This window comes from Durio zibethinus, chromosome 1 (genome assembly GCF_047325235.1).
Source record: "Durio zibethinus cultivar Kanyao isolate XHJ-2024 chromosome 1, ASM4732523v1, whole genome shotgun sequence".
NCBI classification, from domain to species: Eukaryota; Viridiplantae; Streptophyta; class Magnoliopsida; order Malvales; family Malvaceae; genus Durio; species Durio zibethinus.
Genome location: NC_143162.1, coordinates 5,055,111 through 5,196,607, shown reverse-complemented (window position 1 = coordinate 5,196,607; position 141,497 = coordinate 5,055,111). Strand labels below are relative to the sequence as shown.

Sequence of the window (141,497 nt, the reverse complement as noted above, 5' to 3'; positions counted from 1 at the left end):
CCAATTTCCATTGAAAAAGGTAATTTGTGAATTAGACCAGGAATTCTTTGTATTGGCTCTGTGTTCAAGAGGTGATGGCTTTAACTTGGTCTTTGCTGGAGCTGATATGATAGTTCACAATTTATTAATTTATTCATTTTGAAAAGTTTGTGTGCTACTAATAGAAGAAATAGCAGATTATTCAAATAGCAGATTATTCCTTTTACCTCCTGTTCTTCACATGATATCATCATTGGTTAGAGAGAAAAAAAAAAAAAAAAACAAAGAGGATATTACTTCTACTTTCCCAGATTTCAATTCCTTTTTCACTGTCAATCCTATGAATCATTAAACCAAGCCAATCCTTCCATTTTTCTTTGTTACTAACATGTAATTATCATTAGGCTATAGGAAGAAAAAAAAAGGAAAGAAACTAGTCCTAGCTATAGTTTCCTTTCATTTCCTTGTCAAAAAATGGAATACCAATAAACCAACAAAATCTTGTTATAGAAATCGCTTTTGGGAGAAAATGTTCTCATTTAAGTATTAGACCAGAGATCATTATTTTTTTTACAAAGAATGTTGTATATGAAGATAGAAAAATTGCTGAATTTAAATTTCTATACGTTGAATATTAACTATTAACAATGATTAATTAACCAAACCAATTAGTTTGAAGTTATAAAACTATGAGAAACATGTAGAAAATTAATCAACATGCTCCCATACCTCAAGATTCTAATGTGATTTGTCAATTCAGACAATCTAATCACCAGGTCCTTCTGCTTAGAGGACATCAGACAAGGGCAATAGCACTAATTTTAGAATTATTTTTCTTGGACCACCTTCCAGTTACAACTTGTTTATATTTTTTTCTTTTGTCCCTCAATCCCACCATTTTTCGTTTAATGTTCCTTTACATGCAACACAAATCCATCGGCTCTGATTCAATGGGATGGCTGACCATACGTCAAAGTATATACTTATCACGCAAGAATGCAAGTTATTTCCTGTGACAAAACCACAACTCTTCTGCAGGCAAGTAAATTAGCCTTCAATTCTGAGTAAAACCACAAGTGGAATTAATTAAACTCCTCTTTTAACTAAGATCCTGAACCAAGTATATTAGGCCTCGTTTTTTTTTTTTTTTTTTGGGTACATGAAACTTCCATGGATTAAACTTTAATCATTAAAATAAAAAATTCAATACCTTGACAAAACTTTCCAATCTACTATTGCATATATGGGATCACCCTCTCATGTAGCCTCTAAGAATTCATAAAGAGGGCATATCGACAGGCAGGCCTACTCAGAAAGATTTACTATTTGACAGAAATATATAAGTTGACTAATAAATGAATTCTTGACCAGCCAGCAATATTGGTTACACCATTAAATATACAGGTTGTTTTTTGTTACCCTTTCTTCAGATTTATCCATTTAATTATTCAAAATATGTTCACTATAGTTTTGGAAAGGGACTAGTATTTTGATGTTGAAGCACTATTGCAGCAGCATAATGGTTTCACACAAAAAGCTTTAAATCCGAAACATGAATTATATCCAACATATGATACACTGAATATTATCACATGTGAGGAAAACACAATTAGCTGAAATGACAATAAAAACATTAGCTTTGGGATGCTTCCAGGGGAAGAGCAAGCCCCCATATAAATTATAGACAAACCATGCTTTTCACTTGTCTTCAAACAATCTTATCAAGTGATTTTCTTTTTCCTCTTTCAAACACACACTTTATCTTAATTCCCCACTTTGAAAGTTAATTATTCAAAGATTCTAACTAAACCATGAAAATTGACATTAGTTTTCATCCGTTTTTGGCACGTTTTATATCGTAACTTGGAAATGGTCATGACTTGTCAAAATGCAGTTGCTGTCAGAAATTCATCCTCGTATAATTGTGGTTGAAAAGTTATTAATGCAAGTGAAAATCTATTGGCAAATGAATTGATACCCTCACACTGTATATTTTGAGGCATACAATTGTCTGAATTTCAAAGAACAATGAAACCCAATTTTGACTATGGTAATGACAATTTAATAATAGGATGGTATTATCATGCTTTCTACAAAGAAGAAAAAAGCCTGGAAAGACACCACCTAATTCTAGGAGTAGGAGTAGGGACTATAGCTAGGCAATAAAGTTTATTTGATACCAATCACATGAATTTAATTTGTGATGATATTAGTTAGCATTTTTTTAATATTTTTTTCTCATTCTTTTCTTTGGTCTTGCACTAGTTGCATTGCATTTTTGTGATGAAGAATATAGGAATAGTGGAAACGTTAAGTGAATAAATAAAACTTACCCTCAAAAGTGGGTAGAACAATTTGGCAATATTTTATTCTTCTCCATGTTTCCATTCCTTTTGAAAAGCTTCTTGATCATTTCAAAATAATATTATAGATTCATATAATGTACAAATAGCTTAGATTGCATTTGAAATTGCGGTGAAAATGAATTAATTTTCATTTGAATGGAGTGTCATTTTCATAGTCCAGAGCGGTGGAAAGTGAAAAAACATCTGTCCACGTTTGCAAATAAAAAACCAGCTTGTTACTAACTAATACCAGTATGATTCAGGGTCACCACCGGATCAATTTGCTAAGGAGTAAAAGATGTAAATATAATGAGGGATTGTTAGCCCATCTGAAGGAATTGAAAATGGTATTTTATGAGGTGAGAGAGCGATGTGAAACGGGCCAAGAGATGATGTGGGTGGGTCAATGACTGTGTCAGCCGACAGCGAGAATCCTTAGAGGAAAGAAAGAAAGAGAGAAGTGAGGGTTCTGGAGGGAGATAAAAGGGAAGGACACAACCCCTGCAGCTACCCTCTATTCTCAGCCGCTCGTGCGGCCCTCCCACTCTTTCTCTTTTGTGCCTTTAGTCCCACTTTCCCTGCCGTTTTCAGTCAGTCTTGTTCATTGCATTTGCTTTGTACAGTTGCACACCTACCCTCTCTTTCCATGATCCCCCCAATAAAAAATTCCATGTTCATGACCTAATTTCATCAGCTCAACACTATCATATCAACGCTTTCATCACCTTTTTTATTCCCCAAAAAGTTTTCAAATCCACTTATATTTATGAGAAAATAAACAAATTAAATTCATAAATAATGCATATATACTACAAAAATTTTTATCGTGTTTATGTTTTAGTATGTCTTAACTTGAAATAAGAAAAAATCCAAATTAAATTCTGAATTTGAAAGTGAAATATCACTAAGTATCTAGAATTTGTCCATATTTTCTAAAAGCAAGCATTCGAATTCATTGCCCCGTGACTTTTTCACCATTGTCGTAACTAACTGCACCAGAAAGACCAAAGTTGAAAGATGGGATGAGGCACCAAAATGTGGAAAGAAAAATACGACTACGGCAAGGACCCATAAATGAGCACAGGCAACACGTGCAAATCTGACAACGTTGAAATATAGGGGTGTTGGGGTTTGGTTGTTTTTGTCTTTGTCTTTGTCTTTGTGTTTTGTGTTTACCATGGGGTTGGGTTGGTTTACTACTGCTGCTAGGCGGATTCAATTCATTCAATATGTCTGGCAAAACACAGCAAAGCTGGTCACAGATAACAACAGCCAGCAGCAGCTGCATTCAACGATGTAGTTTCTGAGTAGTTGCCTTTCAAGGCTTTCCACGTGAAGATGCACGTGTGGGTAGTAACACCAACTAATTAAAGAAAAGAAAAAAGGGATCGATCTGAGGAAGAATATACATTGGGTGGTGGTGATGGAATAAAAAGAGAGATCCCCCAACCTTTTTCTTCGTCCCTTTTCTTTTATCTGATCTTTTTAGGTTATCTTCTCCAACATTTGTCAGTTGTCCCATAATTTAGATTCTTATGGGAATTGGGCTATCCATGAGAGAAGGGTTTCCTGTCACTCTCTTTTGAACCATGCTTTTGCCTCCAAATTCTGATGCATCCTCCATGGAATATGTGTGTTAATGACAATACGGTTGTTATAACGTCTAGACGCGGGAATCTATTGTTAGACATAGATTTAAAGAGTCGTCACCAATTTTTTTTATCTAGATGCGATTGACCATCGAAGGAATCTATCCTTTCGAAGAACACCTAAATTTAAGGGTCCGTAAAAGAATAGGTTCGGGTCTACTAACCAGAACAGAATTCGAGAGTTCGATTACGTGTGAGGAAGGTTATAGCACCCTCACAACGCCCATCGAAAGATGGTACCAGCTTAATTTTGTGTTATCCAATAAGCCTTAAAAATTTACCAAGTAATTAGTTATTAAAAATTATTCTCAATAGACTCTAATACTTTTAGCAAAAAATTGAGAAAATCTCCTCACCTCAAGAGTATACAAGAAAACTACTGTTTCACTTGTAGAGGCTCCATCGTCGGATTATTTAACATTAATGAAAATTCAAGAAAATAAAAAGAAAAAAGAAAACAAAAAAAATATTTGCTTTTGTGCAAGAAAAATTGATACTTTCAACTTTTTTCCAAAATATCTTTTAGAAACTTTAATTTCGAGAAAAATTGATAGTATCAACTTTTTCTTAAAAATATACTTTTGAAAACTTATTTTTAAGAAAAATTGATACTTTCAACTTTTCCCCAAAAATATTTTTTAGAAAGCTTTAATTTTGAGGAAAATTGATACTTTCAATTTTTCTTCAAAATCCACTTTTGACAACTTATTTTTAAGAAAAATTAATACTTTCAACTTTTTCTTAAAAATCTTTTTTTGAAAACTTATTTTTAAATACTTTCAACTTTTTCTCAAAAATGTTTTTTGTTTAGAAAGCTTATTTTCAAGGAAAATTGATACTTTCAACTTTTCCTCAAAAAAATTTTTTTTTTGAATTTTATTTAAAGAAAATAAAATATAAAATAAAATAAAATAAAATAAAAATAAAAACTATTAAACAAATATAATCTAATCAATAAATAATAATAATAATAATAATAATAAAATAAATATAAAAAAATAAAATGAAAAAAAAGAAAAGAAAAAAACCTGAAAATGGCTCGGCTAACGGCTCGGCTCAACTCAACTTGAGGAAGAAAAACAGCTCGGTTCGACTCGGCTCGGGAAACGGTTCGCACTCGGATTGAACGCGGGTCGAAAGTGGGTCGACGTTCGGGTTGGGTAGGATCTTGGCAAAACACGTGGATCCTCAAGGTTACTTAACGCAGAAACGACGTCGTTTTGAGAAGGGTATATAAGGCTGATTCTTCTGTTTTTTTAGCAGAATCCTCTTCCCCTCTCTCTTTCTTTCTTTCTCTTCTTTCCCTTCTCTCTAAAAACCCGAAGAACCCTAGTTGAATGTCCGTCGAATTCTAAAAATTTTTATCGAAATCTAGATTTTTTATCGGAAGTTCGTCGAAAAATTGATTGGTTTATGGAAATGGTTGCAGAAAACTGAGAAGTTGGCTGAAAAATTCAAACTTGGCCGAAATAGTAGCCGAAAAATTCAATCTTCGCTGAAAAATTTAATCGAAATCTGAAAATTTTCTAAAATTTCCAGAAAAAATTCATAAAAAATTCTTCAAAAATTTGTCACTGATTCTTAGAGCTATTATAACGCCTCTAAACTTTTTTTCAGCTTTTAAATCTTTTATGTGTCTGCCTTTTTCTCTATCAGCCAGTATCTTTTTTTTTTTTTCTGTCCTTCTTACTTTGATCCGTGAATCTATTTACAGGGATTGATCAGAAGAGTTTCTGATCAATCCCAACTCCTCTTTGGATTGGGATTCAATCATTGAATCTAATATGGACTCTGATTGAATCCCAATCCACGGCGGGATTCCTCCAAACCAATCCAATTTCCAGCCGAAAAAATAAAAAAAAATAAAATAAAAAATAAAAAATATTAATAGATAATTAAAAAAAATCAGATAAATTAAAATATTAACAAATAAAAATAATAATAGATAAATTATAATATATAAATAGATAAATAATAATAAATATATAACTAGATAAATAAAAAATATATATTAACATAAAAAAACTAAATATATATTAATAAATAGTAATAATAAATAAATAAATAATAAATACATAAGATATAAAAGAAAAAAATAAAAATAAAAATAAAAATAAAAATAAAAATAATAAAATAATAAAATATAAAATATAAAATAATAAAAAAAATAAAAGTGGACTTACCAATTTGGATCAAGCCCAATTGATCCGGGCCTGGACCAAATTGAGTGTCTACAACTGTCCCTCACTGTACATTTTTTGTAAAACAGAAATTACGCAAAGACATAGACACCCATTGAAGACTCAACTTGACCCTTTTTTCTTTCATTTTTTGTGTTTAAGATTTGATTAAGGCTCCTCTAAGCAAAGACTCAATGACTTTGAAAAATAAACGGCTCCTCTAATCAGAGGCTCAACGACTTTGAAAAATAAATGGCTCCTCTAATTAGAGGCTTAACGACTTTTGAAAAATAAATGGCTCCTCTAATCAGAGGCTCACAACATTGAAAAATAAATTGCTCCTCTAATCAGAGGCTCAACGACTTTGAAAAATAAATGGCTCATCTAATCAGAGGCTCACAACTTTGAAAAATAAATTGCTCCTCTAATCAGAGGCTCAACAACTTTGAAAAATAAATGGCTCATTGACAGTCATGTCCAAAGGAGTTGAAAATCGTGATTGAAAGAATTTCAAGAAATTATGCCCAAAAGTCTTATAAATCAACCCTAATACCAAGAGACATCCTACTTCAAGGATTAGGAACTTACCTGACAAGCTTTTTCTCAAATTTGAAAATGTCTTCTTTATGTGAGATTTTAGAATACCCCTACTTCTTGTAGTAGATGCTATGCAATGCATATGAAATTCAATGCATGTTATGCAAATGTTGGCTAATTAACTCCTATTCAATTGTGGTACTCAAGTTTCTCAAGCTCTTTTTCTGGGCATCAAACCCTTTGATTCTTCAAAAACCAAATTACGCTGCTCTTTTAAGATCAAGCTAGTGTAGCTTTCAATCATCTTTTTCACTCACATTCTTTTTGTAAGAAATTTCTTTCCAAATTTAATGTCCTTATCAGGAACTGAACATCTCGATTCTGCCTTTATTACTCTTGACTTATTCAATGTAATGTAAAAATCTTTCATCACATTATTCATTCATCAATCATTATTTCAAACTCAAAAAGTAAGAATGCATTTGCACATTTCTTCCATTGTAGAGTATTAAGAAGAAAAGAATAAGAATGGTTGAGAAACAATCATCAGAATAGGGACACAAATAGTGAAATAAAATATTTTTTTTATTAACAAAATGTTGGCAAACTTTGGCCAAGAAAGAATTACAAGTATAGGTATGGGGGACAAAGCTCAAAAATAAATAATCGAATAATCATGATAACACATTTCAAGGTTTTTTTGAAAATCCAACCATCTAATGTATTTAACAACTTGGAGCTCCTTCGAATTTGCTAGTCTCCATGCTAATTGATTTTTAAATTTGATGTTGTATTCTCCTTATCTAAGCTATCTTTTCAGGTTTTCAACTTAAATAAACCCCCTATGACTTAAACCGCCCTTTTAAGGTTTTCGTCTTGAGTCCTCATTTTTCATTCACTTTTCTTTTTTTTTTCTTTTTTTTTTTATTTTTTTTATTTTAAGCATAGTATTTCTTCACAGCATCAGAATTTATAGGATGGGGCAAATCATTTTCATCCATCTCAGTCAGTATCAGCGCTTCACCCGAAAAAGCTCGTCTCACCACATACGACCTTTTCCAATTCGGAGTCTATTTTTCTCTACTATCATGCTGGATTGAGAAGATTCTCTTCAAGACCAACTCTCTTTCTCAAAAGCAACAGGGTCGAATCTTCTTATCATGAGCTCTCATCATTTTTTTATATAGTTGACCATGGTACAGTGCAGTCAATCTTTTTTCTTTTATGAAATTTAACTATTCATAGCATTCTAGAATCCATTCAGCTTCTTTCAACTCAACTTCTTTTAGAACCCTTAAAGATGAGATATCTACTTTCACTGGTAGTACAGCTTCCATCCCATAAACCAAAAAAAATGGGGTTGCCTCGGTAGAGGTACATACTGATGTTCGATATGCATGCAATGCAAATGGTAACTTCTCATGCCAATTTTTATAAGCTTCAATCATCTTTTTCAAAATTTTTTTTATGTTCTTATTGACTGTCTTAACTGTCCCATTCATTTTCAGACGGTATGGTACTGAGTGATAATGCTTGATTTTGTATTAAGCACATATTTTTTGCATCATCTTACTATTTAAATTCTTGGCATTATCTGAAATAATTCTCTCCAAAAGTCTATATCCATAAATCATCTTTCTTTTTATGAACTTGTAAATCACAGATCGTATTACACTTGCATATGATGCTGCCTCTACCCATTTTATGAAGTAATCTATCATCACAAAAATGAATCTATGCCCATTAGAAGCCTTTGAGGTGAGCAGACTAATGACATCCATGCCCCACATTGAGAATGGTCAAAGTGACATCATAAAATGTAAAGCAGATGACGGAGCATGAATCTTATCAGCATATATTTGGTATTTATGGCATTTACAAGCATAGTTAATACAATCACTCTCTATCGTCAACCGGTAATATCCTACTTTTATGATCTGTCTCGCTATCATATGTTCACTGGTATGTGCCTCACATATTCCATCATGCACTTTTTCAATGATTTTTTTCGCTTCAGCCTTACTTACGTACCTCAATAATACTTGATCTCGACTTTTTTTGTACAGAACATCCCCATCCAAAAAAAAGCTCATAGCCAATATTCGGATGACCCTTTTATCATTTTTTATTATTTGAATTGGGTATTGTTGATCCCTAATATACTATAAGATATTATAATACTAGGGCTTCTCATCTTTTTTTTCTTCTACATTAGAGCAATAAGTTGACATATCTTTAACATCTAGCCTGATAGGTTGAATGTCAGTATTGTCATTAATTCGAATCATTGTAGCCAGAGTAGCTAATGTATTAGCAATCAAATTCTCTTTTCGAGGTAAGTGGTCAAACTGGATATCTTCAAATTATTTCAACAACTTTAAAATATACTTATGATATGGAATGAGTTTCGAATCTCTTGTCTCTTATTCCCTTTTCAACTAATATATAACTAGAGCTAAGTCTCCAAACACTTTTAATACTTTCACTCTCTTAGCTATAGCAGCTTGTAAGCCCACGATGCATGCCTCATATTTAGCGATGTTATTTCTATAATTAAAATTTAACCTTACTGTTATAGGGCAGTATTGTTCTTCTGGAGAGATAGAATTATCCTAATTTCATGTTCCAAGGCATTGGCAGCTCTATCAAAATACATTCTCCAGCATTTTTCTCCATGCTCTCCTTTTTCTAGCTGAAAAATAGTCATTAGGTCTTCATCAGAGAATTTCAACTTCATTGGCTTACACTTTTCAATAGCACGATTTGCAAGAAACTCCGTTATAGCATTCTCTTTAATTGTCTTTTGGCTCACATATAATATCATACTCCGAAAGCATTACTTGCCATATAGTAATTTTTTCAGACAAAGAAGGCTTCTCAAAAATATATTTAATTGGATCTAATTTTGCTATGAGCCATGTGGTATGATAGAGCATATACTGTCTGAGTCTTTTGGCAGTCCACGTTAATGCACAACATATTTTCTCTAATGAAAAATACTTAAATTTGTATTCTGTAAACTTTTTACTCAGATAGTAAATAGCTCTCTCCTTTCGGCTAGACTCGTCTTACTGCCCCAACACACATCCCATTGAATTTTCAAATACTATTAAGTATAGAATTAAAGGTTTTCTTAGAACAGGTGGCACCAACACTAAAGGGTTTGACAAGTATTACTTAATTTTATCAAAAGTCTCTTGACTTTTCTCATTCCATTTTTCAGGATTATTCTTATGAAAAAGCTTAAATATGAGATCACATTTGTAGGTAAACTGAGAGATAAATCAAAAAATGTAATTCAATCTTCCTAGAAAACCTTGAACTTCTTTTAGTGTGCTGGAAGGTGACAAATTTTGAATGACCCGTATCTTATCTGGATCGACTTCAATTCCTTTTTCATTGACCACAAAGCCTAGTAACTTCTCTGACTTTACCCCGAAAGTGCACTTGACTAGGTTTAACTTGAGTTGGAATCTTCTCAATCTCTCAAATAACTTTCTGAGGCTGGTAACATGATCTTCATCCTCACACGATTTTACAATCATATCATCTATATACACTTCGATCTCTTTATGCATCATGTCATGAAAGAGTGTTACCATGGCCCTTTGATATGTTACCTCAGCATTCTTTAACCCAAAAAGTATGACCTTGTAACAAAAGATTCTCCATATAGTTACGAAAGTAGTCTTTTCCATATCATCTGCAGCTATTTTTATCTGATTATATCTTGAGAAACCATCCATAAAAAAAAATTAAATGCTTAGCCGTGTTATCTATCAGTGTGTCAATATGAGACAAAAGAAAGTTATCCTTTGGATTGGCCTTATTCAAATCACGATAGTTTACACACATTTGTACATTTTCATCTTTCTTAAGAACAGTTACTAAATTGGCTACCTACTTTGGATACTTAGCCACTTGTAGAAAACCTGCATCAAATTATTTTTTCACCTCTTCTTTGATCTTTAGTAACATTTCAGGCTTCATCTGTCTCAGTTTTTGTTGAACTGGTTTACATTCTGGCTTTAGAGGTAATTTATGCTCCATTATCTCCGTGCTCAGTCCTGGCATATCCTGATAAGACTAAGCAAATACATCCACGAATTCTCGAAGTAGGTCTGCCAATCGTTGTTTATCTCTTGATGAAAGTGAAGTGATAATTCTGACATCTTTCTTATTCTCTTCATGTCCTAGATTCACTAAGTCAACTATCTCCTGATGAGGCTCAATTGGCTTATTTTCTTGTTCAATCAATCTTATTAGGCCTAGAGGCATAACATATTCTTTAGAATTCTCTTGATTGTCAAGTTCATCAGTGTTAATTGAATTCTCAAAACTAACCTCTTGATTCTTATCATAATTATCTTCATGTTCATTTAAAGACCTGAAATTGAATGAAATGGGATATGTTGGCAAGATGCGTTTGAAAAGATGAAAATAATGAAAACACAAGAAAAAATAAATGAAAATGCATCCTTCTTAATTTTTATTATAAATAATAAAAGATAAATGGCCCAAACAAGAAAGATTACCCCAAAGCATTAGGCAATAGCTATTGGGATGTTACAATTACATTGTATTAGTTTTAAAAGTCACAGGCATCTCGATGGCACTTTAATTATTCAGTTCATAATCTGGCGGACAAAGGCGAACCCACCCCTCTTGATTAATCTCCCATTCATCTTTAATAGCATTAATGGTTAACTAGGTAAAAGCATTTTTCACATTTTTTTCTGTATCTGCGTACATGAATCCTCTAAGTTTGAAAGTCTTATACAGGTGTGGGATAACCATTAGTCTTGCTATCTTTCCTACTGGCATTCTTTTGATCTCCCATTCTATCATCTCATAGCCTAGGCCTAATCTGTCGTTATTGTCTATCACCTCGGGGGTTTGTTTATTCCCTGTAAGTTCTTGCCCAGCCCTAGTCTTAGATACCAGCCCTTGTTAATGACTTGGCTCATCACTATTCTTGAAAAAGATTGATTTTTAAGTCCTTCACCTACAGAATTAACCAATTTAAAAGATCGATAAGAGCATTCTAATGCTTCTTTGGTAGCTTCTACATATGGAGTATTCAATGGTTGGGTCACTAGCATGTCTTTCTTCTTAACTACCACTACTAATTGACCTTCTACATTAAACTTGATCTTTTGTTGCAAGGTAGAAGACACAGCTCCTGCCATGTGAATTCATGACCTTCTCAATAGACAGCTATAGGATGGAGAAATATCCATCGCTTGAAACTTCACATTAAAAATGTATGGTCTAATTTGTAAAGGTATCTCGATATCCCAAAAAACTTCTCTTCTAGTCTCATCAAAAGCTCTCACAATCATCTGACTGTCTTTCATATGAGAGTAATTAATGGGTAATCTTGCCAAAGTTGACATAAGTATGACATTGATAGCAGAGTCATTATCGATAAGGACCTTGGCTATGATATGACTTTTGTACTTAACTGTGATATGCAAAGCCTTGATATTTCTTTTTTCCTCTAAGGGAATCTCATCATCACTAAATGAAATATGATTCGGCACGACTAGATTTTCAGCCAGGTGATTTACATATTCAACATATACATTATGTGTCACGTATGTCTGATTCAACACTTTCAGCAGGGTATTTCGATATGGTTTTGAGTTTAGTAATAGTGATAGTAATGAGATTCGAGCTGGCATTTTATTCAACTATTCAACAACTGAATACTCACTATGTTTTACTAGCTTCAAGAATTCACAAACTTTTTTTTTTATACCAACTTTAGGCGATCTTTTTCAGGTTCTAGTTCAGGATTATTTCATCTTTCTCTTTCCTTGGCTTTTTTTCTTCTAGCTTTCTCTAACATTTTTAGAGTGTAGCACCTCTCACTTCAGGTAATGCCTCTTACACCAGTTATATTGAAGGCGTCAGCTTTAGAGACATCCCTTTCTTACCCCTGAACTAGTGTATCACAGCCATATCTCCAGAGTACAGCTTTATCATCTTTGTATGAAAAATGAGTCAGAACTTTAAAAGTTATCAGCCTGAAAATGAGTTTGTCTATGATAGACTTTGGCTTGTTCTCACAATAAATTGTCACTGGTTTTAGAAACAACTTTGCAGGCTTATCAGTCATAGACACCTCAACACTTCTTAAATCTTTTCTTCTTTCATAGATTTCTATCTGATATGAATCTAAGAGTTTTTGCACCTCTTGATAAAACTGCTCACAGATTTCAATAGAGTGGCTTATTGTCCCACTATGATATTTATAACTAGTGCCGACTACATATACTCTATGATAATTGTGTGGACTCACTAGTTGTATCATGTTAGTTTTTCATAAAATATCAAACAGCTGACTAAGAGGTGTCTTAATCTCTATTACTTTTTTCTTCAAATGATGCTCCTGTTCTTCACTTAGGGCATTCACATTATGATTAGGCAAATGATTACCACTAACATTTGGTGCAGTCACCCCTCTTGTATCAAAGCTAATAATTCAATCCTTGATTAATCATTACATTTTGTATTTCAAGGCAGTGTAATTTTTGGTGGAGTGATCAGTAATCTCATAATAGTAGTCACAATGAGTTGTGGGATCGTACCACTTGAGGTAAAGTGGCTTGAGGGATTTTAACTTACTAGGAGCAATCAAATGACTGTTGTAAAGCTCTTTATATAGTTCTGTATAAGTAATTGAAATTGGGTCAAATACAAGTTTTTCACGGGTAGTTCGTTGCTCCCGTGAACCACACATAGGGTTAGTTGGGTGATTTTGGGGCTTTAGGGTAGGCTGAGTGTTAGGACTGTATATGGTATTTTGAGGCCTAAGAGGGGTTTGATATGTTTGGGGGTAAGGTGACTATATAAATGGTTGGTATGGGTAAGGGGAGGTATTATTTATAGTAGGGTAATATGACAGGTATCCTAGTGGTGAATAGGGTTGATAACCCCCAAATTACTGTCTATCAAAGCTCACAACCTGAGCTTCGATCTCTTTCTTCTTCAGGACTCTTTTGTTGGATGCTTCACCTCCTTTCAACTTACCATTATTGATGGCACTCTCGATAATTTCTCTCAAAATTACCATATCAACAAAATTTTTTATTGCATTCCCTATCATCTTTTCATAATAGAAAGATTTTAAAGTGCTAACAAACAACATTGTAGTCTCTTTTTCAGTCAAAAAAGATTATACCTGAGAAGCTATATCCCTCTATTTCTGGGCGTATTATTTAAAAGACTCATTTACCTTTTTTTCCAGGTTCTGTAAAGACAAACGATTAGGAGCCAAATCGATAATATATCAATATTGACTGATGAAGTCATGAGCCATATCACTCCAAGAGTGAATGCGAATTCTGTCTAACTGAACATACCACCTGGCAGTAGAGTCTGTAAGGCTATCTTGAAAAGCATGCATAAAAATTTTTTCATTATAAGTATGGGCTACCATTTTTCGGTAATACATGGTGATATGATTTTTTGGACATTTGGTACCATCATATTTTTTAAATTTTGGTACTTTGAACTTAAAAGGAATGACCACATCAGGGACTAAGCAAAGCTCAATAGCATCAACTGAACCATAGAAATCAATTCATTCCACAGCTCGTAGCCTTTATTCTAACATACTAATCTTTAGATCTCTCTGAGACTCCATCACTTTTGCTTTTTCTTTTTCCTTCTCTTTCAAATCATCTAGATCAAGAATCGGTTCTACTACCATTTCAGTAAAGATAAGATTTATATAGCTATGGTAATACCCTGGATTAGAGGCTGATGGCATTTCAGGATATGTAGGATATGCAAAGTGTTGTGGTGTAACTTCTTGTGTAGACTAGGTTTGAGGTGGGTTAAAACCTGAAAGATAGAAAAAGTCATTCACTTCCTGTAATGGGAGAACTTATTGGCTTGTATTTTTTTCAACTCTTTTTTTCTTATTCAGCTTATTGAGAGCATCTAGAATCTTGCTCAACTCATTTTCAATCTTTTCATGTGCTTTTTTTATCTTTTTAAATCTCTGAAAATTTTTTTACTTTATTTGTCTGGCTCTGGATCTTGTGTTGTAGCAATGGATAGGGTTCTCGATAGATAGAGCTATCTTTGAACCTTGAGTACCATATCTTAAAATTAGTAAATTTGTATGACTATCTCATGGTTACTTTGTTAAATGTAATGAATGATAATGCCATAAATGAAAAATGCATGTATGCAAAGAACATTTACCTTAAAGATGGTATTCAACTAAAAGATTTCATTTGTTCCAAAAAAAAACTTTTGTTTACATTGAGTTTATCATTCTAGAACTATAACCATAAAATTGCTTGATCTATTCATACTGGGCCTTGGCTTCTTCAATGAAGTTCAACAGACGCTGTCCATGTTCTCCTATTGGGGTCACCACTTATTTCAACGCCTCTGCCTCTTTCACCATCTCTCTTGCCTTGCATACCCCTTTACAAATTTGGGTCGTTAGATGCTCAATGTATTTCTGTCTTCTTAAGTTTTCTCTTTTACCACACCAGACTTGGTATGATAATTCTCTATGCTCTCTAACCAATGCAGCAATGTGATCTTTTTGTTCTTTCAACTTTTGCCTTAGCCTACTCAGATAACTATTTAGCATGTTATTCTCTGTCTATACTTGGGTACTTTTTTTTTTCAATTCAGTATACTCTTACTTCAATCTTGTATTTTTCTCAGTTAGCTCAACAATGGTTATCTCTTTGGCCTTTTCTTTCACATATAACCTTTATACTATTGGTGTAGCTCTGTTAGGTCTTCAACAGCTGTATCACGTTCTCTAGCAATCTTGTGAACTTTAGCTTCATGACTTTAAGCTCTATCTTTCCATTCATTTTTTTTTCTTGAAGCTTCTAGATTTTTTTCTTTAACTTACCCTTTTCAGACTCAAATTTTTTTGTTGTAAGCTCTAATTCTGATAGTGTCTCTTCAAGTTTTTCTTTCGTCGGTGGTTGAGAGCTTTCATAAGTGAATATCATTTTTTATCTTCATTTTGCTCTCCAAACCAAGTACCCTGGAGTGACTTTATCAGTAAACAGTTCAGGACCCACTCTTCGAGGATTTTTCTATGCTTTAATCATCTCATTCATCCTCTAAAATGCTTTAGTCTCATTGTAAGAAAAATCTAACTGATGAAGCCCATAAGTTATAAGAATGAACTGTTCTGCCTCAAACTGCCTTCTCACTAAGAGTGGTGTATAATTTATCGTTCCCCATAAACCTAAAAGTGGGACTACTGTATTATTCCCACATTGATACAACATAGGCTCACGATTCATTCATGGGATCAACTATCTTACATCGATACTAGTTAACTTTTGTATGAAAGTTATCCATTCTTTTTTAGACTTTCGTTCTGATCACCCACTTTCATAAAATTTCTTGATCAAAGCTCGATTACGGATATAAAGCTTCGAGAAAGCACCATTTTCCCATTCAAAATGGTTTTTCATCCATAAGTACAATAACTGTATGCAACCTATAAAGTGTCTCCTATTTCGATGACAGTAACTCAAAGATCTGATAGTCTCTATTAATATTACCGTTGAAGGATTACAACCATTGATCACGCTCTTGAAGAAGTTAACCACCGTTATCTCAGTAGAACCCAAAACTTTTGGAAAGATCACCATTCCGTATATGGCTAAGGTAAATATATCTAACCCCCGTTCTTCATTGACATGTTGTACTAGAAACTCATGAAATAACTTCCAAGGTAGGCAAATCTGTTCTTATTTTTTCTTTGTATGAGAATCCACAACTTCCTTGTCTATCCCCATGAGTTGAGCCAAACCCTTACGAAATCCTGAATTGTGTTGACATATATCTTATCAGGAGCCTTAAGGTGCAAACCCAATAAAATGAATATTCTTCAATGGTGAGAGTCACATCAACTTCATTAAAGATGAAACACTTGTATGCAGGATCCCAGAATTATGCTGCAGCTTTGATTAGTTGATCATCGACAACTAATACTAGAAGGTGTGCTATATGTCCGTGTCTTTGACAGAACTGCTCTTATCTTGACAGATTCATCTTCTTCCAGATATCAACCAAATCCTCTAGATTATTTTATTTGAAGAGGATAAATGTTTCTTGAGATAAGGTAGAATCATATCTGATTGGTAAACAATCTTTCATCTTCAGTTGAATCTTTTTTGACTGGGCCCTTATTTCGTTGGGTGTCTCACAAGGTGCTAATATGAATGAAGAATAAACTAGTCGTTCAGCGGAGTCCATGATAAATTTTTGTTGAAGATCGTCTTTCAAGCAAATATTTTTTATGCAACTGTATGATATGAGCATGAACCAATGCAGAAGAATGAGAGAAAAGGTTAGTATGCCCAGAAAAAAGAAATAAATAAATAACTAAGTAAATTGAAACATCACACAGAATAAGAGGAATGAATCCTATGCTTTTGGTCAATTCTAAAAGGGAAGAGTGATGGCTCTATCTATAGGTTAGGCACTCTTAAAGTTCACTATATGTGGTTTAAGGTCAAAGTCTAAAGGTTTCCAAATTACTCCTTACATCCTTGTCCATCACAGACTAGTAAGGCACCCTAATCCTCACCAATTACAGGCTACAAGCGAAAAAGGTTTAATTTGATCGAAAGTATTTCGCTAGCCACTGCAGAGGTATTAGACCTCACGAAAGTAATAGGTATTTTACTCCCTCATAGAAGGACGGAGCTCGGGTATAGAGCTCATGTTATGCACAAACATATGAATGACATAATTAATAAAGTAAATAAACATGAATGAATAAATAAAATATATACAAAAATGTTCAATTTTATTAGGTTTTTGGATAACACAAATTTATTTGCTGGCCTAACTCTCAGAGTGTCCCCAGTGGAGTCACCAAGCTGTCATAACGTCTAGATCCGGGGATCTATCGCTAGATATGGACTTAAAGAATCGCCACCTATCTTTTTTATCTAGGTGCGATTGACCACATAAGGAATCTATCCTTTTAGGGAACACTTAAGTTTAAGGGTTCTTAAAAGAATAGGTTTGGGTCTACTAACCAGAACAAGGTTCGAAAGTTCGATTACGTGTGAGGAAGGTTATAGCACCATCACAACGCCCATCGAAAGATGGTACTAGCTTAATTTTGTGTTATCCAATAAGCCTTAAAAATTTACCAAGTAATTAGTTATTGAAAATTATTCTCAATTGACTCTAATACTTTTAGTAAAAAATTGAAAAAATTTCCTCACCTCAAGAATATGCAAAAAAAACTACTGTTTCACTTGCAGATGCTCCATCGTCAAATTATTTAATATTAATGAAAATTCAAGAAAATAAAAAAGAAAAAGCAAACAAAAAAAATATTTGCTTTTGTGCAGGAAAAATTGATACTTTCAACTTTTTCTCAAAATATTTTTTAGAAACTTTAATTTAGAGAAAAATTGATACTTTCAACTTTTCCTTAAAAATCCATTTTTGAAAACTTATTTTTAAGGAAAATTGATACTTTCAACTTTTCCTCAAAAATTCATTTTTGCAAACTTATTTTTAAGAAAAATTGATATTTTCAACTTTTCTCAAAAAATATTTTTTAGAAAGCTTTAATTTCGAGGAAATTTAATACTTTCAACTTTTCTTCAAAAATCCTTTTTGAAAACTTATTTTCAAGAAAAATTGATATTTTCAACTTTTCCTTAAAAATGTTTTTTTTTTTAGAAAGCTTATTTTCAAGAAAAATTAATACTTTCAACTTTTCCTCAAAAAATTTTTTTTTTTAAATTTTATTTAAAGAAAATAAAATAATAAAAATAAAAATAAAAAGTATTAAACAAATATAATCTAATCAATAAATAATAATAATAATAATTAATAAATAAATAAATATAAAAAAAGAAAAAAACCTGAAAACGGCTCGGCTCGACTTGAGGAAAAAAAGTAGCTCGGAGACGCAGCTCGGCTCGGCTCGGGAAATAGCTCGCACTCGGGTTGAAAGCGAGTCCAAAACGGGTCGACGCTTGGGTCGGGTCGAATCTTGACAAAACGCGCGGATCTTCTGGGTTACTTAACGCAGAAACGACGTCGTTTTGAGGAGGGTATATAAAACTGATTTCTCTGTTTTTTCAACAAAATCTTCTTTCTCTCTCTCTTTCTTCCTTCCTCTTCTCTCCCTTCTCTCTAAAAACCCGAAGAACTCTAGTTCAATGCCCGTCGAATTCTGAAAATTTTGGTCAAAATTTGGGTTTTTCATTGAAAGTTTATCAAAAAACTGATCGATTTCTGGAAATGGTTGCCGGAAACTGAGAAGTTGATCAAAAAATTCAAACTTGACCGGAATAGTCATCGAAAAATTCAATCTTCGTCAAAAAATTCAATCTTCGTCGAAAAATCCAACTGAAATCTGAAAATTTTCCAAAAATTTCCAAAAAAAATTCGTAAAAAATTCTCCAAAAATTTTTCACTGATTTTTAGAGCTATTCTAACACCTCTAAACCCTTTTTCAGCTTTTAAATCTTCTCTATGTCTGCCTTTTTCTCTATCAGCCAATATCTCTTTTTTCTTTATCCTTTTTGCTTTGATCCGTGAATCTATTTATAGGGATTGATCAGAAGAGTTTATGATCAATCCCAACTCTTTTTTGGATTGAGATTCAATCATTGAATCCAATATGGACTATGATTGAATCCCAATTCACGGTGGGATTCCTCCAAACCAATCCAATCTCTAGTCGAAAAAATCAATAAAAAAATAAAAAATAAAAAATATTAATAGATAATTAAAAAAATCAGATAAATAAAAATATTAACAGATAAAAATAATAATAGATAAGTTATAATATATAAATAGATAAATAATAATAAATATATAACTAGATAAATAAAAAATATATATTAACATAAAAAAATAAATATATATTAATAAATAGTAATAATAAATAAATAAATAATAAATACATAAGATATAAAGGAAAAAAATAAAAATAAAAATAATAAAATAATAAAATATAAAATGTAAAATAATAAAAAAATAAAGTGAACCTACCTATTTGGATCAAATCCAATTAATCCGAACCTGAATCAAATTAAATGTCTACAATGGTAACTAAAAATTTTTCCATACGAATAATTAGAGGTGTCGAAGCTTGACTCTTAAACAATATTATAATGAAAGAAAAAAAAAATCCTCCTTGACATAAAGAGTCTTGTTGTGATAACAACACGGGAAAAACAAAGGAAGTTTTCAGTCAAATCTAGGGTTTGTCTAATAGTTTGGTGTATAACATCGCAATTATATATTAAAATTAACTTAGAAATTAATAATTAAGAGAGCATTTCAAAATAAAATCTTGAATGTATAAAACCAATATGAAGAATGCATCTTAAGATTATTTGAATATGGGATTAATTAAATAAAGCTTGAAAATGCCTTTCACAGTAATACCAAAAAAAAAAAAAACCTTAAAAAAATATATAAGCTATATTTAACTTTGAAATAAAAAAGGGAAGAAACTCAAGAGTCAATATTCCTATCTGCACATTTCTGCATCACCTAAAAACAATACTCACAATTATCTCCATCCCCTTTCCTTTATGCACGTATATATGTTATAAAAAAATTTACAGATGTATCTCTTATAATCCTTTATATAAATAAATAATCAGCTGGTAATGAATTTTTCTTGTAGTTAATTAGAAAATTAAAACTCCGTTTGATAAATATTTTATTTTTTAGTTTTTGCTATTTATCTTTAATTAATTTTCTATTTTTTTTTTTATTTTTGCCTTTCCTTTCTATTTATTTTTTGAAAAAAAAGTAAAAGCATTATCAAACCGAGGCTAAGTAAAGCTTAAAATGGTTTTGGAGGATGGGATATGTAATTACTCTCTCAGTCTCATTTTCTTTATTTATCTTTCCTTTTTGGAATATCTCAAAATTATGTCATTTTTTTAAAATATCTAAAACTTTTATTTTTTAATTTTTTAACATTAAAAATTATGGAACATTAATTTAATAAAAAAATTAATTTCAATATTAAATATATTAAAATCAAAAAAATTTTAACTCCATAAAAATTAATATAACCCAAATATTTTAAGAGGGAAGGAATATATAATTTACCTTGCATAGATTTTATAATTGGTGGAAAAAAGGAGCAATAAGGTGGGGTATAAAGGTATGCCCCTAAACACACCTTATAGGATATGATGTGCTCTCATAGCCATTATTGTTATGACTTGATATATGATACGATTTGATATGTGTTTTTTTTTACTATTATGCTAAATATCTCAAATGCATTTGATGAATATTGCCAACACTTCATGTCTCATTAACACAGCAAAAACGAAAAGGCTACGTTTGGTTTTGGATTCAGAAAGTTTGAGTTGTTTCAATATCAAAGACATATGGAGGATTATGGAATAAAGATATATATTATTAATGTACTATTTGTACTATCTAATATATATAGGTATAGATGTGCATGCTCTTATGGATATATTGAATGCTTAAGTGGTTACAAATTTTGGTTAGAAAGGTTCCAATTTTTTTAATTAGAGAAAGGAGTTGTATTCCTTAGTTATAAAAGGAAAATACCCTATATGGTTGAAAGTACTCAACCATGGATTCCAAAAAAAGAACTATGCTTTAATTGAATTTGAAGATTTTTTTATAGATTAAACTAATTAGAACAAGCAGGAAGAAGAAAAAAAAAAGCAATGTTTAAATTAAAAGGTGTGGCAAATAAATGATTTAGATTAAAAAAAATATTCGAGCAATTTGAAATTTATTTATTTTGGATTCAAGTTGTTTTGAATTCAAATTTTTTTGTGTTTTATCACACTCAGATTTTTTAGATTCAAGTCGTTACGAGTTCGAATTATTAAATTTTAAAATAAATTAATATAATTTTAAATTATTTTTTATTGGAGTTCAGATTGTATGAATTTGAATTATAGATTTTTTTTACACAATAAAAATGGATTGGATGGCATTTTCTTTTTATTATTTGGATAAACTTTTTTTATATCAATATTCAATGATTCCTTTTTGTCCTTTTTTAATTTTAATTTTTATATATGCCACCAATTGAAGAAATTTTAGGGAAAGGGAGAATTCAAACCGTACAAATATATATTAACTTTCGTTAAAATATTAGAAAAATCTTTGAATTATTTTATTTTTATTAAACAAATTTTTATATTTTTATTATACTCAAATAAATTTTTATTTTTTTTATTTGTATCCAAATAATTATTTATTTCAAATAAAAAATGAATTTATGTTAAAGATTTTATTTAAGTACAAATTAAAGGATAAAAATTTATATAGATATAAATTAAATTTTAAAAATTTATATAAATGCAAGTTAAAAATTAAATATTTATTTGAGAATAATAAAAGAATAAAGATAAATAAAATAATAAAATTTAAAAAAAAATTTGTTATTTTGGAAAATTAACCTTAAATAAAATTAATGACCGATATAAACAAAAATTAAGTTGAATGATCATGATGACAAAATAAGAACACTAAGAACAGAATCATAGAAAAATTATCTTCTTGTGCTGATCCATAAACAATGAATAGAACTAATAATCCAATGGAATTTTAAAAACATGAAGTAATTTCCTATGAAAACGTGAAAGAAAATGACTTCGAACAAAAAATTTACTAGGCAGCCAAACAAGCAAAACCATTGTTGGGTCACACCATTGTTGGACTTGACAACGGACACGGAGTTATACAATCAAAGATAGCAAAGACCGAACACCAAAGAAGGAGCCTAAAGTGCAAGGACAATGATATCATATCTATCATCGTTAATCTCCATTTTCTCATGTGGGGCCGTCTCAGTTGGATTGGCTTAGAAGCTATTTCGATTTAATTGTATCTTCATTGTATTATTAATGTGATACAATTAAATTTATTATACTTTCAGTTAAATATAAATGTTAATTTTAATAAAATTAAGTTAATATAAATTTTTTATAAATTTTTTTTAATCATAATTATAATAAATTTTATTATTATTTTCAATATATCATAACTTATCTCATCATTCATTCAAATAAAATCTTAGTCTAATCAATAATCCCCACCCGCACTATCTTTAGCAAAACCAAAATATACTTCCATACCTTCGTTTCCAGGAACATGACTCCTTTCCCTTGCACCCGGGCCTTCCTAACTCTGCTTTGGGCTGATTTTTGCTGAAGATTTAAGTTTTATTTGGACGAACGATGAAATTAAAAATAATAATAAAATTTATTATAGTTATGATTAAAAAAAATTATCGTAATTATAATTAAAAAAATTTAATAAAAAATTTATGTTAACTTAACTTCAATGAAATTGAAATTAAAATTTATTTAAAAGTATCATAAATTTAATTGCATTACATCATAAGTGTGATAGAATCCAAACAGCTATTTAATGGGGCTAATTAGATTATGAGGAATAGGGGCCAAATCTTACATCTAGATTTCCCTACGGCTTGTTAATTATCCTAAACACTATAAGAAATTATGAAAAATACTCGAGAAATACTACGAGTCTTTGTCAACATGGGTTCAAATTTTTGTTAAGTACTTCAAGTAAAATCTTTAATGTACAGATGTGAGGGAGGACACAATTAAAATCATTAGAAACAATACAAATTGAAAAAACACTATAATATTTAATTTTGATGTAAGAAGCAAGGTGTGAACGGAGGGAAGAAGTCCAATTTAAATTGTCAAGAGGTCTAAAATGGGGGGAAGCAATAAAGTCTTGTCAGTGTAAGGTAGCAATAGTATACTTAACCTCACCGACATGTTATAGATACATCAATTCTTCTGGTCAAAGAGAGAGGATAGTTACATTCTCAAATCTCAAGGGTTGGAGTGGCTCCAATCATGTGTTTGCTTCATTGAACCTTGTGACTTGTGAGGTCAAGAACTAATGAAGCTCGCAACTTTATCAATGGCTGTAAGATAGCAAGAGTCAGTGTGTGAGATTTTTATAAGCTCAAAAGGCTTAAAAAGCCTTAATCTTTGACCTCAAAAGGCCCAGTTTAGTGGTCTCCATTCAAGGTGTCGGACAAGCTCAGGGGTAGAAGGCCTGTGAACAGCTTACAAAGAATAACCCAAGTCTGAATTGGATGAGCCCCATCATTTTTCTAGTTTCAAGTTTCAAAAGTTCTAACAAATTCTCTAGGCATATCTATAAGAAACCTCTTGATAAAATGATTGAAGAGAAAACCAACGACAGGTGACCGGTGAAGTTTTATCATATGAAAATAGAAGAGAATAACTTAAAATTTCCTAAGATGCGAAGGTGACATACCACTTTAAAACAAAATGCCATAACCATAAAAATGAACCAAAAAGCTAAATTGTATTTAAATATTGTGAGAACTTTCAATTCCAAAAAAAATAAAGTGTTTTTTGTACTCCAAGGGATAGCCAGAATCCCTTCGGCTCAACAGTTGTGCCAAGGAGTTTTTACATCATACAGTCAATTTAATACTACTGCATATATAAAAGATAAATTGTCACCATAAATTAGGTGAACACAGATGAAGCTAATTTAACTGTAAAGGTCATCTTCATCAGCTCCTCCAGCAGAAACTGCAAAAGGATCAGATGCTGCAGCCCTGGAACCAGTTTCAGCAAACCTAAATTCGCTTCCAAATCCCCTTGACTGCTGCAATGTTTGAGCAAATGCCTGGTATTTGCGGATGTCAGCATCACTCACACTCCTACGAGCAAACTTCATTGATTCCTCAAAATGCGCTGGCTTGATTTCTGCCACTTCATCCTCAACATCTTCCTCCATAGCTTCAGGGTTCTCCCTCCTCCTCCTCTCTCTCTCAATATCCTGAAAACATAAAAGATGTATCATGTTAATATGTACCAATCTCGAACATTGCGAAAAACATAAAATATTCCTTCATAGTCGCAGAGAAAATAAATTAATGCGGAAGAAAATAGGTAATAATCACACCTTTTCAATGTTTTCTCTGATGGCATATTTACATGAACGCTGACAAATTTCTGTAATATCAGCCCCACTAAAGCCTTGAGTATACTTGGCAAGAGCTCTAAGGTCAACCTCTTTTGCAACTGGTGATTTCCTCAAGCAAGCCTTAAAGATCTGATGGCGAGATTCCTCATCAGGGAGGGGAATATAGATCAACTGATCGAGACGACCTGGCCTCAAAAGAGCAGGATCTATAATGTCAGGTCGGTTGGTGGCTCCAATGATGAAAACAGTTTTCTTGGCAGACATTCCATCCATCTCAGTAAGAAGTTGGTTCAAAACCCTATCAGCAGCACCCCCCGCATCACCTACACTGCTTCCTCTCTGCAACATATAACATGAATCAGCATTATGTGAAGTGCAAGCCAAAGAACACCGTGTACACAGGCATAATTTAGTTTCTTGAATAATCCATGTACAGGAAGTCAGAAACCCATATTCCCTCCAGATAAAAGTAAATCCATAAAGAATAAAGAATTCATTAGCCTGGACATACCTGGGTAGCAATTGAATCAAGTTCATCAAAGAACAGGACACAAGGAGCAGACTGGCGAGCCTTGTCAAAAATTTCACGTACATTGGCCTCACTCTCTCCAAACCACATTGTAAGTAATTCTGGACCCTTGACACTAATGAAGTTTGCCTGACATTCATTGGCAATAGCTTTGGCCAGAAGGGTTTTCCCGCATCCTGGAGGGCCATAGAATAGAACTCCCTTTGAGGGTGACATCCCAAACTTCTCAAACTTCTCAGGATGCTCCACTGGATATTGAACAGTCTGCATACCAATGTTACAAATTAATCCCATTTTTTATGAAAATTAAAAATATAAAAATAAGGTAAAAAAATGGAGCCGTAGTCAAAAGTGGTAAGCAATATTACCTCTTGAAGCTCCCTTTTAACATTCTCAAGGCCTCCGATATCTTCCCAACTGACATTGGGCACTTCAACAACCTGACCAAGTGTAAGAAAAAAATGATTAGAAACAGAACTGACACCAAAAAAATCATTATTAGCAAAAAATCTACACATTACTAGCAGTATCTTGGTTATACTCACAGTTTCACGCAGTGCTGATGGATTGCTTGTTCCAAGAGCAGTCTGGAAGTGCTCATTTGTGACTGCCATAGAGTTGAGTATCTCTGCATCTATTGACTCATCTTCCAAATCAATCACATCCATCTTTTCCCTGATGCACTGTAATGCTGCCTCAGTACAGAGAGCTGCAAGATCAGCACCAACATAACCATGCGTGTCCTTGGCAATTCTTTCCAAATCAACCTGCATTAAGTCAAGAAAATAAATTAGATTCAGATAATTTTTGGACAGGAAAAAAAGGTACAAGATTTTTGAGGAAACAAAATAAGCCTTAGTTCTTGACATTACATCTTCCGCTAGCTTCATGTTCTTTGTGTGGATACGAAGCACCTCAAGACGGCCAACTTCATCAGGGACACCAATATCAATCTCTCTGTCAAATCTTCCAAACCTTCTGAGAGCTGGATCAATGCTATTGGGACGATTTGTGGCCCCAATAACAATAACATGAGCACGGGATTTAAGCCCATCCATCAATGTCAACAGCTGAGAGACAATCCTCCTCTCAACTTCACCATGAGTCTTCTCTCGCTTGGGAGCAATTGAATCAATTTCATCAATAAATATAATAGATGGTGCATTATTCTCTGCTTCCTCAAATGCTTTTCTAAGATTGCTTTCACTCTCTCCAGCCAATTTTGACATGATCTCCGGACCATTGATGCAGAAAAAGAAAGCACCAGTTTCATTTGCAACAGCACGGGCAATCAAAGTCTTTCCAGATCCAGGAGGTCCATAAAGCAAAATTCCCTTGGGTGGCTTCACACCAATTGATTTAAAGAGCTGTGGATGCCTCAATGGAAGCTCCACTAATTCCCGAATCTGAGCCATCTGCTTTCTCACTCCACCAACATCATCATAACCTACCTCATCTAATCTATTCTCATCGTCCCTCCTGACAGGCTCTCCCTCGCAGAATATCTCAGTGTCTGGTGCAACCACACAGTACTCGGGAGGGTCAGTCTCGATAACCTTGAATTCTACACTTCTCATTCCACCTCTCACAAGGAAAAGATCACCCTTCCTCACTGGGCGGTATGCTTCCAGAAAGTAAGCTGTAAATGCAAAATTATCATAGTCAGTTTTTGGGGACTGTCAATAATTCAACATTAAATCCAGTCCTCGATTATGTTAATAGGTATTTAGCATCAGTATATGGTAAGTGATACAGGAGTATGGTTATAATGCACATGTGTTCATGCATATAATTGAGACACCTAGGATGCATGCATGAAGGTATCAGTCCACCCCAGATGTATAAATAAAGAGACGAACAAAAAAGAAAATACAGCCAACAAAGTAATTTTAACATCAGAAATGCATATACAAGGAAAGAAAGACAAACCCCCAGAAAGTTTAAGCCTGTATATGCCTTTAGGAAAACATGAAGTCTGCTCCATAAGGCTAAGAATAATGTATTCAATCAATCATTTATAGTCTCATTTATATTAGTCAATCGATCAATCAAACAATGAGCTTATGATTAAGGATAACAAATTATTGTCTTATCTTATGATTGATTAACAAACAAAGAAACTGTTTTACCTCTTTACCTGCCTAGGTAACCAAAACTACCATAAATAAATTATGAAAGACCAGACCATAATAAGTTGGGAATAAAAGATTAAGAATAAACTCACGTTTCAGGTAAGCATCGAAGAGATTTCCTGTAACCCCTTCAATTGTGTCATCCATGGGCAAAATGTGCACCCGTTTACCATACTTAACATCAGGACACTGATGCACAGAGACAACATCACCAAGCCTAACCCTCAAGTTTGACCTGACAACCTTATTCATCCTGATCTTTGGTTCATCACATGTGTCGTCTGCAAGTGCAATGCAGATAGTATCCTTCCTCTTCTTTCCCTGTGAAAGAAAATAAAAATACAAAGGAAAGTATTAGCACGATATAAGCTTAAAGACATCAAAAATTGAAATTCAGAATAAGAGTTGCAATTCTATAACTATTCAGGCGACATGAAAAGCAAGGTTCAATCCCACAATGCCCTCTAAACTAGCATTGCATATTCCTCAGTAAAGAAACAATCTTGGTCGACAGGCTTAGCAAATTAGGCTCGTTAACTAAAAAATTAACAGAAAATAGAGAAACAATAACGACCCAACAACAAAATCAGGTAAACAGCCTACAATAACTTCCATTATACATCCAACCTACAACAAGAGAGACCGAAGTGACGATCAATACAAAACAGCGTAAAAACCCAAGAAACTCATCAAATAAAAACCCCAAATTTCAAACAATCCAATGAAAATTAAACCCTAAAACACACAAGTAGCTAACATAAACAAATACATATTAAGCAAAAACCAGAAAACTAAAAGAACCCAGTAAAAAGGGGATTAAATAAAATCTAAATCTAAAGTAGAAACCTTGATCAGGATAGTGTCCCCACGAAAAAGCTGGAGCTTTTCCATGGTATCAGGATGAAGAGAAACAACAGAGTTATCATCGTTGATTGCCTCATCGACAACAAGTCGATTCGGTGCCTTTTTTCTTTCCAAGATCGCCGTACTAAAATCTCTCTTAGTCCCCTTCCTGAAAACACAAAATAGGAATCAGATTAGAGAAATCTAGGACAAACCCATCGAAGAAAAAGGGGAAAAGAGATCTGGGTACTTACGAGTCAGAGGATTCAGCCTGGTTAGACATGGTTTTAGGTTGATTGAAGAGCCGTAAAGATAAGAGCTTTAGGGGGCTGGTTGAATTGGGTTGTTCAATATGTGGGATCTGAATAAACAGGGGTGAAGGGGTGTTGGGTTATTTATAGGGAGAGTTGAGAGAATAAAGGAAGGGAAGCACCGTTTCTTGGTAGGAAAGAAAAGGTTTTTTCGGTCGGTTTATACCATACGTGGTATATTTAAGTTCCATATATTGACACAATATAAAATACTGCGAAATCTTTCACGTCAATTTATTTGCATGTTATTAATTTTTATAAAATTTTAAAATAATAATTTTAATATATTTAATTTAATTTTTTTAATTTTTATAAAATTAAAATTTTATATTTTAATGTTAAAAATAATTTTAAAATATAAAAATAAAAAATTTAAATATTAAATATTAAAAAAATAATTTTCAAACAGTTGAAAAAAATTAAAAAAAGGAGACGGAAAGAGTTATAAAAAATATGAAAGCATACTACTTAAAATTCTAATCAAAATTATATGAATTCATTAAATAAAAATATATTTCATATTTAATAAATTAATATAAATTATATTTTCATATTTTATACACGAAATCAATACAATATAAAAACATAAATTAACATTTTTAATTCATACATTATTTGTTTGCTTTTCTGACTTAGGGAAAATTACACTTGAGTATGTTGACTAGCAAACAAATTAATGGCCAGTGATTTTCTTCAATATAAATATCATTTGGTGTAATGACTTAAATGCTTTAAATTAAATTTTATATAATTTTTTTTTATGAAAAATATATAAAAAAATTTTGGAAAAACATAAAAAGCTAATTAGATTAATTTTTAAAAAATGAGGAAAGGCTGTTTCGTACCCTTGGGAAGCAACTTTGCTTCACTTCATTGTCTTTCTTATTCTATTGGTTAAATTTTGACAACACCAAAAGCATAAAGTTTATAATCATCTTCATCATCATTATTTTTTTTTTTTTCTTGATGTTATTGCTCCAATTATTGATGTTATATTTGTTGCAATAGCCAAGTAAAAAAAAATATAGTTTATCCTTACAAGCATCTCTTTAAATGATTAAATTATATTATTGGAAATATTCATTCTTTAAGTTTGATATTTTTATTTAATTGATTTATATAATTATTTTTTAAAAATAATATTTAATATATTTAAACTTTAAATTTTAAACCTTTTTTTATAAAATAAAATTCCTGATTATTTAGGTGATAAGATATTTGGGATCCATTAGTTTGGCATTAGTACAAAATTTTTTTCTGATTCCCTACGATGTTCCATGCTCCAATTCCAAGTGTAAAATTACAGTATCCTAATCCCAACAAAAAGTAGGTTGTTGGGACCGTCATTGATAGTCCTTCTATGGGTCACCAATCCTACCATCTAAGATAAGCTATAGAAATAGGGCATATCGCTCATTTCTCATAGCAATTAGGGTTAATAATGGATAAATTTTTATTTGTTTCGAGTTTAACTTAATTTTATAATCATAAAATTCGTATTTGATTTGATTTAAAAAATTTTTTTATTTTTTTTCATACTTGAATTTAATTCGATTCGATATTTGTATAAATCGTCTCTCACTCGAAATTAATAAAATATTATTTTTTAAAATATAAATATATAAATATATATAATTAAAAAAATTAAAAAATAATTTTTTATATAATATTAGATCGGATCGAATTTATTTAAAATCCGAATCTGATTCTTCTTTAACAATACCCGATCCGACATCGAAACTTGATTTAAAAAAAAATAAATTTTATTGGGTTGGGTCGAAACCTGCAATTACGAGCTGAGTTGCCAACCCTAATAGCAACCTACTAAAATAGATATATTAATTATATCTTCAAAATATCAGTAAAATGAATATTTTTTTATTTTTTGAGTTCTTTTAAAAAAATTTTAATATCTAAAATTCTTAATTTTTTATATTTTTAAATTATTTTTTTATAATTTTGTACTTTTGATATTAAAAATCATGAGACTTAATTTTATAAAAATTTAAAATTTAATATTAAATATATTAAAATTAATTTTTTAAAAATTTCATGAAAATTAATTAAACTTAAACAATTTGAGACAAAGAAAATATTAAAGATAATCAAAAGCAATATTTACTTAATTTCACCAACTAACATTTATTTTTTTAAAAAAATTATCGCATTATTTTAATATTAATAATTATACATATTAATAAATAATATTATATTCAAAATTTAATTTAATTAATTCATATAATTATTTTAAAAAAACATTTAATAAAATTCAAATTCAAATTTCAACACCTTTAGCATTTTCTTTTATCTTAAGCCTTAACTTAAAAAAAAAAAAAAGTTTAATCACTTTTTGGTTTGCTTGCTTACACTAAATGGTAGATATTCCTTACTAAAGCATTTGCATTTGAATATTGAAATCTATAGAAAAAGAAAAGAAAAAAAAAAAAAGAAAAGGGAGAAAAGTGATGGGTGCAAATTCCATCCTTTCACCCAAATCAAAGCAAGTAATTAAATTCCACTAGAATTCACCATGATGTTTCTCCAAATTCACTTTTCAGCTGAACCATGTTTAGCCCAATCAACCCAAAACAAACAAGTGGTCTACTTCACATAAAAATGGGCTCAAATTAACCAAACAATGGGTTTTTGGGCCTTGTAGCAGCAATTTGATCCAGCCAACTAAATCTTTAAACCTAATACCCCACTAACAAAATTGGGTCAAGTTGCTCTTTCATTTTGGAAGGAGAGGCCAGCTTGCTGTTTGCAAGCGTTCCAAAAAATATTGCACGGGGTCATTAGAAAAGACAAAATCTGATTGAATTAAAAAAAATATGGATGAATCGATTCAAGGTCGAATTTGATCTAAATTGAAAAAAATCAAAGATTTTAATTAAAAAAATTAAATTTAAAATAATTTAAATAAAAAATATTTTAAATTTAAATTAATTCAAATTAAAAATAATTTAAACTTATTACGACTTGAGTCTGAAATCAATCCAATTCAACATCTACAAAATACAAATTTTTAATTTGAGAAGACTCAAATTATAATTATCTTGATATAAAAAATAGATTATATCTCAAACAGTTTAAATTTAAAATGATCTAAATTTAAAATATTCAATTTCACAATGATTCAAATTCAAAATGAACTTAAACCCAAAGATAAAAAAATCGAACCAAATGTGGCAAATTATCACCTCTAGTGGTTAAAAAACTATTATATCTTGATCATTAAAAATATCATATAATTGAGTGAAATGGAAATACAAGTACAAATCTTAGATTAGGGTTTTATCATTCTTTTCATTTATTAAACTAACATCGAAAAAAAAAATCACACCCTTCATCAAAATTGTCTCATTATCAATTGTTGGTGAAACGAGCCAAACATTGAAGTGTGTATACATTATAAACCACAAACTCAACCAAGAGATTTTCTTCAAACTCCTTTTTATAAGGAAATTGAATTTGCTGGATTTGAATAGCTTATCAATATGCATGTGATTAAAGGTGAGAACCAAATTTGAAAAAATAAAAAATTGATTCAAACTCCTTCAAACATGCATGCGCGTTACTAAGAAAGCTATTTTTTTTTTTATTATCAGAGTAGAGTAAGTCATGCCAATAAATTCCAATAACAATTTTTGTAAAACATTCAAGCGAAGAAACACAATCATACTCATAAACATTCAATGCAAAATAAAGCAAAAAAAGAAAAATCTGCTAGTGAGTTTTTGTTAAGGGTTTGGGGTTTACTTTTTTTTTTTTTTTTTTTTTTACTTATGGGTTTATGCCATAGAGATGAAGGAGGAAATCTTTTATTATTTTTTTGTTTATTTCAACAGTTGCAAATGATGGAGATAATAGCAATGCACAAACATGAAAACATAAAAATCTAACAATTAATCGAACAACATGCAATCTGAAAATTCACGAAATAACAAAAAATAGTCTAACAAAATCCGAAAAGAGAAAAGCATTGTCCAAACATATCAGCTTACTGCATGGCAATTGATTTCACTAAAATCTAAACTACATTATCTTCAAGAATATTAAATTATAATGGCAATTGTATGTTGATAGCTATTACATGCTAACATCAATTGAAACTTCAATAGATCCAATTATTACATGAGTATAATTAGCTTCACTTTGCAACACTTTGCTCACTGACTGCAGCATCTCAGCATTCTACTGAACCATTGTCTAACTATAATGTGATATCATTCTCCTTTTTTTCTTTTCCTTATGGGCTTGAGCTTGATATCTATAACTATCTTTTGTTTTTTTAGAAAAATGTAGAGAACATGCTTTTGAAAAGATACAAAGAATAGAAGAAATAAAAAGTCATGAAAATTTTTTAATAAATAGGTTGATAAAAAAATTTTAGAAAAAAATTTAGAAGATGAAAGTAAATATAATAGAAAAAGGATACCACTTGTTAGTGCTTTTTCTTATACATTGGTAAATACTTTCATTACAAGAGAAAAATATCAAATGAACTTAACTTCTGCCTTATCATTAGCATGGAACATTACTACCTTCATGGCTTTATAAACAAGTGATACTCCAACAGCTCTATTAACAGTATGGTCTTACTAGGGGAGCCACCAGAATTCATTAAGCATGTTAAAAAGTTGAGTTTCCCAGTGCTATTGTTCTGCTAAAAAATTAATTGTTCATTAATAATTGTTCATAACTAAAAAGACTTAAAACTTAAATTTTTTTTTGAATTTTTGCCTTTTCCTTTTACTCATTTTTTTTTTGAAAATTATCAACATCGGAAACTAAAATCAGAAAAATTCATAACGCAAAAAAAAAAAAAAGGAAAGAAAGTGCTATGAAAATACTTATTATTAGTTCAAAAATCCTAGAGTGCATAAATTTAAACATACTTTAGTTCATGAATCACTAAACTAAAACCGATAATGGATAACATCATGATTTTGAAAATATTTTTAAACGATTATAATTGAAAGAAATTTAATATATTTTCTTAATTTTTAATAACTAAAATAGAGCAATTAAGTTTAGGGTTTTAATGAGTTAGGGAAGAATCGGAAACTTACCACTGGAGCCTCTGGTGGCCATATTGGCAATGACGCGAGCCAAGCAGAGACAAAAACATTGAAATACCAACAATTAATCAAACAACATGCCTACAAATAAATACCCATAAAAAAAGTGAAAAAAATCCTAAGAAATCAAACACAAGAAGAAACTTACCTAATCAAAGAAAACAAACAAAATAACAAAAAAACTTAAAACTGTAAAAAAGAGAAAAAAAAAAAGAGAAGAAGAGAAAATCATTAATAAAAAAACCTAGAAAAGAAAAGAAGAAATAGAAACAAAAGCTTAAAAATGACTTACATTGTTAAGCTAAGAAGAAAAAAAAAACCCACCTCGAGAAAGACAAAAAAATGAGATTTTCCTCTACCCCCATTCTTTTTTCTATCTCTCTTTCTTTCACTTTCTTTTTTATTTGGGTTCTTTTTTTCATAAGACAAAAGCTTTCTCTCTTGATTTGGAGAAAATAAAAGCAAAAACTTATGGTAAAGACAAAAATTGCTATCTCATTCAATTCAATACAAATAGGGGACGACTTTTACATATTAATATAGATCTTGATATATGAAATAGATTATATCTCAAACAGCTCAAATCTAAAATGATTTAAATTCAAAATATTCAATTTCATAATGATTCAAACTCGAAATGAACTTGAACCTGAAAATAAACAAACTGAACCAAATGTACCAAATTACCACCTCTAGTGGTGTAAAAAACTATTATGTCTTGATCATTGTTAATTTAGAAATGTCATATAATTGAGTGAAATGGAAATACAAGTACAAATCTTAGATTAAGGTTTTATCATTCTCTTCGTTTAATACACTAACGTAGAAAAAAAAAATCACATCCTTCATCAAAATTGTCTCATTATCAGTTGTTGATGAAACGAGCCAATCAAGGGCTTTCATCAAACTCCTTTTTACAGGGAAAACGAATTTGCTAGATTTGAATAGCTCATAGTTTGCATGTAATAGTGAGTTAGTTTCAAAAGAAATAAAATAATGGTCCAGAAATGAAAAATTTCAAATGGCCCTACCCCTCAATTATTTCAAACCTCGAATGCATGTGCAACAATATCGCAACAACATGTACATTCTTCGTCAATCACATATTCACCAGCTGGTAGAAATATATGTTATACATAGAATTTTCTCTCTCTCTTCTGGATTTCGGATTGATGTAGATGGAATGGAAACTTTTGGAAAAGAATGTCGAGGAAACCGTATAACCTAATGCATTTGGACAAAATAAGAGGAAGATGTTAAAGCAACATTAATCATTTTGAAAAGTGACTTATTATCTGCACAAATCACTAAAAACCTTTTTTTTTTTTTTGGAGGGATTAAGGCCAAATTTGGATTCAATATCAAATATATTAATTTTATTGACTTGTATCATTATACTTTTAATTTCACTGATTTTTTTTAAATAATACAATTAGAAAATTTCATGAAATATTTCACTAATGCAAATCGTAAATTTTTATTGATATCATTATACTTTTATTTAAAAATAAACAAAATTAAAAATATAATGATTAAATTCAGTGAAATTTAAGTGTAGTGATAAAATTCAATATTGTTCCGTATGAAAAGTTAGAAGCAAACTTGATCTTATGCCTTTGAAGAATTTCGATTGCTTGATGTTGGAGTATAAGGCATAAGAGAATGAGAAGTTCTACAACGAGACATAAAAATATTAATTTGTTGTTCCTTCTAGTCATCGAAAGAACGAGAGCAGAAAACAATGAAAACACCTATTGAATATGAGGAAATAGCATGAACTTTCAATTTTAAGTGGTTAGATTGTTTATATTTCACATCAATGAGGGCAAATTAAAACTCATGAAAGTATCAAAATAGAGAAAATATTGTTGAGTTTTAATTCAAGTGGAGGATGGATTGCATGCATGCAATCAAACATGTGATGAATTTATTCTAAGTTTTTTTTTTTTTTGGGTAAAATAAGGTTGGAATATGCAAATATAAAAATGAGTTGTAAGTGTTGAAATTTAATTTAAAATTTAAATTTATTGTGATATTATTTAAAAAAAATAATTATATGAATCAATTAAATTAAAATTTTAAATTTATTTTAGATTTATTTTTAATTACTTTATTCAGTAAGAAGAGTTGAACTCGGCTCCTTCCCAATATTATTTTCTCTTACAATAGAAAGACCAAACAACTCATTAATAACATGAAAAGAAAAATTATCTAATACTTTGTTGGTGAAATTTTAAATTTTATTTTATAATTTAGACATCACGTTAAGAATTTTATCTACAATATATGAAAATAATATTTCATATAAAATAAATAAATAACAAATTCATGGATATTTATTTTAATTATACAACACAGATCATCATTCCACATAATCTAAGCATGATTTGCTGATGAGTTGACCCCATGACACATAGCGGATCCACGTTTCTTCCAAGTTTTGATTTGTACATCACTGATGAATCGATTGAGGTTTTCTTCAGATGATCCAACGGTTGATAATGCATTCTCTAACTTCTTTTTGACCTCCTTGATATTCTTCCTTAATTCATCACCTAATTTTCCACCCATCACACGGTGTATCTTCTCCGACACTTCATGCCGTTTGATTTGCTTATTATCAGAAAGATTAAGTCCAATTTTCCAATCATCAACCACTAGTTTTCTATTAGTGAATTGATCAGTCAACAGAGGGAAACAAATCATCGGTACGGTGCACCATACACTTTCTAGTATAGAATTCCACCCACAATGAGTTAAGAACCCACCAACCGCTGGATGTGAGATCACAGCAATTTGGCAGCACCATGAAACAATCATACCCGTCCCTTTTATATTTTCTTCAAATCCAACGGGTAAGAAATCAGTTTCATCAGAGCTCACAATGTCAGGGCGAAGCACCCAAATAAAACTCACCCCACTAAGCAAAAGCCCATGGGCTATTTCCACAATAGTACTTTTACTAACATGAGCATAGCTACCAAACGCCACATATAAAACTGACCCATGATGCTTTGTGTCGAGCCATTGGGTGCAATCAGACTCGGTCCACAAGCTCGTAGCCACAACGCTCTTGATGAACCCAGTTGGGAAAATGGGCCCAATTGCATAAGTTGGTTGCTTTTCATTCAAGGCTGAGACTGTTTCATGTTCAAGCTCTTGTACTGTGTTGCAAATAATGAAATCTGCTTTCCTTACGTCCTGGAATGCCTTGTTGATTATACGATGCGCCACCGTTGATATATCAGATGCTTGCAGATATGACATCAAATCCTTTGGTTCTATAGCTCGAACCCCAGGGATGTAATCGATTATATCATCACGATTATCTGAAAACAACGATAATCATCCAGTTAGAGTATCATATCAACCGTCGTGTGGCGTCTAGATAGAACAAAAAAAAAAAAAAACAAGAAATGAGGTTGTTACGTACCAATAGAAGCGAAGTGACCATTATTTATAAGCAGGTCGAGGTGGTAGTAAAGAGTAAAGACCAAAGCTGGTTCAGTCCAGAAGGAAACATTAACTAGGTTATACTTGTTTGATATCATGGAGGACCAGACATAGAAAGTGTCGGCTATTAAACAAGTTGGAGGAGGGTTTGTTTCTATTGTGTTGGCCACGAGTTCATCTATGTGAGCCGACATGACATGTAAAACACCTTCAAAGAACTGGTCATGGTTGAGGGAACGATCGAACCGGAGTGGGAAACCATCACTGACTACTGTGTAACGAACGTCGAGACCTGATTTACGTGCCTCCGTGAAGATGTCATCGTTGGAAGTAGTGGAGTTGGGTTGGGATTTGGTTATCTGGTGGTGGATGGATTGAGTGTTGACGAAGGTGATGGTGAGGCCCTTTGTTGCAAGCTTCATGGCAAGATGAACAAAGGGGATCACATGGCCTTGAAGAGGGTAAGGAATCATGATAGCATGAGGCTTTTGGTGATTCTTCTCCATTTTCTCTTTTGAGTGTTCGGTGTGAGAGAAAATACTGTCAGACAAACGAAACGATGGGGGTGGAATAATTGGAATGCCATAGCATATAAAGACAGGAGGGAACATAAATAGTAACAGATTTGATGAGGTTAGGTTAGTAACTACGGCATCAATTAATTCGAGAACACTCGTCGACTAACAAAATTGTAGATTGGTCTGAGAGACGACAAACAACAACTGGATCATGTTGTCGGTTTTGAAGTTAGTGCAGTGTTCATTAGCAATCGATGTTTCTGACAGATTTTTGTGATGTTTCACTGTCACAAGAGAAAACAAATATTAAAGGGTATAATTGACCGAGAATAAAATTGATTTCAATTAAAAATAATAATGATGATGAAATTAACTATTGTGATGATAAATTAAATAATATAATGATAAAATTAAAATCAATAATAAGAAGTATATTTAAAAACAAACCATCATAATAAAAAAATATATTTAAAAACCGATGTAACAATGGTAATGAGTGATGACAAAATTGAAAATAATAATTGGCTACCTTACCAAAAATAAACTACGAAAAAATTAAAAAATAAATCAGTGTAAAAATTGAATGTATATTGAAAAATTGCTTATTAAAAATTATATAAGAATCTTAGATTTATATACAACTAATTAGGAGTTAAACTAGGAAATTAAATCGTCATAAAAAACTAATCATATAATTGAGGGATTGTCTATCCTAATTTTAGGGATATAAATACTTAATTTTAGAGATAAAAATATAAATATACAGATTACAAGATTACAACAAGCTATAAATAAGTATTTTCTCACACTCCTCCTCAAGCAGGTGAATAAGTGTTTTTCATTCTCAACTTAAAAATAATTTCTTGAAATGTTGCACTGTTGAGACTTTTAGTCAACATATCTGCAAGTTGATCCTTGGTTGATACATAAGGTGTACAAATCAACCCACTATCTAATTTTTCCTTTATGAAATATCGGTCTACTTTAATATGTTTTGTTCTGTCATGTTGCATAGGATTGTGTGCGATACTTATTGCAGACTTGTTATCACAGTAGAGTCTCATTGGTCCATCCCACTTGATCTTCAAGTCTTCTAGGATAATCTTTAACTATAGTAGTTCATAAATTCCTTGAGCCATTGCTCTGAACTCTACTTCAGCACTTGATCTTACCACCACATTCTGTTTTTTACTCCTCTAAGTCATAAGATTACTACCTAAAAAAGTGCAGTAACCCGAGGTGGATCTTTTATCAGTTACTGAACCTGCATAATCAATATCTGTATATACTTCTAGAACTAACATTGAATTTCTTTTTAATAAAATACCTCTCCTAGGATTGGCCTTCAAATAGTGTAATATACGGTAGGCAGCCGTAGGTGCACTTCTTTAGGACTATGCATAAATTGACTTACCACACTCACAGCATATGCTATATCAGATCTAGTATGTGAGATATAAATGAGTCTTCTAACTAATCTTTGGTACATCTCTCTATTTATAGTAGCATCTTCATTAGCTTCTTCAATTTTATGATTATGATCTATAGGGGTATTTGCAAGTTTACATGCAAGCTTTTCAGTTTTCTTCAGAAGATCTATCACATATTTCTATTGTGAGATAAAAATATCATACCGTGAGTGAGCTACTTCAATTCCTAGAAAGTACTTCAAACTCCTTAGCTCTTTTATCTCAAATTCTTTAGCCAAACATTGTTTTAGAGATTCTTTCTTTTTCATCATCTCCAGTTATAATTATATCATCAACATACACCAATAGAACTGTGACTTTCCCTGAATTAGAGTGCTTGATAAAAAATGTGTGATCTCTTTGACTCTGTTTATATCCCATTGCTAGCATCACTTTGATAAATCTCTCGAACCAAGCTCTAGGAGACTGTTTAAGGCCATATAAAGTTTTTTTCAGCCTACATACTTTGTTTGCTTCTAGATAACCTTCAAATCTCGGTGGAACCTTCATATATATTTTTTCTTCCAAATTACCATGTAGAAAAGTATTCTTTTACATCAAATTGTTGAAGCTGCCAATTGTAATTTGTAGCCAATGATAACAAAATTCTAATTGTATTCATCTTGGCAACTGGAGCAAAAATTTCCTGATAATCCACTCCATAAGTATGAGTATAGCTCTTAGCCACTAATCTGACTTTATACCTTTTAACAGTACCATCTACCTTATATTTTATAGTGAAAACCCATTTACACCCCACTGAGATAATGCCTCGGATAATGTAGTTGAAACAAAAATAGTATTTAGGCTCACAAAAAAATTTTTGTGAGATGGTGAGAATTTTTCAAATGATATAAAATTAGAGATTGAGTATAGTGGATGCTTGGTACATTCTCTGGTTTCTTTTTTAATGGCAATAGACAGATCATAATGACTAATTATAATTTTAGGAGATTCATGCTCATTTGAGAAACAGAGTAAAAAATTATAGTTACCTCATTTCTAGAGTAAGGATCAGGTTCTTGGACTGGTACTGATTCAGGATTTGAAACTTTTCTTCTTAAGTGCACCTGTAATTTCTTCATAGAATCAAGAATAATATTATCATTTGTCACATCTTTCATATTTGGAATGGGTACAGACTCAAATTCAGTGTTTGACTTGAGCTAAGCAGAAATAGGTTTCGACTCAGAAGAATTAATGGGTGTAAATAGTGAAGAAGGGGGTAAATCAAGCAAAAAGAAGTCTTTATCCTTATCTTCCATGAATGAAGTCTCTCCTTGAAGATAAGATTGAGTAAAAAATAGTTTATTTTCTTCAAAAGTGATATTTACAGACACATAAAATTTTTTGGTAGGAGGATGATAGCACTTATATCATTTTTGAGTTGAATAATACCTCATAAAAATACACTTAATCGCTCTTGAATCCAACTTTCTCCTGTTATGACGTGAACATGAACAAATGATGTATAACCAAATATCCTAGATATGAGATTGTTTGTGGTGTTGAGGTTGGGATAAAATTGTAAAAGTAGTTTCATAAAAGTTTTAAATCTAAAAACTCTTGAAGGTAACTTATTTATAATGTGTGTGACAATAAGAACAACCTCCCAATAGTAAGATTTAGGTACATTTGCTTGAAAAAAAAGCTTGAATTATGGCTCGTAAATGACTGTTTTTCCTCTCTGTCACTCTATTATGCTGTAGAGTATTAACACAAGATGACTTATAGATAATCTTCTCTTTTTGAAAATAGGTGGATAGACTCTGGTTGAAGTAGTCTCTTGCATTATCAGACCTAAATCTCTTGATTCTCACTCCAAATTGATTTTGGATCATGTTTTGAAAGCTTAAAAATATACTATTCACATCTGATTTGGATTTAGGTAAAAAACTCAAGAGATCCTGATACAATCATCTATGAATGAAACAAACCATCTCACACCAGAAATATTAAAAATTGTAAAGGGACCTCAAATGTCACTATGAATCAAATAAAAGGGAGTAGAACTTCTTTTGTTACTGATTGAAAAAGACACACGTCTATACTTTGCAAGTTCGCAAATATCACAATAAAAATCTTCGACATTTAATCCTTTGAACAAAGAATGAAACATGTTTCTCAAAGTTTCAAAAGAAGGATGTCTAAGACGAAAATGATAAAATCATATTTTGCTTTTATTGAAAGATTTTTCAGAAGGAAATGACAAAGGTAAACTATTATTGATATTACTTGTGTTATTTAATATCTCAAGATAGTATGGTCCATCCTTCTCCTTAGTAAATCCAATCATCTTCCCTGAACTTTAGTCCTGAAATTCACAATAAGAGAGATAAAAAGTTACTTTGCAATTCATATCTCTGGTAAGTTTTTGTATAGATATCAGATAAGTAGATAATCCAAGAACATAAAGAACATCTTTTAGAACAAACGAGAGATTAACTTGAACATCTCCTAATCCTGCCACTATAGTAAGTGAACTATCTGCAATAATAATTTTCTTATTACTAGGACATATGTTATATGTACTAAACTTTTGTGAGGAATGTGTCATATGGTCTGTGGCTCCTGAGTCAATGACCTAAGAACTAGTAATAAGCTTAGCCGAGACATTTAATCTATGAGAACCGAAAGCTTTACCTGAACTAGAAATCTTACCTAAAGAACATACCACAGTAAGCTTTTCAAGAATTTTCAATAAGTTTTTTAATCTTTTTCCTATCGAACTTTTCTTGTTTCTGAGATATCTGTAATACTCTAGTGATTTTTTCAGTTGACATTTCCTTAAATTTGGTGGTAGTGATATCTTTCTTTAAAAGTGTTCAGCAATGAAAGCCTAAACAGGATTCGACAATAAAGACCTAAAATAGAAGTCAGTAATAAATGTTGAAAATTTTGCTTCCCAAGAAAAGCCTAAAGCTCTGATACCATGTGAAAAAATTAAAAAATAAATCAATTTGAAAACTTAATGTATATTGAAAAATTGTTTATTAAAAATTATACAAGAATTTTAAGTTTATATATAACTAATTACGGATTAAATTAAAAAAATTAAATCTTCTTAAAAAACTTATTATATAATTGAAAGATTGTCTATTTTAATTTTAAAGATACAAATATTTAATTTTAAAAATACAAATATAAATACACAAATTACAACCTACTATATATAAGTATTTTCTCACGCAAACGACTATCTTAAAGATCAATTACTAGACCCTTCCCCTTTCGACGGAAAACCGAAGAAGACAACACACTTGAAAACCCCGACTCTACCTGCGATGAAATCCGACCGAAGCCTAAAAATTCACAGTCGTGTGATTCTATTCATTTCATTTTCAATTCATGCATCCAGTAATTAATAATTAACATTCACTTCATCATTAAATGCAAGTGAAAGACATCAAATCATAAAGGAATATTTGGTTTTTGTTTCTTTAGGTTGTTAAGAATTAAGATGGCTTTAATACAGCCTCACTGATATATGAATGCAAATTTTAAAAGCAGGAAAGCTGAATCTTCTCAAAAAAATCCATTCAATTAACACATATAGCAACTGAACAAAAACCAAGAACGTCAAATAAAATATATAGAACGGCTGATCTGGAGTCGTCTATTTGAGTTGCTTCGTTAATCGTCAGACTATAAACAAGTATACAAGAAAGATACAAACTGACAGAAGTCCGCCACCACAAGTGTAGGAAGTGAAGTGCTTTGTACAAGTTGACAAGGCTCGTTCATCAGAGAAATTCTCTAATAAAGCCAAAATTCTCCTGGCTCGCACCAGCCTGTCTCTTAACACTTTCAGGTCAGATAAACTTGTTAGTCAAGCCTCGAAAGTTCCCAAAAACATACCTTTTACTCTCAATTAGTGTCTTCACTAAAATCGAACTTGATTAAGATTTCAACCCTCACTGCCAATTTTAAAAGCTGAGGAGACAGCGTTCCGAGCTTCTACTGTTGATGTTGATTCTTTCTTGTCCGACCCGAAAAATGAGCAATTTTGAAAAGCATCCAGACTACTTGCTATTAGACGGTTTAAATCTCCAAGGCTGTCACCTAAAATTAAGTCTTCACTATGATACTTACAAGATGGTACATCAAGATCTAGTGGTCCTAAAGAGTCAGGCTGCAGTGTTGAGAACAAGAAAGATAGTCAGTTGTATAAAGAATTTATGACTTCACAAACCCTTACTAACAAAGCAAGCTAAGAGTTAAGCCTCAGAAAAACAACTACCCTGCTTTGAAGGTTAATGCAATGAAAGGCTTAGAAAAGCTAACATACCCAATAAATGTCAGTCAGCCCATTGAAAACCTTTTCCGTAGCATCCATGATGTGTGGATCAGATGGACACTCATCTGTGAAGTCTTCACAAGCAGAATTTTCCATTGGCTCCTCTGGATCAGGTGACGCCTGTGAGAGCAGCCAAAAAGACATCTTGCCTGGTTTCAGTTAACCATTCCTCAGACTAGACAATCAAATTGCCTGAATGGAAGTAAGACATACCTTAGTAGGAGTGCTTGATCCCACTGAGTTTGGTCTTGCAATCTGTTTGCAGGCTGCTTGGGAAGTAACACTGGAGAATCTGCAAATGTCTGCACAGGGAATGGGATTCTTTGGAAATGAGAAGGCATCACATGTTTCTTCAGCATCCCAGATAGAAGATACATGGAATGCCAATGATGGAATTTCCATCTTGTTTTGATGTCTAGATATATGAGCAGCAATAGCTGCGTCAAATGAATCACAGCTAAATGGAATCTGCTGTAGACATTGCAAGCTGTCTGCAACAGGGCGGTCAACACAGTTACCATCCAAGTCCTGAGGCACTTCTGCAAGAAGATCTCCAACACTTATGTTTGTGAGACTGTCAGCCCATTCTCCAGCAGATAATGCAGCAGTATTATTGTTCAATCTCTGATCATCCTAAGCAAACAAAAGAAATTATAATGTCAGAAATGTACAGGGAATCAATACAAAGACTATTCATGACTAACAGATCTTGGATGTCAAATGTCGCCACTGCTATTTGTTAAAGAAATTTAGTAAACCAAGTAAGTCCCAATGGGCAGTAAAAATAAAAGTTAAATTGTTTGAAATCTGGCATGTTGGTTGAACAAGGAAGCCTCGGCAACAACTGCAAGGATAATGTGCAAGTGTCCAGGTCATAGGTAAAGAGATTTACATGGATCCTCTGATGCTAATAGCAGAATTCAGAAGAGATGATCTCTTGATCTAGCAGATGACTAGTCAGTCATTTGCAGCAGGCAATTTTGTGAAGCTCAAGATAATGAATAAAATTGATAGATAAGTTTAAATTAAGGCTACCAGACTTAGATAATAAGCACAAAAGGCACAGCTTTGGGATAGAACAAGTTGGAAAGTCTTCATAACTGCCAGCTGAAACTCTCAAACAGATTTAAAATCTTTGAGAAAGGGATGGACACTTACTGCATCTTCCAACCGTCTCATAATAGGAACATTGCAAGTCTCACTTCTATCTGATGATGCATTTCTTGCAGGAATAGGAGAATCCCCAAGATTATCTTCAAGACCAGTGGTAAGGTATGTGCTCATGTCATTGGGAAAACCGGTTAAAGTAGGTTCAAGGGCATTATTTTCTTTCTGTAATATTGGCTGATTCTTGCAAGGATCATCAAGTTTCTTAGACAGATCACTGGTAGATGAGACAGATACTCGTACTTCTTCCACAACAGAGCATTTCCTATTTTCAACGTTCATATTATGCACACTTGGAAGGTAGGATGAAGAAACAGGTGCTTGCCACGTCAAAAATGCAACTTCAGTATCAGAAAACCAACCATACCTTCAAAAAGAGCTTATAAATCAGCAATTGTCCATACAAATCTAACACAGAAGATAGCAATGAGGCCAAAACGATATCGGAAAGTACCTTAGGCGAAATAGTGGGGGCCTTCCAATTGTTGCATATACATCTGCTGCACTGACAATGGACGCTTGAGTCCAGCTCTGATAACCCCTAAGGTTTTCTCTTTGAACACAATAAGGGAAAAGCATAAGCTCTCCTGATGCTACACTTGAGTTGCCCCATTTTCGATTCAGATGCTCCAATACTGATGATATCTTCTTCCGAATACTAAGAGTGAGTTCCAAGTGTGGATTGTGTTTATCCTGACAAGAGATGAAGACCAATTATTTCCTTAACGATGCCCAACTGGTAAAACTTGATGCTACATCAAAATCATCAACATAATTTCCTTTTGGTGCTCACCATTTCCAAGGCTCTTCTAGTAATGTCATCAATTGGAAAGAGTTGGAGCTTAAGTTTCCCAGCAGCATGTATGTTGCTCTCAGCAAAAGGATTTTGAGAGAAAGTAGGCAAGGGAAGTTGATTATTTTCAACTGGGTGAAGAATTTTATGCCCTGGGACTGGAGCAAAAAAAATTGGAGTTGAGAAATTTTCTTATGTTCATGGTAATTTCAATTCCTTTCAAGGAAATAATTGACAAATTAATTAAGTTCAAGGCCACCTGGTGTATCTTGTCCATGCTCAATTTCTTTATCATTAATCGTTCTCTCCAAATGCTCAGCAGCATCAGCGACCAAAGAAACCCCAGCAATTGCAGCCTGTTCCCATTTTTTATACGCAGCTGATAAGGCACCTGCCAAGCATTGTATAGCAATACAAGTTTACCATAATTTTGAATGGCAAACAAGAACAGTAAATTGTGGGAATGCACATACCATGCCTTAAAACATTAAGTATTAATAACACAAAGCAAGAACAATAAGAAACCGTAAGATGAAGGTTGCTATTAGAAATAAACATCAGCCATGACATCAACAACATTGTTTAGTACAATGCTCAGCATATATAACATCACAGCAGCAATACATAAAAGTAAATACAAAAGTGTAAAACCTTATCGAGCCAAAAGAATCTGGAGATATGGTTTATTTAATTTAATTATTTATTTGGGGGAGTAAAGTACCTGGTTTCCGTCGTTGCCTTGCAGGTTTCATGGTATTCGGCTCGCCTTTGCCATTGCTACGATTGATACCCACATTGCTATTACGCTTGAATGAACTTTTTCCAGGTCCTAATTTTTGAATGTTTTGACTGTCTACAAGAACCAGTTTGACTGTACGAGCATCATGTCCAGAAGCCCTACTCTGATTTGTGACATTATTGGGAGATGTAGGTGAACTATTCTCCCCCTGAGAGGTTCGTTTTCTTACATTCTTCTTCCGGTCTTTCAAGAGTTGGTGCTCCTTCATAGGTAAAACATATCAGTCAGTCCAGCACAAGCATAAAATGTCATGTTCAATGGAAAGACAAGCAAACAAGTAATATACAAGATTCTTTTGACTAACCAAAGCTTCAACAAAAATTTTAAATCTTCGAGGTTTTAGATGAAGTTTTGAGGCTCTGCAGCTATACTTTTCCAATAGAGACCACCTGTTAAAGAAGACATGCAATTTTGAATAAAAACAAAAATATAATAGGTCAAGTCTCTGTTAATGTATGATACCATAAAAAATCCTTCAATAAGATTCTAACTTTCATGCTTAACAATGAGCACATAAAGGTCATGTTTGTGCCATATGCCTTCAAATGGGCATTTATTGAAGATTCATCATGGTTATACACCTAATATGTTCAAAGGACATCAACGACTTGCTGGCAGGCAACTTTTTTCCTTTGAAGGGAACCATCTCTGCCAAATAAATCTTCTCTAAATAGATATAATGATGCCTCTGGGTTGTCTTAAAACTTATATTAGTTACCAGTGCTGTAATAATGCATCCTCCATAGAATATAATTGAATTTATATAAATAAGTTTCAATAAAAAGGTAATTAGTTCTCAGCATTACCAGCGAAGCATTGCTGCATTAGTATCTTTAGAGTTTTTGGCATCCAAACATAATCCCGGACCCAGAAGCTTGTTCATCCGCCTCACAAGACGATAGTAATAATGTCTCACCTACAAATTTCAAAAAGAAGGACAAATCAAACATTGACGAGGGACTGTAGTCCGACTTATACTGATAATGAAACAATCAGAACAAGATCTAGTAGACACCTGATCCTTGTTTTTACTTTGCACACGACATGTGATCTTCTCAAAATTCTGCAAGTAATGCATGTGTCAGGAGATATTAAATAGGAAAAAAAGTAAAAGCCATAACACTTGTAAGATTGACTTGCCTTCCCAACTTGTCGTAATGCAGTGAAGAAACTCTCTTCCTCTTGACGTGTCCAGGCAGCCCATTGTCGAGTTGGTTTTTTGGCTGCATTAGGCATTCAATTCATACATTCATACAAAAATTAAATGCACAATCAGTATTTTCCATAGATGAAGATGGTGCATGGACTGAAACACTGAAAATTATTATAAGGAGAAGTACAAGTGCATTCACATACCAGGTTGCTCTGGCACAATATTATTTGAGGTGGATAGCGCTACACTGGGATCTCCTACCTGAATAGGAATATTTTCTTGATTATATTGTGCCTCAGAGGCTAAGGAGACCTGTGACTCTGTCTGCATGTTGATGGCATCACATGAAAACTATTGCTTCATCCTCTTCAAATTTGTATAAAATCAAGTAGCCCTATTGATCACAAGTAAAATAAGTTTAATATCATATAGAAAACTGGAAAAGGCAAAGAATAAAGGAACACAAGCCAATATATAACCATAATAAACAAGCTGAAAGCACATGTGAAAGTACACTTATGCATGCCCCTTCCTCAAGAAAATAGTGAAAATTAGATGTTTCCCCTCTTTGACTCTCAACAAATACAAGAGATTTTTATTGAAAGATAGGATCATGAATTTGGTGGCCAAACTGCACAGAGCCTATCAACAACAATATAGCTTATGGTTTTCACAAGATCGGCTTCCTATCGTCTCCTATTGTGCTGCAAATCTTCAAATCAATCAAAGCATTAAACAAAGTCATCCTTTTTGGTGAAGGGTAAAACAACTTTATATACTAGTGGAGTGAAGCTGTAATCCAAGAATCATATTTGAAGACCTAACACTGCCTCCTCTTAGGATCAGAAACTTGTTTCTATGGTTAGAAACAAGAACTCCAAGCATGCAAATAAGTTAACACTCAGCAACCATGGTATCCTCCGAGGTGACTACCACAATCAATGGGTTTAATATATAAAGCAAATGATTATTCATCTTTTCTTGTTCATTGATTTCTTATTTCAATTTCACTTCTTCAGCAAAACAATATAAATTTGTATTTAACAACAACTAAATTGAACAATGCATTAGAATTCATCACACAATCAATCTTCATATTAAAAGAAATTAACAATGACTTACCAAACAAAACAATCTTCTTAACCATACATTATTTATCCTGATAACATTTGAATTTCCTTACACAAATAAACCTAAAACCAACAAATTCGATCTCCAAATACATCTGTTGATAATCGAATTCAACTAAAATGATCAAGCAATACGGCTTTAAAAATATGCAGATTTTAAACAGAAGGGGAAAAAAACTCTTTCCAGTTGCTAAGAATTGCGAGAAACCTAAAAGCAACAAATTTCGAGCTTAATTTGTTTCAAGTTCATGAGATCCCATAGGGCGAAAAAAAAAATCTGAAGTCAACTGTACGACTAATTGACCAATTTGAATTCCACTTTTCCACATCAAAATAAATAGAACAGAAAAGAAAAACACATAAGACAATACAATAATTTAAATTTTCTCGACTGCCAAACAAAAGCTAGGGTTTCGAACTACAGTAAAAGTTGATCGGCAAAAAATTAATAATATGAAAAAAAAAAAAAACTAAAGAAAATAATGAAGTTAGTCTAAAAATACCTGAAATAGAAAAAGGGATTTGGAGGAACCGAAGGAGCTCAGATTTTGAACAAAGAAGAAAAGCTATTGAAACCGGAAGAATCTTCCGACAGACGTCTACGGTTAGGAAGATAGGGAAAAAAAATAGAACGAATTTTTCTTTAATTTTTTTTCTTTTTACTTTGAACAAAAGGAAAAAATGTTTATTTGGTAATTTCAAAGATAAAGAGTAAAAAAATAAATAAAAGAATTTGAGTATTGGGTTTATCAAAAAGCAAAATTTAATTTGGTACCTTATAAAAGTTAAAATGGACCGTCGGCCGAGAACAAAATAAAAATAAGTGGACTTACCAAATTTTTTCTATTTTTATCATGTTGACGTAAGTAAGAAGCTAAATGTCGAATATTTCTCCTTTTTTTTTTTTCTCTTATTTTATTGAAAATCCTACTCATCATAATTTATATATAGTTAAGATATAGGATGCATGATCCCTCCAAAAGCAAATAAAATTAAGATATAATTTAATTTATTCATATAATTTTAAAAAATATATATTTAATAAATTTGAAATTTAATTTTTTTATTATATGTGATTTTTTTGAAAAAATTAGATGAATTATTTATTTTTATAGGTAAAAAAATTAAAAAATTGAAATTCATTTCATTAAATTAAAGCAAAATTTAATCATCTACAAATGAATTAATATTTTTAACACTTCAAATTGTCAAAATTTAAATTTTTATCACTTATTATAAAAGATTTTTACATTTAACCATTAATTCTAAGACTTTCTTAATTGGAATTTTTCTTTTCTTTCTCTTGTAAGTTTTTTTTTTTTTTTTTCTATTAGTTGACATGTCAAAATTATTAAACCCAAAACATGGTTGATAAATATTAGAAGGCACATCAATACTTAAAATTAAAAACAAGGACCACAAATAAAAGATGGGGATTATTATTGAGTGTAAACAAATGTACCAAGTTGCATGTGAGCATCCAAGAGAGATGCTTTTATCAATTACCAAGTTCAATTTCCTTAACTAAAATCTAAAACATGTTTTGAATACCCCAATCAGGTGAATTATGCTGCTACCTTCTGACTGAGGGCTCTAATGATGAACACTCTTTTGCTTTTGACTAGAACTAGAATGTGTCACCACAGTAATCCAAGGAAGAAAAAAGGTTCTTTCTTTTGGTCACAATCCGAGGAAAAAAGTTGATCAAATCATCATGTCACAAGGGGAGGAACAGATGCCTTATGTTACATTTTCAGAAAGGGGTCTGAAAATGAAACATCACAACGAAAAGGAAATATGAACTTTTAACTTCAAAATGGAGAAGTATTCATGAGTTCTTTACTGCTGTTTCTCTTTCTAAAAAGCTGCTAACTTTTGCCTCATATGAACTCTGTCAAGGTAGTAACTATAGGCCTGATGCTGCTGAGTGCTTAACATCTGAGTTCAATTCCCTGCTTTGGCAGGGTTGCTTCTCAAGCACTTCCTCTATATTGCAGTTGCTTCCAATGTCTGGCAAAACAATTTTTAGGGAAGTTGTAGCATGTACCTGCATGCTCATCAGATCCAGGCAAATTACTCCTGCATAATTAATAACTTGATAAAACGCAACCATGAAACTAGGTGAATTAATAGCATTATCCTTCTCTACAAAGGCATAACACAATTGAATTAGCAACAAAACAAAGCATGGCTAAACTTACCTCCAAGAAAGGGTAGACCGTGGCTGCACCGGCATCCAGTTTCTCTACAGATAGTTTTCAAGTAGTACGTGGATATCCCAGCTATGGCCAAAAAACCAGCAAATGCCAACAGCTTATTCAAGAGCCAGTTGATTTGGAAAGCATTAATCTGTACATAGGAGCTCCTCGATCTATAACATGTTGCTCCCAGTCTGAATGAATTCCAAATGGGTTCTCCTCAAGCCATGTATTTCCATTGATTTTTACACCGCAATGATCATGCAAAAGACAAAGTTTACCCTTTCCATATTTCAAAAACTGTTCTTTCATTCTTATAGCAACTGGTTCTACATCAGATTGCAGAAAGACCTGAGAATAAAAAAGCCAATAAACCTATATGAATCTCATCCTTGCCTTACTTAAGACTGAGAATGGCCTTCCGTTAGTTGCATTTCTCGTTGTTTGATAATAGAGTACCAATCACTGCAGTTTCAGATGTTTCATTCACCAAGAAATAAGATATAAATACTATCGCTGATGTGGTAAACTGCAATTGCCTAAAGAACACAAGGAAAACACATCCACTTTGAGGAAACAGAATGAGCCACATTTGCAGATAGGATTTGTTCTTGTTGCAGGTGCCAATTTCATCTTGTTCAATAATGTTATGATTTAATCTTGTTGAAGGTGCCAATTTCATCATAGAAATGAAGAAACATTAGAACTTGTGAGACATGTGATGAAACCCCAAGAGTTCATGTGTTACAACAACAAAATTGTGTTACCTTCCCCTTAGACGCAAGAAGATCTGCCACTGCTTCAATTAATGACCTTTGCAGCATGCTCCACCTATGTTCCGGTTTGTTAAAATCTGGGTTTGGGCACTACATGGCAAAAGTAATCATGCTTAAATACTATACATTACCATAAAGAAGGGAAGGAAGCTTACTCCACATTGCTGCAAAGAAGAGAATATCATAACTTGAACCGAGTGAACATTATTGTCTACCTGTACTGAAACAAGAACCAATTCTCCTGGGTAACCAGAAACAATGGAACGGAATGTGGATGTCGCATTTGTTTCCACAAAGTACCTAACACAGATGACAGAAGCAACATGGTGATGATATTGAAGTCTTGTTAAAAATGATAAATAATTCAGTTAGTCTTACATCTTTTTCGTACTAATTGCAACTTGCAAGAACCCTTACCCATTCGTTATGCCAGATTGATGAACAGAATCCAAACAACGTCGTACAAGCTGAAAAATATTTTAAACATTTGAAAAGTTTAGTAATAAATTTAAGACAAACCACCAGAGAGGTGAAATAATAATCTCCAAACCAAGAAAATAATAAGACAGACCTTTCCATTAATCTCCAAACCAAGAAAATTCAGATCTTTCCTATTTCTTGCCATTCCCATGATAAAGAGGCCATTACCTGCCCTTGACAGCCCAGATGCATCAATCAATTATAAAAAGGAAAAGAAGGTTCAAAAACACAATCATTCAACTAAAAGAGCCATTTGACTTCATATTGTGTAAAATAGTAAATAAATATAGATTGGTTGATTTCTTTCTGGCCCCTTAGAAAAGCATTATCTGATTTTGTTTTTCTTTTGGGACTATAATAGGAACAAATTGTTAAGGAAACTGTAGGAAACTGAAAGGAGAAGTACCACTTCCAATATCAACGAGTAAAGGATGGGATGGATCACGATAAACAACATTCCAGTCAATTTCAAATGGATATGCCTGCACAGAGCATCCATTTTAAGCAGAAATCCAGAAATTTGTAACTCGTATTTAATATTTGAATTCTGAAACTAGAATCAGTAAGCCCAATCCCTTGGCTCTTTTATGCAAGATCAAATAATGCATCTGCATTGATGCTACCTTTAGTATTTTATTATCCATGTCAAGCACATTTATCTATGGCTCTTTGTGTGAAAACTATAAGCATTACCTTCGGACAAGATGCAAAAATCTTAAAAAATGTTCTTTACATAACCATATGGCAAATGGAGTAAAAGATGAACATGGATGAAGTTGACATACTCTATCTAAGGCCATAACCCCAGGCAGCTTTTGTCCTTTGAGAAACTCCCATACAGCTGAAGCATTCTCTAGCATGTTAAAACAAGATACAGAGCTTGATTCATTTTTGATAACTTCACATGCTGTACTCCCAACAATAGTTATCTCACATTCACATAGACTCTGTTTGTAAAGCATCTGAGCCAATTTAGAAGCGCCACCTGTATATGGGCTGGAGGACCTGAATTTCACTGGACCAATCCATATAATTTTCTGCAAATATTGAGCAATACATCAGGTAAGTCAGACCATGATAATCACCAGAAACAGTATTGAGATTATTGAAACTGTTGCTACAAAGAAAGTCCTAAGGACAAATATGATACAGCCATATAAAATATAGATTTTTTTCAGAGTAATAGGCATTGATAATTTCTTCATACATGATCATTTTACTTATAAATGTTAAATCAATTAAACAAGAATTTTAATGGTTAATATAGCAATAATCACCAAAGAAATTAACATCAAATTAAGGTTGTCAAATATACCATTCATCATGCTTTGGAGCTCATAATCAGGACTATAAAGTGATTGATTTGTCTAAAAGATCATATAGCATATCTAACTAGGTAAAGCCAAATTGCACCAATGTGTCCCAAAATTTCCAAGTAATGAAAGACTTAAGTGTGGAATACTGAAAATCAATGATTTTTTTGCCAATATGCTCATCAAATAGATCCTCAAATTACTAATCCAAGTAATGAAAGACTTAAGTGTGGAATACTAAAAATCAATTATTTTTTTGGCAATATGCTCATCAAGTAGACCCTCAAATTACTAACACTGGTACATAGCATTTCAAATGAAGGACAACCTTCATTCAACCTAAGAGGAACAGGTATTTGTCATATTACTATGATATCCATGTCCACTTTACCTTGGAGTTTGTTACCAGAGAGTTTATTTCGTCCAACGACCTAGGTCCAAGATCAACAGGTAGCCAACCTAAACAGAAAATTTTCAGTATGAGTACTTTAAAAGAGAGAGATTATTATCATTAAAGAATTTTTATTATAAAATTAGACATTTAAACAGAAAAAAACTTAATATCCTATATCTACTTTGCAACAATCAAATATACTGATTGGCCAATTAACACAAAAACTTCAGCAAAAACTTTAAGGAACATCTTCATTTCCAATGCAAACATGGAAGAGATGAAGGAGAAATGGTTCAAAATTATGGTCATTACATCATAAGGCTACCCCAATGCTGAATCTCTAACTGTACCCAGCTAATGTATTGGTGCATAATTTCAAAATTCTGGCAAAGTATGTATTTAAATACACAGCACAAAGATGATGTTTTCAAAAAAGGACAAAAAAGAATTAAAAGATTCATAGTTTATCTTGAAAAGAGCACCAAAAAATGAGAAAAGAAAAAAACAATGTAAGTCATACTTGAACGCAATCTTACCATATGAAACTCCATAAGCAGGAAAAACTTCCAATTGCTGAGGAAGATGTTGATTCATGCACCAAAAATCTTTTGGATATGACATCAGCACATTTTTATCATGTGCAAATCGGACAATGTCTAAAGCTGCTTTATGTGCATCACGTTCCACCAGGTTAGTTGGAACAGAGTGTCCTAAAGCACGTATTATCTGAAAGGACATTAGGCCAACGAAGACCAATGCATCACATCTAGATGCTAAAAATTGTAAAGCAGCTGCCTTGTCTTTGAGATTGCCACCTCCAATCTGCATTAAGTGACAGTAAGTTACTGACAAGTGAAGAACAGATGTCCAGAAATAATTGTCCCAGAATGACTAGAAAGAAAGCCCATACAATTGCAACATATGGTTTCTTGTTAGTTTTCGTAAACTTCTTTAGCTGATGAAGGCTTTCCTCAAAGGAAAAACCAGCCATAGAGGCATAGCAAAAACAAGCAACACCAACTGTTGATGCAAGAATTTTATGAGACTGGCAAAACGAGTCATTAACAAAAATATCAACTTCTGATGATAAAAGTTCAGCAAACTTTGAACAGTTGGCAACTTCTTCCTTATATTGAGAAAGATTCTCCAGAAGAAGGATGTCTGCTTTCTGCAGGTCTTCCCTCTTCAATGGTATGTTGCAAGAAATACATCTTAAAGCAACAACTTTGTGCTGGAGAACTGATGACAAGATATCTGAAATGTAGAGACAAGAATACATTAACTACAAAGCAACTCCTCAAACTAATAGTTTTAAGACTGAAAGAAGATTGAATCAAGCCTCATTATTCAGTATCTGTATGACTCAGTCTCCTTTATTTATAGTATACATGACTTTTAGACAAGGTTAATGAAGTCTTGTGCTTTCATGTCCACATGACTCCTTCACCATGCCAATATTCCCAGTGTTAAAATAGAAACTACAGGTTGTAACCGCCAGGGGGAGAAACTTCTAGTCCTTACCAATTAAAGCTTCTTACTGAAAACAAAAATCATAAAGAGCTCAAAATAAACGAAGGAATGGCTTAAAATACCTGCAACAGCTTCTACAGCAAGATGTTTGGGATTGATTTTCGTATTCCATTCACTCATGAGAATGACTTTGGCCCCAGATTCATGTAAATACTTAATGGTGTAAAGTGCTTTTGAAGCAGATTGAAAACTCCAATCCAGTTTTTCACCAAGCAAAATGGTAGAATCAAATCTCACCATAACAACTTTTGCAACAAGCTCCTCCCGAGGAAATTCTCCGAGAGTTTGTACATGTGGCAAGGCCACCAATTCTACTCCATCAAAGAGACAAGTCTGGGTAAAAATTGGGAGAAAACATTTAAATCACAGTCAACCTACTAACAGAAAATGTTTTTCACCAACTTAATGATTTAATCATATCAAGCCAATTTAGTAAAAGGTCATAAATGTAGCTATGATAACTGGCCATATGATGCTAGAATCAATTCACTGAACCTACATTCTTGATCAAAATGTTTTTTATTTTTCTTTTAAGCATTTATATGTCAAGTTGTCAATGCTCCATAGGGCATTAAGAAATTATCCAGATGATCAAAGATTCGAAAGACATTTTCAGGCTTCTTTGAATTATCATCCTATTCAACACAGGGCTAATAATGCATTAGCTAACAATGTTTTTAACTTCAAAATATGCTAAAATTGATTGTTAATAACTACCGATGCTCATCCCTAATTGTGTAATTCCAAGAAAAAAATTATCTCAAAAGAAGGTCAGATATTAAGGTACCTTTTCCTTATGAGAACTTTTAACATGAGCTAAAACCTCCAGACCACCTGCCGAAAAAGCAACTTTGAGAAAACAATAGGAGGAAAAAAAAAAAAAAAGAACAATCTTGAGCCATTAGTCTCAAAATTCAAACCTTGGAAAGATAATTGAATATTCTTTATGGGAAAAAAGCATGACCCATGTTGAAGCAACTTCCTTTCTTTCCTAGGATGATTGTGGAAACTTAATTTGTTTAATGAAAGAGCTCCCTGGAGTGTATTCAAAACTTGACTCATTCCTCTCTGCCTGATGAACAAGAAAAAGAGTTAAAACATTGAATAAAAAAAACATAGCTAAAAATAAAGTAAAAAAATAATGCAATAATTCCAAAAAAATACATTTTTTTTTTGAGTAGCCAAAAAACCTAAAATTAAATTCAAGGAACAACAACAGCTCTCCAGAGCAAATTCAGGACTAAAGTTTCGTCCTATGCTTACTGTATTTTCTTAGCAACCATAGATAAGAGGAGGAGGAGCCAATGAAACGCTGCTTTTTGGAAAGAAATAAAATAAACATTATGTCCAAGAAGACAATGTAAAACATAAGTTATACGACGCCGTTTCTATCAGAATCGAGATTTTTTTTTAACCGGTTCCTTTTTCTAGTGTAGTGACAAGAAAATAAAATTTGTGATTTTTCTTGGCAGTTGGGTTCTGATTTGTGAATCGACCGAGGAAAAACCGATCGTAAACGATGGGATTAGGCTTCATGATCGGCGTCTTTGGAGTTCTAATCCTCTCCCACGCTGCTTATTCGACGATTCAGTGTAAAATCTCCAGAACTTTCTTTTCCTTTCTGATTTGATTTGATCGGTAAAGGTTTAAACTTTCTTTTTTTGATTGGTTTTTCCAGATAGGGGGTTGTTGAAGATTATGGAGGAGGAGTTTTCAGGTCCACCCATGAATGTAAGTCTGAATTTTTTTCAATGGATTTGATTTTGTTGATAAATTTTTCTTTTTTTTTTTAATGCAAAATCTGAAGTAAAGAAAGGAAAAGTGCAGGTGGTTTTAGAGTTGCTTCTAGGGTTTTTTTTCTGTATTTGGGCTGCCCTAACCGTGCCTGGGAATTTTCTGTCGATACATCCTGAATCCGAGGAGAATAGGTATGTGTTTTATAAAGATGAAATTTTGGTTAATGTGGAATTCAATGGCTCAGTTTTTGCATTTGGGGTCAGATTAGATTATCTGAAGTTGATGCTGTTTTTCATTCATACAAGTTTGGCGGAAAGAAGGCATACCTTGGAGAAGGATAGTGTTGGGTACTAATGAATTTGTGGTGAACTAAAAGGAAGGGGAATTTTACTTACTAGTTTTGCAGTGTAAATCATCTGTATTGAGAGTGAGAGAGAGAGAGAGAGAGAGAGAGAGAGAGAGAGAGAGAGAGTGTGTGAGTGGCAAATTAAACTGAAAATGCTATTGATGTCTTAGGAATCGTGATTATGCTCTGACTGTCTTTGGCATCGTGTTTAGTTGAAACAGGCTACTTGTTCTGCCCTTCATATGATGGTGTGATAGTATTTCATAAATTACCTAATCTTCAGTGTGTGATCTAACGTTTGTACCTTGTGAAATTGAGTTGAATGTTCGTTGGTAATCATAGGCTTGCATCTTACCAATTTCACATGGACAGATATGTGCCATAGAAGGCCTTAATGTGTTTGATCTTTGATTATTCTCCCTTGAAGAAATTTCACTCAACTCTCGCTAGGAAATCCACAATCAGCTATATCTTCCGAACAAGAAACTCCCTGAGAATATGGCCAAATTGGCTTTCACTAATCATTCTATTTAATTCCTGTAAGCTTCTATGCTAATGGAACAAAGAGTATGGTGCTTATTTGCCTTTTTAATAGGCAGAGAATATAGCTGCTTTTATGAACCTCTCAGCCTCATGCATAATTTTACTTAACTCTCTAATGTTTTATGTTTTTTTTATTATTTTACTGTGCTGTAAATGGACAAGGAAACCTAAAATAGACTCCTGACTGACTGATCATTCTTTTCAATGTTGGTGGCTCTTCCATAATTATGCTTCCTAGAAGTGTGCTAATGAAACTTAGTCTGTCATCCTTAACTCACATTGAGTTTGTTGGAAAGTGAAAAATGTAGAATGACTACTATTATTCCTGCTCGCTTTATCCTTCATAGAAAAATTATGTGGGTCACTGACGTCAAGATGTATAATATTGAATGCAGGATTGTCTCTTTATCAGCAAACTTGGACTTCATGATCTTCAATAACAGAGCCAAAGTATTTCCTTTAGAAATTGATATGAAGCTGAAGCATTAAGATTGAAGAAGCTTCATGGTGCTTTAATTTAGGAGAGTGCTGTTGTTGGCGAGTCTGTTAAATTTTAGAGTGGAGGGCCTGGTGCCAGGTGTACTGTCTCTCATAGTAGATCTTTTCCAAACTGGTAGTGATTTTCACTCACTAGACTTCTTGTGTTGGCATTTTTGTCTGCTTTTATGTTATTTTGCCTGACTTACTGAACCTTAGCGTCAGCTCGAATCTGAACCATTGTTTCTAGCAGGCCAGCAATTTTAAACATTATTTTTCTCTTCATTTTCTTTTATCTGTAATTCTAACCTGTGTCATGTTTTGGTATGGAGCAAGTATTTTAAATTTCCAATTATACCCAAGTGTTAAGTTAAAAGCTGCCCCTAGGAAGTACGAATCGATAATCTTAAGTAATCTTACATATCAAATATTGACTGAAGAAGGGAAGGTTCCTCTGACTTCAAGCAACTGCACATACTATCAACGGCTGAACTAGAAAGTTGCGGGCATTTTCTTACCAAAATTTGCATGAAGAAGCTATATATTTTGAGTACTGATGGAAAAATGCACTTGAAAGTAGGGAAAAACCAAAAAAGAGAAGGCCTATGGCAAGTTTATCAGAGGCAGTTTTGATCCAAAAACTCTTCATAGATTCTAATTTCATTCTTGGTCTTGTCGAGGCTAAAATGCTTTCCTGACAAGTGATCTCCACACCAAAGCTCATAAGACGAAGTAAAAAGAGACTGATATAAGAGACAGTTGTTAGGTTGGATATTTTCCATTCGTAAATTGAACAACCAGGGGTAAAACTGTACAACAGAAACTTTGCCAGATGCATGTACCGTCATGCAGATTTGCGGTATAATCCAACATTATGAATCCGTACGAAAATTTTCCTCCACAATCCAATTTTCGACAGCTCCCATATTTAGTCTTTTTCCCCTTTACCGCCACACTTTATGTTGTCTGGATGCAATAAGAATACTAAACAAACAGACGTGGTAATTTTTACAACAGCAATTGGTAGACTCGTCAAAAAAAGATGCAAGTGCGAAACATACAATCTGATGCAATAATAAAGTTTTGGATTGACCAGTGGCGCTCGAGAGTGGGTTCAAGTTGACTGCCCACTCCATGCAAAAATGCCAACGCTTGGGCATGAGTTGCAAATAAGATTGTGAACTCAAAATGCTGTCTTCATGAGAATGCAATGATTTTTGAACTGACACTCTGCAAGTGCTATGGACCACAATAACTAAAATGATGTGATTTACTTCCTCGTAAGGGGGCTCAAGCTTGTCAATGCAATTTTCATCATCGTCATAATCATCATCATTCATCACACAAATAAATCCTGGAAGCACAAAATGTGCCAACAAATTCTTTCCCACAGCTTCAATCAGGAAGTCCTATTATTAACCTCAAGTTTATCTAAGTAGGGGTGAGAGGATAACCACACTCATCGCTATAATTAATAATTGCCAGGACGGATGCTTTCCCTATTTTTACCCAACAGAAGAAGTTCACATTACAGACAACAAAAATCCAAATAAAAGACATCCTTAAGGAAGAGGGAAACAAGCTCGGTGCACATGGATAAGGCTAAAAAGAATCAGAGAATGCATAGCTTCAATTTCACGGCTAAGAGTGCAATGACGCAGTTGAAGAGAAGTCACCTCTCCATTTTTAGGTGGCAAACCCAGAATGACAGAAGCACTAAAGGGCAGAAATTTCAGGACCTTTAAAAAAGGGGCACTTCACAATTGTCGTGCTTAAAAATGGCGAGCCCAAGAAATTCTTTGTTGCACTAAGATAACTAAGGTATCTACCATTTATCAAGTTATTAGATGCAGCAGAACAAGAATATGACTTCAATCAAAAGGGTGCTCTAGTCATCCCCTGCGAAGCAAGTGAACTTGAAAAAATTTTCAATATAAAAGCGTAAAAGCCACAAATTCACGCTGGTATCTAAAGACATTATTTTGCGGGTTCTACATTGATAATTTGATATGCTCTGTCCTTCATTCATTCAACGTGTAGTAAATAACCAAATTACAGTTATTTTACATTGTTGTCTTGTGAAATATGAATCTAAAGAAACAAGAAATCCCTCCTCTCTAACAATTGCAGATAAGTGGATGCAAATGCTTGTGTATGAATACATGCATCAATCGCATCTGTCTGTCACAGTTTCAATAGCTTGAATCAATTTCCAGAGACTTAATTTAGCTTCTCTCTCTCTCTATCATTTTTTTCCTTTTGTTATAAAGCAAATTTTAGTAATTACTTTCCTACAGCCTAAAATGGAGTGATCGCCTGGAACCTTTGTTTTTTTTAGCATTGAGGGCATAAATAATTTCCCATGAAAAAGTGTTTACTAATAGCATATATTCAGTCAAGTTGTAATGATGATATTGTAAATGGATACAATTTACTACATGTCAGTGAAAGAATACAGTGCTTGTAATGAAACCATAGGCAGAGAATTTTCAGTGCACAATCATATAAAAAGTCAGTGTATCAGTATTCAGTACAACACAGATGGCGGAAAAAATGAATAACCTCATTTCCAAAGAATTACTCAATGCTAGAACTAGTGATTTCAAAACAATTGGCTCCCATACCTCTAAAATATGTTGTGATTCCACAATATCCACGCAAGAGCAATAGTTCGCATGACCCTAAGCCAAAGCATCCACAGCCCAATGAAACGATTGATTACTAAAAAATATTTATGAGATATCAAGAAAGAACAATCTAAACTACACTTTTAAGACTGGTTAAGTTCCATTGGGTATTCCGTAGTTTGTCTAAGAATAAACTCAGCTCTCCTCTTCTTATCATCTCTCTCCTCATCACGTAAAAAAAATGTTGTGCTCCTCTCACCCTTCTTTTGCAAGCTCAAGTCTAGCGACTCACCCAAGATTTTCTTGCCACATCTGAACTTGAAATGAACAGCAGGCCTCTTTTCAGGAAGGAGAGTATTTCCACCATCCAATTCATCAGATGGCCCACCTTTCATCGCTTCAATGGCAGGAGCAAATGCCTGTAGCACAGAAACATGATTGCCCTTGCTCACTTCATCAGAAAGCTTAGTTGGCAAAACCACCTGTGAAACATCTTTCTCCCCAGGTTGCAATGGGGCAGCAAGAAAAGGGTTACTTCCAGCTTCTTGTATTTTTTCCCTTTTAGCATCCATGACTGCATCCATGACTGTGGAAGCTGAAGTTCCACTAGAACCATTACACACCAGTCTCTGTTGCAAACTCAGCAGAGCCCTCTCGGCCTTTCTCCGCTGCCTTGCTTGCTCAATCTTATCAGCACAAGGATCTGATGTCCTCTCATTCCACATAGGTGTATGAATATAAGTGTGAGGATCAGGCAAAGCCGGCAACCAAGTTGGGATATGCTTGCCAGGTGGGGTTTCATTCATATGCTCAAAACTTGGAATCAGCTTCCTATCCCTAACCACCGGAAACTTAGGCACTGGCTGAGCAAACGGAATTTCCTCCTTCAAATCCACAAACTGAATTATTTCTCTAAGAGTGCCAGAGCCTACAAGACAGTTTCCAATCTCCGAAGCACCCGAAAACCCATGCGAAGCTCCCAAATCTTCTAAAGCACGAGTTATATCAAACAGATTGCACTCTGACCTACCAGCTAAATTAGCATGAAAACTTGCATTTTTTCCTAAGTCACAGATATATCGAATTGAGATATCAGTAAGAGCCTCCAAAGCAGACTCTTCAAATCCCTGATAACCGACACTCTCGCATATCTGTGCCACAGCAATCTTTGAAACCGCTCTACCAAAGTCATCAGCTTTCAGTCTTCCCAATGACAAACTGCGCTGGCCTTCACTCTTTTTTGTATCTCTCGTACTCTCCACACCTCCATGGCTCATGTTCAAAACCTCATATCAAAATTTACAGTTTTTCCCACAAAATTCTCACATTATCTTTCATCCCATTAATCTCCTACGAATTACTCAAAAAAACAATACCCGCTACCCTCTGTCTTGTTAATTGGAAATTTTCGTTTTCAAACAAGAAAAACCCAAGAGCTAGACAAACCAAATTTTTTGCTTTTTTCTATATTTTCTCAGGAAACAAATAAAAAGAAAAAAATTACAGCCCATTCCAAGAAACCCTAGAAATGGTCTAAGCTTCTACTTCTACAACAAAAAAAGAATCAAAATTGAGGATAAAGAACAGAATTTGAAGCCTTACCAGCCATCCAAGAGGTTCAAATCCAATAAGACAAAGAACAACTTCAGCCGAAACCAAGAAACAGAGCCAGATTTCAAAGCGAACCCAAACCGAAACAAAACCCTAACAAAGAAGTTAACTTTCCTTGAGGTTTTAACAGTTTCCAAAAAAAGGGTCAAGGGAAATGGAGGCAAAATGAGGGAAATTGAGGAAATTGAGGAAAAAAAACCGTTCTAAGACCCTTAAAAAGAAGCGGATCAAGTAAGATCCAGATTCCCAAGAGGCAAGAGAGAGGGTTCGATGCAGTGAAAGTTTTTTGGGTTTATTTATAGACCTTTAGTAAACGAATTTAACCAATAAAAATTAAAACCTCTATACCACTCTCTCGAGTATTGTTTACTTACTACTCGCTTTCTATGGGCCTATCAGGCCCGCCCAAAACTTTTTTTTTTTTTTAAATAAAGATAATAGCTTGGCTTGTAGTTGTAAGGAAGCTGAAGAAGGGGAGAAGCTTTAAGTACTTTGGGAATGCATATAGAGGGGACCCGGGAGTGCCGCATGCGGACCCGGATCGGTTCCTGAACATATGGATAGGATCGGCTGCTCCCTCCGCTATCACTTGGTTCAACCCTTACATATGGCAGCTCTCTAGGCAATTCAAGTAATTTTGAACCCTTTTCTCTCTTTAAATTCTTTTGTTTCAGATGGATTTTTAATTTTGATTTTTATGTTTATTGACAGTTTCATCTCCAAGCTTTGATTTTTATGTTTAATTTCCCCAACTGGTTTATTCAGGGTTTATGTGATTTTGGTTGTAATTGAAGTTGATAAAAGAGGGTTGAAATTCATTAGCAGTAGGAATTTAGGATTTATTATTGTTCTCTTTTTTTAATTTCAATGTTGTACAGTTGAGATTTTGAGTTTACATATGGACAGTACAAGGCAGATAATTCATTGTTTTTATTTTATGTTCTGGTTTGAATGGGATGGGAATGCTGGAGTGGGGTTTGATAGTATCATTTCTTCCCTTTTTAAGTCTCAAGTTCCCAGTTTTTTAGCACATATCAAATGAGCAATTTCCAGTTGTGGAGGATCTCTATTGCTCTGCTGGTGGCATCTTTTAGCAAGTTGGCTTTTTGCAAATTTCTCCTTTTGGAATTTATAGCCATTTTCTGACCACATTGAGTTAGACAATTTTGGCTTATTGAGGATTTTCTCGAAAATTACATTCCAGAATACTGGAATTAGTCCCCTCCTTAGTTTCTCATACTTCTCATTAATATGAATGGAATTTTGCTTCAACAACTTTGGTCCACTTCAGGACAGGTGCAAGGCAGCGAGGCACATTTAATTTGTTTGTGATGTTGTAGCTATACCAGAATCATTTCATCAAAAATATTTATATGTATGCAAAAATGTTCCAGTGTTTGTTAAGAACTTGCTTATATTCTTGTTAGTCTTGACCAACATGAATAATTTATGTTTTAATCTATCTATAGAAATCTATTGGTCTCTTAATCGTCATATTTATGTGACTGAAATGCATGCATGCTTGGCATACAGAAAAGTTAAAAGATATCCGTCTAAGCCCCTTCAGCTATGTGTTTTGCTACTTATTTTAGGCATAGGTTCCAGATACTGAATTCTACTAATCCAGCCTCCATTTATACGATCCTCTTCACCTTCAAAATTTACAGGACCATATTTTTCTTTATATTTGATAATTTGGAATATGTCGATTTGCAGTTGGCATGACAAAAGCAATGATATTTGAACACTATCGTTGGAAGAAAGCAGAGGCAAAGAAGCAACCATAGTTTTCGACCATACAAATTTAAGGTTTGTTGTTTGATATCATTGACGGACAAACTCTATTAAAAAGTATTATGCAAAGTACTTTTAGATACAAAGTGGACATAAAATGTTATCAACAAACCTTCACTTTTTCGTCTTTTCAGTGGAATGAGTACATGGACAAGGATCAAAGGGACTCGTATTATTTCAACTGGTCTGTCTACTTAGTTTTTCTTTTGTGTGGGCATGCTCTTTGATAAGTAGTTTGGACAAAGAGGATTGTACCTGATGAAAAGTTTGTGTCTCTTTATTGCTTCATCCCTTCTTCCCAACCCGTAATGCTTTTGTAACTCCTCCCTCTGACCCTCTCTTATTTGGTGGATCTGAAGTCCTTAAAGTAATAGCAGGATCAAGATTAACCAGTGCCTTCCCTGGTTAAACTTTTTTGGTTCTAACATATCAGATTGAGCTAGTTAATGGGTTTTTTGCAGTTGGCTCAATATCATTTAGATGTCACTCCCTGTTTTTGGCCTCCAACTAGTAGCTACCTTCGATTTAAATGGGTTGATGTTGAATTCAGAAAAGAGTCGAGTCTTAAACTCTTTATTGATCTTAATTTTGATAAATATTTCTACCTTGAATGTGGCAACAAGCCTTCTGAAAGTTGTTAACACACTGAAAAAGTTCCATTATTAGCTCAACTGAGAAACCACAATATTTCCTCTATTTCGACCAAGGCTTTATGTTCTTATTGGTTTTAATGTTGTTAAGCCTTAGGTCTACCATTCCTTCTAAGCAGGTTGGTTATGTTCACCCATTAATGCAGTTTCTCCTGACTCAAAGGTTGTTGGCCTGGAACTTGATTTTTGGATCTCTGGCCTCGTGTTCTTGAGAAAGGGAACGGTATAAACATTTACTTTTTGACGGCCAAGAGAAACTATAAGTGAACGAAATAAATGCTAGTAAATTATAAGTGTGATTCACAAATTATATCACTTTTGGTTGGAAAATGTTTTGCCAGCAATGGCATATTCTTTTTTCTTTCTTTTTTTTTTTTTTTGCTACATTGGAAATTTAAAAAACAACCAACAACTAAACAGTCAAGATGAGACAGCACGTGGGATGTGGTTCTAAGAGTAATCATCAGTCGTGAATCAAATCGCTCATTGATATATAAATGTTTAAATCACTTTAATTTTATGGAAAAAAATCGTGAGTTTTAATAAATTAAAATAGATAATAATTTATAAGTTAATGTGGATCAAAATATTTGATATAAAATTGATTTTAAAGATATTAGCCATGTGTCATTAAAAACGAAATTTTAATTAAAATAAAAAAAAAACGTCATAATTTTTAGAAAAAATCATGAATATTATTTCAATTATATATTAAAATTGATAATAAAATATAGTTTTCACATTACTTTTAATTTATTCTTTTGTTTTATAAAATTACGAGACTCCAAATCCAAATGAACAATATTTTATAAATTGACGTGATAATTAGAACCAGCGTGTGAGCACCCATCCTGTCAGCTAACAGGGAAGGGATTAAACATGGAGGGGGTGCACAAATATGCGAAATCCTCTATTCAGTGAGTAACTTGGCAGCCTTTTTTTTTTTTTTTTTTTTTGGGTCTCAGAATGTGTTGATTGACCATGTCCACCTACTTCTCAATATTTCTTTGACTGCACGGTGAGTGGATGTAATAATGGCATAAGTTTTTTACCTCAAGTAATCTAAACTAGTAGTAGGATAAGGTGAAATTATTATATTGTTTGGGGCGAGGGGTGAATATGATGGACTCATTAATGTGAAACAAGAATTTGGTTAATCTTGATCCTTTCTTGCTTAAAAATAATGTTATCAGCATTCCATAAGTCATTGATTAATTCAGATCCAAAAGTAAAATGAAGATTACAGAAGCAAACAAAAAGGTGTAGACTCCCATTGACAGTCGTTTCTTTTTTATACGCCTGACACGTACTTGACCAATTGGAGAACCCCTTTGCCAAAAATAAGGAAACTAGAAAGGTTGTTAATCCTATCCTGAAAGGAGTTTCCCTTGACTCAGTTGTAAGGACCCAGAAAACGAAAAAGGCCATGGTGTTTCTGCAATTTCCACCTCCATCGTTCAGAGCCACCTCACTTCCTACTTTTACAGTGCCCATCACAGCATCTTCTCGTGTCTCTCTGCCAGCCTGTATTACCTTAAACTCAACCAGTTTGAGAAACTGGGCCCCTGATTTTAGACCCAAATCCTTAAATTGGGTCTTCTCTGGTGCTCTTGCTCTTAGTTTATCTCTAACAGGCAAGTCAAATTAACCTCCAATGAATGGTGTTTTGACTGTGTTCATCTTTATATACTTTGTTAACTATAGAATTTGTTATATGTTTATATCATGCAAATTTCATCAATGCTGTTTCTTCTTCTTCTTTTTTTTGGTTTTTTTTTTATTTTATTCATGCAAAATGGAGGTTCTGAACCAAACATTATAGGGGTTGGGTTCGCGAAGGCGAAAGTTGGGGTTAACAAGCCAGAATTACTTCCTATAGAGTTCACTCCTGTGATTGATGTAGCAGGCTTCCTCTCTGACGGCCAGGTTTGGTTTTTTTTTTTTTTTTCAATATTTATACTATTTCCTGTGATAAAATCAGCATTACTTGATGATCTTGTTCTTGTAACTTGCTTGTCTTGCAAATTGAACAACTTTAGTTTGATTAATATTTCCATGAGATGTTTAAGAGTAGGTTGTATTGATTGATTAGATTACATATGTGTACAAGACTCATCAAATTGGATCCATTTGTTTCTGTGCTTTCGACCTTCATTAATCCTATCTGGTTCTAATTTTCATGTTCTTAAGTTTCCTAAGGTACTCAAAATGGGGGACAAGTGCATTTTGAGTATGTATGCAGTCCACATTTCTCCATATGCGTACTGAGGATGGAACCATGGAGTTATAAACAGAACTAGACAATTAGTATATTCAAGAAACATTGAGATGAAACATTTCTTTTTAATTTTAACCCATGAATAAGCTAAAATTTTGGATTTAGCAACTTGTTCCCTTCATTTTCTGAGAAACAAGCCCTTGCTGCAGAGGTGCTTTCTAAATGCAGCCTTAATCTAGGCCAGCTAAAACCATCATACTTGAATTAACCTGAACTTTCCTTTCAACGAGTGATCAATAAACTGTTTTATGGTTATGTTTGGTATATAGAATGATAATCATCCTATATTATATTTGATTTGTATCTAAAGAAAATGATAGGATTATAAAGAGGATTAATCATCCTCTTGGTATAGGATGATTCAATCCTTTCACAATGGAGAGGATTATTTTTAATCTATGGGATTGAACTTACATATCCTATTATACCCTTAAAAATTACATCAATAATTTAAATTGTATAAACTTTAAGAAAGGATAATTTTGACCAATAAATAAATTATCCTATCTTAATTATTGCACACTTCAAAACTAAGATAGGATTATATTATTTAATCTAATCCTATTCATAATATCATCTTATCCTATCCTATTATAATCTTATATACCAAACATATCCAATGAGTGTTATACATATAGCATGATTAATAGATAACTAATGCTGCCTTTTACAAACAAAAGACTATTAGTAATACTGGATTGTTATATCCCAGGAGAAAAGAATTGCACAGGAGATAAGTGATATTGAAAAGGATACTGGCTTTAAGTTGAGAGTTCTAGCACAAAATTACCCTGACACACCAGGTATGAGTAATATATTCTATGTCATTGATCTCGCTCTTTTTTTTAATTATATTCTCTCTAAACCTATGTTTGTTCTATTTTATTTAATTCTTGAAGCTGTTACCGAAGTCCAAAATTACTTAACTTCTCAAATTGCTACAGGGTTGGCAATCAAAGACTTTTGGCAGGTGGATGATAGAACTATTGTTTTTGTTGCTGATCCAACCTTTGGTAAAGGATTTGTCTATGGCATTGTCTTTAAACTCCATACGATATGAACATTTTCTAATTATGGATTTCTGACCAGGAAATATATTAAATTTCAATGTTGGGGCTTCTGTTGACTTAGACATCCCAAGAAGCTTTTGGAGCCGTTTGGCAGGGAAATATGGAAATATGTTTTATTGGAAAGAGAGGGTAAAGTTTACTTCTTCCATGCATAAATCACAGGCTCCTTATGAAATGTTCAGTTTATGCATGATTTCGTTTTTCTGCAAAGTAATTCAAGTTATTTTTGCTGAAACAGGGGGAAGATGCATCGATTGAAGCTGCTGTCATGGCAATATCCAATTGCTTAAGAGAACCTGTGGGGCCAAATAATTGCTCCGAGGTAAAATAACACTTCATCGGGTACTAAAAGCAAGATTTCTTCCAATTATTGTTTACTTAAATATCTTATGTAATTCTTTTTCATCCCCTTTGATGTATAGATCATGTGCAATTCTGACAAGAGTTGTATAGGTAGGAAGGTACATTATGTACTATTAGTAACCAAGTGGTAGAGGCATAAGATTTTACTTGTTCTCCAGATGATAATCAATACCTATTGTTTCCACAGAATCATGTAATGTTTGTGTTTGTGAATTGAAGAAGATATTTAATGTGGACAGTTAAACTTGAAACTTCTGTATGTAGTTTAAGGTTTATCAATGTAACAGGTTAGTTGCAGTTAAAGATTTGCTGCAACTAAGCTAGAAGAAAAGAAGATGCTTAACATTGCAGTTGAATAAGCTAGCTTCATATGGTTTCAAGGACCACCATATACCATCTGAGTATAAGAAAAAGGCTTTCCAGCACAGCAGGCCGTAAGAGGACAGTGCTTTCAGGCTGAATAAGAAAGGGTTTGCTCATAAGTTAAATCAAGACTCAACCCAAATTAATGGGGATAGGATAGTGCTTAAAAATTTCTTCCAGTATGCGAGCATAATTAAAAAAATGGTTTTTTTTTCCGCTGAAGTTGTAAGAGTAGTGTTTTCTACAAGTATTCAGGACAAAGCAAAAATGATTTCATGGCTGTTACTTAAGATGAACCACTAAAACTTTTTTTTTTTTTCTCTTTCGAACATTTTATTAGTGATCATCATGAAAGCAATAGGAAAGAACAATCAGACTAATCAGCCTGTCAGAAAATGATATAACCGACCAAGAAGCTACCTGGAATATGCTAGTAATATTTAACTTATATTACACATAATCAGTAGCATTTTTCTTTATTCTGTCTTCTAGGATCGTCTGTAACTCTTCAGGTTGACAGGGGACTGTTAGAGCTCCTGTTTGTTGGAATCCATATTCTTCTTTTGCTTGCTCTAGTATCCTCAAAAACGCTGGATTCTTCAGATAGCTCAGCTCCAAGATAAACCTCTTTGGTTTTCCATCTTCGACTGCAATTACTGCAAAATGCCCTTCCTTTACATCCTTCGGTAACTTCTCTGTTTCTTCAACATCTTCATCAAACTCAACAACATTCTGATCAGGGCCTCTTGATGGTAATTCCGAGAGAACTCTCTTTAGCTTTTTCACCAAAAGCCTAAGCATGACAAGCCCTCTATGACGTTCCCAGATCTGCATTTTCACAGATATCTCAAAATGTGATCAAGATTCAAGAGCTCTTCGAGACTGAAATTCTTTGTGTTTCGTTCTCTCACTGATCTGCGGATCCTGAGATAGACATTTATACTGGGATGTTAGAGAAACAGGAAGCAAATATGCAATTTCTAAGAGACATTATGGGACCATTTTCATATGGCTGGAGCTAAGTATCATTTAATGCAATCTTTGGTATTCCATTTTCCATGCTTCCTCGTAAACGGTGTACCCTTTGGAAACGCGGTATACGGTGCCATAGTTGTTTAGTTTCTTATCCAACAGATATGCAATTCTTTGATGTTTGACACAGTTGTCTTAGCATCTCAGTGAGTTGTGTTTACCATGCAGTACATGTTTCAAGTTGAATCCCGCCATCTCGCAGTGAAAAAAAGAAGAAGGAAAATATCAGTCATTTGTTTGTGCTTTGTGGAGTTGCCAAAATACTACGAAGAAGAAAAATTCACTGTCAGGCAGTTGTACATACCAAAGAGGTAAGTTGCAAAGAATGTCAGTTCTAAACCCGAAGGAAATTTGAGTGTTTCCTTTTAGGTTTTGTCAAGAAAAAGAATAGAATGCCACCTTTGCATAGATCATGCTTTAAACTCTTTGCTAAACGCAGCCAAGCCGTTGAATATGCTTATAGAGACAGGATTCGGAGATGGTATCTATGACTATGACTGACCAAGCTACAGTAGTTGGATTGCCGGTGGTTCATGGTGTCGGCATAATAGCATTTAATGTACTCGTATTTGCCCTAGTCGTTCTAAGTTTGTGGAAAGCAGTAGTATAGACCTACCGGTCGGCTCCATTGACTCTACTGGATATTATGGTGAATGACTCTGACACACTTAGTAAGGATAAGTCAAAGAAAGTTACGGAGATGAGTAAGCAAGCAGTATCCTTTCATATTTAGAACAGCATATTAAAAGATAAATTTTTTCAGAAGAAACCGTCTCTTTTTTGAGTAACGGAATTTTTACTGCACTTTCTAAATATAAAGGGCATTGTGGAAGACATGAAAGCAGAAGTTACCCACATTTGAGGGTGATTTGAATTATTTGATCAGTAACTCAATATCTTTGTGACTGACCAATTGTTGATTTTAAATATACCTATAGAAAAAAAAAATCTGTGTTGTCTTAACAGTTTTTCTAAGTTTGTTTGATGGATGGAAAACAAACAACTATAGCTCCTGGGACCATATAAAGTTTGATCTGGTTTGTGGCCACACCCTTGCTTTCGAAATGACAGTTGTGTATAAATTACTGCCTTATCTACATGATATACAAGATTTTAGCGTGTCAGAGTCAGAAAGCTTGATTTAAAATATAGTAAGTCACATGCTAACATGAACAGTTAAAACTACTACACCATTTACCTTCCATGGAGGATTTAGCCAAATGATTCTGAAACATCGATCATTCTGGAGATACCTATGGCCTACGGCCCTATATAATGTATTCCAGTTCACTTTCATTCAGACCAAGGACAATGAGAATGAATTTAACCAGGAAAATCTCCAATATTGCTGGTGAAGAAATTAATCTTGTGAAATATTTCAAAAGAAAATCTCCAATGTTTTTTTTTCTTTTTTTTTATGAACATGGCAACTTAACCAGCCCAATATTTAACAACCAAAGAACTTGGGGCTAAGTTAGTTTGGAGCGTAGAACAAGATTTTCGTGAAGGCCTAAAAAGACTCTTTAAATCTGATTCTTATGGGCCCAAGAAAGAGATTTTTATGAACCCAATTTGGAATGCGGCTGCCGGCTGCTGTGGGCTGCAATAGTTTTCAACTTTTCATATGTCAAAGCTTTTTATCGCTTTGTTTCTCTCTTTCCTTCTTTTGGGGCTAAAGTTAGTAAATGGGGCAAAGCTTATCCATAATCTTTCGAAAGTCAAAACTGAAATCAAACAAATGCTCGTCTTTCCTCCTTCTAGAAATTGTAAATTCAAAGCTTTGATCGAATTTTCAAATGTGCTTTTATGTCAAGAGTTGAAAATTGGCCGAAAGGCTAGACTAGAGAGAAATTGAATTGGACTGCACGTGGGTTGTGAATAGAAACAAATACTACAATTTTTAAAAAAAATTTTAACCAATGAACTTAATAATTCAATGATATTAAAATCAATTTTAAAATTAAAAATTTTGAGTCCTAATTCTAATTATTGTAATTTAAAAGATAGAAAAAAAAATTTTGTCTAGAAACCCACGTTGAAAAAAATAAAAAATTTAAACTTCAATAAAATATAAGTGAGAAAAAAAATGGAATTGAACAAATAATTTTTATTTTTTTCTGGGTCTAGTTTGAACAAGAATTCAGATGAATGACCATGGCCCATAAGCTTTAAATACACGGATTAAATCAGCATTTTGTATTTGGCCAAAAAAAAAAAAAATCAACATTTTGTAGGAGAAAATTCTTCAATAGTTCTAGTAATAGACCTATTATCGACCTTGATTTGTACTAAACTAATCTATCATTGATATCATTAATGGGAGCACACATATACATAAATATATTCTTTCATGTTTTATTTTTTTCAATTTAATCCTTATATTTCATATGTGTACAAAATTTATGCAATTATTATGTGTATATAATCTTTTTCTAATGTATTGATTAACATAGATCATCAATGAAGTAAGCTTATTATTTTCTTTCTAACAAAGCAAATGTCATAAAATCCAACATTGCATTGCCACTCTTACTTCTTTTTTATACAAGATTTTTTTTTTAATTTATAAGTTATACAATCTAACATTATATTTGATAGGTTAAATAAAAAAAAGGAAAGAACATAGATAAAATGAAATGAGAAATGAGAAAGACAAATATTCAATCAAAAATAGATTATATATTTATTTAAAATTTGAGATAATGAAATTATATATTTTAATTTTTTTTGAAAAATAAAGAAATAAAAAAGAAAAATTAATTTAAAAGAAGAATTTTATCGTGCAATTTCAAAGTCCGATAAGGCATGACGTGGATTCAGACCCAATGTCCCCTTCATGTCTGGTGGCTAACAATTAACAATACAAATTTTTCATTACACCATCCCCTCCATCAGAGTCAAAGCCATGATTATATACATGTATATGCATCATTCTGTAATATTGAAATATTCTCTCCCCACATCTGATAACCCAAATCCAGACCCTTTTCAAACCCCATCCGTCATCGATGCCATGTGTGTATGTATGTGATGGATGAGGGGCATCATCATCGTCATCATCATTCTAGCCCTATAAAAAGTGAAGGAGGGTGCAACTTTGTTTTCTTGAAGGTCATAGTCGGGGCTGAGTCAGAAAATTAGGACCTTATGCATGACTCATCTTCACGCTGTCTTCATTTGTCTTTAATGTTATGATGTTGACTGGTTAATCCAACTTTATTAATTTGTTTCTTTTTTATTTTAGAAATTCATTATTTGGCCGCCCATCAAAATCTTATTAAAATTTATTATATTTTAATGATCAAGTTAGTAATATTTTATCTATTATATTATCAGATACTTATCACTTCAATTAATTACATCATCATCCATAAAATATAAAAAAAATTTAAACCATGAATGTAGGATATTCTCTACTCTAAATCTTTTCCACTTTTTCTCTTTCTTCGCTTTGCATTTTCTCGATCCTTAAAATCTATTTAAATAAACGATTGAAGTTGATTTTGATGAAATTAAAAATAATTTTTAAAATAAAATTAATTATTATAATAATAAAATATATATTTAGATATAAAAGTAATTATAGTAATGAGGTGAATTATAGTGAGAATTAAAAATGATTATAAAGGGTATTAAAATAAAAATTATATGTAATAAAAAATTTACATTATTTAACATTTATAAAATTAATAAATAATAAAAATTTTATTTTTATATGAAATAATAATTTTATGGATAAATAATTAAAAATAATAATATAGCAAAGAATGAAAAAATAAAAATTATTAAAAAAAATATTTTAATAATTACAATATTATGTAAAAGGTAAAAATGAAATTAAAAAAAAAAAAAAGTGGCTAGTTGGCCACTGGACCAAACTCCACGATCACTAGATCAATAATTATATAACAAAATTCTACAATTTTACCTACAAATTAAAATCTTGTCCTAAGCTTGTGAAACATGATTCTAGTCACCCACTTCACATAATTTAAGTTCAAACCCCACATTTAGATATAAATATCATTGCCTAATTTGCTATTTATTATTTATTATCCATTTTGTATTTGGTTTTATATTAGAAAAAGAATGTAACAAATATCATTGAGTTGATCCTTAGGGAATCTTGAAATGCACCATTTGCATGCCCTCTCCCCAAGCAAATTAAGGAAACAACTTTAAATCAACCGCATATTTTTATGCATGAAACCCTTTGACTTCCAATGTTAATTTGCTAGTTTAATCGCAAGAGAGTGATTAGTTTAGAACTCAACTAATCTCCTTTATACCAACAAATCTTTGAGGAAACTGTAATAATTCCATTTATGTTCAATTAAAATGATCACACCTGACATGGGATAATTGCACCAAGATTTGATCACATCTTCTTTTTCTGTTGAATTTAAGTACTAATTAACTATGAAATGATTTAAAAAAAATTTTCTAATGAGATTAAATTGATGATTATTTTATTTTATCATAAAGTTTTGATTATTTCTTTGTTATAATATGAAATAAGACGGCGATCTGTTACTCGAGTGTGGCAAAATCTTTCTCTGTCGATGTATTCCAATGAATAAAAAAAATACTGCTTTACTGTAAGTCTACCTCATATGATGTGCTGATAAAACTAGATTAACTGTTTGTTATTAATTTATCATTTAATAAATTTAGGTTCAAATTTTAAAATTTATCTAATTTTTTATTCTCATGTTATGACTTTTTCTTTATAAAAAAATTATCATTAACATAAAACTAATTAAATACTCAAAATCATTTCTTATTTATTTATTTATTTTTACAATATATATATATTTATATGTATTTATATAAATGGGGTTAATATGCATCCATCTGCTTCAATTGATGTTTTAGAAGCTTCCTATAATTAACTTATTTTTAAAAAAAAATTTTTATTTTATTAAAAAGATAAAGTCTTAATACAAATAAAAAAAATGAATAGATTTAATTCGAAACCAGGTCATTGACGTTTCTTCAAACATCTTTAATCACTAAACTAAATATTTGGAGACTATTTTTAAAAAGTTGTTACGCAGCTATTTGTGGCTTGGAATGTTAAATTAGAATACAAGTTAAATGTAATTAATTAAGATAATTTTTTCCATCATCCATACATAATTTTTTCTAACATCCATACAAAAGTAAGCACACCAAAGAAGATTGTGGTAGTTTAATTTGTGGTTGGATTAGTCGAATAGCACTTGATTAGCATAAATAATTGCATCTGAAAATGACAATTTGGCGGAATCTCGATGATGTTCCAAAATTTTTAATCTTGAATATTTTAGAGTGAGCAGTTCGAAGTTACTGCTTTTTTGCTGTTGAGAAGCTAGCAGTAAAATAAATTTAACTACCGCCTTATTTAATTGTACAAACACATAAGTTAATTATGAGTAAATCTGACGCATTACAAAGGTTTATATATAATTTTCAACCTTAATTAGGTTGTCGAGATTGAACTTACTAAAATTTTGAAATTTAGGTGCATATCGTATGTGTGAGAGGATTAAATTTTTTAAATAAAATCGCAGTTAAAGAATTAAAAAAGTATATTTAAAATTTAAAATTTAAATTTATTAGATATTATTTTTTAAAAATAATTTTTTAAGCAAACTAAACTAATCCTTAAATTCATGTGTGATTAGACTTTATATATATAATTTTATATAAAATAATTATATTAATTAGGAGACGAATATTGTTAGAATATCCTGTCAATAGCTTAGAGAAGTTGACATGCAAGCTGTAAAACAAGCCATGACATGCACACCCAATGTCCAATCGAGGTTTGTATGTATATCTATATATAGTGGATCGTATATCATTATCCATTAAGGACTTTAATGGAGTCTAGCTATAGAAACCATAATAATTGAAAATGAAAAAGGCTACAAAATTATTAAAGTTTATAAACCTGATCATCGCTACTGCCCATATATATTGTGACAAATAAATAAAGCTTTAATATATTATCATAATTTCCTTTTGATCATCTGCCATCATAGGCTTTGTTTTAATCTAATACGCACGAGATGGAACTAGGCCAAATGTTTATATGATCATAGCTGGTTGCTGACCTGCTTAATCTGTCACTCAACAGCATTTCTGTTATGTTTTATTGTTTTTTTTTTCTTCATTGATATAGAAAATTAATGTATAAATAAGACCAATACAAAATTTAATTTAGTAGTAAAAATTTGAATTGAAATCAATAACGTAAAACTTTAATCATGCATTTGGTTTGATTTTCATAAACAAATATATATATATATATATATATCAATTAATGCATGATCAAAACTTGATTGATATTAAAGGGGCTAAATGGGTGAATTAGATCCAGTTACTTGGGATCAATTCGAAAGAAAATTTAGATTTTTTTCAAATTCAAATCATTTATAATTTGGATCATTTGAATTACTTAAGATTATCATTTTAAATTTAAATTAATTATTTTTAAATCAAATCATTCTAAATTAATCTTTTAAATTGTTTAAATTCATATCATTTTAAGTTCAGACTATTCAGAAGTTAATGCTTTGAGTTACATAAATTCATATTATTTATTTTTTTCCTAATTAAATTGAATTACAGAGAATATGAATTGGGGGCAATTAGACCAATTTTCTCAAGTTTATGAGATGAATTAATATATATATATATATATATGTTGGTGTAAGGATTCAAAAGTCGTGAAGAAAAAGTTCATTGTCATGAAGAATATTATATATATTGAAGAAAACAAAAATCTGTGAGTGTAGTTAGGTCCCTTTGTGAGTGAAACCCTTACCTCATCTCTGCTAATCCTGCCAGAAGCAATATTGCCTTGATTTGTCTGGCTTCTTTGAAGCTAAAGGCTCTCCTTATCTTAGAGTGATGAGCCATGACGTAAAGGCTTACGTGGCTTCCACTTGGAACAGTGGCAGGAGTTTGGTTTCATCGACCCGATGGGTCCATTGTTGATGCTATTTATAATCATCACCAGCAAGAAAACATGTTTCCTTGACAACATATATAATACAGTAACTGATAGCTCCAATTGTTTTTGGGTTTTTCTTTTTCATGTGAAATCAAGTTTTGTCATAGTCAATTATCGATTATGTAAAAGTCAAGAAGAGAATATATATAAATGTGAAGGAAATTTGGGTTATTGGACATATTATCATGAAATGAAATAAATTTGACATTTGTGCTTGGAAAAGGAAAGAATCTAGTGATACATGTATCTGTCATATCCTAGAAAATTATCTGCAAAATTAAATGAAAATAATGTAAGAAAGTAACTGTGAAGTTTGTGACAATAATCTGGCAGCGGAGTCTTTCTCATCACTCTTTACTTAAAAGAATTTGGAAGTGAGGAATAAAGGAAGTTGCCCCGAAAGGTCCGTAGCTAATTTACCTCGTTTGATTGATTTGTACTGCACTGTCACTGTATCACATTCATAATAAGGCATCAGCATGCAAAATTGCAAGCTAAGAATCATAGACATTAAACATTGATGAAAGCAAAAAAAAAAAAAAAGGAAATGAGTTGGGAGCAAGGGGGGGGGGGGGGGGGAATGTTTCCATAGCTTTGGAATTTTGTAGCATTTGGCCTTTAGAATTTAGCAAATACACTTATTTTCATTTTGTATTGGGAAAATATCTTGAATTTAAATCTCATTATTTGAGAAGGAAATCATGTATAGTCATAATATATAGATCTATGGATCTATTGCTAAATATATATTAAAGGAATTGCCATTAATTTTTTTTTGTTTAGGTGTAATTAGTCACATAATAGAATCTATTTCATTTAAAGAGATGTCTTAAGATTAACTTACGTATCTTTAAATAATAGATTTTAGTCCAGTAAATCATATTTTAGATTCGAGAATGTGTTTACGCGTAAGAATGTTATAACACCCTCATAACGCCTATCCAAATGATGGTACTAGTTTGATTTCAAATTATCAAAGCCTTAAACATATTTATGATTTACCAAAATATTTAATATTAAAAATTAATCTTAAAATTACTTTAATAGTTTAGTAACAATTTAAGATAATTTTTTTACCTCATGAGTATTCATGAAAAATAGTGTTATATCCTAAAAAGGCTTCGTCGTCGGATTAATTTAAATTTAGTTTAAGAAAAAATTAGTAAAATCTTTCAATAGTTTGATAAGATTTACTTTTATGCAAATCTTCTAATAGTTTGGTGAGATTTTATTATAAGATTTTTTAAAAAATATATTAAACTTCTAATAATTTGGTAAGATTTAATTTAATATGCAAATCTTTTAATAGTTTGGTAGGATCAAAATAAAATATTTTATTAACAATTATTTTTTTATGAAAATTGATTATTGATATTCTCTAATAGTTTGTTAGAATTCATAAAAAATTAAATTCATAAAGAAACCTCCAATAATTTGGTAGGATCCATGGATTTCTTGATGACATAACATATAGATTCGTAAATCTATAATTAGACTTAACAAATGGAGTCGTTACCAATCTTTTTTACTAGGTGTGATTGGTCATCTAATGAATCTATCATTTTAAGGAACTTCTAAGCTGGACTAAAGGTCCCTAAAAGAATAAGTTCTGATCTACTAATCAAAACAGGGTTCAACAATTCGGTTACATATGAAAAAAGTTATAGCATCGCTACATGCCCATATGAAGGATAGTACCATTTTTATTTTAAATTTATCATAAGGCCTTGATTCTAATAGTTTTAAGTTTTAATGTTTAAATATTAAAAATAATTCTTCAGATTTTCCATCAATCTGATAGAATTTTTAAACATATTTTATCAACTCAAGAGTATTTAAGATTCTCATTTATTTTCTTAAAGAGGCTACATTGTTGGAAATAGATTTAATTATTTTTTATTTTAATTTTTTTATTGAAAATATATCTAATTATTTTACTATTTGGGCCAAATTAAAAATATCTTCTTTTTAAAATTTTTAAATTCTCCACTATTTAGGCCTATTTAGAAAATTTTTTTAAATAAATATTAATAATTGTTATTAAAATTTTATCTAAATTATTCCATCATTTGAGAAAAATTTAAAAAAAAATTTCTCACATAAGAAATTTATAGAAATTTATCATTTGAAATTTCTAAAAATTCCATCATTAAATAATTAGTATTTATTCTAAAAAATATTTTATTTTATTTTTTATTTTTTATTTTTTCTAAACTTAATCATGCAAAAATATCCCTAAAAATAAACAAACACATAAATAAATAACTAAATAAATTAAAAATTAAAAAATTACCAAAAAACAGAAATGACTTAGTTGGAATGGCTCGACACAGCTTGGCTCCAGGCACAGAAAGCGACTCAGAGACATGACTTGGCTCGGCTCGACTGAGAGCCAGGGCTAGGACGTAGGTCAAAAAATGGGTTGATACTCGAGTCGGGTCAACCCAAATGCAAAACGTGCAAGTCCTAGCTGAATAAAATGTCTCAAAATGACGTCATTTTGAAACGATATAAAAGGCTAACTTTTGGCTTCTCCTTCAGATTTATCATTTCCTTCTCGTTATCCTCTTCTCTTTTCTCTCATTCTCTCTCTAAAAATCAAAATTTTGATTGAATCAACTTGTCGAAAACTAGAAAAACTAATTGAGAATTGGAAAATTTCGTTGAAAAAGATGAATCTTGTCGAAAAACTTGTCGAAAACTAAAAATTTTTCAAAAATTTTCCAAAAAAATTTACTAAAAATTTCCCAAAAATTTTTTACACTCTTCGACTGCTTTTGTGTGCTTTTTTGTGTGATCTGTATATCTTTTCTTTCTAATGTAGGCTTGTATTTATAGGGTTCAAAGTTTGAAAATCCTAAACTGACAAGGAGTTTCGATCCCTTTTGAATTCAATCTCCAATTCTAAATTTATCCCAACTTTGATAACTCTAGAAAAATAGTCCTAAACAAATCCAACCGCCCTAGAGTTTTTCTTAATTTTTTATTTTTATTTTTTTATTTATTTTTCATTATTACTTTCAATTAACAAAAATAAACAGACCCAAGATAGATTAGGGTGTCTACAGTTGCACCTCTTTATACATTTTTTGTGAAACAGAAATTATTCAAAGACGTAGATAACCTAATCAAGAATCAACACACATAATTTTTTTATTTTTTTATTTTTTTAAAGCAAACTCAGACTTAAAAAACTCCTCTAAATAGAGACTCAAAAATTTTGAGAGAATAAATAAAGCTCCTTTAAATAAATGTTCAACGACTTCAAAACAATAAATAAGGCTCTTCTAAACAGAGGTTCGACGATTTTGAAAAATAAATGAAGCTCCTCTAAGCAGAGGTTTGATGACTTTGAAAAAATAAATAAAACTCCTCTAAGCAAAAGCTCAACAATTTAAAAAAATAAATAAGGCTTCTCTAAACAGAGGCTCAACAACTTTTAAAAATAAATAAAGCTTCTCTAAGTAAAGGCTCAACGACTTTGGAAGGCTCATTTAAACAAAGGTTTAATGACTTTGAAAAAATAAATAAAGCTCATTTAAGTAGAGCCTCAACAAATTTGAAAACATAAATAAAGTTCCTCTGAACAGAGGCTCGACAACTTTGAAAAATAAATAAAACTCCTTTAACAAGGCTCAACAACTTTGAAAAATAAATAAAGTTTCTCTAAATAGAGACTCAACAACTTTAAAAAATAAATAAGGCTCATTGACAATCATGTCCAGAGAAATTATAGATCATGTCTAAAAAACTTTTAAGAGATTATGCTCTAAGATCTTACAAATTATTTCTAATATTGAGAAATATTCTTTTTCAAGGATTAGAATCTTACCTCAAAAGTCTTTTTTTCAAATGAGAAGTTGAAATTTTTTCATTGGAAAGTTTTCATATTTATCTTCTTTATGAGTAATCTTGAAATATCCCTACTTTATGCACTGGACATTTTCACATGCAATGCATGCTATTCAAAAATGCAATGCATGCTATGTAAATGTCAAGCTTTGTTTCAAAAGTTCAAAATCTATTGTCATGAAATCTTCATTCTTTCATTAAAGTCAAAACTTTGTTATGATAATGATGCAAATGCTTTCTTAATGATACAAATGCAACAATCTAGATTCTCACAATACTATAAATGCTATATTCTAAATCATGATTCATATGTTCTTTGCATGCTGAAAGTGCATAGTTAAGCCAAATTGCATACATGTAATACAGATGTCACAAACATGAATGTCATGAAATTTTAATTAATTATGGTGATATAGTTCTCAAGACTCCATCATCTCACATTTTTTCCTTTTAACTTCTTAGCACTAACCATTTCAAACCAAATTTTGTCAACTGCTTCACATTATATTCATTACTTGATCACCATTCATAAGCTTATCAGCATTAACCATGAATTTCATCCAATGATCCACATTATTTCCATCATTTGATCATATCTCACAAGTTATGTCGACTGATCCATCACCATATTCATTTGGTCATACCATATGTCTTTTCAAATCATTTTTTCAGGTTTCTGCCATCTCTTCATTTTCTTATCCTCTATTATCTTACATTTTTAAAAAAAAAATACAAAAATCTTTTATGTACATTATCATTAATTCATTATTGTAGACACCCCAATCTATTTGGGGGTCTATTTGGGTTAACAAAAAATAAAAAATAATAAAAATAAAAAAACAGGTGTTAAGTTGTGTGAAATTATGTGAAAAGTTTAAGTTGAATTAAAATTTAGAGTTAAAACTCCGAAAGGATTAAAATCCTTTATGGTTTAGGGTTTTTGGATTTGAAACCTTATAAATATAACCTTGGATCACACAAGAAAAACACACAAGAACACAAAAGACAAACAGAGAAAACAGATTAAAGATAAAAAATAGTGTTCAAGGAATTTTCAAGTGTGAAATAGAAATTTTTTATTTTTTTTTTGGAAATTTTTTAGAAAACTTTTAGTTTTCAGTGAATTTTTTTATGCTGGTTGAATTTTTCAATGATCTTTTCGACGTTGGTTAAACTTTTCATTGGGTTTTTCAAAATTCGATTGAAGATTTTTACGCCAGTTAAATTTTTTGGTGATCTTCTGATGAAGCAACCTAAATTTTGAAGACATTTTTCAGAATCTGATGAAGATTCAATTGTAGTTCATCCGATTCTAGAGAGAGGGGGAGAGAAAAGAGGAAAAGAGAAAGAGAGAAAAAGAGAGATCTCAAGTAAAAAGCTAGAATTTGGCTTTTTATACACTACCAAAATGATACCATTTTGGTGTTTGAATTCATCACAGGATCCACGTGTTTTACAGTAAGGTGACCCGACCTGTAGTGTCGACCTACTTGTGACCCGCATCATTGTCCTTAGCTAAAGCAGAGCTGAGTCGCTAACCGTACCGTTCCAGTCACTTTTCCTGCCTACAGTCGAGCCTAATTCCAAACGTTAAGCCGAACTGTTTTTGTTTTTAGTATTTATTTATTTATTTTTTTGGATGATTAAATTTCAAAAAAAAAATAAAAAACTAAAATATTTTTTTGAGAATAAGTATTAATTATCCAATGATAGAATTTATAGAAATCTCAAATGGTAAATTTTTATAAAATTTTTAGATGAGAAATTTTGTCTAAATTTATCTCAAATTATGGAATAATTTAGATAAAGTTTCAATAATAATAATTAATATTTATTTTCAAATAAAAAAAGAGAGAAAAAACCAAAAAAATAAAAAATAATTTTTTTTGGAAAAGTACTAATTACCCAAGCATGAGATCCTTAGAAATTTCAAATGACAAATTTTATAAGAAATCTATAGGTGAGAAATTTCTCTAGATTTGTCCCAAATTGTGAAATAATTTAGATAAAATTTCAATAAAAGTAATTGTATTCTTTTCCAAATTTGGTTGAAAATATTTGATAATTACCCAAGGATAAGAATCTTAGGAATTTCAAATTATAAATTCTTAAGAAATCTCTATGTGAGAAATTTCTTTAAATTTATCTCAAATAGAGGAAGAATTTAAATGAAATTTTAAGAAAATAATTGTCATATTATTTTCTTTCCAAAAGACAAAAAAATTTTTAAATAGGTCCAAATGGTGAAAAATTTTAAAATTTCAAAAGAGAAAATATTTCTAATTTGGCCCAAATGCTAAAATTAGATATATTTTCACAAAAAATAAAATAATAAAAAATAATAATAATTGATTAAACATTTTTTCGATGATAGAACCTCTTTAAGAAAACAAATGAGATTCTTGAATACTATTGAGGTGAGAAAATATTTTTAAAAATTTTATCAGATTGATAAAAAATTTAAGAATTATTTTCAATATTTAAATATTAAAACTTAGAACCATTAGGCCAAGACCTTAGGATAAATTAAAAATAAAATTGTACCATTCTTTGGATGGGCATGTGTGGGTGCTATAACCTTCCCCACATATAACCAAACTCTCAAACCCTGTTCTGGTTAGTAGATTAAAACCTATTCTTTTAGAGACCCTTAGTTAAGCTTATGAGTTCTTTAAAAGGATAGATTCCTTAGGTGACTAATCACGCCTAGTAAAAAAAGATTGGTGGCAACTCATTTTGTTAAATCTAGTTATAGATTTGTCAATCTATATGTTATGATAATTATCATTTCAAATCATGACAAATATAATGCAATCATATATTTTCTTGATTCATTCTGGGGATGCAAGAATAAAAGAACACAAGGTAAATTGAGGGAAAGATAATCAATTAGGAGGTACAAAAATAAATAGACAAAGGAAAAAGTTCAAAGTATGTTACTAGAGATAGTATTGAATGGTGCAACAATGTCCAAACAATGAATACTTAGATAATTTTTAATATTAATCCAGAATTCTTTTTTAAAAACTCATTCTATCGATTTTCGAAGTCATTTTGAGCTCATTGAACGTTGCCCCAGCTTTGAGGGATATTCAAATGTCTTTGATCTTCCATATATTTGAGCTATCCATCCAATTTTCAATTTAGAGATTTTTTTTTACCTAAATTGCCCTTTTAGGTTTCCAATTTGAGTCTTCATTTTCTCTCTTTTTACATTTTATCATTTTTTATTTTTTCTCTTTTTTTCATTTTTTTATTTTTTTATCCATTATTAATATCTCCCACACATTTATCTCTAAAACAACATAGCATGATTCCATTATTCCATCATAAGCATGCTTTAGCCTAACATATGATCATTCAATTTAAGTGCTCACATCTGATCTAAATGAACTTTTAAAGGTTGTAATGTAGGTTATGGTGAGAGGTCATAAAAGAAATAGATAAAATATGCTCAAAATATGTGTTTAAAAGATTTAAAACTAAAGGATCATTTCTCATCATTTGATACAACTTGGCATTTTACCCCATTCCACATCATGTCACTACTTTTTCGTTTTCTCATTTATCTTATTTCTCATAAAAAGATTCTCGTTACTTTTTCCTAATTCATTTGTGACATTCTTTCTTCTTTTTTTTTTAAAGGGTTTTTTTTTTACTCTATCTTTAAGACCTTTTGCGATCTTTTACCTTTTTTCTTGTTCAAACATGCTTTTCTTAAAATTTATCCCCAATGTAAAGGATGATCCTTGGTTGAGATTATTTGAAAAAAAAATCATAATAGGCTCAAAAAAGGTGGTAATGGATGGTTTTTCAAATGGTAAAAGAAAGATGATCATTTTTCATCTTAAATGTGAGTGCTTTCCTTAAAAATTATCTATTGAATAAAAATAAGTTCATGGATCTTTATAAAAGACTACATATTTTCAAGACATATCTATTTCACATTTGTCAGTAACTTGCTTCTTTTGCTCAAAAAGTCTCCACAAATTAAACTTTATCAATGTGAATGAGTTTTTAAAATTAAATCCCAAAATTATTGTTATCATTATCTAAACATCCATCATTTGAAATTTGAGAATGGGAATGAAAAGATATGAGAAATAACAAAGCATGGAATAATGGTTATGATGAAAAAGAAAAAGGTAATGAAATGCATCAACTTACCTTTTATTAAAATGATAAAAAATAAAATCCTATTGTATAAAAGAAATCCTAACATTACACTAAAAGAAATCTCAAAATGATAAGCCATTTCAATTAGCCTTAACATTCTTCAAAAAATTATGCCCCTATGTGATTAGAAAAAAGGCTTTTATTGACATCTAACCTTCTAATTCGTTGATGCTCACCAAGTTTTTTTAGATCAAAATTGTTTTTGATCATCACTCAGAGTATTGATATCGTGATTGGGTAATGGAATGATACTAACATTTGGTGTTGTTATCCCTCATGTGTCAAAGTTTATCATTTCATCCTTGATTAATAATTACACTTTATGCTTTAAAACAATGTAATTTTTAGTGAAATAACCAGAAAGTAGTAGTCACAATGAACTGTAGGATCATACCACTTAGGATAAGGTGGCCTAAGTGGCTTAATCGGCTATGAGCAATTAAGTTATTATTGTAGAGCTTTCGATATAACTTTGTATAAGTCATGAGAATCGAATCAAATACAAATTTTTTTTAAGTAATTTGTTACTCTTGTGAACCACTGGATTAGCATGACGAATGATAGTTTGGGGTATGAAAGTGGGCTGATATGTTGGTGGGTAGGATGATTGTGGGGTAGGCTAATATGGGTAATGTGAGGTATTATTCACTGTAGGATAATATGAGGAGTAAGTTTGTGGCTGATAAGGTTGATAACCCCTGAACTATTGTCTGTCAATGCTCATAGCTTAAGCCTCAGTTTATTTCTTCTTTAGGGCTTTCTTAGTGAAAACTTCTTATCTTTTCAACTTACCATTCTTAATGGCATTCTCAATTATTTCTTTAAGATCACCATGTCAGCACAAGTTTTTGTTGCATTCTCTATCATCTTTTCATAATATGAAGATTTTAAAGTGCTGACAAATAACATTATAATATCTTTCTCAGTTAGAAAAGGTTGCACTTAAGTAGCTATGTCCTTCTACCTTTGGGCATACTCCTTAAATGATTTAGTTACCTTTTTCTCCATATTTTACAAAGATAAATGATCAAGAGCATATCTATGATATGTTGATACTGATTAATGAAGTCACAAGTCATATCATTTCATGACTAAATATGGGACATATCCAATTAGACATACCACCTAGCTGTAGAGCCAATAAGGCTATCTTGGAATACATGCATCAATAACTTTTTATTATGAGCATGATCAGCCATCTTCTGACAATATATGGTAATGTGGGTCGTTGGGCACTTTATAACATCATACTTCTCAAACTTTGATACTTTAAACTTTGGAGGAATAATAATATTTAAGACTAAACAGAACTTAGCAGCATCTACAAAATCATAAAAACTAGCTACCTCTATTGTTCGTAACCTTTCTTCTAATAAGTTCAGCTTTTGTTCAGCTTTTGAGCTTTCTAAATCTCATTTTCCTTAGGCCTTAGCTTTTTTTCTCTTTTCTGGATCATTCAAATTGGGAATTGGTTGTACCGTATTCTCAATAAGACAAAATTTACATAACTCTGGTACTATCTTATATTTGAAGCTGATGGCATTTCAAGGTATGTAAATTGTTATGGTGATGCATCCTGAGTGGACTAGGCTTGTTACGGATAAAAACCAATAAGGTATAAAGAATCACTCACCTCTTGTAATGGCCAGTTCTACTGGCTAATATTTTTCTCTATCTATTACCCCATATTTAACTTATTTAAAGCATCTAGAATTTTACTCAACTCTTCTTCAAGTTTCTCTTGAGCTTTCTCTATCCTTTCGAGACAATTAGAATTTTTTTATTTTATTTGTTTGGTTCGAGTCTTGTATTATATTCGCGAGTTGATTGTGTGGGGTTCTTACTTAGTGGAGCTATCATTGAACCTTGAGCACTACAATTATGTATTATTAGAAATGCTATGCTTTATGTTTAATATGTTGATGAATGAATGGAATGTACTAAATATTTGTCACATAACTATCATTGATAAAAAAAATCTTAATTTGAAACTTTATTTAAAAAAATTTGAAAACTACATTCTAACAAAGCCAAAGCAATACTCTAAAGTCCTAAACATCATCATTACTCTAATGTCTCTTTATAAATATCTTAGCTAGCTGGTAATGATTTTATGCCTTATCTAGAAAGTCAAGCAATCACCACCTATGAGTTCCCATTGGTTGCACTATGGCCTTCAAATCTTTCACTTCTTCTTTCATTTATGACGCTTTGTCAAAAATAATACATAGTTGATCGAACAGGTGCCTTAGATGTTTTTGTTTTTCTGTGCACATGCCCTTTCAGAGCCCACTCTGTTTAACATGTTTCCTACATTCATTAGTTAAGGCTTCTACCTATGCTGTGCACTAATCCATTATACCTTGTAGCATTTGGCTATGTCTGTGCACCTTAGTCGTGGCCTTTTGTCATTCTTCCACCGTCGTTTTCAATAATTAATTTTTTTTTAAGAGTAGGACAAGCGTGGTGTAACTAATGAATGTGTCTTATCCAGATCATGAAATAAGGCTTTCCACTGATCTTTTTGCTTGGTTGAGGCTCTGAATTCTTTATTCTTGCAACTTTAAGCTTTTTTCCATTTTTACTTTTAATCACTTATTTTATTGCTTCAGCTCATCCTTCTCAGTTTGGAGTTTTCTTTTAGCTGCTTCCACTTTGAGCAAGGGATCTTGAGGAATCAATTTTGGGGAATGGTCCAATATTTATTCTCAAGAAAGCACAATATCCTTACCTCTCCTTATATTCCACATAATATATTTCGAAATGACATCATAAGTAATTCTCCCTGGCTAACCCTGATAGTTTGTTTTCATGCATTTTTTTATCATTTTGATCTTTCCATATAACTTTTTTTTCAGTGAAAGAAAATTTTCACTGGTTAAGCCCATAGGTTTTTGGAATAAATTATTCATAGCCAGATTATCTTTTTACCAAAGTTAGGGCATAAGTAACAACACCCCATAAGCTCAATAAGAACACTCAAGGTTGATTTCCACAACTATATCACACTGTATCAAGATGTATCCAAGGTGTTCTCCAGATTATCCTTTGGTTATCAAGCACATGTAAATATGAAACACATTCTTCTTTTAACTTCGCTTTAGGTCATGTGCTGTAACAAAATTTCTTGATTAAAACACTAGAATGAAGATAAAGTTTACAAAACTACCTGTTTTCACACTCAATATGACTTTTCATCCATACATAATGTAGTTGTAAGCACCTATTAAATCGACCTTTACCATTTTTATGATAAAACTTTAAGGAATAAATATTTTTTGCTAAAATGGTTGGTACTGCATTGACTTTGTATATTAACTTATCAACAAAGTCTATCACTGTGACATCCACATATCGGATAACTTTTGAGAATATCACCAATCCATTTAAAGCTATAGCCATTGCTATTAACTCCTGATCATCATCCAAATGCCCCTAGATGAAGTCTTGTAAAAAACTTCATGGGATAGCCTTACTTTCACCTTTTATCTTGACACATGTATCAACTTGAGGTAAGCTAAGTCTCAGCATTTGCATTAGCTTCTTACGATATCCTACCTTATTTGATCAATAAATCTTGTCTGGGTTTGGTAAATTAAAACGGAGTAAGATCATGTACTCTTTAATTATGGGCACCATATCTTTTTCAATGAAAATGAAACACCTATAAAAAAGATCCCAAAACTAAATGATGGCCTTGATCAAATTATTATCCATTTTCACTTGGAGCAATAAAGCTATGTTTCCATATTTATTCTCAAACACCTCATGCCTTGTTCCACTCATGCATGCCCAAACATTACTTAGGTCAACTAGGTCATTTTGTTAGAGATTGAGATGAACTCTCTCAGGCAATGATGAGATCAAACCTTTAGGCAAGCAATTATCCTATTTTTTATTACCTTCTTCTACTTGATTTTTAATTGATGAGGAGATTCACAATGAACTAATGTAAACTTTGATTGCATTTGACTTTCTATGGATGTAGGCATAAGATCTAATTTATCAATGACTGATATATGGTAAATATTTTCTATATGAGAATGATACAAATGATAATGTTAAATATGATGATGGAATTAAATGATATTGAAATGATGCAAATGCATAAAGTCAAATAAACAAAATGGTTAGATAATCATAATATGTTCCTTATTGTGTCCTAATTTTGGGTTACATCTACTAACGGGTGAGAATAGCTCTATCTTAAGGCTGGTCACTTAAGTGTAGATTATATGTAGGGTTAGATGATTTTAACCACTAAAGGTTCCCAAATTATTCCTTACTTTATTGTTTATCATAGACTAATAAAGCATTTCAATCCTCATGCATCACCGGCTACCAACGAAAATGATTCAATTTGAGTAGAAGTATTTTGCTAGTCATTCAGAGATTATCATTTCATGAAAATATAGGTATTTTACTCCCTCTTAAGAGGGACGAAGCTCAGGTATAGAGCTCATGTAATGCAAATACAAGTGATAATGTGTGTGAAAAAACATAAAATTGTCAACAACCTCACAAATCAAATAAAAGACAAAAAAAAAGTTAGTAAACAAATAATTGCAATTTAAAACAATTAGATCAAAGGATAGGATAAATTTAAAATGTTATGGCCTGACTCTCTATAGCATCCCTAGTAGAGTCGCCAAACTATCATAACATATAGATCTGTAAATCTCTAGCTAAACTTAACAAATGAAGTTATTAACGATCTTTTTTATTATGTGTGATTGGCCACCTAATAAATCTATCCTATTAAGAAACTCCTAAGCTGGATTAAAGGTCCCTAAAAAAATAGATTCTGATTTACTAATTAAAATAGGGTTTGAGAGCTCGATTACATATGAGGAAAGTTATAACACCCCTGCATACCTATCTAAATAATGGTACCATTTTATTTTAAATTTATTTTAAGGCCTTGATTCTAATTGTTTAAATATTGAAAATAATTCTTAAGATTCTCCATCAATCTAGAATTCTTAAAAATATTTTTTCACTTCAAGAGTATTCAAAAATCCCATTTGTTTTCTTGAAGAGGCTCTGTCATCAGAAATATGAGTAATTATTTTTTATTTTAATTTTTTATTGAAAAAATATATAATTATTCCACCATTTGGGCCAAAACAGAAATATCTTCTTTTTTGAATTTCTAAATTCTCCACCATTTGGGCCTATTTAGAATTTTTTTTGTTTGAAAATAATATTAATTATTATTATTAAAACTTTATTTAAATTATGCCACCATTTGGGATAAATTTTGAAAAAATTTCTTACCTGAAAAATTTATAAAAATTTATCATTTGAAATTTCTAAAAATTTCATCATTAGATAATTAATATATATTCTCAAAAAATATTTTATTTTTTATTTTTTATTTTTTCTAAACTTAATCATGCAAAAATACCCCTAAAAATAAACAAACACATAAATAAATAATTAGATAAATTAAAAATTAAAAATTACCAAAAAATAAAAACGGCTCGACTAGAATGGTTTGGCGCAGCTCAACTCTAGGCACAGAGAATGGCTCAGAGATGTAGCTTGGAACAAAGGCTTAACTCGGTTCAGCTAAGAGCTAGGGCTAGGATGCGGACCGAAAAATGAGTTGACGTTCGAGTCGGGTCAACCCAAATGCAAAATGAGCAGATCTTAGCTGAATAAAATGCCTAAAATGACATCATTTTGAGACAGTAAAAAAAACTAATTTTTGGTTTTTCCTTTAGATTTCTCTTTTCTTTTTCTCTTTCCTCTTTTCTTTTCTTTCTATCACTCTAGAAATAAAAAATATGATTAAATCAGCTTGCCAAAAACTAGAAAAATTGGTTAAAAACTGGAAAATTTCATTGAAAAAGATGAATCTTACCAGAAAACTCATCGAAAACTGAAAATCTTCCAAAACATTTTTAGAAAAAATTTGCCAAAATTTTTCCAAAAAATTTTTACACTCTCCGACTGTTTTTGCGTGCTTTTTTGTGTGATCTATATATCCTTTCTTTCTGATGCAGGCCTATATTTATAGGGCTCAAGGTCTGATAACCCTAAACTGACAAGGAGTTTCGATCCCCTTTAAATTCAATCTTCAATTCTGAATTTATCCCAACTTTAATAACTCTAGAAAAACAACCCTAAACAAATCCAACCACCCCAGAGTTTTTCCTACTTTTTTAATTTATTTTTCATTATTACTTTCAATTAACAAAAATAAACAGACCCCAGATAGATTGGGGTGTCTACACTTGAAATACATTTTTATTATATATTTTTATCATTACTATTTAGAAAAAAATGAAATTTATATATGTATTTAAAAGAAATTAATAATAATGATAATAAATTAAATTAAAAAATCTAAAAAAATAAAAATAAAACAAATAAAATGATATAGAAAATAAATAAGAAAATTTAGAAAAATAAAATAAATAAAAATGTAAATGGAAAATAAAATGAAAAATAAAAAAAAACTGTTATCGTGTCAGGTCCAACATGCGGGTTGTGTGCAGGTTAGCAAGTCGATGTACGGATCCTAGGCCTTCATAACAATATCATTTTGGTGCAGTATAAAAACTCAAGTCTTTTGTTTTTCTTCAGAAACCTTTAGCCCCCCCTCTCTTTAGGATGAATTTCTCTCTTACCTCTCTTTAAAATTTCCAGATTCAATCATTGAAAATTGGGTTTGATCACCAGTGTCTGGAAAAATAGCCGAAAACTTCAAAGTTCACCAAAAAATTAAATTGGAAAACTTAAACCTTTAAACAAAACCCAAATTTTTTTCATATTTTTTTTAGATTTTTTTCAAAATTTTCAAATTTTTTCAAAAAACTTAGCTCTTTCAGATTTTTTTTCAAGGATTTCAAACAATTTTGCTTTTCACCAAACTTAGAAATTCAACTGTCAACTAGTTCTAAAATAAAATCATCTAAACAACAACTGAACCCAGAATCTTTCCCCTCTTTTTTTCTCTCTCTCTACTTTTTTATGTGATTTAATGCCACATTTATAGTCTGTTTTAGTAGTAATTTTAAGGGTTAAACTGATTTAATCGAAGCTTGAATACAGAGATTTGTTCTACTTGATTTGGGCGATTGATATAAGGCTTTAATCCCAGTCAATTTAGCTTCTAAATTTATACAAATAAACCTTGATTCTAAAAAGTTGATTTGATTCCCCTAATTTCTTTATTAAGATGTAAATGACAAAAGGAAAAAAAAAAAGAAAGATAAAATTAAAAGTAATAATAATAATAATAATAATAATAATAATAATAATAATAATAAAAAAAAATTATTATTATTATTTTGACTAAAGCCTAAATCTGATCAACAATTACCAAGCTCAAAGCTCAAACGAAATAATATAAATGTAAGAAGCCCAAACATGGACCTATACGAGGCCTGACGATCCCAAAGAGATTCGTATTAAGAAATTGATTGTATCCTAAATGAAAATGGGTGTCTACATGTATTAATCAAATGGGTCAAATACTCTTGGTGCAATAAACTTATTTTCTTGATTTCTTTTTTTCATAATAATAATTAAAGTATCTTCCAACATTAGACAACTTATAAAACACACATGTAAATTAAGAAAATAAAACATGCATTTTTTTTTTTACATAGGAGGTTGTAATTTAAAAATAAAAAAAGGTTGAAGATACTAAAATTCAAATTTTAAATTTATTAAATATCACTGTTTAATGATAATTGTATGAATTAACAAAACTAAATTTAAGTTCAATAAAACATGTTTTTGCTTGATGAAGAAAGGCATCTAATTTAAAAAAGGTGTTTGGTTGTGTAGGGCTAGTGATTTCTAAGAGTAAATTGACCAATCCTTTTTGTCTGTTTATGGGCTAAGAAATTTGCTTTGTGAAAGACCATACCACCAAATTGGTCCCTAAAATATTTAGTACTCAAGGGTCTTATTCATCTTTGGATGAGAAGGAAAAGTTTGGCAACATATCAAAGCCATCAACAGTACATTTAAAAATGTGGTTATGCCTTTAATTTGAAATACTTAATTTCTTGAACCAAAATTTAGCTTAATTGATTTAGTTACATTTTCAATACTTACAATTTATTTTATTTTTAAATTACAATTTTTTGTACCAGAATAAAATTTCTTTTTGAGAAATAAAACGAATGGTTTGAGCTAATTAATTAAGCATAATGGCTACCCTTATAATATCTTTCCACTATTAAAGAATATTATCATATAGTAGTTAATTGTAGAACATTTTGTAAGGTGTTAAAGTGAGTTATCTCAAATTTAATAAATATTCAATTTTTTATAATTTTATATTCAGGTTGGACCCATCAACTTACACTTAATTAGTTTTAAATTGAATACTTAATATGATATAGAGCCAGAATTTCTTTCTGTTATCTTTGATAGACTTTTTTCATCTCCATCTATACGTGAATGAGGCTTATTAAAAATAATATCAAAGTCAGGGTTTTTTTTGTTACCCTTTCCAAAAATATCATATGGTAAGCTTCTTTCGTCTTCGTTTACACGTGATGGAGGCCTATTAAAAATGGTATCAGAGTTATGATTTTCTTTCATTACCATTTTCAAATCTGTCATATAATAAGTTTCTTTCATCTTCACTCGTACATAATGGAGGCATGTTAAAGTGGTGTTATCCCACATATAATAAATATCTAATTTCCTATAGTCTTGTATTTATGTTATTTACTGTCAATTAATTTTAAGTTAGATACTTAATATGATATCAAAACCAAGATTTCTTTCTGTTGTCTTTTTCAAATTGTCACGTGATAAACTTCTTCCATCTCCTTCTACACATTATAAGACTTGTTAAAATAAGTTATCCCATATCTAATAAATATCTAATTTTTTGTGGCCTTATATTCAAGTTATCACTCTAATTAGAACTAATTAATTTTCAATTGAATATTTAATATAAGATAATTCACCTTAATATATGTAAGGTTTATGAATATTTTTTCACATTACAAGTTAACGAATAACTTAAGATATAAAAATTTATGCTATCTAATTTACATTTTTATTTTGGCCAAAAAAATCACATTATTTATCAAATTTTAATTCTATCAATACATGTAAAATATTTTATATTTAAAATTTAATTTTAAATCTTTTTTATAAAAAATAATTTAAAAATAAAAAAATTACAAATATAATTATTTGAACTTCAAAAAAATTAAATTATACTCCGAATTTAAATCTTTTTCTCCTTACTAATTAATCTATTAGGATTATATAATAATGGAATAAAAGGGTTTATCAAACCCATCATAATCAAAACGTATTATTCTTAAAAAGCTTATTGGATGATACAAGCAAATGCGTGAGTTTCTTATCCTCTGAATCATTGGCTATTTTGTTGTCCCATTTTCAACAAAAACAATTCAAAACAGCTACGTAACCATACGTTACCGTTCTGAATGCATAAAAAACTCTCGGGTCATTGTTGTTACATTTATTATCAATCCAAAAATCGGCCTTTGTCCTTTTTTTTTTTTTTTATATTGCTGCTTGGCAAAGCAAAGGAAAGGTAAGAGAGTTTACATTTCCAGCCAGTATTTATCCATTTGTGGAAGTCTCATCGTCGACCTCAAAACTGTCTTTCATGGCTTAGCTTTTGGCCTTTTGCAAAGTTAATCGAATGCTCCACAGGCACGGTCACCCTCTCCTTTCATTTCAGCAGTAGCTTGCAAAAGTGTCAATCAAAAGTTCAAAACCCATTGTCATAGTCAAATGATTGTTCGCATGGGATGAATCCAGATGCCTTTTTTTCCAAGGATTTTTTTTAACAAGATTCAGGTAGCTGAACTACCATTAATTGAGCTATTTATTTTCATGCTTGTGCCACAAGGTGAAAGATTTGGGAAAAGTCCAACCTAGCTAGAAGTAGACATGAGATGTACTTAGGCTTTTGTTTTTCTCCATTTTTCTTTTATTCTGCCATTTTGGTCATCCAATTCACCGTGTCAACGTAATACAAAGGATTATAATCTCATGAGTCATGACTTAAAATGGGTAACGTAGGACATGCTTGAATTGTCTTTAGAACAATAAAAAAATGGGCTTGAGTTGGCCAACAATATATATAGGAATTATTAATTAATAGGAAACACTTCTTGCATATTGGAAAACTTTGTTGCATCTTGTTTATTACGTACGTGGTATACGTAGCTACTTAAGTTCTACTTTCTTCGATTTTCAATTCCAATCACAATATTTATAATGCATGCTATATTGATATTTGATAGGATACGTTAATACATACTTTATACATACACACAACACAATGTACTGACATTTTTTAAGCATGCCATGTACATGAAATATTGTTTTCAGTTCCTTTCTTAAAAGAACAATACTACTATATGTCATGTACTTTTAGAATATGTTTGGTACATAAAATTATAATTAGATAAAATAATATTATAATTAAAATTAAATTAAATAATATAATTATATATTATATTTAATGTATATAAAGATTAAGATAGGATAATTTATTTATTAGTCAATATTATTCATTCTCGAAGTTTATAGATTTAAATTATTGATATAATTTTTAAAAGTATAATAAGATATATAAATTCAATCCCTTATATTAAAAATAATTTTTTTAACTTTGAAAAGATCGAATCATTTTATACCAAGAGGATGATATATAAGTTCAATTTCTTATATTAAAAATAATTTTTAAAAGTATAATAGGATATATAAGTTCAATCTCCTAGATTAAAAATAATTTTTTCAACTTTGTGAAGATTAAATCATTTTATACTAAGATGATAATTAATTTTCCTTATAATCCAATTACCTTTTTTAGATACAAACAAAATATAATATAAGATAATTATCATCTTATTCTATCTATTATTTTATACACCAAATATGATTTTAAATCTTTATATTATTATATTTTTTGTCTTTAAAAATAAATGTCATGTACGTATTTATAACACAGTGACGAATTCAAGATTTTTTTAAATGTTTATTTATAATATATATATAATTATTCAAATATTTAATAATTTTGTTAATAAAAATAATGTTCATGATAAAATTTTGAGGGTATTTAAAAAAAAAATTGTTAAAATTTTTTTATTTTTTAATTGTTAAAGTGTCATAAAATATTTTAAAGTATCCAAATAAAAATTTTCTTTTAAATTTTATTATTTTTCAATTTTGAAGGGTGTCCAAAACGCTAGATCCCGCACCTGTAATCGCATACCATGTATGTATTTGATGCATTGCTTTATATGTAAATTGACGACATCCCTCCATTCGAATGGCACTTAAGATTTCATTTTGCAAAGAACTGTTGAAAATCTGATACGAAGTTCATGAAAATGATATAGAATACTGTAAATATTTTAGGTATTAATCTCTCGAATAATAATTTTGAATTAATATTTTTTTTTTATGATGAACAGATTCCTCAACAGCTCGTTAGGGTTCCTATCAGGCGTACTATGAATCATGATTTCACGACACTTAAGAGGCGGAGAGCCTCACATTGTTGTTACTTTTATTGGATAATGCATATTAATTAGTTATTTATTTCTCTAAAATTAATTTAAAAAAAAAAAAAGAAAAATTGGTGTCGGCAGGTTTTTGAAACGTTCAATGGTAGAACTTTTTGGTTATAGTGACAATGATGATGTCCAAGAACATGATGATGAAGAGAGGATAACCTTAATCGATTCCTTCCGTTTGTTAAAAACTTAAAATTTTTAATATATAAAAAAGATAAATTATTGATTAATATTCTTAAGTTCTAACACCTTTTGGAAAAAAGAGTTTGATCTTCACAATCTATTTTTTTTCTTACTTTGAAATACTTTAATTCCTAAAGCTGGAGGAAAAAAGAAAAAGGTTAAGGCTTCTTGTCTAATTATATTTCAATCCACCATTATTGACCTTCACTGTGAAAATGATATCAGAAATATGAATTCAAAAGTGATAATTACAAAAAAAGAAAAAAGAAAAATAATATTTTGATCTATTTTCAAGAATTTTTTTTTGTATAAATAACTTATAAATTAATCTTGAAATAATCTCATCTTATTTTATTTTTATTTAAAAAAAAAGTAAGTTTTATTAGTCAAAATTAAGTGATGTCATTTTCACATAATTAAGATCAAACTTTAAGTAAATTAAATTTAAATTATCAATTAAAGGCATGTAGTCAATCTGTCTCTGCGAATTTATTTAGTTGAAATTAGGTTGAAAGAACATTGCAATAAAATTATTATAAATATTCTAAACGTCACCCTGACGGTAAGTGAGTGGCTAAAAAGCTTAAAACCTTTGCTTTGCTATAGCCTTTATTGCCCATGAAAAGGTGCTGTTTTCTTCATGGCCTTTTCGTTAGTATTAAACGTGCATCTTGCATTTGATTTATTCTGATAGCTTAATTTATATTAACGACAGCAACATTCAACGTAATCAATTTGACCAATGCATCTCCTCATCTCATAATTAATTAAAATCCTTCTGGAATATTCTCTTTATATTATTACAAATTAATTTATATTTTTTTAGATTTTAAAAAATATTATTTTATCTAATATTTATATATTTTTTGGATCGCTTCAAATAAAATTATTTATGTTAAATTTAATGAATTTATTAAAAATTATAAAAAGATAATTCAAATTTAAAACAATAAAAAAAAAATCCCATCATTTGGACCGACATGTATTGAATTTTTTCTTTTTCATTATTTGAATTTTCATCTGTTCTCTTTTTTCTATGTTTCTCTCAAAGCTATTAATTGTAAACGATAGAATCTTGTTGCAAAGTCTGTTATTTCTTTATGTCCTACCATGCAATCCAAGCCTGGCCTCAGAACCACACACCAATGGATCTTATAGCCCTTGACAATGAAAACCCAACTACTAGTTAACAAGATCATATTTCCCATAAATTGGTGAATTTTCAACTCTTTTTGTTGTTTCTTTTATTACTTCAATTGAACCCCAAATAAATTATCAACTCATGATCGACAAATTTTACTTCATTTTTATTGAAAATAACGATATCACCTTACAATCCACTTAATCCTACTAATAAAGAAAAGAATCCATTTCATTGTTAATCAGAATTTGTTCTTTCTTGAAAAATATCAAATTTTAAAATTTTAAAAGTATAGTAAAAACTAAACTTCTAAAATTATCAAAAAAAAATTGAATTCAAATAAAATTTAAAAATATTTTTAATCATTTTACATAAAAATATTACCTTATTAAACGTATTAAAAAATAATAAAAACAAAAATAAAATAAAATAAAATGAGACAATGTAATTGATTGATTATATATTTTTTATATTGAAGATATTTTCATTATGCCAACATTTCTTGCACCGTCACAGGATTATAAATGTCAGATGCAACACAATCCACTTTTGTACCACTAGTCAAGGAAACTCCCCCGATTACAGTCGTAAAAACCAAAAAGTTGAAACAAAATAGTAAGTGCAAACCTTCCCCACTAATAAACCAGGTAGGCATTAATCATGCCGCTACCAATTGAGACAGATTTCCAAAGAAAATTCAAATAAATCAACAATTGCACCACGTGGCATTCTCCATTGCCGCTTACTACTCCATCAACGAACCAATATTCGGCTATTTATCAAAACATAAAAATACATTTTATATTTCATTTTATTATATTTATGAAATTTTAACACTATATTTAAAAAAAAAAAAAAAAAAAAGAACGAACATAAAATAAGACACAACCAACGACCGTCCCAACAACTAACAGATTCTAGCCAAGCCGGCTTTCGCCTGTTCACTACTAACCTATTCGATAATTCCAAAATTCTACTATTTCCGTTTATAATGTATTTACGTTTCTCTACCTAGATAGTTCAGTTATTTACATTTGTCCCCCTTTTTCAGCTCCATCGTTGATTTTTTATTCCCTTCCTATATCACATGACCGAGCAGCCGTTTGGATTCTCGTCGCTGAACATCTGAGGCGCGTAAAGGTGATGCCGCGGGTCCATCATGTACCCTTGATTTACATACCCAGGATGCATATACCCTTGATTCATATTCATGTACCCATGATTCACGTATCCGTAATCATGGGGATGATTCTGATATCCCTCAACCGCGTAACTGCTGTTACCGTACACGTGTCCATCCGACCAAAACATTGGCTGTGGAGGATACGCATATCCATGATACTCCATCTTACTCACCTCCATCTTCGCTTCACCACCGCCTTCCTTCTTCTCTCCACCGGCAGCAGCAGCTTCTTTTCCTTTCTCTTTATTATCACCGCCGGAGTCTTTCTTTTCTCCGCCGTCTTTTTTCTCAGCAGCGTCGTCTTTCTTTGGTGGAACCACGTCGACGTTTTGTTTCAACTTCTCCTTGAGATAAGGAACGAGGTCTTTGACGTCCATTGTGCCTTTTACGGTTACTAAATCTTTAGCTCCGTCCACGTCCACTGATTGAACTCCTGTTTTAATTAAAATAATCACGATTAGCACTTAATTAATTAAATGCGCCTTTACTTATCTCCTACTCCACTTGATTAATTAAACAAGATTACATCACCTTACGCTACTAATTTAATCTTAATTCCAAATTAATCATAATTAATTAACTTACCATCGACCTTCTTGATGATTTTCCGAATTTTGTGAATGCAACCGTCACAATGTGTTCTAATCTTCAAAACCACCGTGCTCTGTAACCCCAAAAAAATTAATTACAATTAAGTTATACAAAACTCAAATCAATAAAAAACGTAACTTAAAATTTCCGATAATAACAACTCAACTTTCCCAGATTTACAGCAGGTATAACATGCTCAAGCTAAACGGTAGTTCTTTTTTTTTTTTTTTGGTGAATTTACCTCTTTAGGCGGTTTTTTCTCCTCTTTCTTCTCATCTTTTTTCTCTTCAGGTTTCTTCTCGGCATCGGGCTTTTTATCACCACCACCGCCGGCAGCGGTGGGGGCGGCATCTTTCTTAGGCTGAGGAGAAATAAGGTCGACTTTCTTCTTAGTTTTCTCAGCCAATCTGTCTCTGATTTTGGCAGGGTCCACTTTGCCAATCACCGTTAGTTTGTTGGCTCCACAATCCGCCTTCACATCTTCCACACCTTCAACCACCAACAACAATCCGTGATAGGTTATTTTCAGTTAGATATTCACTTACGCCAATGTTTAAAAATACAAAGATCACTTTCTCTTGTTTTTTTAGGTTGAAAAAATTAGCACCGTAGTCCAATCCTTATCCAATTCCCCGATTATTACGCGGAAATTTGACGGACAATTCAAAAGCAATAAATGAACCGAGTTTTCTATCCAATTTTGACGGATTCCAAAATTTTATTACGATTTTTTAATCCATTTACAAAAATTAATTACCTTCATAATGCTTAATCGAGCGTTTGATCTTCTTGGCACAACCTTCACAATGCATATCAATCTTGTAGACGGCGGTGACCTTGCCGTCATCTTTCTTAGCGCCCGCATCAGCGGCCGACTTCTTCTCGGCTTCAGGTTTAGCTCCTTCTTTTTGCTGGAAAACAAGAGACAGAACAATTTAAGCACCAAAAAATAAAACTAAAATCTTTGAAGAAATTGAAAGGAAAAGTCCAGAGAGAATGTCTAACAGAAGAGCTACCAACTAACCTCACCCATAGGTTGACTGAATTTTAAGTTTTTATTTTTTTAGGTTTGGGTTGTTGGGAGATTGAGAGGGGTTAGTGAAGAGCTGGTTGAAGAGAAAAATTGGAGGCGATGAATAGAATATATAGAGAATACAGGCGGTTGATGCCTTGATGGGTATGTATGATGCATGATGATGTATGCTATGTATGAATGACGAAAATTATGATGATGATGGTGATTTGATGTTGGGTTTGGTATGTAAGTCATGAAGTCAGAATGGGTAGGCTATTGTCTGGGTTTTTGCCGTCGTATTAGACATCGGTTATGGAGAAACTACGGCTTCGTGACCAATCATAATCGACCTGTTTGACTGAATCGCGACCGTCAATGAAATGACTTGACTACCCCTCCTAGTATCATAATTAATTGATTTATGGTAGGTCAGTTTTAGGATTTTGCTATACCGTTCAATTTTGGGAACGGGACTGGACTGGGGATGGGTGTGAAAGTCCCGCGAGGAACATTTTACTAGGTCCGTAATGGAAGGGAACCCACAGTAATCAGGAGTTGGTTTTAGTGCACAGTGATTTTCAATTACACTTTTTAAAGTTCATTAACTAACCTGAATATGTTTGTTTGACCTAACAATGTTTGTTTGTCTTTTTTGTAAAAAAAGTACTCAAAGAAAGCTTTTATTACAAGTAATGAAAATTTTGAACTAACAAAGCTATCATTATGGTTTCAAAATTGGGTTAAATGTTGCTTTCCTAGAATAATGATTCTTCAAACCTATGTTGTATATACGTATTAAAAGGATTTGAATTTAAGGTAGGAAATCCCTTTCATCGTCTAGCATTGTTTACATTTATTCAAGAGAAACCATAATTTCTTGGTCTAAATATTGGATTTTTCTTACTAGGGGAGGGGGAGAAAACTAAGGCTTCAACTTGATTCATTTGCAACAACTGCATTGTTAGGACCACTAGGCCTAGAATCCATCTGAAGGTAGAGGATGGCCGTCGGCAGAGAACACTAACACTAACCCAAACTCAATTTCCTCTTTTTCAAGTTTTTGAAAACAAACAAATCCATACGATAAAATTTTTGTCAAACGATTCACACTTTAAAAAAGGATTAAACACCCCCCCCCCCCTTTCCAAAATTACGTAACAAAGCAGCCTTGTTGCCGAACATCAACATCATGGTGCTCGTGCAGGATGGCTAGCTAGCTAGTCTTATCGCAAATTCAAAGCTTCAGACTCCGCGGCCATGCACGCAATTTTCAATTATAGAACATTTTGTCTAATGCAGCAGAAATTTATCCCTTTGTCAAGCAAATCGTTTTTCATTCTGTCATTGTAAATAATAGTCTGCCTAATAATACAATATTAATCTACTTACATATTAATGGGCATAAAGGAAGGGAGGAATTGAAGCTGTCAAACTCTGACTTTGGTGAGAACGAAAGGATACTTACGAAATCACTGACGTAAACCAACCACAACGTGAATAACTAGGGAAGGGTGGGGGGGGGGGGGGGGTTTAGATTTCATTGTATTTTTTGTATTGTATAGTTAAATTTATCATATTATTAATTAAATTTAAATATTAATTTTAATAAAATTATTTAATATAAATTTATTATTAATTTGTTAATTATAATTATAATAATTTGTATTATTAATTTTAATTTATTAAAATTAATTTTATCTTTTATTTAAATGAATTTTAAGAAATTATTGGATGTCATCAAAACATCATTGCAGCAAGATTTGTGCATTTTTTTAAAGTTCAAATGCGTTATTTTATTAGTTGGATATCAAAAATATGGTGCGATTAGCACTAGTTAACCATTTGAGCTTTTAGCTCCAATAAAAACAATTTAATCTCAATGTACTTTTTTCCTTCAATTTCACATTTTATGATTTTCTTTTCATTTTTATCATAAAATTATAAGTTTTATTTTTTTATTTTGATTTTTATTTAAAAAATATCGAAATAATTTTTATTGATTTAATGGAGGATAGGCGAATGTGGCATTGACACCCCTCCTTCCGTGCACTCTCAATTTGCTCCTCGTGGGAACCTTGAGGCAGGCCCGCCATTGCAGTGATAATAATAATAATCTTTTAATTTGGAAAGAAAAGCCAAGAATTCGGGTCCCCCACCAAACCCAACGCCTTCATTCCGTACTGGAATTTGCCATTGACAAAAGCACAGCAAGAAACTTCCTTTGAAATATCCTACTGCTAGCAGGAAACTATTTGGGAGTACGAATGGAAAAAAAAAAAAAAAACGTGTGGAGTACTGTCAAATTTCCAGATCAGTAAATGGATCCTGTGAAAAAAAATAAAAATAAAAATAAAAACAAAGCCAAATGTGTAACATCTTTGCTTTGTTTCAATGAATCAAAGGACTGTTTAACGTGAAGCTTATGTTAAAAATATTTTTAAATATGAAAATAATATAATTAAGTAAAAATTTTAATAAAAAAATCATATTAAATTGTAACATACTTTAAGGTATGGTTTTAGTTCTTAAATAAAACATTGTATATGAAAGTAATTGAGTACCATGTTTATAAGAGTATACTCTTTTATCAATTCTCATTGACGCAAAGTCGAAAACTTTGACAAATAAAAGTTAAATATAATTTTTATATAAAATTAATAATCGACTATTAACTTAGGATAATTGATTGTTACGATTAAAAATTATAGTAATTGATTCTTAACCTTAAAAGAATCAATTGATATTAGTTAAAAGTTTTTCGAAAAGTTAGAATATAACAGTCGACTACTCATATATTAAATGCATTTTGTAAATTGAAAAAAATTAATTATCTTATTTTAAATAAAATTTTGAAAATTAAAATTATAAAAAAATAAATTATTATTTTTTAAATTAAGTGGATTGCTTTATATAAAAAGTTATAATTTTAAAATCCGTGAGAAATATTTTTCTTTATATAAAAAGTTTAATTAATTTAATGAATCAATTCATTTTTAATTATTTAGAATGATATATTTCTTATAAAAAAAATGATATTTGATTGAAATAATACAATCAAATAATCATAATTCACAATCTTAAGATTCAATCTCCATAATTAAGATTCAGAATTTTGGATTATTTCCTTTCTTTCTCCCATTCTCTCTCAAATATAAGCTTATTGTTGTAAAAAATTTTGTTAAAGACAATGAATTTTTGTTTCACACCAAAAGGCCTTTAAGAGGTTTGATTTTATTAATATAAAGTAAATCGAATATAGACTTCATTATATTTTAAAGATTATATAATTAAATTTCTTTTACACACTATTATTGATAACGACAAAATAAATCTTAAACACATGAAATTAGCAGCGGGCCTTTAAACCATTTCTATTTTACATTAAAGGTTCTATTTTGTTTTACTAAGGTACAACAATGGCCACTAAAAAGTCATTTCAAATGAAGTTTTCCACCTAAGCTTTTTGTTTTTGACTATTTGCTACGATGTTTTCAAAACACTAATAAAATAATAATGATGATGATAATGATGATGATGGTGTATTAGTATTATTTATTAGTGCTTAATACTTCATTTAGGTGAAATAAATTTTTATCGCATCTTAATGTTATTTTATGATTGGATGTTCATGGCACGCATCCCAAATGAACCAAGATTTAATTTCAAAGTTTTTTTTTTTTTTTTTTTTTTTTAAATTTAAACTAAGCAAGGTGAGATTTTATAAGACGTGAGACTTTATCTTTTATTATGTAATATAATATAGATGTAACCTATAATTTTAAGTTGATTAATTTTGATGCTTAGCAATACATCGTTTATTTTTTTTTCCTAGTTTTGAAGAAAAACAAGTTTAACAAGTTCAACCTCTTGGAGCACTTCAACATACTGTGGTAGTTATATGTGGAGTCTCCAATTAAAAAAAAATTATTTTTTTCAGTTGAGGTTTTAAAAGGTTGACCTCTAATTATTAAAATTAATAAATCATACAATTATCGACAAAAATAAGGAATAAGATTATATTTTTATTTCTTAAATGTAATAGAATATTTTTATTTATTTTTATCATTTATATAACAAAATAAATCTAAATCAACTCTTTGAAATTCATTTTAGAATTCAATTCCAAGATCATGATTGTGGACATAAAATCTCAAGTTCTAGTCCCATGGATGTCTCTTAAGACCTCTCATTGATTGATATCAAGGTTGAAAGAAATTTGTCACAGAAGATCTTCTGCTCTTTCAAGGAAGTTGAGTGACGAAAATCAGAATAAAAGCCTATTAAAAACAAATGAAAAGTAAAACACAATCAATTCAATGCTTTTTTTTTTTTTATGTATCCGAGTGCTTACCAAGTACATTTACAAATTACTCTCCATTATTGCAGCCCACTTGAGATTTATTTAACTGTAGACTTTGTACCCGTCCAAAATTAATACACATTCAATATTTCCAACCTCAAATTTGTCAACTTTCAAGTCCAAATCGCGCCCACAATACATACTATAATTTTGGGCTTACCCAAATAAAAGAAAACCCCAATCTTTTGAGTTAATGTTGCGCCAATTGAGGCCCATATTTTGAAAACAGAGACCCAAATAAAGAAAGCACGCTATCTATCTGCAGCAGAGCACCTTAGGAACGGTAAAATCTTTTGCCGCAAATGCCTCCGCTTCCTTCTTCGCTGCTGAATCAGCGCCTCGGTGTTTCGCTAAAACCTTTGTTCCTTTTCACTCACTCGTCTCTCGCACCTAGAAAATTCCAAATCCCGCGGCAATTAATCTCCGAAAGCCCTAAAACATTCTCTTCCTTATCTTCGGTGCAGTCGTCCACAACCGACACTGGCAGCAGGAGCAGCGGAACTGGCGGCGGCAGGTCCGGCGCATTATCACCGTCACCAGTTGTGGAGGAGGTTCATAGAATCGATGTGAATCCACCTAAAGGGACTCGTGACTTCCCCCCTGAAGATATGCGACTCCGGAATTGGCTCTTTAACCATTTCAGAGAGGTTAGTTTTCATTTTGTGAAGTGTTTGCTCTATTATTTTACTTTATTTCACTTGGACATTGTTTTGTTATTGAAGGTTTCATGGTTGTTTGGATTCGAAGAGGTTGATTATCCAGTTTTAGAATCAGAGGCTCTGTTCATTAGGAAGGCAGGGGAGGAGATTAGAGATCAGGTTTGCCTCTTTTTATTATTAAATTGTGTTTAATGATGGAACATGTTTGATTTGATTAGTAGTTAAATTCAAGTAAGTAGATAAGGGGAAAGATAAGGTTCTAATGTGTATCTGACAGCAAATATTCTAACTTTTTTCATAAAATAGCTAAATGTGTTTGAGCAGAGGATACTTACAATTACTCGTGGAAATGAGATATGTTCTGTTAACAAGGCAATGGCTCTAAAATAAGTAAGAATTGGATGCTAACTTTGATGGCATGAGAGAAAAAGTATTAGGGGTATGCATTTTCCTGTGTTTCATGTACATTTTACTTTGTTTTTGGACAAGGTTTCAATGACTGTTGCATTGTGTCATTTCTGTCATTTCTATGTGCAGTTGTATTGTTTTGAAGACCGGGGAAATCGTCGTGTTGCATTGAGGCCTGAGCTCACACCTTCTCTAGCAAGGCTGGTGATACAGAAAGGGTATGGAGAATGTTGACTGCAACAGCATATTTCCACTCATATTTTTCAAAATAAAAGCTTCTTGCTTTTGCTTCAAAAAATTGATATTTTACAGCAAAAAAACATTTTGATGTTCATTTATTTGTTTTGTTATTATTTTTGTATCCAGGTACAGATGCCAGAATTTGATCCCTATGTTTTTTCTTTTTGGCTCAGAAAATCTTTATCCTTCCCATTGAAGTGGTTTGCTGTTGGACAGTGTTGGAGGTATGAGAGAATGACAAGGGGAAGACGACGTGAGCACTATCAATGGAATATGGATATTCTTGGTATACCTGAAGTTACAGTATGTGATGCCAACTTGATATGCTTTATGACCTACTAACCTTCTCTAGATGTTATTTAGCCTTACGAGTTGGTTGGGCATGGCCTTTTGTTGCTCTAATTAGTAGCAGCATTCAAATTGTTTTATAAACTTCCGTAGTAACCACACCCACCTCATATGTGCTCACTGCTAGAAAAATGCATAAGTTCCTCTTTATTTTTTTAGAAACTCACCTTTAGTGAAAATTTTGAATTGCACCACAGTGCTCAAGCCTGATAGTCAATCATTGAGCTGAACATGTGGATCTAAAGTTTTTAACATTGATTTTAATGTTGGGGGAATTCTAGAGCTGGTTTACTGGATGCACTTTGTGTGATTCTGTTGGGAGATTCCTTTATCCATTTTCTACCTTTCAAGATTATCATTTCTTATTGTAGGCCGAGGCAGAACTTATTTCTTCCATTGTTACTTTCTTCAAGAGAATTGGAATCACGGAAGCAGATGTTGGCTTTAAGGTTTCAAGCCGAAAGGTGTGATCATTTTGTCCTTGCATGAAATGAATCATTTGACATTTTCATGACTTTCTTAAGTACATTCACAGTCCTTCCTCAAGTATTACAGTTGCAAACTTATATTTTATCATTGCTTTCTTCGATGCAGTATGTTTTACTTTCTCTGCAACAAGCACTCATTGTTGATTATATTTTGTTAGTCTTTAATTCATATCTGCTTCAAAGGTCTTGCAAGAAGTATTGAGATGCTACTCAGTACCTGAAAATTTGTTTGGCAAGGTTTGCATCATCATAGACAAGGTTAGTTGATTGAAGTTTAGCCTTTATGATTTCCATAGTATCGAGTTTTGTTCGCTTTGTAATGTACTAGATTTTTGTAACTGGTAACACATTCTGGTCTTTGGGTTATATGATTTTTTAGTGGAACATTGCAATGGCTGGATATGCATATTCTCCTTTCTTTCCTTATTTATGCACTTGTTAATTAAAATTAATTAATTAATTTAGTTTTGTTTTTCTTGAAATAGATTGAAAAGATTCCGATAGATGAGATCAAGAGAGAGTTGAATGCCACTGGGTTATTAGAAGAGGCTATTGAGGAACTATTGCAAATCCTTTCCATAAAGTCGTTGACAGAGTTGGAAGGTTGGTATTTCCACATGTTATTTGATATTATTTTCTTTCATCAAGGAAAAAGCTAGGTACTCCTCCCTCCTCTCAAAAAAAAAAAAAAAAAAAAAGGAAGGAAAGAAAGAAAATATAGGGTAAAAAGTGAACCAGTCACAAGTTATCCCTAAATGAAGGCAGTTTAAAAGAAATGTCATTACCAGCTTTCAGCTTTTTCTGCACCTCATATCTGCTTGAATTGTTAGCTAATAGGTCTAGTTGACTTTTTATGTCTCTGATATGGCAAATCACTTGTGGATACTATTTGCTTAGAAGAAATCCGTTTCTTTGGGGGGGGTGGGTTGGGCTAGCTTTAGCGTTCCTATTTTTGATAACCAACAGGACAAAACATAAAAAAGTATCACCGTCTCAAACAATGAGGGAAAAGGAATAATTGCTTGCCTAATTTTCAGTTTTCTTGAGATCGTAGCAGATATTTGAAATTAAATCATTGCCTTCTGCTTCCCTCAAACAAGTTTCTATGTCCATGTTAAAAGCTTCAAATGGGAATCTGACTATATAAATCATTCATCTTTTCTTGAGATATGTGATTATCTTCAGTAGATAACTTATTGTATATAGATCTGTTTCTCGTAAGAAGATGATAGCTTTAATCCTGATTGTGTGTGCCATATGCTTTCGTAAATGTAGAGATACTTGGAGGTGCTGGGGAAGCTATAGCTGACTTGAAACAATTGTTTTCACTTGCTGAGAAGTTTGGTTACTCCGAGTGGATTCAGTTTGATGCATCTGTTGTTCGTGGCCTTGCCTACTACACCGGTATTGTGTTTGAGGTTAGATTTATGATATATTTTTTTCTCCATTGACACAGTTTGGGCACTTACGTGGGAAATTGAACGTAAAAGGACCATTCACTTTAACTTCTCCAATTCCTACTTGTGGGGGTCTGGTGACACTTTTCTATGGCAATATGTTCTTCTTACTGCTAATAACTAGATTGGTTTGCCATTTATGGGGGGTAGCATATTTTTCTAAGGGCCAGAAGTCTTCTGACGCATAGGATATCTTGATGAAATATGAATATATATGTAATTGATCTTTACAATTGGTGCTTTATATATGAACTATAACATTATGATCATAGAGCAGCACCCTGCCCTTTAAAAAATTGATATCCAAAGTCTAAACTTAACTGCCTGCGTTAATAACATTAGGTCTGCCTATGAATATATGAGATGTTTATTTGCCAGTGACCTGTATTGTAGGATGTAAGCATGAGTAGTCCCTTGTGGTATTACTCCATGTTATCTTTCAATCATTGTTTTGTTTCGTGAAAATTGTCTAAGCTTATTGCAGTATTTAATAAAGATTTATCTGTTTTCTTTCCACTTTTTGAACTTTTAGTGTGGCAAATATTTTTCTCAGGGTTTTGATAGAGAGGGAAAGCTGAGAGCTATTTGTGGTGGTGGCCGATATGATCGATTACTTTCTACTTTTGGTGGGGATGATGTTCCAGCTTGTGGCTTTGGGTTTGGTGATGCTGTCATCATGGAAGTAAGTTAAAACCTGGAACTAAGTAATTTTATAATCGAATATTTTCTAGTGAATTCATGATTATGTCATATGCAAACAGATATATACTATATATCTGTCAATTGAAGATCATTATGGTATGATAAGTCATGTTATTTGTGTTTCATTTTGCTAACTTATTCCAACCATTCTCATTTCCTCATTTGACAACTAGATTCGTTTTACTGTAGATGCTTGATTTGTTTTTAAATTTCTTTTGTTTATTCTCATTTTGCCTTTTGGGTGTGCTTCTATGCGTGTGCTTGTGGCTCTTTGGGCTGTGGGGATCATGGTACAAAAGTTGCTCAAGGAAAAAGGACTCCTACCAGAGCTCAGCCTTGAAGTAGACAACATCGTTTGTGCTCTGGATAAGGATCTTGAAGGAGTAGCTGCTACAGTTGCTACGAAACTCAGGGAAAAAGGCCAGAGTGTTGACTTAGTCTTGGAGAGCAAACCACTTAAATGGTGCTAATACCAATGATGTTCTCTAAGATATTTAAACCTTTACAGAGTTTTTGATCAATTTCTTTCATGTTTTGACTTTTGAGTAATCATTATTTTGATTTCATTCTCTTGTAGGGTGTTCAAACGAGCTGCACGGACAAATGCACAAAGACTAATATTGGTAGGAAATACTGAGTGGCAGAAGGGTATGGTAGTTGTGAAAATCCTTTCTTCTGGTGAACAATACGAGATCAAGTTGGATGAATTAGAGTGAAAAGTATGACTTATTTAGCGGTACTTTATGATGCTCTTGCTTAATGGATATGTCAATTTTTTTTTCTCCCTTATGTGCTCCATAGCCCTGTGTGTATTTTGAGATGTTAATAAAAATCTATTTATTTAGAAATGGTGAAATGAGAAGGGGGAGGGGGGTTTGACTAGATCAATAAAATACAAACTTTTGGAAGCATAGATTTAGAGTTTAGACAGAAGACATCCTGACATGATTTCCTGATAGTATCTTTACAAGGTAACTTACGCATATATTGTAAGGAGGGAGGTCCATCCACGGTGGATGGACATGCATATATTTTTAGAAGGGTGAAACTTAAAATTTGATATGGTAATAATTGCAGTTACCTCGGGTGCAGACTGCATTAAGAATGGTAATGGTGGCTGGAATTTAAATGGCTATTGGCTTGGTTAGGTAACGGTGGTTGGGATTACTATGCGGTAAAAGAAGAAAGTGACCCAATGTCAGCTTGTTGTGATTCATGGCAAACAGAAGACTGACCCACTTTCCAACATTCATGTGGGAAAAAGAAAAGTAAGGAGAAGCTTCAGATTTTCAAGCCTGTCTTGATTTCTCGTGAAATAATGGGGAATGACCACTTTCAAGTTTCAATCATGGTTAGTCTACAGAGTAAAGTACTTTCTTTTTCAGCACTATATATGCTTTTCGTGAATTTGAAGTTTCCTGCAAAGTTGAATGAAATCTTCACTTATACTTGAGTTGAATTTAATCACTGGTTTCACTTGATCCTTGAGGTCTACGACAGCAATGCCCAAAACAGAAGATTTGTCAAATTCGTAGACAACAAAAATTAGACATGGCACAAACAAATAATGAAACCCAATTATGCTTTTATTAAGAAATGTAATAAATCATTATCTAATTTTTTTTTGTTCTACAGGAGGGCGTAGCCCTTTTAGGGAAGGGGGAGATCTTTGCTTAAAAACGAGGATCTCATATCCTCATTAAAGCTTCCTTGACCATTGGCCACTAGGCTAAGAGACAGAAGACAAAGATTATTATCTTTGTGTTAACATGAAATAATTTCAACACTTTTTAAATAATCAAAAGATAATGACAAGAGTTAAGCCTAGGATCCATTTAGCCACCTTTGGGCACATGGGACAAAAGCTGTAGTTAGGTCAACTTTTGATAAAAACACTAGATCGGATTTAGACAAGAAAAACTATAATTAAATGCAGCCACTTTGTGAATCCAAGACATGAAAGATTCCAATTTTTGTTGAATACATGAAATAACCTTCTTCTACATTCATTTCAACCAATGTCTAGTGATTGCAGCTTCTAAAACTTAACATTTTCTGCTTTTCTAATACCATACCAATTTTTTTTTAGAGAACCAAACCTGACATATTTCCACTTGTAAATCCTTAAGTCAAGTCCAAATCATAAACTACACTATTTTCTTTCTTTTTTTATAAGATTCTTAAAATAATGACTCAACTTAATTCAACTAGTATGCATTGAATTAATTAAATAACATACATGAGCGTAGGAAGTTATAGATTTAATCTAGTATATATCTTTATATATCCTTTCTTAAAGAAGTACTAACTTTATAAACTTTGGATTCAAATTCTTTCAACAAATAATAATTGGAAGGTATTGTGAACAGCTGTGTGATTTATTAGTATAAAATTTTAATTTCAATCAAAATTTAAATCTGAATAGTTTTAACTTTTAAGCAGTAAACAAAGGATACTGAATTAGGTAAACTTATTAATAACAACTTTGATTATGGCTGTTGTAGTACAACAATTTCAGTTGGCAGAAGTAAACCCAAATCATTTCTTTTTTCTTTTTAAATTAAAAACCCATATCAATCCTTAAACCCAAAATTTGGGCCTTTCGGATCAGTCCATCCAACCCCACCTTTATTCCCCTCACCCAATCAGCAATCAGAAAAAAGAAAAAAAAAAAAAAGCGAACGGCAAAAACCAAACCCTCAGAAAAATAAAATTTCCCTCTTTTCCACAACCTGCACAGCTCTTCAAAGCCTTGAAAACCCCTTTGGCTCCATTCCCCATTCCATAATAAAAATCCCTCTTTCCTCTCTTTCCTCACTTTCATAGTTCATTTTTTTTTTTCTTACAGAAACCGAATCAAACATATAGAGATAATATTATTTTGTGCCAAGCTATTACTGATTATGCTAATTAACTTCTCTTCATGTCCGGTACCCACTTTTCATTGAGGTCAGTTCTCTTCTGGGTTTCTCTCAGAACCCCAAAATTTCACTAAATTTTTAATTTTTATTTTTGGGTTTGGTTTTTTAGTTATGGTAACTGGGAGTAACCATATTCAAAACCATAACCACCAAGAAGATGGGGAGAAAAACCCAACTAAGGGAGGAGCTTCTAGGTCGTGGGGCACGATCGTTTCAGGTCAATCCGTTTCGACTAGTGGTAGTGTTGGCTCTCCCTCGAGCCGGAGTGAGCAAGCTATGGCCACACCTGGCAGTGAGAACACCTTTTTAAGATTGAACCATCTCGATATTCACGGAGATGATGCTGGATCTCAAGCTGCTGTTGGGTGAGTTTTTTTTTTTTTTTTTTTTTCATTTTTGGGTATCCTTTTAGCTTGAGTTTATGATGATTCTGTTTAATGCTTGATGTAATTTTGGGTTTTTGAAGAAAGGGGGTGAGGGTTTAGGGTAGATTCAAGAAAAGCCTTTAATTGTGCTTTCGTGATGTAAATTTGTACTTTTTTATGCTTGAATTTGGTAAATAATTTTGCGTTATGCTTGAATTGAATATTGTTTGTGGGCTACAATAGGAAAGACTGTTTAAATTGGTGATGAATCTTTTGATTTTTTGGTGACTGCATTTGGATTGTCCATGCCGCTTTATCCTTGACTGCTAACAAAACAATGCAGTTGTTGGCATTGGTTATACTATGTTGTTATAATGCTAGAGTATTCCATGAATTTAACTGATTCCCAATTTTATTTACAGTAGTAAAAAGAAGAAGAGAGGCCAACGTGCAGTTGGAGGTGATAAGAGTGGCAGAGGACTCCGCCAATTTAGCATGAAAGGTTTTGTTTCCTCTTTTCTATTTTCCTTACCTTTGAAAGGTTGTGATTTATGGTTAAGAACAGATTGCATTAAAAGCTCAATCACATATTGTTTCATGTGAAAATTGTTTTATATGTGCTTGTTATTCTGCCATGGATATTGTAGATGAGTTGGCAGTTGTGGCTTAGCTAACTGATTTCTTGTTTGAACTGTCTTTGGTTTCGCCCAGTTTGTGAAAAAGTGGAAAGCAAGGGAAGAACCACATACAATGAGGTCAGGTGGTTTCTGAAAGTCATTCTTTCATTCATGTTTGTTGGTTTTGGTGAACTTATTAATGGTCATTGCATTAGTGCTTATGGCTGTGTTTATATGGTCTATACATTTTGGCAAAATGTTCTAATTTTTCCCTGAATTTGTTCTTTCTGTGTTATAAGATTTGTGACGGCTAAGGCTTTGTTTGGTTTGAGAAAATGTTTTCTGTTTTTATTTTTAATTTTCATTTTCAAGAAAATATTTTTTATTTTTTATTTTCTGTTTTCTAAAAAATGTATTTGGTAAATGAAAATAAAAATCATTTTCTAAAATGCAAAAATAAGGAAATAAATAAAATATTCAATAATATTACTATTAATGTCATTTAATTATAAATATAACATATTTATTAATCAATGATATTAAAAAGTGTTTAAATATGGTAACTTGCAAAACATAAGGAAAAAAGTAATGTACATCCCTTATTTTCACAATTGAAAACATCTTTTTTTTTGTTTTCATATTTCAACCCATTTTCATTTTTGTTTTCTAAAAACTTGTTTTCATTTTCAATTACCAAACACATTTTCACTCATATTTTTCATTTTTTTGGAAAATGAAAAAAGAAAATGACTATTTTCTGAAACTAAATACTACCTAAATTTCTTTTTCTTTGATACTGCATTAATGGATTAGATATAAGAATTGTTGTGTAAACAGGGTACAAATTAGTTGTGCATTTGACAGTTCCTTCTTGTGGGTCAGGATTTGCATGCCTTAACTCTTAATTGCAAGACTATGATATTAAGATATAGAATTTTTGCTATATCAGTCCAAAATTGCCCTGGAGAATGCTTCTAATGTATGTATGAGATATCAAAGAAGAGTAGACTGACAAATTGATATCGTGGTGACTCCTTTCTTAGCAACCCATTTGTGCTACTCTGATTGCTTACTAATCTCAAGTCAGCATGTATATCATCATGATTAAGTGGTTTTTGTTATTTTAAGCATCAACCAAGTTCCATTATGGATACATGTAATTCCTGTACCCTTTCAAACTTTCAAGGAGAATGATACTGTTTCTTTTCAAATTGACATCATATGGTAATGTGATTCATGAATGCAAATTTTTCCTTCTCATGCTGGCAACACACACTTGCACATGATTGGAGTTGTTCCTTCCTTTCCTCATGTTTCAAAGGTTTGGAAACTTGCTTCTTTGTCTGCTTATTTGAGTTTGAAGTTTCACTGCTTCTATCTTAGCTTGGCAATGGTCTTTGGTTGCTCTCTTTCTTACGTATTAACAACTTATTTTATATGCCCATGTATTTATTTGAGAGTGAAAGTTTTTTCAGGTAGCAGATGAACTTGTAGCTGAATTTGCTGATCCCGGCAGTAGTTTAGCAACACCAGATCAGGTTTGCTATTCTTTGGCCCTGCCAATATTATATTCCTTGATCTGTACAATTACAATCTTTTACCCTAAGAGAGAGTTGAATTAATGGTATTGAACCTTCCTTTGGTTTTTTTTAATCTAACAGCAGCAGTATGACGAGAAAAACATTCGGCGAAGGGTTTATGATGCCCTGAATGTGCTAATGGCAATGGATATTATATCTAAAGATAAAAAAGAAATACAATGGAAAGGACTTCCTCGTACTAGCCTGAGTGATATTGAAGAATTAAAGGTGACAATGCAGCTTCCATTTTTTGTATCTCTTATGTTAAGTAGGGCTGATCTTGCAACTATTAAGGATCTAATATTGAGCCTAACAAGCTCCACAAATTAATTGATACAGACTGAACGGCTCGAACTGAGAAATAGGATTGAAAAAAAGGCTGCCTATCTGCATGAATTGGAGGAACAGGTAAGAATAGCACACTTTTTAATTTTCACATATTTGTACATAAAATTGCTTTCTGCATGCCCTTATGTTGAGAAATTTCTTTTTGGCTAAACATCAAGTTGCTGCATATTTAGAGAGAGAGAGAGAGAGAGAGAGAGAGAGAGAGAGAGAGAGAGAGAGCTGTTTGAGGACATCAAGTTTCCCCTGGTCCCTTTGCATGCCATCATATGTTCATGTACTTGTTTTCTTTCATAGTTTGTAGGTCTTCAGAATTTGATACACCGAAATGAGCAATTATATAGCACAGGAAATGCTCCCAGCGGCGGTGTGGATTTACCTTTTATCCTGGTTCAGGTTTGTTATCTTCTCAAGTCTTTAATTCTTATAAGAAATTAGAAATGCCATTCATTGAAGTTATGCTACAAAATTTTTTAATTAGGCAAAATTTTAATCTCCTATCTCCTTCAAATCATTGTTCCTGTGCTTATATGAACCAACCTCAAATTTGATGATTCTCTGTTTTTCTTTTTAATTAGAAATGTGGGATCAGTCAACTTTTCTTGTTGTCTGTTTCGATTATCACTTCCTTTAGGTTTTTGAGTAAGCCTTGGCATTTGTTAAGATCTGCATCTTTTGTTTTTGTTAATTTTTCCTTTTATCTAACTAGTATTTTGGTTCTTTTTTTAACTCTGTTTTGGCTCTAAAATTTCTTGTCTGTAGAACAGCTTGAGATCTCCTACTTGATGACTTAAAACTAGAAAGTCTACTGTCTTTTTCTACTTGACAAGTGGGGAATATATTAATGGATTGTATGGTTATTTCTCTTTCTTCAACTAGAGTTTAAAATGTCTATAAGTTGGTAGTAGTGATTGCTACATGAAAAGTAACCTCTTTTTGGTAAATCTTCTTAACATGTTAGTAATATCAATTCCAGCCTATATTACGAGTATAGAGAAAAAAGAGCTATCTGTAGTTTGGATCTTCCATTTTTAGATCTCCACATGCACCCACAATGTAGATGATACAGAACTATTGTGATAGATGAGTATGCTCACTTTGCCAAAGTATAGAATATTCATGTCGATGATACAAATTCTTTAAAAGCTGGCAATAGTAGGGATGAGGTTTGATTCTGGGCATCATGTATTTGCTCTTGTTGATGCGTATATGCTGCCACCAAACATAGACGTGTGCTGAATAGGTGATATAAATACTCTCTAATGGCTGAATAGATGCTGTTTAAGATTGAATCTTATGGAGCCTTATATCCCATCATGCAGCTGAAGTTGCTGCAGATGATTAAAATTTTAAGTGCGGAGGTTAAACTAGGAATTTTTTGTACCTTAATGTCAATCAAGAGAAAAATCTGAATTATTGTTTGCCAAATGCATCTAATGGAGGCTTTCTCTTGGTATCATGTTGTTGATTGATTCATATTTTCTCAAATGTGCTGGCCACAGTGATGTCCAAGATATTTAGGCATATTGTGGGCCTTCATTATTCAAGTTGTATTTTACTCTGTCCATATTGATAGTCCAGTTGCATTGTTACCTGTTGTTATGTATCTGTCTCCCTTTTCCTAACTCCTACCTGCCAAAAACTTGAAGGAAAAAGAAAAAGGACACCATGAGGTTTCTTAATTAAGGCTAATAGGTTATCATGGAGCATGCACATGCTGAACAGATACAAAGTTTGTTTTTATAGTTATTAGGACTCTTCCATTAAATCCTGAGGCGTCTTAATTTCTCTTCTCTTTTTTTTCTCTTGTCATCTGGAAATTGTAGACACGCCCTCAAGCAACTGTTGAGGTAGAAATATCTGAAGATATGCAGCTGGTGCATTTTGACTTTAATAGGTAAGATTTTTAAACTATTTTTATTACTTGCAACATCCATTGAACAGCATTTGGTGTGTATTTTGAGTCAGTATCATCTAGCTTGGGACAAGTATGTTGTCTCATGTTGTGATGGGAAACCATGCAATGCCAAAGAGAGAGAAAGAAGGGGCTAGTCAGGTAGAGGGGTAAATTCTGTAGTTTGATAGCAACCTTACTTGACAATCAAGTGATAATTACCAAATGGTTAAACCATCTTTTGATTTATTGCTTACCTTTCCTTTTTCATTTCATCTAATTGGTGTTCTATTTACAGCACACCATTTGAGCTCCATGACGACAATTATGTTTTGAAGGCGATGAAATTTTGTGAGAGACCACAGAGTGATGAAATGGCACACAATTTTTCTGCAGATGGTGAAGGTTCTAGCATGTCCGCAATTTATCAACAACAGATCCTTCCTTCCCCAAGGACAAGCATGCCGGGTGGGCCTCCTACCTCACCGCCCCTCCCCGGAATATTGAAAGCACGTGTCAAGCATGAACATTGAAAATTTAGTTTCATGCTGAGTACCATGAAAAATAATCTATTTGTACATTGTGTAAAGTAACTTGCCAGAAGCATGCCCTGTGAGATCATCCTCACCTCCTAATATTTTACCCCACATTAAGCCTGATTAGTCTGTTTGTTTGAAGGCTTTTCATGGGGTATCAGTTCTGGCAAGTCCTTCAGCTTATATCTTCATAATTTTGTAATTGCTTTTATCCTATTTTCCCATGCCATTTTGACCCCACTGTAGTAGAAATTAGCTTATTTGTATTAGATTGTAGAGATTTTTCATTGCATACGAAATCATAGAATGAACTAGTTTTTAAAACAGCTTTTCACCCTCTTTTTTTTTTTTTTTTGAAATTATTAAATCAGTTTTATTATAAAGAAAATTCATTTTGTGAATAATTGTAATAAAAATTATGTATTAATAGCTTTAATTAAATAATAATTTTAACTATGCCAATATATATTTTTGGAGTAACATATTTGGTCCATGAATGAATTTTAGTAAAGTAGGATTGACAAATTATTTCATGAAAACAAAATAAAGGTTGAATAGGATTAGAATATTTTTATTTTATAGTGTTAGAAAAGTAGTACATATTTGCTGCAATGTGACATTTATTAAATTTTACATTGCATTTATGTCAGTCACTTTTCTAGCGATAGGGGAGTTGAGAGCTGAGACCATTCAGCTCGAGGTTGATCACAAACCCCATCAATCTATCGTTTTTCCCTTGCTCTCATTCGCTGGGCGGTGATTCTCTTAGCCAAATACCTGTCCATCATCTCTATCACTCTTTATGTTACCCTGTCTCCCTTCCATACAGTAACTCTTCTATTAGAGCCAACTCATGAAAATTTCCACACCCATTATGTTTTAGAAGCTACAAAAACAAAATAAAAGACTTCCAATTGTTTTCAACACGAAATGAACTTCCATTTTAGTTGAACTTTCATGCCATTCACAATTTGATTGTTTATTGGATGTAAATGGAGTGTTATTTATTTTGACTAACCGGTTGTTTTAAAAGCTTAAGTTGTAGCATGTCTGGCCCTTACATGCTAGTCAGAAGTTAAAAAAAGAAATTCAACTATTATATTTAAATGGCATAATTACTGTTTCCCCTCTATGTTGTGGATGTGGTGTCTAGCGGGCTCGTTCACTCAAGTATCATGGGGGCCCCAATAGATGAAGATTGATGTTGGATCACGCCTTGTTATAAGGGGATGGCTATGGCATGGCATATCCTTCGGATATACGCGCAAATGTTTAAAGGAGGAAGAAAAGCACCGACAAAAATCAATTAGACAATAAAAGTGGTTCTACATTTTGTTCAATTACTTAGATATAAATGGTGAGCAAGTTTCCAAAATCTTCAAAGGAAAATCCCGAAGACACTTCGAGATTGTTTTAGCCATGTTACGCGGCCGATAGTGTATGCATGATGCATCATCACACTCGTATCCATTGCAACAAATGCTTCGCAAATTGCCATGTGATTTTTTTTTTTTCTATTTTTTACTACTATATTGGCTCAGAACAAGAAGAGTACAACAACGGGTAATGAGGAGTCAGTAAGTATGGGAAGCAAAACACCATTTAAAACAAAAAAAAAAAAAGGAGGCAGCCCGAGAGGCATCCAAGGGTGAGGGCTATCAGGTGATGAAGCAGACGCATGATCCTTACGTGGCATTCCTTGATTGGCCCGTTTGTCTAATGTCCCACGTGCTTCAGCCTACTCATTACATGGTCCCAGTGTACTACTGACTACTGAAGTGAAAGTGAAAGTCTGTTGAGAAGCAAATGCCAAACCCCTATTGCTAAATTTTACTATTTTCCTACCATCTCCAAGTCTCTCACGTTCTCATCAACCTCTGAGACTTGTTCATTGATCAGCTGATCGTATCTCTCTTCAACTCTTGCTACTATCCTTTGTTGATCTTCCAGGACCCACTCCATACTAAATATTTTGTTGGTTTTGCAACTCTGTCTCCCGCAGCCACATTTGACATCTCCAGGAAGTCTTCATTTATCTGCATTTGCACCTGCACCTCTCCTAGTCTTCCAGCTGCAGCCAAGAGGAGATCATAAAAATCTCCATGGACCATTGCTGACAAAGAGTTTGGTTGTTGGTTGGATGGAGAGAGATGCAGATGCAGGTGCAGACAAATGGCCTTTTGGTTTTATCTCTTTCTTTCAGTAATTTGGTGACATGGCAGTAATCTTATACCATATTCATGTTTCCTATCTGAGGTAAAAAATATATTTTGGTCTCGATCTGTACTTTTTATTATGCTTCTTAATCATACATGTATGCATTAGATTTTATCCGGGTCTATTATTTCTAATATTTGATTTAATAATAATAATAATATTGATTTAATTAATATAAAAAAATAAAAATAATAATTGATAAAAAAAAAAAAATCAAGATGACAGTGGTACCTTACACATCACCACTGCCACCCACCTTGTCACCATCATCCTCAATCCCATTGGAACCCCTGCATCTCACTTGCCCAAATTGCTCGAAATCATCAACTTTACCCTGCCATCACACCATATCTCGTCAGACGTATGCTCCATTAGCTACCATCATTTTCAGCCCTATAAAGCCTCCAACGTTTCTCCTTTCAACATCTCTCGGACATCTCATCTCAAAAACCTTCGGACAGATCTTCGAAACCTCTAGACATACTGCCTTTAACACCCTCTCGTTTCGAGCCCAAACACCAAGCCAAACATTTCCCTTCAACAACCCTAAACAGAACCCACACCAACCACACAAAAAAACAAACAGAAAAATAGAAACAAAAAGATAAACACAGTCTTCCCCGTAAGGAGGAACATAACGCCGAGCTACCTGAAAAAGCAAAAAAATATATCAATCTCATTTAAAAAAAAAAAAAAAAAAGGCAGAAACCTTCAAGCCCCGATCTACGACGATCAGGGTTGTTTCTGGCAAAACGGACATTGGATTTGGAAAGAGGGCGTTGAGGTGAACGTTTGAGAGTATTTTTGACATTTTTCGACAACCGATGACCACCATCAGTGACCGCCGGCGGTGACCCAGGCGGTGGTCAGCATGGCAGTCCGGTGTCAGATTCTGGTCGAAACCAGAGAATATTTTTTGAGCGAGAAATCTTTTTTTCTGAAAAAAAGGTGAAATGAATTGAAAAAAAACTGACTTTTATAGAAAATATAGGAGCAAAACGATGTCGTTTTGAGCATAGGACCAAAACGATGCCGTTTTAAGTATAAGACGATTCGCGCATGGACCGAACCCGACTCAAGATCTGCGCAAACCAACCCACCAACCCGCCTCAGTCACCCTTCAGTCGGTTCAAACGAACCGCAGTGAACCGATCCAACTAAACTGGATTGAACCGCTCCTCAGTCGGCTAGATCGAACTGCACGTCAAACCGAACCGTCGTTGACTGGACCGTTGACCGATTCGGTTCAAGTAAAAAAAAAATTTTTATATATTATTATTTTTGTTATTTTGAGTATTTTTTATATTTATGCATGATAAATTTTTAAATTTGTTAGGATAAATATTTAATTATTTTAATAATAATAAAAATGAAAACAAGTAAGATAATAATTAAAATATATATTAAAAATGCTTAAAAAATAAATAAATAAATATATTTTTTTTATCTTGCCTAGATGTTGGAAAGAATAAAACATATTCCTAAAAATAATTCTACCTAGATGTTAGAGAATTATTATTAATAAGTTTTCATAAAAATATATATATATATAAGAAATTTTTTATTAATTTTCAAAAATCGCTAAAATCGAACTTACTCCGAAAATCCACCTAGATGTTAAGAATTTTTAGAGATGTTTGCATTTTCTTAAAAATGAAACCTTAAACACTAATTCTTAAATCCAAACCCCTAAAATTCAAAACCCTAAAATCCAAACCTTTAAATCCAAACCCCAAAATCCAAAACCCTTAAAATCCAAACCTTTAAATCAAAACCCCAAACCTCAAATTTTAAAAAATCAAAACCCTAAAAACGAAACTCTAAATTTTTCAAACCCTAAAATTAAACCTTAAAACTTCAAAACCCTCAAATCCAAAACTTTAAACCTTAAAAACGAAACTCTAAAATTTTCAAATCCTAAAATTAAACCTTAAAACTTTCAAACCCTTAAATTCAAAATCCTAAAATCCAAACCCTAAAACGAAACTCTAAATTTCTCAAACCCTAAAATTAAACCTTAAACATTCTAACCTTAAAAATGAAACCCTAAACCTTTCAAACCCTAAAATTAAAACCTTCACCTTCCAAACCCTACAATCAAAATCCCAAACCTCCAAGCTTTAAAATCAAAACTCCAAACCTTCAAACCCTAAAATTAAACCGTAAATCCTCTAAACCCTAAAATCAAAACTTCAAATCTCAAACCCTAAAATAAAACCCCAAATCTCAAACCCTAAAATCAAAAACCTAAACCCCAAAATCTGAAACTTGAAACCCTAACCTTAAAATCCAAAATCCAAAACCTTAAAATCTAAAATTTTGAAAACCCCAAATTTGGTACAAAATCCCAAATCATTGCCTGAAACTCACCAAATCTTTAAAACCTCAACCCATACCCAAGTTTAAAACCATTATGAAACTTTAAAGATATGTGCGAAAATCTCAAATTAAGTAATTTATTCTCGAATATCGCCTAAATGATGAAGTTTTTAAGAAATTTTATTTCATTAAGTTTTTCTTGCAAGTCCTTAATGCGTTTTAATAATGAATCGAAAACTTCAATAAATAAAAAGTATAATAACATAAAATGAGATTTTAAATATGAACATTCGCACCTAAGCTCCGCCTAGATGTTAGAGAGTCAAAATGGTCTCATTATATTTAAGAATCCAATTTCAAATTTGTATTTCATTATACATAGTACTTATTAGCTTACATGTATTTATTTGTTATTGTTTGCACTCATTTTGCATATTTGTTTGTTACCTGATAGTATCATCCTTTTTTTTGTAGAAAATATTTTTTTATTTACTTGTTTTTAAAAATATGCAATTTTAAAACAAAATAAAAATAATATTCCAAAGAAAATAATTTTTAGTACTCTGCCTAGATGTTGGAAAGTCACCAATAATTTTTTATAAAAAGTGTTACTTCATTTTAAGGATTATTGTGTTAAATCTTAAGCGAAACGAGTTATTTTAAATTCTGCTTAGATGTTAAAGAATTTTAAGATAATTTTTTAACTTAAAGATTTTCTCAATATTTCTAAATAAAAATTTTAGCAAAAATATTTTTTTAAACGAAGGGAATTAGTATTAAATTTTAAGTCAAAACCATTTTATCCAACACTGAAAATAACGCATGATTAAATGGTATCAATTTATGGGCGTTGTGGATGTGCTAATCTTTCTCCACATGTAATTGACTTTCGAACCCAACCTGATTTTCGTAGAACAAAATTTATTTTTTTGATAAATTTTAAACCCGTTTTTAGAGTTTTATTAAAAAGATAAACTTTTGGGTTATCAATCATATTCTAACAAAGATTGGTAGCGATTTTTTTTTATTTTTCTTGTTTTAAAATATTTTACGTCTGACGGTCCCAAAATCATTACGACAATACAAAAAGTATATTATAATGTCAAAAGATCAAATCTCTACTTGTATAATATATACTGTCGTAGACATTGATAGTTAACATAACATATCCATATAAATACAACATACGTATATGTATAAAACGGATATAAGTACCCATTTATATGTGTGTGTGTGTGTATATATATATATATATATATATATATATATATATATAGACAGGCAAAAAATGTTAAGAATATTAATTCAAATCTCAAAAGATATGGTGATTGAGTCTATGCATGCGAGAAAGATTTAAATAGAGTTGTAGAGTTTTACTGAATAAACATTTATGAGAGATTGAGAATACTATTGAGTATGTATGTTTAAATGCTGAAATTCTTTTATACAGTTATAGGAGAATAAGAGAGATTATAAGTATGTATATCTGATTTATGGTTGATTGTTTGATTTGTGAGTGAGTGTTTGAATGGTAATGATTTGTTAATTGTTGTAATTCTTTATAATTAATAGATTTTTTTCTCTCATACATGAATGTAAAAAAATTGAGTGTTACACTACATTAAATTATTGATATTTTTTTATTTAATTTCGCTTTTTCTTATTTGGATAGTTGATTGATTAGGGATTATACTAACAACATATGCATTTTATGTCATTCTTTGACAATTTCAAGAATTTCTATATACACTATATGGTACTTGAGTTGTAGAATTTTCTTGATGAATTAAATTTTCTAGTTTGAAAATATTTGTCTTTGCAGGGTTACTAATCAAGAAAAAATCACTTGCCAGGGTTGTGTTAGAATCAAAGAGCAAAAGAGTTGTTAATATTGTTCTTTGAATTGCTTTACATGTGCATGAACGTTAAAGGGTCTCTTGCCAAACCTAAACCAAGTCGCATTTGATATTTGAAGTTGTTAAGAATTAAATATTTATTATTAAAAATAAGGATCGAACACTTTTGTAATATATTTTTTTATTTTTTTACTTTGATATTTTTGTAAATAGAAATCATATTGATGGCGCAATATAAGGAATTATGCATAACATTATTATGTAAATTTTAAATTAATTGATAAAATTACTCAAGAAAGATAAAGTATATAACTTTTTTTTTTTGCTTCAAAATAATTTTCTAATGTTATATATACTAAAAAATAAATTTTATAATTATCTTATTTGATTAGGCATATATTTAGAATGAAAATAAAAGTGAAATCTAAAGAATATATTTTCTAAAACTAAATCCCATTAAAGATTTATAATTCCTTTTGTACGATTTTTATAAAGTTAAATGATAAAGACAGCTTATATTTTATTTAAATATTTTCGTTATAATTTTTTCTCTTAAAAAAAGGGAAAGAATTTATAATTTCATTTCCCAAACCATGAAACCATCTTGCATGGCCCAAGAGAGGTCTCAGGCCCAAAACAAGAGATATGATGACCAAACGACATCGTTTTGTCTGCTAAGTCAACTTAAATAAAAGCACCGCCTCACCTCTTCGATTATCCTTTTCGTCTAGGGTTTTTCGAGGAGAATAGTACAAAACCCTAAGTTCCCAAATCGAAATCAAAGGAAAAAAATATCAAGGGCTATTCACAATAATTATAGTACGAAGGGGAAACAATGGGAGGAAAATGTCCAAGCAGGAAAGTAAAGAAGCGAAGATTTTCTCACAAAACAGCTCGCCGAACCAAATTCCTCCTCAAAGATATCTTTTTCTATTTAATTGAATGGAATTTTTCTTTCTTCATGATTGAAGTTTATTATTTTTTACTTTATCTATCTGCTTTTCCTTGACTGAGAAATTTTCGATTTACGTGACGACGCCGTTTATGAAGAGCTGCAAAAGGTTGATTCGGAGAAGAAGCCGTTGCCTCGCGATGAGGATTTGCCTGGAATGGGTCAATATTACTGCTTGCACTGCGAGTAAGGACCACTATTTATGAATTTAATTTAATAAATTTTAAGGTTTTTTTTATTATTACAAAAATGGAAAATAGAAAAAAAAAAATTGAATTCTGGTATAATACAAGTTGTTTGTTACTTTTTATTGTTTTATATTTATTCAGCCGATATTTTGCGAATATGACTGTGAGGGATGAACATTTCAAGACGAAACGCCACAAGAAACGGTGAGCAATTCCATTTTCCAATTTTGATGTTATTGCTTTTGGCTCTGTATCTCTTTTTGTTTCTAACAAGTAGAAGATTTATGCTTAATATGGATGAAGTTAGAATCTCGTTTGAGTCAAGAATTCCAGGTGTTATTGAAAAATTTTGGTAGTGACCATGTTTCTCATAAAATGTTATCAAAATCTTCAAGCAATGGTACTAATAGTTCACAAGTTCTAAACAATATGTTTCTTGGTCTTACTAAACTTTTAAGCAGATACTGGGTGGGAGCATTGCGAAATTACTTCGATTTTCATGTAAACATAAGCTAGTGCTTGCATATTCGTATCTTAAATCTTTAATGAAGATGATGGCTTTTCCCTTTCCCATGTTTCCATATTGCAAAATATGACTTTGAAAGAGATGATTGCAACTCAGATCTGCTAATGGACTATAATGTAAAAACTAATACTTGCAGTTAGCATATCTTTATGGATGAAGGATATTTTGTTTGATATATGCTTAGTTTGGTGCAGTTTGAAGCAAATGTCGGGGCCTGCACCACATAATCAACTTGATGCTGAGTTGGCTGCTGGGATGGGTATGCCGGATAATGGACCAACATTAATGACAATGTGAGCTTTCTGAATTTGGCTCCATATCAGTGGGCAAAGTTAGAGCTCCTGATTGCAGATAGTTTTTGGTGCTGTCAGAGGTCCTCCGTGACAACTGATTGTGTTACTGCTATAGTGATAAAACCAATTTTGCTTCTGATATGCTAATGCATGTCCGCATAAGTGGTTTTGTTCTTTTTTTTTTGTGTCATTATATCTTTAAAATTTTCTAAGCAAGATAATTAGGATGAAAATAGTGAGCAGTATCAGAGAACATGTATTATCATTATTGTCAGTTTATTTCTGAATCAGCAATATCTTTTTCACAATAGATTGTGCTTTGCTCACAAACTTACCTTCCAAAATAAACCCGTTTTATTTTTTTTTTTTTTTTTTTCATTTTAAAGTCATGATTACACGCTAGATACTCGTCAAGTTTGGATATATTGGTTGAACTTTTCTATCCTATTCCATTTTAGGATCTTTATTCCTACCGGAATTGGTTAGTGATATAAAAAGTGTTGACTGTTGAGTCATGGGTTGGGTCAGTGTGGTGGTTCATATGATGATGATGATAAAAGACTTATTGGTCTCAAACTGTCCTATGAACGAGTATTTGTTTCTTCCTGATCTGGTTAATAATGCCAGTTTATAAAATATCCAATGGAAAATGCTTGTCATTGCTAGTATTTCCTACTCCTCTATGTGGTTATTGGTCCACAACTCCTTACACGCCATTTATTTGTAGCTTAAAGAATGCTTATGAGCCTTAAATATTGGTGCTTGATAGAAGGATACTGGTAAGTGTAGCTTATTAGGATTAAGCGAGTTAAGAAGTTCATATGCTGCATTAGATCTTTCTTCATTGTGTATCTAGCAGTATTGGACAGTAAAACAGTTATAGGAAAGAGGGTTGTGAATTATGATGCATTTCCTAGTTAGAAATGCGACAACATGCTCCATTTCTTTCCCTTGAAATATATTAATATTAACTTTTTTTGGAGGGTTCAGAATCATGGCATGTATGCTTGTCTGTTGATGGTCTACATTCTTGAAGGTTTTGATTGGTGCATGAAAAGCCTGCTGATTTGCCTCTAGATATATTAAGTTGCCTCCATAATATCATGCTGCTTATAGATGGAACGTGGTTAATATCTTCGGATGCTCAATCTTGGAGCTTGTCTGGGCATTTCTTGTCTTCAAATAAATTATGTTGGATAGAAGGAAAGCTCGAAACTCCAAGCGTCTTTCCTTCTAGTGGAGCATTATCTGAATGGTTTCTCTGCCTTTGCCCTCGAGTAGAGGAAAGGAAATAGCACTTTAAGACATGGGCTTGCCTCCAAATAGGCTGGACATTAGAGCCCAATCATTGTTCTGATGTGATTATGATTCTGGTTTTGTTTTTCCTTTAGGTCCATTGTTCTCGTTTTCAAGCAATTGCTGAGGCCAAGGATATATAAGCTTCACAAACTAATTACAAATTTTAGGACTTTTGAAACCTACTCCTGTCAAGTTCTGATAAATGTGCTCTGTTGAATCGGTGGTTGCGGCCTGAGTTTTTGGCATCTCCTGTTTGCCATCATCTTAACCTACCGTAAGAGTGTTTTTGACCATCAATGTCAATATGTATGAGATAGCACTGTCTCTCTTGTTTTTAGTCATTGCCATTTCCAATGTAGACAAAGGAACAAGAGTTGCATTCAGTACTTGTGCTTTGCAGAGTGACATCCTCCAATATACCTCCAATTTCCCAAAAGTTAAAAAAGCTCTCAGCACTCAATTCTTTCGCAAAAGTCTTTCCGGCGAAGGCCCATCAGTGGATCTGTGGCCACTAGAATCCTTGTATATTTCATTTAACAAACAAAAGAGATTAGGCTGAGGGCTCCACACGGTCACATTGTATCCCATGAGATGAGAGGCCATGAAGGCATGAACCAACACCATCATCTCTGTGTCATTTTCCCGTCCAAGTTTCCCTCTCTTTTTTCTCTCACGCTTGTCCGCTACTAGCTGCTATACTGGCTGAAGCATGACTGACTTTTATTATCTTTTCATATCCATCCCCTTTTGGGTCTTTGTCTATGTCTTATTTTTTCCTCTTATGTTTTTCCTCCAATTTCTATCTCTTAGTAAAGTGGATTCATTGCACATGTAGCAAGCAACCACCATGTGAGTTTCAGACTCAATTATTTTTGTTCCCCACTGGGTCTCTCATTAATATTCACATACCCAGTTGAGATCAGGATAGGATAAATCCCCTATTTGCCATGAATCCATCATCTTAAAGTTGGATTGTAATGGATGAAAATGCCAAAAGTGTCATTCCTCTTAAGGTCTTCAACCACAAACCCCATTACATTATCCATTACCATGTGATCAAACTTATGAAAGTGATTGAATTATCACATGTATCAAAGTTAATCATTTGTCGCGGATATGTACTGGATTCCATGCAAGATTTGACAGCTAAAATAATGTTTGGCCTGCTTTTACAGTGTTTCCTCCCCATAATTATTTTTCAAGTATTGGCTTGACTTTCTTGCCATATCCTCTCTTTTTTTATCTTGAAATGAGTTGACAAACAGCATACATATGGTTTGAGGATGGAAGTACAACATTAATCTGTTTCAATCAATCTCAAAGGAACTATATTTGTCATTATCATTTCCTTAGAAAGATCCATGAAGAAAACATATAGGGTTAAAAGAAAAAAAATAGATAATGCACATATATTATACTATTATCAAAACATTAAAATCCAGAGTAAACACCCAAAAAATCTTAAGGGGTATATGGGATATACTCCTTTTCTACTAATTTCTTAAAAGTTCACTGGCCTTCTCTGTCATTGTCATCTTTTGGTTTTGATGAAGAACTTGAGCCTGAAGTCATTCCAACAACTTGGCTATGTGTAAACCTTTGTAATTGTATCATCCGGGCATAACACCCATCAGGATAATTTTTAAGTAAATGTGAATGGGATCCTTGCTCTGCAACTTTCCCATCATCAATCACTGCAATGACATGAGCATTCCTAATTGTAGATAACCGATGAGCAACCACAATTGTAGTTTTCCCGGAGCAGGCACGGTCTAGAGCCTCTTGGACTGATCTCTCAGACTCAGCATCAAGGGCACTTGTTGCCTCATCGAGCAGCATAAGCTCTGCCTTCCTCACAAGAGCCCTTGCAATTGCAATTCTCTGTTTTTGTCCCCCAGAGAGTTGAACCCCTCTCTCCCCCACAAAAGTTTTGTAACCGTCGGGCAATGAAGATATGAACTTGTCGGCATTGGCTAGTGTAGCTGCCTCAATGATCTCAGCCTCAGTTGCTGACTCATGACCATAGGCAATGTTTTCATAGATGGTAGAAGCAAAGAGGCATGGCTCTTGTGGCACGATTGCAATGTGTTTTCTCAGGGATTTGAGGTTGTATTTCCGAATGTCCTTTCCATCAATCATAACACGCCCCGATGAAGGCTCATAGAATCTCTGTATAAGTGCAATGACGGAGCTCTTACCACATCCACTTGGACCAACAAGGGCAAGAATTTTTCCAGCTCGGGCACGAAGATTAAGGTCACGGAAAATTGGGACATCAGGGCGTGAGGGGTAAGAAAAGTCTACATGCTTTAGTTCAACTTCTCCACGAAGGCGGTCCGGAACTTGTGTGGCATCTGGGTCATCAGGCTCAATCTCAGTTTTACGGTCAAGAAGATCAAAGACTGACCTCATGGCTCGACCTCCCTTGATGAAGTCAGGAGCCAGGGTCAATGTTTCAGCTGCACCATTGGCGGAGACCATAAGAACCATGAACACTCGGATTGTCTTTGAAAAATCAGAGATCCCATGCTTCACAAGCCAGGAAGCATACCAAAGACCAAGGGCATAAGACGCATATAGTGCAAACTGAGCTACCCCAAATCCACTTCCTGCAATTTGTCCCTTCCAGAAGCAGCGCCTCAATGGAGTTTCAAGGTTTGAGGAGAATAGACCAACAATTTTGTTCTCTGAATTGAAGGCAGCAACAGTTCTTACATTGGCTATGGCCTCTCCAGCTAGTTGTGTGGCCTTGGCATGAGCAGCTTCTAAATCTCCTGAGAAACCCTTCATAAACATTTTCTGTTGAAAATCCAACAAATACAGTTAATAACTTGATGTCTGGTCAATATTGCCCCAAAAGGCATAACTTGTACAAGCCTGATTGATTAAATTTTCAAAAATCTTGGGAGTTGTGAATCGCATTAACTCAATCACATAAGCTCAACAAGCAGATAGAAATTGGTTTAGCATAAAGTTCTAATAACTAAAAACTATCACTTATCAGCAACAGTTTCACCATAATTTATAACCATTTTTAATTGTGAGGTATTATCAGATTAGTTAATTGATCAATTTTTGGTAGGAATTCATACTTGATGACATCATGCATGTGCAAGGGATAAATTTTAGAAACGAACCTGCAAAACAGTTGCTGCTACAACCACAGGGAAGACGGCAACAAGGACAAGGGCAAGGCGCCACTGCAAAACAAAGCCAGCAGTGCAAGCAACAAGCATGAGTGCTGTGTTCTGCACAATCACTGAAATCCGGTCTCCTATGGCTGATCTGACATTGTTGGCATCAAGAGCCAGCCTCGCTGCAATCCTAGCACTCTCATTTTCCTCCTGATCAAACCATGCAATTTCATTTTTCAGAACCGCTGCCAGCATCTTCTCTCTCACTCGTTTTGTGAGATTTTCTCCCACAATATCCCAGAAGAAATGCTGTAGCGTGTTGAAGAGAAGGGCAGCTGATGACAGTCCAATTAACAAATAGCAGTATTTCCCAATTTCTCTACTCATGTAAGCATGATCTGGGTTGTAGTAGACACTGAGAACAGCACTTAGCACATATGCAAAGAAAGCGCTAAGAGACCCGCAGACAACAGAGCCTATAGAACCAACTAAAGCATAAACCCATTCAGGAGAATTCATTTTTGCAAGGCGCCAGAAGGAACTAGCTTGCTCCTTGAAGGCAAGCTTTTCCATTCGGTAATTAGGGTGTGATGCCTCGAAGGAAAAATCAGAAGTGGAGAAGTCAGAAAGTCTGCGTGAATATGGTGATCGGCCATATGACGAATTCCGGGCAATAATCGGTGAGCTTACTGAGTTCCTGGCACTAGAAGGCCTGTAGAAGAACCATGACAACAGATCTCAGATTAACATGCAGCAATATACGTTAACAGGTACATTCTAGAAAATATAGTGCTTCATAAGATATTAACAAACACATGCAGACTTGTGGAAGCTACCTTGCACTACTTTTTCTAGCATTGTTAAGGGCAGTTTCATGTGCCATCTCTTGCATTCGAATGAGCTTGGCATAGACTCCATTTTCTCCTTTGGCAATCAACTCATCGTGCATTCCAATTTCAGAAACACTCCCCTGCTGTAGTACAGCTACAAGATCAGCCTTACGAATGGTGGAAAGGCGATGGGCAATTACAAGAGTTGTCCTCCCAATCATAAAACGATCAAGGGCCTCTTGCACCAGCTTTTCTGACTCAGAGTCCAGCGCACTAGTTGCTTCATCCAAGAGTAGGATTGCCGGGTTCTTCAACATTGCCCTGGCTATAGCAATTCTCTGCTTCTGCCCTCCAGAGAGTTGAACTCCTCTCTCCCCAACCTGCCATTTCTGAATTATTAACTCTAATTGCTTTATGCTTTCATGTTAATTTATCTCTCTTCTCGACTTTATTTTGCTTTTCATCACAAGATAGAATTCCAAAAGAAATGAAAGCATGAAAATTTTTATCAGGCTGAAATTTCAATTAGATTTCTTTGCACCTTGCTACCAATGGCATATGAATTAAATTATATAAAGCATAATTACATTATCATTTTGTGTGGAATACTGTTTGTGCATCAACTATTAAAATGTTGGCTGATTGTTCTTATCTATATATATGTTCTAATTAAAGGGACTCCACAGTCTCACTCAAATTGAACGAGGGGGAAAATAACCCTTCATTTAACCCCAAGTCTTCTATTTTTTTCTTTAATAAAAGGTTATGTCTAATTAATTCTGCATCAAACAACACATTTTTTGTAATTTTATACCAATTATTCTTTTCACAATTTGTTTCTCACATGTCATTTTCAAGTTATCAGTAGATTTCTATATTCCTACTAAAATAGAACATTCAGCAATTATTTATTTCGGAAGCCTTTATATTTTATTTTCCTTTATCCCCATTTTCTTTTCTCTCTGCTTGGTCATCTCCCTTCTAAGTAATTTGGTCTTATTCCTGCACATGCATTGCTGTCAGTCATGTTACCTTCTTACAAGTGCATGCATGACCAAATACTTTCCTAATTTGACTTTAAAAAAATTGTACAAAATAATAAATGTAAGTTAGGTTCTGTTTGTTGACCAAATGAAGCAACTATAAGGCATTAGAAGTCTAACCAAATGAGATCCCCTCCGGTCAAGATCCATCATTAAATTTCACCTTCCTTAGTGCCTACTTTGCTCATTCCCTCACCATCCCCAACTACCATAAAGTCAACAGCCCAACTGGTATATAAAGATACATTTCTAATCTGCTAGTAAGTATAGTTCAGTATTTATGGAAGAACACGAACACTAACATTAATTTCGATCTTATTATCTTATACCAGAGCTTTTATGTGTTTAAGCCGTATATCAGATTAGGCATTGACAACCACTTAATATAATGACAAGTGCTGCAGAAGAAGGTAGGAAATCCTGATGAAGCATACAGCCTGGTAGCAATTATTAAACTGATATCAAATGAATGATCTGAGATTAGTAAACCAAACCTGAGTGTCGAAGCCATCTGGCAGCTTTACAATGAATGAATGGGCATTAGCCACTCTGGCAGCCTCTTCAATCTCAATTTGGTTTGCATCAGGCCTACCCAAAAGAATGTTTTCTTTAATGGTGGTAGCAAAAAGAGCAGGCTCTTGGCTCACAAGTCCTATTTGTTGCCTCAACCATCTCAGTTTTAATGTCTTTATGTCATGCCCATCTAGCAGCACTTCTCCTGCACAAGTACAATATTTAGCTGAGATTTTCCCAACCTACAAGTATACAATGCCCCCAAAAATACATACATAAACTCAAAAATAAAACTAACTTCAATTGGCATAAAACATTAATGATATCATTTACTTTAAATGAGATAAGATTTAATGTTGTTGGATGTAGAGGTTGAAAACCATTCACACCATAGTTTTTACCTGAGGTGGGATCGTAGAATCTCTCAATGAGGGAGACTACAGTGCTTTTACCCGAACCACTGCTTCCCACCAAAGCTATGGTTTTTCCAGCAGGAACACTTAGGGAGAAATTGTTAAGGATCTTTACATCTGGCCTTGAAGGGTATGCAAAATCCACATTTTTCAGTTCAACTAGACCAGTAACTGACTCCAATTCCAAACCTGAGTCACCGTTTCTATCGATACTGGGTTTGTGATCAATTATACGGAAAATTTTAGCTGCTGCCACTTTGGCCTTGGCAAATGCAGACATGCTTGGTGCAGACTGCCCCAAACCCCTATCGATTAAAAATATACCTTTGAGCAAAACATAGTTATACATCAATGCAATACAGAAAAGTAAAAACAGAGTACTCACAATCCACCAATCATAACAGCAAACATAGTGGCTATGGCAAGTCCTCCATTGGTGTAGTGATGCCGAACCAGATAACCACCGTACCAAAGAAGAAGAGCATAACAGCAAAAAACAACAAAGTAAGTTGCCCCCAATCCCATTCCCTTTGCAAAGCCAGACTTATAACCAATCTTTTGTGCAACCCTCAATGCTGAGGAGTAGGCTTGTAATGCTCTTGATTCACCAACAAAAGCCAAAACAACCCGAATTTGAACCACTGTCTGCAATTTAGCTTGCAATTAGGAAATACCCAGATGAAGAAACAGAGGGAAAACTTAGTACAAAATGGTTTTAATCTATTTCTCCGACAAATTGAAACTCAAATTTTGCTTTTTTTTTTACCTGTTCCACAATGTTTCCTCCTTGTGATAAAGCTTCTTGGCTCTTTGCAGAGAGCTTGGCCAATGTGGTGGTATGGATTGCTCCAATCACAGCAATGAGAGGAACCACTGCAAGTGTGACCAAAGCCAATTGCCATACTGCTGTAAAACCCACCACAAAACCAGACACAAATGTTGCCATGTAGTGAATGAAATTTCCCAACTGCACAACACAGGCCACAAAAAAAAACCAGAGCTCAATTTGACACCAAAAAGGAAAAAAAGAAAAACCTTTTTAAGAATATATTTCTGCTTTTACCTTCTCGCTAATGGCATCCTGGACCATAACTGCATCAGTGTTGATGGCAAGCACAACATCAGAAGTTCTAACCTCAGTGTCAAAGTATTGAATGTCCTGGTTCAAAGCTGCTTCCAAGTACTTGATCCTCATCTTTGTTGTTTGCCTCTCCCCAGTCCACATCCAACAGGATATTTCTGCAACCAATTTTCAAGCTTTCTTTCAATTATTACATCAACAAAACCACCAAGAACTTTGAACGAAAAATCAAAAGGATAAAAAAAAAAAACTGTCTTCTCCATCATGAACTAACCTGCCCATGAAGATGCCCAAATTGCAGCACCCACCACGAGGAAGTAAAATGCATACTATAAATCAAGAGGGAAGAAAATTTATTATTTTTTTAATGAAAATACTTTAGCTTAACAAAAATAAAATGAAATTTTGGTTTAAATTATATAAACCTTCAAAACTTCTTGCATCATCTTGTCCATGTTATTAGCATTAGAACCAAAAGAATTGACAAGATCGGCAAAGAAACGAAGGAAGATAGGCAAAGAACAGCCATGTACAAGAGCACCAAGAGACCCAATTCCCATCAACACACAATCCAACCCATCAGCAAATCTAAATAGTTCACCAAACCCAACTGAAGGAACATCCCCTGGCTTCTCTCCGCTTCCACCACTACCATTATTACTCCCATCCTTCTTTGTCCCAGATGAAGAAGAAGCAGGAGAAGAAGAATTTTCCATTTCTCTTCTCTCTCCTACACTTTCTTGATAAGCTTCAGCTTCAGCTCGACCTGGCTGTTGAGGTTTCTCTTTTGGTTGTTCTGTTAAGTGAGTGTTTCTTGTTGTTGTTATCGTTGGAGAAGGGGTTGATGGGTTGGTTTTTAAAGGGTCAGAAGGAGGAGGAGGCACAAGTTCAAGGCCTTGCATTTCGGACCACTTCCACTGCTCAATCGTCTTTATCTCCTCAGACTCTAGTGACATTTGCAAATTCCTTAGCTTTATGAACAAAACACACACCCAACCCCCCCCCCCTAAAACTCTCTTCTTTATTATCTTCCCACTCTTTATCTGGCTTTTCAACTCATTGTTTTTTTTTCTCTCTCTCTCTCTCTCTTCTCTCTCTCTCTCTGTTTAACCCCCCACCTTTCTTGATAATCGGTTGTTCCCTTAAGTTTTTACTCCAACGTTTTGCTGTTGTTTTTAAAAATCAACTGTTAGCGGTTGAGTGGGCTTTTTTCCTTGTTTCAGTTTGCTTGCTGTGGAAAAAACACGGAAAGTGACAGAAGATGCAAAAGAGAGGGATTTTCCACCCGACAAAACCATGCTGTGTGAATTCTTAGAGATGGGATTTTGACCAAAACAGCTTCAAACTGTTGAAAAATGAAACACCAATTTAACAATTTTTTTTAGTACTACTATCAGTCATCAATCTTATTACTGTTCATGTTTATTACTACTTTATTGTTTTTTTAATGAATAATAATATATAAACAGTTCATCAAGTACATTGCTCAATGGCTTGTACAATAAATTTTTTTCTTCTGTTCAAACCATTAAAATTTTTTTATAATTTAAAAAATTTACAAGATTTTAAATTTAAATTTAAATTTATTAAATATTATTTTTTATAAATAATTACATGAATAACTTAGCTAAGTTCGGTTCAGCATTAAAATATCTTGAATTCTTCTCCTTGTGTTATTGTCTGTCTATCTCCTTTAATTCCGCCGTCTTTTTCTAACCTTTGTATCTTAAAAACCATACGTTAAAAAGCTTTCACATTGTCACATGTAACAATGAACTGAAACTCCTCTTTGTGTCCATGATTAACATACCAAAAATCTTTTCTCAAAAATTCAATACGAAAGATCTATATTTCAATGGTAGGATGTTTTGGATACCATAGTTTTCTTGGGTGGAAAAGGTTAATTACACATACTTATCAATTGAATTATTTTTTATGAAAAAAATATTAAATGAAGAAAATTATCTTATTTTAAAACAGTAAAAATTGAACTTAAACTTTACAAATAAAATATAAATTCAATGATATTGGTACATAGGGATGTGAAGATTAAGTATAAAACACTCATGTTATTATTAATTAAGTGCAATAATACTATTTGTCCACTAAGCAAAGCTTTATGATATCTTGGCCTTAATATTTCAATACATAACATTAATTAAGGAATAAGGAGTAATCTTGAGGCTTAATCTTGTCATCTATAAAGGTGGCTTTAAATATTTTAGGTATCCTGATAAGGATACTTCAAATCAGGTTGAAAGGTAAACAGTAGTAAAAATGCTTGCAAATTACAATGAGCTCATATATAAATATAAATTTATTTATGCTTATAATTCTCCATTTAACAAGGAAACAAAAAGAAAATCTGATGGGATCACTTTAACCGTTTTAAACATAATACTTTTTTATTGAATAATTGGATCTCAAATCTGGATTTTTGTTTTCAACCCCAGTCTTTATTAACCTTAGATATATAAACATGAAAGCTAGTACAGATCCTCACCTAAAAACATTGATGGTAAAAAGTGTCAATTAAAACTATAGGTAAGTTTTTGAAGCTAAACAACTAGGATTCTTTTGTCCTTAACCAGGAAACTCCCTCAAACATTCTAGTTCTTGTAAATTAAGCAAGTAAAATACCAACTTGATATGGTCCAACAATAGTTTGTCAGATCCAACAGCTAAGATCTCATCAATTCCCACCATTAATTCTGGGTAAACGAAGAAAAAAAGAAAAGAAAATTTCATGTGCACATGCAAATGGACATTTTGGGAATAAAAAATTAATTTAATTAATTTATACAATTATATTTAAAAATGACATATAATAAATTTTAAATTCAAATTTTAAGACAAATATTTTAAAAAATATGAGTTATTTGACTTTTATTAAATAAGCTCATATATTTTATTATATTCAAATAAACTCTTATTCTTTAATTTATATTCAAATAAATTCGTATTTAAAAGTTTATTTGAATGCAATAAAATTATAAAATTTTATCTAAATAAAATGATAAAATTCAAAGTATTTTTTTTATTGATTTAGCCAATTTTTAACATATGCAATATTTTATTCTATTATCAAATTGCAATTTCTCTAATAAAAAAAATACATTACTCATGCTATCCTAGTAGTAATATTTTACATGCAACTGAAATTTCTTAAAAAAAAAAAAAAACACTTGTCAGGAAATCATTTTTCACAAATCTGAGGATTCCCTCTAAATTTGATTCTTTATAGAAAATGACAGCAAATGAACCAATATTTTAGAAATAAAACAATCTTCTTCTCTAAAATTGTAGTCATTTTGATATTCCAGTCAGAGTACTCTCAGCTGCCAACATCAACTGTATTATAACTCCACATTATATGTTACAGAACTTTAATCACGCCTTTGTTTTATTTTTAATGCAAAAACGCAATTGAGTGAAGGTCTTTTTTCTGATGGCTTGAGATACAATATAGTTTACAGAAACCTGACACCGAAAAAATTCCCTGAAATTGCTTTTCCTTTTTATTTTAAAGCTTTACTTCTCAGCATAATACACAAAGAGTACTAAAAAAATGAGGAAAAATAAAGTGGTATTGATATCTTTCTCTCTTTTCACGCTTACGGAGCTGTTTTTTTGCTCTGCAAAGCCTCTTTGGCAAGGTTCAGTTTTGCGCTTTAGGCCTGTACCCACGGGCATTTGTCTACTTGTCATTGTACTAGGCTCCTAGCCCCCTTTCAAAACAGCATTTACAGCTCCTTTTTCATTTACTACACTTGTTTTACGCAAGAACCCAAGTTTGCTTAATTTGGTAATAAGATCCTTAAATGCGTCATGCTTCGTCAATGGCAGAAGGGATTTTTTACTTCGTCATAACATTGCTTTGAGATTAAATTTATCCAAGTCTCAATAAATAATAAGTACTTATTATTCAAAATTTTGTGAAGAAAGTATTTAGTAAAATTTTCCTTTTTTTTTAAATTATTTGCACTGATGCTTTGTCGGAAAATAGAAGAAGAAAGAAATTAGAAAGGTCGGAAAGTTAGATTTTGTTTGGTTTTGCGGAATTAAAATGGCAAAGTTTCTTTCTATGTTATTTGAATGTTTAGCATGCATTTAGGGTAGTAATAGAAATTTATGAAACATATTTGAAAATAACTTGATATCTGTAACCTGTCATTTCCATTTTCTTCATGGTTTTTCATGAATCAAACACTGTTTTGTCTTTTTTTTTTTAAATGTCAGATTATATATTGATTATTAGAAATTATTAATGGTTTTTTCTGAATGATACAGCAAAAATGTTGGGAAATTGAAAAAGGTTGTTGGGGGAACAGTGCTTTAAGGTTGTAGAGTATGCCAATCGATTCAATTACTCCTAATTTTTCTATCTCTGCAAGACACCAGAGCAAAAATTAATGACTTAGGAACCCATCATCAGTGTTCGATGGAGAAAAAAGCTACTCCTCAACCACTCAGTAACACGGATGATAGGACACTGACCTTGGGGTACCAACAAATGCAGACATTGGTCAAATTTTGTGGAGAAAGTCATATGGGACTCAGCCACTCAGGCTAGTTTGGTGCCTACAGTCCATGTCCAGCCCTGCACTGCACCCCCACTCAGCCACTCTACTTCTTCAGTACCTTGCTAACTCATTCAATTTGCTGGGGCCATTCAATTCATCTCAACCCTTTCATCCTTCTTAATTCAGGTAGTTGGTTTTGAACGAACCATGTCATTCCTTAGCTAGGATTCAAAGAATATAGCTTAGTTTTTTCCTTTTAACTCATAATTTTCAGCTTACATTTCTGCATAAGCATTTACAGATAATGAGGGAAGTACGCTATTGTTAGAATGAAAATTTGTTTCCATAGATCAAACCATAAAACAAAAATTTTTTGGTACAGTGAGAGCTTTCAATCGGACACTCGAATAGAGCCTAAAAAGCCAGGCTTTTACTCTTTGGACCCTAGACAATAACATGAATTACAGCAAGAATTAAAGTAGGTGCACTAATACCCATCACTCAGAATGATGAATCACTATGCCGTATCCTCTTTAGGGCCTAAACATCAAATAGGAAAGTTTTATCCCCCAAGAAAAAATATGTTTATCCATAGCGGACCCTGAGAACCTACCTTGAGGACTTAATAGATTTTACCCCACTTATGTAAGGATTGTAGATTCCTTAAAACTAGAAAGAAAAGGACACAGACCAAAGAAAAAAATTTTAACAGAGATATTAATAAATCATACCACTATTACTTATTTCCATTGGAGATGGAAAGTCTACTGGACAGTTTCACTAACTCTTGGTAATTCCTGCCACTTTCTTGTCCTAAGGTGATATTTACAGTAAAATAGTGCAGTAACTAATATTTGTTAAATTTGCATGAATAATGTTATATTTATACCACCAAGGTTTTCCAATTATATAGAGAACAAAAGGCTGAATTCAAAAATGATAGAAACAACAAAAGAAGAATATTTATAGTTATATGAAAGGAAAGATTAATATATACAATATGAAACTCCATTTTGTTGGCGTCAACATTGTCATCATAAAGAAAAATTGCAGAACAGACATGGGATCGGTGGAAATATAATGCAAGAAAACTTGTAAACATCCAATAAGTTCGTTAAAGATTAGGTTTAAAGCAAGAAGTCGGTGGTCGAACACCCATAAAATAAAAAAAGTTGAATTAATTTTTCAAGATATAAAATAATTTACCAAATAGTATTACTTGTGTTAATTGCACTGGCAGGTAATCTGACAAAATTTGGGCAGAGACAGAGAGACTGACTCTGAAGAAGTCAAAAAGGAAAACCCGTATTTGTTGGATATATATATATATATATATATAATTTTATCAATCAATTAAATTAAAATTCGAAGTGATGCATTTTCAATCCTTCAATCTTCTTTCCAAAGGAAATGAGAGGATTAAGGAGGGAATAATTTTAAATGAGAAATTTGGTCAAAAGAAGAGAGATATATTTAAATCCCCACTCAAATAATTCTCAAAAGTGGTGCATGTGAGGCTCATTATGCTATTCCATTGTCTTTCTTGTGGTTAAGTGTGCATATTATTTTATAATCTTAATTAACTAGCATGTTAATCTCATAAATTATTATATTAATCTTGGAGTATAATCTTAGTTTTAAAGTAATGATGATGATTCAATGGGATATGAAATCAGAGCTGAATAAGCCACAAGCTGTGGCATCTTAATAGTTTATCCAAGTCTTCAAAATCAAAAGTGCTCTAGCTGCTGCATTTTTTTTTAATTTATCTTAGCTATCTTTAAATATTGTGTAATCTAGTGGCCCCAAATTTTTATTTCTCTTTTCAATAGAATAAATTTTGATCGAGGCCCCATCATCATATACATTATGAAGAACTATATTTTTGGTAAGCATATATTTTATTTGTCTTATTAAAATTTGCAGTATATTTTGGCGAGTACTGACTATAGATTTAACAGCAAGCAAAGTTCTCATGATGATTTTTCTTTTTCTTTTTTTTTTTTTTCAGATTTTGGAGTCATCCTTTGAAGTTCAGAAACTTTCATGAATTGCTAATACAATGGACCCAATGAATATATATGTTTCATCTTTGTTAAATTTTTAGTTTTGTAATTTCTTGAAATACGATATATAATTATTTTTAGTCTTCACAATAATTAGAGGAGGCTTAGAACTTTGAGAACTCAATTCAAGTTTTATTTTATATTAAATTTATTTAATTGTATATTAATTCATAGATTAATTTCTTTATTTGATTTAGTTCATTGATTTTTTGTAATTAATATCTACTAGATACTTTATGAATTTTTTTTTTAAATCACAAAGCTCTAAAGCTTCCATGGTCCATCTCTCGAGCAGCGGAAACCAACTAAAGAAATGGCAAGGCACTTGTTAGACATGTGATAGAAAAGGTGAACAAATGCTTCTTTTTTCCCCCTCTTCCAATTCCAAGTATGACTACGATCAAAGTAAAAAGAGTAGAGGCATGAAAAAGTGTGAAATGGAAAAATGCAGCCTCTAGGGGTCCACTATTTCTTGGACTCTCGATTCCGAGCTACGACTTCCTATATTTAGTTGTACACATTCTGCTAGACTGACGCCTAATTTTCTATGACCTTAAGCCAATTGTGGGGTGACTTCACATTATCTGTTTTCACCAACTTCTGACCTTATATCAGCTCATTTATAAATGAAGAAAAAAGTTCATGAGGCAATCACATATAATTCACATGGTGAAATATTGCTTTTGATCGGTACCCTCAAATTTT

General features: G+C 32.2%; 13 protein-coding genes and 1 pseudogene across 30 annotated transcripts; 6 read left to right on the top strand and 8 right to left on the bottom strand.

Annotated features, from left to right (window-relative positions):
- Positions 1-24,032: 24,032 nt before the first annotated feature.
- LOC111311829 (cell division cycle protein 48 homolog) lies at positions 24,033-28,552 on the bottom strand. The gene is made up of 9 exons (XM_022911580.2): positions 28,440-28,552; positions 28,189-28,354; positions 27,435-27,663; positions 26,083-26,849; positions 25,756-25,977; positions 25,579-25,650; positions 25,193-25,474; positions 24,661-25,020; positions 24,033-24,534 (listed from the first exon to the last, which is right to left on the bottom strand). The coding sequence occupies exons 1-9, from the start codon at positions 28,466-28,468 to the stop codon at positions 24,244-24,246; spliced, it is 2,418 nt and encodes an 805-aa protein (XP_022767315.1). The 5' UTR covers positions 28,469-28,552; the 3' UTR covers positions 24,033-24,243.
- A 7,243-nt stretch (positions 28,553-35,795) lies between these two features.
- LOC111311030 (UDP-Glycosyltransferase superfamily protein) lies at positions 35,796-37,851 on the bottom strand. Of its 2 annotated transcripts, none has more exons than XM_022910407.2 (2): positions 37,011-37,851; positions 35,796-36,906 (listed from the first exon to the last, which is right to left on the bottom strand). In XM_022910407.2, exons 1-2 carry the CDS (start codon positions 37,639-37,641, stop codon positions 35,954-35,956), a joined length of 1,584 nt encoding a protein of 527 aa, XP_022766142.2. In that variant the 5' UTR covers positions 37,642-37,851; the 3' UTR covers positions 35,796-35,953. The 2 variants fall into 2 exon arrangements, with proteins under 2 accessions (XP_022766142.2, XP_089615365.1); XM_089759239.1 differs by having other exon boundaries at positions 37,029-37,851.
- Positions 37,852-42,539: 4,688 nt separating this feature from the next.
- On the bottom strand, positions 42,540-48,989 carry LOC111311828 (TSL-kinase interacting protein 1). 5 transcript variants are annotated; one of them, XM_089760363.1, is made up of 14 exons: positions 48,860-48,989; positions 47,430-47,620; positions 47,214-47,296; positions 47,089-47,136; positions 46,880-46,989; positions 46,378-46,462; positions 45,996-46,275; positions 45,534-45,665; positions 45,275-45,432; positions 44,936-45,174; positions 44,473-44,848; positions 43,528-43,947; positions 43,306-43,458; positions 42,540-43,149 (listed from the first exon to the last, which is right to left on the bottom strand). In XM_089760363.1, the coding sequence occupies exons 2-14, from the start codon at positions 47,554-47,556 to the stop codon at positions 42,925-42,927; spliced, it is 2,436 nt and encodes an 811-aa protein (XP_089616489.1). In that variant the 5' UTR covers positions 47,557-47,620; positions 48,860-48,989; the 3' UTR covers positions 42,540-42,924. The 5 variants fall into 5 exon arrangements, with proteins under 5 accessions (XP_089616489.1, XP_022767312.2, XP_022767313.2 ...); XM_022911577.2 differs by having other exon boundaries at positions 43,306-43,434; XM_022911578.2 differs by lacking the exon at positions 48,860-48,989 and adding an exon at positions 48,349-48,752 and having other exon boundaries at positions 43,306-43,434.
- A 788-nt stretch (positions 48,990-49,777) lies between these two features.
- LOC111311824 (phosphoglycerate kinase, cytosolic-like) lies at positions 49,778-56,418 on the bottom strand. Of its 5 annotated transcripts, none has more exons than XM_089760341.1 (15): positions 56,311-56,418; positions 55,968-56,119; positions 55,835-55,881; positions 55,110-55,380; positions 54,428-54,771; positions 54,054-54,339; positions 53,515-53,582; positions 52,596-52,847; positions 52,217-52,292; positions 51,902-51,978; positions 51,748-51,797; positions 51,546-51,630; positions 51,322-51,420; positions 50,558-50,905; positions 49,778-50,435 (listed from the first exon to the last, which is right to left on the bottom strand). In XM_089760341.1, exons 1-14 carry the CDS (start codon positions 56,328-56,330, stop codon positions 50,675-50,677), a joined length of 2,058 nt encoding a protein of 685 aa, XP_089616467.1. In that variant the 5' UTR covers positions 56,331-56,418; the 3' UTR covers positions 49,778-50,435; positions 50,558-50,674. The 5 variants fall into 5 exon arrangements, with proteins under 5 accessions (XP_089616467.1, XP_089616473.1, XP_089616475.1 ...); XM_089760347.1 differs by having other exon boundaries at positions 49,778-50,403; XM_089760349.1 differs by lacking the exon at positions 50,558-50,905 and having other exon boundaries at positions 49,778-50,403.
- An 80-nt stretch (positions 56,419-56,498) lies between these two features.
- LOC111311827 (membrane magnesium transporter-like) lies at positions 56,499-58,435 on the top strand. 2 transcript variants are annotated; one of them, XM_022911573.2, is made up of 4 exons: positions 56,499-56,639; positions 56,726-56,778; positions 56,875-56,975; positions 58,069-58,435. In XM_022911573.2, exons 1-4 carry the CDS (start codon positions 56,567-56,569, stop codon positions 58,160-58,162), a joined length of 321 nt encoding a protein of 106 aa, XP_022767308.2. In that variant the 5' UTR covers positions 56,499-56,566; the 3' UTR covers positions 58,163-58,435. The 2 variants fall into 2 exon arrangements, with proteins under 2 accessions (XP_022767308.2, XP_022767311.1); XM_022911576.2 differs by lacking the exon at positions 58,069-58,435 and adding an exon at positions 57,053-57,371.
- A 2,192-nt stretch (positions 58,436-60,627) lies between these two features.
- LOC111311825 (transcription initiation factor TFIID subunit 8-like) lies at positions 60,628-62,840 on the bottom strand. Its single transcript, XM_089760358.1, has one exon. The coding sequence runs from the start codon at positions 62,052-62,054 to the stop codon at positions 60,921-60,923; it is 1,134 nt and encodes a 377-aa protein (XP_089616484.1). The 5' UTR covers positions 62,055-62,840; the 3' UTR covers positions 60,628-60,920.
- Positions 62,543-64,316, top strand: LOC149520301 (uncharacterized; annotated as a pseudogene). The gene is made up of 3 exons (XR_016326246.1): positions 62,543-62,548; positions 62,823-63,019; positions 64,105-64,316. The product of XR_016326246.1 is annotated as an uncharacterized LOC149520301 (transcript).
- A 1,745-nt stretch (positions 64,317-66,061) lies between these two features.
- Positions 66,062-68,794, top strand: LOC111311822 (thylakoid lumen 15.0 kDa protein). The gene is made up of 6 exons (XM_022911563.2): positions 66,062-66,466; positions 66,655-66,758; positions 67,823-67,913; positions 68,055-68,123; positions 68,200-68,309; positions 68,419-68,794. Exons 1-6 carry the CDS (start codon positions 66,259-66,261, stop codon positions 68,509-68,511), a joined length of 675 nt encoding a protein of 224 aa, XP_022767298.2. The 5' UTR covers positions 66,062-66,258; the 3' UTR covers positions 68,512-68,794.
- Positions 68,795-68,945: 151 nt separating this feature from the next.
- LOC111311823 (protein SMALL AUXIN UP-REGULATED RNA 16-like) lies at positions 68,946-71,399 on the bottom strand. The gene is made up of 2 exons (XM_089760359.1): positions 71,137-71,399; positions 68,946-69,830 (listed from the first exon to the last, which is right to left on the bottom strand). Exon 2 carries the CDS (start codon positions 69,738-69,740, stop codon positions 69,357-69,359), a length of 384 nt encoding a protein of 127 aa, XP_089616485.1. The 5' UTR covers positions 69,741-69,830; positions 71,137-71,399; the 3' UTR covers positions 68,946-69,356.
- Positions 71,400-98,605: 27,206 nt separating this feature from the next.
- On the bottom strand, positions 98,606-100,716 carry LOC111311821 (heavy metal-associated isoprenylated plant protein 6). 2 transcript variants are annotated; one of them, XM_022911562.2, is made up of 5 exons: positions 100,629-100,716; positions 100,362-100,515; positions 99,846-100,093; positions 99,599-99,677; positions 98,606-99,446 (listed from the first exon to the last, which is right to left on the bottom strand). In XM_022911562.2, the coding sequence occupies exons 1-5, from the start codon at positions 100,635-100,637 to the stop codon at positions 98,914-98,916; spliced, it is 1,023 nt and encodes a 340-aa protein (XP_022767297.2). In that variant the 5' UTR covers positions 100,638-100,716; the 3' UTR covers positions 98,606-98,913. The 2 variants fall into 2 exon arrangements, with proteins under 2 accessions (XP_022767297.2, XP_089616466.1); XM_089760340.1 differs by having other exon boundaries at positions 98,784-99,446; positions 100,634-100,716.
- Positions 100,717-105,236: 4,520 nt separating this feature from the next.
- LOC111311820 (histidine--tRNA ligase, chloroplastic/mitochondrial-like) lies at positions 105,237-110,129 on the top strand. Of its 2 annotated transcripts, XM_022911559.2 has the most exons (11): positions 105,237-105,626; positions 105,702-105,797; positions 106,176-106,264; positions 106,460-106,589; positions 107,006-107,098; positions 107,306-107,380; positions 107,608-107,725; positions 108,398-108,540; positions 109,133-109,261; positions 109,581-109,744; positions 109,859-110,129. In XM_022911559.2, exons 1-11 carry the CDS (start codon positions 105,282-105,284, stop codon positions 109,995-109,997), a joined length of 1,521 nt encoding a protein of 506 aa, XP_022767294.1. In that variant the 5' UTR covers positions 105,237-105,281; the 3' UTR covers positions 109,998-110,129. The 2 variants fall into 2 exon arrangements, with proteins under 2 accessions (XP_022767294.1, XP_089616450.1); XM_089760324.1 differs by lacking the exons at positions 105,237-105,626; positions 105,702-105,797 and adding an exon at positions 105,946-106,077.
- Positions 110,130-110,429: 300 nt separating this feature from the next.
- Positions 110,430-117,779, top strand: DPB (Transcription factor DP). 4 transcript variants are annotated; one of them, XM_089760333.1, is made up of 10 exons: positions 110,430-110,632; positions 112,312-112,567; positions 112,990-113,069; positions 113,279-113,322; positions 114,660-114,722; positions 114,846-114,992; positions 115,104-115,172; positions 115,407-115,505; positions 116,936-117,006; positions 117,302-117,779. In XM_089760333.1, the coding sequence occupies exons 2-10, from the start codon at positions 112,314-112,316 to the stop codon at positions 117,534-117,536; spliced, it is 1,062 nt and encodes a 353-aa protein (XP_089616459.1). In that variant the 5' UTR covers positions 110,430-110,632; positions 112,312-112,313; the 3' UTR covers positions 117,537-117,779. The 4 variants fall into 4 exon arrangements, with proteins under 4 accessions (XP_089616459.1, XP_022767293.1, XP_022767291.1 ...); XM_022911558.2 differs by lacking the exon at positions 110,430-110,632 and adding an exon at positions 112,011-112,230 and having other exon boundaries at positions 114,849-114,992; XM_022911556.2 differs by lacking the exon at positions 110,430-110,632 and adding an exon at positions 112,011-112,230.
- Positions 117,780-124,645: 6,866 nt separating this feature from the next.
- Positions 124,646-126,220, top strand: LOC111311818 (zinc finger (C2H2 type) family protein). 2 transcript variants are annotated; one of them, XM_022911555.2, is made up of 4 exons: positions 124,646-124,851; positions 124,961-125,069; positions 125,213-125,275; positions 125,782-125,920. In XM_022911555.2, exons 1-4 carry the CDS (start codon positions 124,767-124,769, stop codon positions 125,822-125,824), a joined length of 300 nt encoding a protein of 99 aa, XP_022767290.2. In that variant the 5' UTR covers positions 124,646-124,766; the 3' UTR covers positions 125,825-125,920. The 2 variants fall into 2 exon arrangements, with proteins under 2 accessions (XP_022767290.2, XP_022767289.2); XM_022911554.2 differs by having other exon boundaries at positions 124,647-124,851; positions 125,792-126,220.
- Positions 126,221-128,494: 2,274 nt separating this feature from the next.
- LOC111311817 (ABC transporter B family member 1) lies at positions 128,495-135,226 on the bottom strand. Its single transcript, XM_022911553.2, has 10 exons — positions 134,629-135,226; positions 134,478-134,532; positions 134,186-134,361; positions 133,889-134,089; positions 133,508-133,767; positions 133,111-133,427; positions 132,691-132,914; positions 131,160-131,533; positions 130,327-131,035; positions 128,495-129,988 (listed from the first exon to the last, which is right to left on the bottom strand). Exons 1-10 carry the CDS (start codon positions 135,157-135,159, stop codon positions 128,699-128,701), a joined length of 4,137 nt encoding a protein of 1,378 aa, XP_022767288.1. The 5' UTR covers positions 135,160-135,226; the 3' UTR covers positions 128,495-128,698.
- Between the last annotated feature and the right edge of the window lie 6,271 nt (positions 135,227-141,497).

Bases quoted from the DNA above. Each gene is read 5' to 3' on its own strand.
- LOC111311829 (XM_022911580.2), bottom strand. From the start codon at position 28,468: ATGTCTAACCAGGCTGAATCCTCTGACTC. The intron at 27,664-28,188 runs GTTTCTACTTTA...TTTCTTTCACAG, and splicing joins GGGACACTATCCTGATCAAG to GGAAAGAAGAGGAAGGATAC. The intron at 25,978-26,082 runs GTAATGTCAAGA...GACTTAATGCAG, and splicing joins ACATGAAGCTAGCGGAAGAT to GTTGATTTGGAAAGAATTGC.
- LOC111311030 (XM_022910407.2), bottom strand. From the start codon at position 37,641: ATGTTCCCTCCTGTCTTTATATGCTATGGCATTCCAATTATTCCACCC. The intron at 36,907-37,010 runs GTACGTAACAAC...CGTTGTTTTCAG, and splicing joins TGGTCACTTCGCTTCTATTG to ATAATCGTGATGATATAATC.
- LOC111311828 (XM_089760363.1), bottom strand. From the start codon at position 47,556: ATGCAGACAGAGTCACAGGTCTCCTTAGCCTCTGAGGCACAATATAAT. The intron at 47,137-47,213 runs GCAAGTCAATCT...CATTACTTGCAG, and splicing joins CATTACGACAAGTTGGGAAG to AATTTTGAGAAGATCACATG. The intron at 44,849-44,935 runs GTACTTTCCGAT...CTCTTTTTGAAG, and splicing joins CCCCCACTATTTCGCCTAAG to GTATGGTTGGTTTTCTGATA.
- LOC111311824 (XM_089760341.1), bottom strand. From the start codon at position 56,330: ATGGTTGCTAAGAAAATACA. The intron at 56,120-56,310 runs GTAAGCATAGGA...CTTGTTCATCAG, and splicing joins ATGGTTGCTAAGAAAATACA to GCAGAGAGGAATGAGTCAAG. The intron at 54,340-54,427 runs GTATGGGCTTTC...CACTTAATGCAG, and splicing joins AGAAACCATATGTTGCAATT to ATTGGAGGTGGCAATCTCAA.
- LOC111311827 (XM_022911573.2), top strand. From the start codon at position 56,567: ATGGGATTAGGCTTCATGATCGGCGTCTTTGGAGTTCTAATCCTCTCC. The intron at 56,779-56,874 runs GTAAGTCTGAAT...GGAAAAGTGCAG, and splicing joins TTTCAGGTCCACCCATGAAT to GTGGTTTTAGAGTTGCTTCT. The intron at 56,976-58,068 runs GTATGTGTTTTA...TATTGAATGCAG, and splicing joins CCTGAATCCGAGGAGAATAG to GATTGTCTCTTTATCAGCAA.
- LOC111311825 (XM_089760358.1), bottom strand. From the start codon at position 62,054: ATGAGCCATGGAGGTGTGGAGAGTACGAGAGATACAAAAAAGAGTGAA.
- LOC111311822 (XM_022911563.2), top strand. From the start codon at position 66,259: ATGGTGTTTCTGCAATTTCCACCTCCATCGTTCAGAGCCACCTCACTT. The intron at 66,759-67,822 runs GTTTGGTTTTTT...GTTATATCCCAG, and splicing joins GCTTCCTCTCTGACGGCCAG to GAGAAAAGAATTGCACAGGA. The intron at 67,914-68,054 runs GTATGAGTAATA...AAATTGCTACAG, and splicing joins AAATTACCCTGACACACCAG to GGTTGGCAATCAAAGACTTT.
- LOC111311823 (XM_089760359.1), bottom strand. From the start codon at position 69,740: ATGCAGATCTGGGAACGTCATAGAGGGCTTGTCATGCTTAGGCTTTTG.
- LOC111311821 (XM_022911562.2), bottom strand. The intron at 100,094-100,361 runs GTAATTAATTTT...TGGTGGTTGAAG, and splicing joins CTCGATTAAGCATTATGAAG to GTGTGGAAGATGTGAAGGCG. The intron at 99,447-99,598 runs GTAAGTTAATTA...TAATTAAAACAG, and splicing joins AATCATCAAGAAGGTCGATG to GAGTTCAATCAGTGGACGTG.
- LOC111311820 (XM_022911559.2), top strand. From the start codon at position 105,282: ATGCCTCCGCTTCCTTCTTCGCTGCTGAATCAGCGCCTCGGTGTTTCG. The intron at 105,627-105,701 runs GTTAGTTTTCAT...TTGTTATTGAAG, and splicing joins TCTTTAACCATTTCAGAGAG to GTTTCATGGTTGTTTGGATT. The intron at 107,381-107,607 runs GTTAGTTGATTG...TTCTTGAAATAG, and splicing joins TTTGCATCATCATAGACAAG to ATTGAAAAGATTCCGATAGA.
- DPB (XM_089760333.1), top strand. From the start codon at position 112,314: ATGGTAACTGGGAGTAACCATATTCAAAACCATAACCACCAAGAAGAT. The intron at 113,070-113,278 runs GTTTTGTTTCCT...GGTTTCGCCCAG, and splicing joins CCGCCAATTTAGCATGAAAG to TTTGTGAAAAAGTGGAAAGC. The intron at 114,723-114,845 runs GTTTGCTATTCT...TTAATCTAACAG, and splicing joins GTTTAGCAACACCAGATCAG to CAGCAGTATGACGAGAAAAA.
- LOC111311818 (XM_022911554.2), top strand. From the start codon at position 124,767: ATGGGAGGAAAATGTCCAAGCAGGAAAGTAAAGAAGCGAAGATTTTCT. The intron at 125,070-125,212 runs GTAAGGACCACT...ATATTTATTCAG, and splicing joins TATTACTGCTTGCACTGCGA to CCGATATTTTGCGAATATGA. The intron at 125,276-125,791 runs GTGAGCAATTCC...AGTTTGGTGCAG, and splicing joins ACGAAACGCCACAAGAAACG to TTTGAAGCAAATGTCGGGGC.
- LOC111311817 (XM_022911553.2), bottom strand. From the start codon at position 135,159: ATGTCACTAGAGTCTGAGGAGATAAAGACGATTGAGCAGTGGAAGTGG. The intron at 134,362-134,477 runs GTTAGTTCATGA...AATTGGTTGCAG, and splicing joins TTGGGCATCTTCATGGGCAG to AAATATCCTGTTGGATGTGG. The intron at 131,534-132,690 runs GTTTGGTTTACT...CAGAAATGGCAG, and splicing joins CAGATGGCTTCGACACTCAG to GTTGGGGAGAGAGGAGTTCA.